Source organism: Miscanthus floridulus, chromosome 5 (genome assembly GCF_019320115.1).
Source record: "Miscanthus floridulus cultivar M001 chromosome 5, ASM1932011v1, whole genome shotgun sequence".
NCBI lineage: Eukaryota > Viridiplantae > Streptophyta > Magnoliopsida > Poales > Poaceae > Miscanthus > Miscanthus floridulus.
The window spans coordinates 115063544-115206629 of record NC_089584.1 but is presented as its reverse complement, the minus strand read 5'-3'; the positions used below and the strand labels follow the sequence as shown (position 1 = coordinate 115206629).

The 143086-nt window shown below is 48.7% G+C and overlaps 8 protein-coding genes across 9 annotated transcripts; 6 read left to right on the top strand and 2 right to left on the bottom strand.

Moving 5' to 3' along the window:
- The first annotated feature begins 15178 nt into the window (after nt 1–15178).
- Nucleotides 15179–16369, top strand: LOC136455169 (uncharacterized). Its single transcript, XM_066455307.1, has 3 exons — nt 15179–15620; nt 15690–15848; nt 16113–16369. The coding sequence occupies exons 1-3, from the start codon at nt 15179–15181 to the stop codon at nt 16367–16369; spliced, it is 858 nt and encodes a 285-aa protein (XP_066311404.1).
- A 24550-nt stretch (nt 16370–40919) lies between these two features.
- LOC136453172 (ethylene-responsive transcription factor 12-like) lies at nt 40920–41963 on the top strand. Its single transcript, XM_066453749.1, has one exon. It carries the CDS (start codon nt 41051–41053, stop codon nt 41585–41587), a length of 537 nt encoding a protein of 178 aa, XP_066309846.1. The 5' UTR covers nt 40920–41050; the 3' UTR covers nt 41588–41963.
- Nucleotides 41964–64402: 22439 nt separating this feature from the next.
- On the top strand, nt 64403–68846 carry LOC136453171 (protein RICE SALT SENSITIVE 3-like). Its single transcript, XM_066453748.1, has 7 exons — nt 64403–64852; nt 65041–65091; nt 65220–65348; nt 66505–66610; nt 67453–67494; nt 67607–67663; nt 67833–68846. Exons 1-7 carry the CDS (start codon nt 64701–64703, stop codon nt 68643–68645), a joined length of 1350 nt encoding a protein of 449 aa, XP_066309845.1. The 5' UTR covers nt 64403–64700; the 3' UTR covers nt 68646–68846.
- Nucleotides 68847–70760: 1914 nt separating this feature from the next.
- LOC136453170 (protein CHLOROPLAST ENHANCING STRESS TOLERANCE, chloroplastic-like) lies at nt 70761–73642 on the top strand. Its single transcript, XM_066453747.1, has 6 exons — nt 70761–71212; nt 71300–71344; nt 71683–71796; nt 72616–72696; nt 73023–73196; nt 73352–73642. The coding sequence occupies exons 1-6, from the start codon at nt 70841–70843 to the stop codon at nt 73439–73441; spliced, it is 876 nt and encodes a 291-aa protein (XP_066309844.1). The 5' UTR covers nt 70761–70840; the 3' UTR covers nt 73442–73642.
- Nucleotides 73643–73974: 332 nt separating this feature from the next.
- Nucleotides 73975–74813, top strand: LOC136453169 (uncharacterized). Its single transcript, XM_066453746.1, has one exon. The coding sequence runs from the start codon at nt 74070–74072 to the stop codon at nt 74685–74687; it is 618 nt and encodes a 205-aa protein (XP_066309843.1). The 5' UTR covers nt 73975–74069; the 3' UTR covers nt 74688–74813.
- Nucleotides 74814–82991: 8178 nt separating this feature from the next.
- Nucleotides 82992–83882, bottom strand: LOC136453168 (uncharacterized). Its single transcript, XM_066453745.1, has one exon. The coding sequence runs from the start codon at nt 83737–83739 to the stop codon at nt 83200–83202; it is 540 nt and encodes a 179-aa protein (XP_066309842.1). The 5' UTR covers nt 83740–83882; the 3' UTR covers nt 82992–83199.
- Nucleotides 83883–84166: 284 nt separating this feature from the next.
- Nucleotides 84167–84526, bottom strand: LOC136455168 (uncharacterized). The gene has a single exon (XM_066455305.1). It carries the CDS (start codon nt 84524–84526, stop codon nt 84167–84169), a length of 360 nt encoding a protein of 119 aa, XP_066311402.1.
- A 3057-nt stretch (nt 84527–87583) lies between these two features.
- LOC136453167 (uncharacterized) lies at nt 87584–89221 on the top strand. Of its 2 annotated transcripts, none has more exons than XR_010758959.1 (2): nt 87584–88491; nt 88625–89221. XR_010758959.1 is itself a non-coding variant. In XM_066453744.1 (2 exons), the coding sequence occupies exons 1-2, from the start codon at nt 88470–88472 to the stop codon at nt 89108–89110; spliced, it is 504 nt and encodes a 167-aa protein (XP_066309841.1). In that variant the 5' UTR covers nt 87584–88469; the 3' UTR covers nt 89111–89221. The 2 variants fall into 2 exon arrangements, 1 of the variants encoding a protein (XP_066309841.1); XM_066453744.1 differs by having other exon boundaries at nt 87584–88487.
- Nucleotides 89222–143086: the final 53865 nt, after the last annotated feature.

Here is a 143086-nt window from a genome sequence, read left to right as displayed (position 1 = left end):
TCGCCCGGGGAAGCAGGAGGTTCTCGAGGCTGTCCATGTCGCCACAACGGATCGCAGGAATCCCCGAGGCCCCCGCGGCCCCGGGCTATTTGACGACATGCTAAAGAAGCCCTGCCCTTACCATCAAGGTCCGGTGAAGCATGCCCTCGAGGAATGCACCATGCTCCGGCGTTACTACGCCAGGCTTGGGCTCCTCGACGACGATGAGGCCAGGAAAAGGGGCGCCGGCGAAAGGGACGGTGATAAAGATGATGGGTTTCCCGAGGTACGCAACGCCTTCATGATCTTTGGCGGACCCTCGGCATGCCTCACGGCGCGCCAGCGAAAGAGGGAACGCCGGGAGGTCTTCTCGGTCAGGGTAGCCACCCCCCGGTACCTCGATTGGTCTCGGGAAGCAATCACCTTTGACCGGGATGACCACCCCGAGTACGTTCCAAACCCCGGGCAGTACCCGCTTGTCGTCGACCCGATCGTCGGCAACACCCGGCTCACCAAAGTGCTCATGGACGGAGGCAGCGGCCTCAACATCCTCTACGTCAACACTCTGGAGCTCCTGGAGCTCGACCAATCACGGCTCCGAGGCGGTTCTGCGCCCTTCCATGGCGTCGTGCCAGGGAAGCGCACACGACCCCTCGGACGCATCGACTTACCCGTCTGCTTTGGCACTCCCTCCAACTACCGTAAGGAGGTCCTCACCTTCGAGGTAGTTGAATTCAAGGGGGCTTACCACGCCATCTTGGGGCGCCCGTGCTATGCCAAGTTCATGGCGATCCCCAACTACACCTACCTCAAGCTCAAGATGCCAGGCCCCAACGGCGTCATCACCGTCGAGTCCACGTACGAACATGCATACGACTGCGACGTCGAGTGCATCGAGTACGCCGAGGCCATCGTGGAGGCCGAGACCCTCATCGCCGATCTTGACCAGCTTGGTAGCAAGGTTCCCGACGCCAAGCGGCGCACCGGGACCTTCGAACCCACGGAGGCCGTCAAGTTCGTCCCAGTCAATCCCACCGTCCCCGACGGTCGAGGACTGAAGATCAGCGCCACCCTCGACAGCAAATAGGAGGCCGTGCTCGTCGACTTTCTCCGTGCGAACGTCGATATGTTCGCATGGAGTCCCTCGGACATGCCAGTCATACCAAGGGAGGTCGCCGAGCACGCCTTAGATATCCGGGCAGGCTCCAGGCCGGCAAAGCAGCGCCTGCGCCGATTTGACGAGGAGAAGCGCAGGGCCATCGGCGAAGAAGTGCAGAAGCTCATGGCAGCCGGGTTCATCAAGGAAGTATCCCATCCAGAGTGGTTGGCTAACCCTGTACTAGTTAGGAAGAAAAGTGGCAAGTGGAGGATGTGCGTGGACTACACTGGTCTAAATAAAGCATGCCCGAAAGTCCCATTCCCACTACCATGAATCGACCAAATCGTCGACTCCACTGCAGGATGCGAAACCCTCTCCTTCCTTGATGCGTATTCCGGTTACCACCAAATCAAGATGAAAGAGTCCGACCAGCTCGCGACTTCTTTCATCACCCCATTTGGCATGTACTGCTACGTAACCATGCCGTTCGGTCTCAGAAACGCAGGGGCTACTTACCAACGGTGCATGATCCAAGTCTTTGGCGAACATATCGGACGAACCGTTGAGGCCTACATGGATGACATCGTAGTCAAGTCCAGGAAGGCCGGTGATCTCGTCGGCGACTTGGAGGTCGCCTTCACATGTCTCAGAAAGAAGGGCATCAAGCTCAACCCCGAGAAGTGTGTCTTCGGGGTTCCCCGAGGCATGCTCTTGGGATTCATAGTCTCGGAACGTGGGATCGAGGCCAACCCGGAGAAGGTCTCGGCCGTGACCAACATGGGCCCGATCCGAGACCTCAAAGGCATGCAGAGGGTCATGGGATGCCTTGCGGCCCTAAGCCGCTTCATCTCGCGCCTCGGCGAAAAAGGCCTGCCCCTGTACCGCCTCTTGAGAAAGTCCGAGCGCTTTTCTTGGACCACCGAGGCCGAGGAAGCCCTCGCCAGGCTCAAAGCACTGCTCACCAACCCCCCCCCCCCGTCCTGGTTCCGCCCACCGAGGGCGAACACCTCTTACTCTACGTCACCACGACGACCCAAGTGGTCAGCGCGGCCGTAGTCGTCGAGAGGCAGGAGAAAGGACATGCTCTGCCCGTCCAGCGACCTGTCTACTTCATCAGCGAAGTGCTCTCCGAGACTAAGACGCGTTACCCCCACATCCAGAAGCTGGTTTACGCCGTAGTCTTGGCTCGGCGCAAGCTGCGTCACTACTTCGAGTCCCACCCGGTGACTGTGGTGTCGTCTTTTCCTCTGGGAGAGATAATCCAAAACCGAGAGGCCTCGGGTAGAATAGCCAAATGGGCTGTCGAACTCATGGGGGAGACCTTGTCTTTCGCGCCTCGGAAAGCGATCAAATCACAGGTCCTGGCCGATTTTGTAGCTGAGTGGACCGACACACAGCTGCCACCCATTCAAATCCAATCAGAATGCTGGACCATGTACTTCGACGGGTCTCTGATGAAGACTGGGGCCGGCGCGGGCCTGCTCCTGGTCTCGCCCCTCGGAATACACATGCGCTACATGATCCGGCTTCACTTCGCCGCCTCCAACAATGTCGCCGAATACGAGGCCCTCGTCAACGGCCTGCAAATCGCCATCGAACTTGGAGTACGACGTCTCGACGTACGGGGTGATTCGCAGCTCGTCGTCGATCAGGTGATGAAAGAGTCAAGCTGCCACGACCCCAAAATGAAGGTGTACTGCACGATAGTACGTCGGCTGGAGAACAAGTTCGATGGTCTCGAACTCAACCACGTTGCATGAAAGTTCAACGAGGCCGCGGACGAACTAGCAAAGATGGCGTCAGCACAGACCCCGGTCCCTCCGAACGTCTTCGCCAGAGACCAGGAGCCCGATCGCCTCGTCCGGGGAGAGCTTCCTGCTAACAGAACCGAAGCCCGACGACTTGCGCGACGTGCCAAGACTTACGTCCTCTGCGACGGCGAGTTATATAGGCGCAGCCCATCTGGTATTCTCCAACGATGCATCACCACCGAGGCTGGCCAATCCTTACTTTGGGACTTGCACGCGGGAGTCTACGGGCACCACGCGGCGCCTCGGACGCTCGTGGGTAACGCCTTCCGCCAAGGTTTCTATTGGCCAACAGCGGTGGCCGACGCCACGAAGCTAGTACGCTCCTGCGAGGGATGCCAGTACTACGCTCGACAGACGCACCTCCCGGCCCAAGCCCTCCAAACCATCCCCATCACATGGCCATTCGCTGTGTGGGGGCTGGACATGGTCGGGCCTCTGCAGAAGGCACCCGGGGGCTATACCCATCTACTGGTAGCTATCGACAAGTTCTCCAAATGGATCGAGGCTCGTCCGATCGCTCAGATCAAATCCGAGCAAGCGGTGCTGTTCTTCACGAATATCATCCACAGATTCGGGGTCCCTAACACCATCATCACTGACAATGGGACACAATTCACCGGTCGCAAGTTCCTGACGTTCTGCGACGACCACCACATCTGGGTGGCCTGGTCGGCCGTAGGGAACCCAAGGACGAACGGCCAAGTAGAGCGTGCCAACGGCATGATCCTACAAGGCCTTAAGCCAAGAATATTCAATCAGTTGAAGAAGTTTGGCAAGAAATGGCTTGCCGAACTCCCGTCAGTCATCTGGAGCCTAAGGAATACCCCGAGCCGAGCCACGAGATTCACACCGTTCTTCCTGGTCTATGGAGCCGAGGCCATCCTCCCCACTGACTTAGAATACGGTTCCCCGAGGCTACAGGCGTACAACGAGCAAAGCAACCGCACTGCCCGCAAAGACGCCCTCGACCAACTGGAGGAAGCCCGAGACGTCGCGCTGCTACACTCAGCCAGGTACCAGCAAGCCCTACGACGCTACCAAGCCCGGCGCGTCCAAAGCCGGGACCTGAAGGTGGGCGACCTGGTGCTGAGACTGAGGCAGAGCAACAAGGGTCGCCACAAGCTGACCCCACCCTGGGAAGGGCCGTACATCGTCGCTCAAGTGCTGAAGCCCGGGACCTACAAGTTAGCCAATGAGAAGGGCGAAATCTTCACCAACGCTTGGAACATAGAACAGCTACGTCGTTTCTACCCTTAAATTTCCAAACGTTGTTTACATTGTTTCTCGAAATACAATAAAGAAGCGTTCTTTAGTTGTTATAATCTTTCGAGGAACCCCCTTATAGACAAATCGATTGTATAGAACCTAAGGACCGAAAGATCGTCTCAAAGGCGAAAAGGCCGGCCGAGCCGTGAGAACGGCCTATGCCTCTGGGCTACGGCAGCTCCCTCACCACCTTTTCGCCCAAAGGACAGCTTAGGTTCCGAGGAAGTTCTTTGCAGAGAGGTTGTCTATCGATAGGGGCTCGACGTCACTATAACGCAATAAGGGAGACTCGGCTCTGCCTCTGCAAAGTCGAGCCTCCCTCGGGGGCTAAAGGGGGGCTCCCCCTAAGTCCCGGACACCATTTCTCAACCGTTTTCCAAAAATTTCCGCGCCAAACTCTCTCGTGCTCTTACAGGACCATCGCAAAAAACCTAAGGACCAAAAGGTTGTCTCGAGGCCAAAGGGCCGGCCGAGTCGCGAGAACGGTCTACGCCTCAGGGCTACGACAACTCCCTCGCCAACCTCCGCCAAGAGACGACTCAGGCTCTGAGGAAGTTTTTTGTGTACTTCCAAGAACGAGACAGAGGGCACAGACTCGGAAATAGAATGGAAAACGGTTAAGAAACACACATACGTAAATACTTAAAAGGCCTCGACGGCCACAAAAACATCACGGTATGGCAACTAACCCAATCCGGTTACATGGCCCCTTTTGGCCCAGGTCAAAGCTCAAAGATCGGCGGCCAGCGCAGGAAGAACCACCTCTTCTTCGAACAGCTTGGCCAACGCAGTGCCAGGCGCCTCGGCCGCCTCCAATAGCTTCACGACCTCCGCATCAGCCTCCTCGTCATCTTCTGGCAACACATATCCGTCACTGACAGCCTCGAGGTTGATGGCGTAGTGCGAGGAAACAACGGCCAGGGCGCGCTTGACACCCGTATGCAACGCCCCCCGGAGTCTCTCGTGGACGTGGCCACTCAACGCAATCAGGCGGCTCCCAAGGGAGCTAGCTGACTGGACCTCCTCGACGTCCAGAGCCTCGCAGGCGGACCGGACAGCGCTGCACAGCGCCTCGTGCTCCCGGACCTCGACATCCAGCGCTGCTTGCGCTGCGACGGAGGCCTCAGCCGCCTGGGAGGCCTCTTTCTCCAGATCTACGTCGCGACGAGGGGTCAGGAGTCAAACGTGAACCAGAGCAAATGGAGCGAGGAACATGGTTCAGCGGAACTTACCCTCGGCCTTGCTCTTCTAGGCTGAGACCTCGACCCGAGAGGCCTCGGCCGCCTTGGTAGCCTCTGCCAAGGCGACTTTCGTCGCCTGATGCTCGCTCTGCTCCGCACCTAGCTGCCCGGCTGTGACCTTAGCAGAGACCGTCGCTTCTTGGGCCCAAAGCCTGAAGGAGTCTCGCTCCTCCTCCAGTTCCTTGATCTTGGCCACCAGAGGGGCGGACTGCTCCTTAGCCGTGGCCAACTCCGCCTGAATGTTAGCACAACGAAGGCGGAGGTCCTCCACTTCCGCACTCTGCGCCGACAATAGCCCCTGGGCATCGGCAAGCAGGCCCTTTTGGCGCCGGAGCTAGTCCCAGATATCCCTCTCATTTCGCAGGAACACCGATTTCCCAAGGGATCGGGTCTCGAGCTCCTAAGGAGGCAAAACAAAAAACGCACGTCAAACACTGCGAGGGGGCTCGGAGAGAAAACAACGCGGCACGAGAGAGGAAAGTACTTACCCGTGTGACACCGGGCAAGTCCTGACCCATAATAGTCATCGCTGTCTGCAGCGACCGCACTGCCAGTTGACGGTACTGCTCGAGGGTGCCCCAATGCCCCCCCCTCTGCGGTATCTTCAAGGGCGAACACGGGCTCCCCCTCGGGGTCAGCCCGGTTCCGCCAGAAAACACGCGGGAAGTTCCACCCACGAGGCTCGGGCCGTAGCCGGACAAGAGCCGAACTCCCCTCGGCGGGATCTGGGACTGGCTGCTCCACGGTACTAGCCGCCTCGATGTCCGCCGCCTCCTTCCCATGGGTGGAATCATCAGACGAGATTGCCTGAACCAGGGGCGGCGCCAAAACTTGCTCCGTCTCCATCTCCATCGCCTCGGTCTCGACGGACCCGGGGGCTCTGGCCTCCGCCATCTCTACCTCGATGGCCCCGGCGTCCACCGCCCTGACGTTGGAGGTCTCGGGGGCTCCGGCCTCGCCCTCAATGGCCTCGGCAATAGCAGACGCCCCAGCCTCCTTCGCCCCAAGACCCATAACATCGCGAGGCATGGGCTCCTCCTCCTCCACTCGCTCCGCGGCCGCCTTGGCCCCCTTTTTCTGGGCAGCCGCCTCCTCCGAAACGGCTTCGCCCGACGCCGCGCCGCGTCGCACGCCAGCCTGCGCCTCCGCTGCCTGATGGGCGGAGGAGCTAACGTTCACCTTGAGCGCCTTACGGGGCGCCAAGGGAGGATCTTCCACCAGAAGCGTCTGGCTGGAAGAAAAGACACTCCCAAGGTCAGCATGCAACCAAGGGGCAAACAAGAAGTACTACGGAAGATGCTTACCGCGAACGGGGATGCAGCCGCTTCGACACCGCCAGCCTCCTCTGCAACGGCGGCGGTGGTGGCAGCAGCGCGGCCTCAGTGTCCACCAGTGCCAGCTGGCCTCCGTCGGACCCCGGCACCTCCTCGACCCTTCGCGGAGATAATGGGGTCGCCCCCACCGTCACCCGCTCCACCTCCACCGTCGAACCCATCGGGCTGACGGCACGCTCCTCCGACACCCGCACCTCGGGTGTGTCGGCCTCGGCCCCAGGATGGGCCGCCACTGGCCCCAGGACACCTCCTCCTCCTCCTAGGGGCATCAGGCTCCTTGCCGGCGCCCCAGGCAACAGCTCCCTAATGTCGGGGAGGTGTTCCAGGCAGGCCGTCCCCACCTCGCGCCCGCCGCCATCGCTCGAAGAATCCGACACCGACGACGAGGGAGACGGCTCCAACGGGAGACCGTCGAGACACTGACGCCGGTGATGGGCGTCCAGCTTTTCGCGCGCGAGGAGCTTCTTCGTGCGCTTCGCCTCCTTGGCATCTTTCTTCTTCTTCGCCTCCTCGGCGCGCGCCCTGTTCACGGATCGCCGCCGGGCGTCCTCGGGAACGGGCGGCGGGGAGCGTCGCACGTCTCTTATCCCCTGTGGGAACGACGAAGTAAGACGACAGACAAAAAAGGCGAAAAACAAGAAGGCCGCGAGAGCCTCGACAACATCCAACTTACCAGCGAGACATACCCCCGCGACGGGCGCATCGGGAACAGCACCAAATCGTCAATCTTCGGCTTCCCGTCTACCGCCTCTCTCACCCGACGCAGGGTCTCGTCGTCGGTAAGAGCGAAGGCGGACATCTTGGCACCGGCGATCGAATCGCCCGGGGTCATCTCGAACAGCCGCCGCCGCCGGGCCATCAGAGGCAACACCCTCCGACGGTGAAAAGCCGCCACAACCACGGCCGCCGAAAGGCCGTGGTCACACAGCTTCCCCAAAGCCCTCAAGAGCGGTTCCAGCCTAGGCTGATCGGCCTTGACGACGCCGTATCCCCATTTTTCCGGTTGACTCTCTACAACCCGCCCGGTATAAGGGGGAAGTCCTCCGCCGTCGTTGCGGAGGTAGAACCAGCCATCATACCAATGACGGTTGGACGTTGACAGCTGGGCCGGGATATAGAGGGACTGCCGGTCTTGGCGCACGTGAAGGGTGCAGCCGCCGGCCCTCTGCGCCTTCCGGGCCCCCCTCGTTCCCCCCGGCTTGGTGGTGAACGTCGCCCGGAACAAGTGGAGCCACAACTCCCAGTGGGGAGCGATCCCCAAGTACCCCTCACAGACGGCGACAAAGATGGCTGCCTGCGCGATGGAGTTAGGGCTGAAATTCTGGAGCTCCACGCCATAGTAGTGCGGGAGCGCCCGCATGAAGCTATCCGCCGGCGACCCGAGGCCTCGCTCGTGGAAGACGGTGAAGCTCACCACGTAGCCGTCGCGCGGCCTCGGCTCTGACTCGCTCCCCGGAGCAATCCACTCCGGCTCGTCAGGATCGGTGATCGGGCGAAGAAGACCGGCCTCCACGAGCGACTGCAGCTTCTCCTCGGTGACATCAGACCGCTCCTAGGGATCCGCCGGAAGGATGACGGGACCACCTGCCATTGCGCGGCGGGGGACGCTGCTACAGCGGTAATCTCTCTCTCTCTCTCTCTCTCTCTTTCGCTCTCTCTCTCTCGCCCTTCTCCTCCGCGCTCTATGCTCTCAACGACGGCACGGAGGCAGCAAAAGCGAACGCAGAAAAGGTAAGGAGGGGGAGGGCGAGGCTGTTTGCGCATTTATGCAGGGACGAGTCGAAACCGACGGGCGATGAAATCAGGGAAGTTTTCCCAAAAAATCCGCTACGGTTACCCAGATCCGGTCTTACCGCCCACACGCCCACTCCCTCCTCATTAATTGCGCGTGCAGTTATGTCCCGTCGACTGACGCCATGTCGCGCCCAACCGCAGCAGCAGCAGGCGCCGTTTCACCTCCCCGAAAAAGCTGCCTCAAAAGGCGCGCCTGCCGTTGCTAACCGCAGGGAGAGAGGTAACCCCCACCCGATTCCTTTCAGGCAAAGGAACTGGGCACCGAGCCTACTACGGTCCATGGGTTCGAAGGCTGGGCCCTCAGGGGTTTCGACAGCCGCCCCAGGGCAACAGAGTTAGGGGCGACTACGGGCGAGCCTATGCGAGGCCGAGGCCCAAGCAAGCGAAACGCTTGGGACGCCCTGTGTCGTGTCCGAGACCGGCAGGGAAGTCTCCGAATGGGATCCCACCGTAGGGAGGCACCGAGCCACCGAGGCCCAGCGAACGGCCTCGGCACCCACTAGAGAAACCCTCCGGTGCTCTTGGAGCGCATCTCCAGACCGCTAGCCGACCCCCAGCGAACGGGGTACGGGCCTCCACTCGGACTTACCCGATAACAGCTCACCAGAAATGCCATCGCTCGCGCCCACCGAGGGTAGCGTGGCATCTTCCACCCCTCCTTCCGAGCGAAAAGGAAGCGCGAGGGTCGAACAAAAAGTTAGGAGAATCCCTGACGGCCCTCTTGCTCCGCGCAGAGGCTAAGGGACTCTTCCTGCGAAACATTGCCGAGTCCCAGCGACTTGGGCTCGCACACGAGGGGGCTCGGCAATACAAACCCTCCTTCCGAGCGAAAAGGAAGCGCGAGGGTCGTTCAAAAAGCCGAAAGAACTCCTGACGGTCCTCTCGCTCCGTGCAGAGGATAGGGAGCTCCTTCCACAAAAGACGCCAAGACCCCGCGACCTAGGCTCGCACCCGAGGGGGCCTCGGCCGACAGACCCTCACGCGCGAGGGGCGAACCAAAAGCCAGGGGGACCTCTGACCGCTCTCTCGCTCCGTGCGAGAGACTCGGGGGCTCCTCCTGCAACTTTGCTGAGACCCAGCGGCTCAGGCTCGCACACGAGTGGGCTCGGCAAACAGCCCCCGTCCGAGCGAAAAGGACGTGAGGGAGACAGACAAAAAAGCCGGGAAGACCCCTGACCGCCCTCTCGCTCCGTGCGGAGGCTCGGGGGCTCTTTCCGCACCCGAGATAAAGACAAGCGACCCAAGCCCGTTACGGTCCAGGGGTTCGAAGGCTGGGCCCCCAGGGGTTTCAACAGCCGCCCCAGGGCAAAAGAGTCAGGGACGACTACGGGCGAGCCTGTATGAGCGCGCCCTGTGTCGTGTCCGAGACCGGCAGGGAGGTCTCCGAATGGGATCCCACCGTAGGGAGGCACCGAGCCACCGAGGCCTAGCGAACGGCCTCGGCACCCACTAGAGAAACCCTCCGGTACTTTTGGAGCGCGTCCCCGGACCGCTAGCCGACCCCCAGCGACCGGGGTACGGGCCTCCACTCGGACTTACCCGATAACAGCTCACCGAAAATGCCGTCGCTCGCGCCCACCGAGGGTAGCATGGCATCTTCCACCCCTCCTTCCGAGCGAAAAGGAAGCACGAGGGTCGTACAAAAAGCCGGGGGAACCCCTGACGGCCCTCTCGCTCCAGGCGGAGGCTAAGGGGCTCTTCCCGCAGCATCGTCGAGGCCCTGCGATCCGAACTCGCACCCACGGGCCCAGCAAAAACAATGTAAACCCCTCACTCAAAAGAGAAAAAAGCCCCTGGAGAAGTGAAATCACTCCTCCAGGGCCTCGGGGGCTACACCCGGCGGGTGCGCTCGCGCGCACCCACCAAAACCTCGAGTACGAAACACCATCCCGACAGGAACTATCAAGGGCCGACTCTCGTCAGAACCTCAGGGGGAGTGCCTCCACTCCCCCCAAGGCTCGGGGGCTACTGTCGGATACCATAAAAAGGGGTACCCTAAGCAGAAACCAAAAAGACAAACGGGGTCTCAGCCAAAATCTCCGATTCGCCCGAGGCCCCCTCGCCGAGGCCCCTTCGCCCAAGGCCCCCTCGCCGAGGCCTCAGAAGTAGTACCGATTCTCCGATTCGCCCGAGGCCTCCTCGCCGAGGTCTGCAATTCTCCGGTTCGCCCGAGGCCTCCTCGCCGAGGTCTGCAATTCTCCGATTCGCCCGAGGCCCCCTCGCCGCTGACCTCGGGCGACCCCCCAACAACGCAGCGTGGGGAGCCGCGTCTGGGCTACTGTGGCCTCGGAATCAGTACCCAGGACCAATAATTCCCTTCAGAGCCCCGGCAGTTAGCTTCAGGGGCTCGGCAGCCTGAGGATCCATGTCCGCCGAAGCCCCACGATGGCTCGGCCTCGGCATCTGCAGAGCCACGGCCCCCTACGACGTCATCACATGATGACCAGCACGTCGCCCGCCATGTCCTGCGTCAAGCTGTACGGGAGTCCCACTATGCACAAGACCGAGTACGACCGGCGCGTCACTTCTGCACGACAAGGACGGGGGCACTCCATCGACCATGCCACGAACAGTGGCCGGCTACAGGGCTCGGACAAGCCACCCCTATTAATAAAGCGCTAGGTAGCAATATGTGTAGGTTCCAGTTCCTCCCTTAGAGTATAAAAGGGAGGGACTGGGGCCATTTCGAGTAGGGGGGGACGGGCGGAAAGACAAACACACCGATAGAACTACACACTTCTACGGTGCTTGGGAACAACGTCTCAAGCAGCCTGCACCACCCTCGCCGAGACCTGGGGCTAGCCCCCTCTCTCACCTAGCTTGTAACCCCCTACTACGAGCACTCCGGTGCAAGGAATACAAGATCAATCTCTCAGACTGGACGTAGGGCCTCGATTGCCCGAACCAGTATAAACCTTATGTCTCTTTGCATCACCATCCGGGATTAGGGGCACGCAGCACAAATTCACTCGTTGGTTGAGGGACCCCTGGTTCCGAAACACCGACACCTGGGTCGTTGGGTCTTGGCAAGGTTGCAGGAAGAGCCCCTTAGCCTCTGCACGGAGCAAGAGGGCCATCAGGGGTTCCCTTGGCTTTTCGTACGACCCTCGCGCTTCCTTTTCATTCGGAAGGAGGGGTGGAATATGCCAAGCTACCCTCGATGGGCGCGAGCGGTGGCATTTCTGGCGAGCTGTTATCGGGTGAGTCCGAGTGGAGGCCCGTGCCCCGTTCGCTAGGGGTCGGCTAGCGGTCCAGAGACGCACTCCAAGAGTACCAGAGGGTTTCTCTAGTGGGTGCCGAGGCCATTCGCTGGGCCCCGGTGGCTCGGTGCCTCCCTATGGTGGGATCCCATTTGGAGACCTCCTTGCCAGTCTCGGACACGACTTAGGGCGTCCCAAGCGTTTCGCTTGCTTGGGCCTTGGCCCCGTGTGGGCTTGCCCGCTGTCGTCCCTAACTCTGTTGCCCTGGGGTGGCTGTCGAAACCCTTAGGGGCCTAGTCTTCGAACCCCTGGACCATAATGGGCTCGATGCCTAGTTCCTTCATATGAAAGGAATAGGGTGGGGGGATATCTCCCCCATCGGCTCGACAACGGCTGGTGCGCCTTTTGAGGTGATTTTCTCGAGGAGGTGGAATGACGCCTCCTGCTACTGCGGTCAGACACAACGTGGTGTCAGCGGATGGGACGTAACTGTTCCCATGATTAACGAGGAAAAGGTGGGCACGTGGGCGGTAAAATCGGATCGGGATTAACCATGCCGGATTTGAGGGAAACTTCCCCGATTTCATCGCCCGTCCATTTCGCCTTCATCCTGCATAAATACGCAACGAGCCTCGCCCCTCCCCTCCTTACCTTGCCCGCATTAGCTTTGCCGTCTTTGAGCCATCGTTAGAGCAGAGAGCCCCGGGTGAAAGAAGGGAGAGAGGCGAGGCGGAGAGAGAGAGAGAGGGAGAGAGGGACTCACCGTCGTAGTCGAACCCTCCACCGCACTCATGACCGGCGACATTGTTGTCATCGAGGCGGACCCTTGGGGTCCATCCGATGTCACCGTGGAGATGCTTCAGTCGCTTGTCGACGGTGGGCTTCTTCATCTGGTTACTGACCCCAACAGGCCGGAGTGGATCGCTCCGTTGGGCGAGCCGAAGCCGAGGCCTCACGACGGTTACATCGTGAGCTTTGGGTCTTTTCATGAGCGTGGTCTCGGCCTTCTGGCGGACCGGTTCATGTGGGTGCTCCCGCACTACTACGGCGTGGAGCTCCACAATTTCAACCCCAATTCCATCGCACAGGCAGCCATCTTCATCGCTGTCTGCGAGGGGTATCTGGGGATTGCTCCCCATTGGGAGCTGTGGCTCCACCTCTTCCGTGCGGGGCACACCACCAAGCCAACGGGTACGTCGGGCACGAGGAAGGCGGTGAGGGCCGGCGGCTGCACTCTCCAAGTGCGCCAGGACCATCAGCACCTCTACATACCAGCCCAGCTCACGTCGACCAATCGCTGATGGTACACGAGCTAGTTCTATCTTCGCAACAACGACGGTGGACTTCCCCCCTACACCGTGCGGATCGTGGGGAGCTGCCCGAAGAGGTGGAAGTATGGCGTCCCGAGGGAGGATCAGCCCAAGCTGCAGCCGCTCCTGGAGGGGCTAGAAAGGCTGTGAGACCGTGGCCTTACTGTGGCTGTGGTCATGGCCACCTTCCACCGTCGGAGGGTGCTGTCGCTGATGGCTCGGCGGCAGCTCCTGTTCGAGATGAGGCTGAATGAGCCAATCGAGGGCATCTGAATGTCTACCTCCACCGTTTCCGATGAGGAAATTCTTCACCGGGTGAGGGAGACGGTGGAGGCGAAGCTGAGGGGCGGTGGCCTGACCCCCTTCACAATGCGCCCGTCACGGGGGTTCCTCTCGTTGGTATGTCACTTGCCTCTGCAGCCCTCGAGGCCTCCCCATTTCTCATTGTTTCTTGTTCCCTTACCCATGTCCGTTGTTCCTACCGGGGATGAGGGACGTGTGAGCCTCCCCGCCACCCATTCTCGAGGATGCGAGGCGGTGGGCGGTCAACCGGGCACACGCCGAGGCACAAAAAAGGCGGAAGGACGCTAAGGAGGCGAAGCGCACGAAGAAGATCCTCGCACGCGAGGAGCTAGATAAGCATTGCCGGCAGCAAATGAAGGATGGTCTCCTATTGGAGGAGTCGCCGTCGCTATCAACGGATGCCTCGGACGGAGATGACGAGGGCGAGATGGGGCGGGATCCCCTGTACCATCTCCCCGACATTGAGGAGACAGTGCCCGGGGCGTCGGCAAGCAGCCCGGTGCTCCCAGGAGGAGGAGGATTTGCCCCGGGGTCGGCGATTGCTCGCCTCGGGGCCGAGGCCGACATGCCCGAGGCGTGGGTGTGGGGAAAGCATCCTGTCAGCCTAGTGGGCTCGACGGCAGCGGTGGAGCAGGTGGCGGCAGGGGTGATGCAACTGCCCCCATAGAGGAACGAGGGGGCGCCGGGGTCCGTCGAGGACCGGTCGGTGCCGATGGATATAGAGGTCGTGCCTCTGCCACTGCCACCGCCTTTGTAGACGAGGGTCGCCGTGCCGAAGTGGTTGCAGCCCCGCTCGAGGTAAGCGTATTTTTGGTGGAGCCGCAGAGTCTTCTGTTTGTTCCTTTGTCTCGTGCTGACCCTGTAAATGTTTTATCCTTAGCTGGAAGCGTCCTGCGGAGGTGCCCACCTTGGTGCCCCTTAAGGTGCTCAAGGTGAACCCTGGCTCCACCGCCCACTAGGTGGCGGAGACGCAGGCCGCCCTACAACGTGGCGCGGCATCGGTGATGGCCGACCCGAAGGAGCCGGCCACCTAAGGAGGGGCTGCCAGCGCGGCCCCGACACAGACGGGGGAGGGAACGCCTCCACCCCACGATGGCGAGGCCCATGAGTCGGATGGGGCTGAGGTGCCCTCAGTTGCTGAGGGCACCACGATCAAGGGCCTCGGGGTCTCGGAGGCCGAGGCGACAGAGGCCGAGGCGCCTAGGACCACCGAGGCCGCAGCGGCGGTGGCCGGAGCCCCCGCGACCACCGAGGCCACGATGGCGGTGGCCGGAGCCCTGGGACCAGCGAGGCCACGATGGTGGAGGCCGGAGCCCCCGGGACTACCGAGGCTGATGTGATTGCGGCAAAGCTGTCGGCCCAAGAAGTGGAGATGAAGGCGGCGGAGGCCTCGGTGGCACCCTTGGTTCAAGGCCCGCCGTCATCGCGGGAGGGCGCCCGGGAGGTGGAGGTCCATCCGATCTCCTCCGATGATACTTCTCGGGCACAGAGGTGGTCGACGCCGAGGTGGCCGGTGCCGTGGAGCAGCCGGTTCCGACCCCGGGCGAGGGAAGCTCGGCCCTCGTGCAGGTTCGACCCGAGCCCTACGGGTGGGATCACCCGCGTGTCCTGTGGTAGAGCCGGGATGACCCTGAGGGGGAGCCTCTGTTCGCCCTCGAAGATGCGGCCGAGGGTGAGCGCTGGGACACCTTCGAGCAATACCGCCAGCTGGCGGAGCGATCACTACGGACGGCGCTATCTGTGGGGGCCGACGATCTGCCCGGAGTCGCCCAGGTTCGCACTTTCTTTTCTTATGCAGTGTTGTCTTTTTCTGAGTTTTCTTGTAGTGAATGCTCCCGGTTATGCTTACCCAAGAGCTAGAGACCTGGTCCCTCGGGAAGTCGGTCTTTCTCCGGCGGGAGAGGGACATCTGGGACCAGCTCCAGCGGCAGAAGGGCCTGCTTGCCGGTGCCAACGAACTTCTGGCGGCGCAGAGCACGGAAGTGGAGGACCTCCGCCTTTGTTGTGCCGATGCAAAGGTCGAGGCAGCCATGGCCCAGGATCAGGTCGCCCCTCTAGCGGCACGGGTCAAGGAGTTGGAGAAGGAACTGACCCGTGTGGCCGGTGAGCGGGACGTCTTTAGGTCCCGGGCTAGAGAAGCCATGGCCTCAGGCAAGGTCCTTGTTGGGCAGCTAGGGGCGGAGCAGAGTGCACATCAGCTGATGAAAGGCGCCTTGAATGAGGCCCTTACGGTGGTTGAGGCCTCCCGGACTGAGGCTGTGGTCTGGAGGGGAAAGGCCGAGGGTGAGTCCTATTCCCTTCATTTTATTCGCTTTTCTTGTGTTCGCTCCCTAACTCCTTGGTGTAACGCAGAGCTAGGGAGAGAGGCTTCCAGGGCGTCCGAGGCTGCTCGGGTCGAGGCCCAGCGCCTGAAGGAGAAGGTCGAGGCGCCTCGGGTCGAGGCCCAGCGTTGGAAGGAGAAAGCCGAGGCCTCTCAGGTCGAGGCCCAACACTGGGGGCAGAAGGCCGAGGGTGAGTTCTGTAGACTTTCACCCTTGTTCTGGCTTGTACTCCTTTGCGCTCAACCTTGTTCCATTGCGTTTGGTGCAGAGCTAGAGAAGAAGGTCACCTAGGCAGCCGAGGCCTCCGCCGCAGTGCAGGCGGTGCTTGAAACCGAGATCGGGGAGCATGATGCGCTGAAGAGCGCCGCCCGTACCACCTGCGAGGCCCTAGAAGTCGAGGGGGTCTAGTCAGGAAGCTCTCTAGGGAGCTGCCTGATTGCGTTGAGCGGTCAAGTGGGCGAGCGACTCCGAGGGGCGCTGCATACGGGCGTCAACCGCGCACTGGCCGTCATCGCTTCGCACTACATTGGCGTTGACCTCCAAGCCATTAGCGATGGCTACGTCCTACCCGACGATGACGAGGAGGCCGACGAGGCGGTCGCGAAGTTGATGGAGGCGGCGGTGGGCCCTGGCTCGGCGCTGGCCAAGCTGTTTGAAGAGGAGGTGGTCCCTCCCCCGCCGTCTGCCAATGCTGGAGGCCCTGAGCCTTGACCTAGGCCTGAGAGGCCATGTAAATAGACTAGGGATTAACTTTGTATCATGACACTTGTGGCCTTCGAGGCCTTTTTTAAAGTAATCGTGCTTCTTAATTGTTTTTCTTGTATTTTCGAGCCTCTGCCCTCTGTTGTCTCTGATCAGATGTCTTTTGCAAAAAAAGCCCCCTTGGAACCTAAGCCGCTCCTTGGGCAAAAGGTGGTGAGGGAGTGTCGTAGCCTGGAGGCGTAGGCTGTCTCGCAACTCTACCGGCCTTCTGGCCCTAAGACGGACTTTTGGTCCTTGGGTTTTTCGCAACCGATTCGTCAAAGCGTGCTAGAGAGTTTTGGCGTAGGAATTTTTTTGAAAAACGACTAAAAAATGGTGCATGGGACTTAGGGGGGAATCCCCCATCTAGCCTCCGAGGGAGGCTCGATTCTGCAGAAGCAGAGCCATGTGTCCCTTGTGACGTTATCGTAATGTCGAGGCCTTTGATGGGCTCGCGGGGTTTCTCGAAGAATTAGAACAACTAAAGAACGTTTCTTAATTGTATTTTGAGAAACAATGTATACAATGTTTGGAAATTTAAGGGTAAAAGCGACATAGCTGTTCTATGTTCCAAGCGTTGGTGAGGATTTCACCCCTCTCGTTAGCTAGCTTGTAGGTCCCGGGCTTCAGCACTTGGGCGACGATGTACGGTCCTTCCCACGGCGGAGTCAGCTTGTGGCGGCCCTTGTTGCTCTGCCTTAGCCTCAGCACTAGGTCGCCTACCTTTAGGTCTCAGCTTCGAATGCGCTAGGCCTGATAGCGCCGTAGGGCTTGCTGGTACTTGGCTGAATGTAGTAGCACCACATCTCGGGCTTCCTCCAGTTGGTCGAGGGCGTCTTCGCGGGTGGTGCGGTTGCTTTGCTCGTTGTAGGCCTGTAGCCTCGGGGAACCATATTCCAAGTTAGTGGGGAGGACAGCCTCGACTCCATAGACCAGGAAGAAAGGTGTGAAGCCCGTGGCTCGGCTTGGAGTGTTCCTTAGGCTCCAGATGACCGACGGGAGTTCGACGAGCCATTTCTTGCCAAACTTCTTCAACCGGTTGTAAATTCTTGGCTTCAGTTCTTGTAGGATCATGCCGTTGGCGCGTTCTACTTGGCCATTTGTCCTTGGGTGTCCTACGGCCAACCAGGCCACACGGATGTGGTGGTCGTCGCAGAATGTTAGGAATTTTTGGCCGGTGAACTGTGTCCCGTTGTCAGTGATGATGGAGTTTGGAACCCCAAACCTGTTGATGATGTCAGTGAAGAATAGCACCGCTTGCTGGGATTTGATTTGATTGATCGGGCGAGCCTCGATCCATTTGGAGAACTTATCGATTGCTACCAGCAGATGGGTGTAGCCCCCGGGGGCCTTCTACAGAGGCCCGACCATGTTGAGCCCCCATACGGTAAACGGCCATGTAATGGGGATGGTTTGGAGGGCCTGGGTCGGGAGGTGCATCTGCCGCGCGTAGTACTGGCATGCTACGTAGGAGCGTACTAACTTGGTGGCGTCAGCAACCGCCGTTGGCCAGTAGAACCCTTGGCGGAAGGTGTTTCCGACAATCGTCCGAGGCGTCGCATGGTGCCCGCAGGCCCCTGCATGCAAGTCCCAAAGTAGGGCCTGGCCTGCCTTGGTGGTGATGCATCGTTGGAGGACGCCAGATGGACTTCGCCTGTACAACTCGCCATTGCAGAGGACGTAAGTTTTGGCTTGTCGCACAAGCCGTCGGGCTTTGGTTCTGTCACCAGGAAGCTCTCCTTGAGCGAGCCAATCAAGGAACGGGACTCGCCAGTCTATGTCCTGGTCGGTCTAGGGAGTCTCCATGTCGACTTCCATGACCTCGGGCTCGGCCGAAGGAGTCTTGGAGGCAGGGTGGGCATCGGGCCTCGAGGTAGGTTTGGCTAGTGGGCCCTCTTCCGCTGCTGAGGCATAGTCGATGGAAGGCCTGTGGAGGTCTCTGGCAAAGACGTTCGCGGGGACCGGAGCCCATGCCGACGCCACCTTTGTCGGTTTGTCCGTGGCCTCATTGTATTTCCGCGCAATGTGGTTGAGTTCAAGATCGTCGAACTTGTCTTCTAGGCAATGTACCAACTTGCAATACGCCTCCATTTTGGGGTCGAGGCAGTTCGACTCCTTCATGACTTGATCGACGACGAGCTGCGAGTCGCCCCGGACGTCGAGACACCGTACCCGAAGTTCGATGGCGATTTGCAAGCCATTGACGAGGGCCTCGTACTCGGCCGCGTTGTTGGAGGCGACGAAGTGGAGCTGCACCATGTAGCGCATGTGTACTCCAAGGGGTGAGATGAAGAGCAGACCCGCGCCTGCCCCGGTCTTCATCAGAGACCCGTCGAAGTACATGGTGTAGCACTCTGTCTGAATTTGAGCAGGTGACAGTTGGGTGTCGGTCCACTCACCCACAAAATCAGCTAAGACCTGAGACTTAATCGCTTTCCGAGGCGCAAAAGTCAAGGCTTCCCCCATAAGCTTGACGGCCCACTTGGCTATCCTACCCGAGGCCTCCCGGTTATGGATTATCTCTCCCAAGGGGAAAGACGATACCACGGTCACTGGGTGGGACTCGAAGTAGTGACGCAGCTTGTGCCGGGCTAGGACTATAGCGTAGACTAGTTTAGTGATGTGGGGGTAGCGTGTTTTGGTCTCAGAGAGCACTTTGCTGATGAAGTAAATAGGTCATTGGATGGGTAGAGCGTGCCCTTCTTCCTGCCTCTCCACTACCACGGCCGCGCTGACCACTTGGGTTGTTGCGGCGACGTAGAGTAAGAGGGCCTCATCCCTGGCTAGCGGTACCAGGACGAGAGGATTGGTGAGCACTGCCTTGAGCTTGGCGAGGGCTTCTTCGGCCTCGGGGGTCCAAGAAAAGCGTTCGGATTTCCTTAAGAGGCGGTACAGAGGCAAGCCTTTTTCGCCAAGGTGTGAGATGAAGTGGCTCAGGGCCGCAAGGCATCCCATGACCCTCTGCACTCCCTTGAGGTTTCGGATCGGTCCCATGCTGGTCACGGCCGAGACCTTCTCCGGGTTGGCCTCAATGCCGCGTTCAGAGACTATGAATCCCAAGAGCATGCCTCGGGGGACTTCAAACTCACACTTCTCGGGGTTGAGCTTGATGCCCTTCTCTCTTAGGCATTTGAAGGCTATCTCCAGGTCATCGATGAGATCCCCGGTCCTTCTGGACTTGACCACGATGTCATCCATATAGGCCTCGATGGTTCGCCCAATGTGGTCACCAAAGACCTGGGTCATGCACCGCTGGTATGTGGCCCCTGTGTTTCTGAGGCCGAAAGGCATAGTCACATAGCAGTACATGCCGAATGGGATTATGAAAGAAGTCGTGAGCTGGTCGGACTCTTTCATCTTGATTTGATGGTAACCGGAATACGCATCATGGAAAGATAGGGTCTCGCATCCCGTAGTGGAGTCAACGATTTGATCGATTCGAGGTCATGGGAAGGGGACTTTCAGACAGGCTTTATTCAAATCGGTGTAGTCTACACACATCCTCCACTTCCCACTTTTCTTCTTGACCAACATGGGGTTAGCCAACCACTCTAGATGGGATACTTCCTTGATGAATCCAGCCGCTAAGAGCTTCTACACCTCCTCGCCGATGGTCCTGCGTTTTTCCTCGTCGAATCGGCGTAGGCATTGTTTCACCGTCCTGGAGCCGGCCCGGATGTCCAAGGCATGCTCGGCGACCTCCCTCAGTATGCCTAGCATGTCTGAGGGACTCCATGCGAACATATCGGCATTCACACGGAGAAAGTCGATGAGCACAGCTTCCTATTTGATGTCGAGAGTGGCACTGATCCTCAGCGCCCGGTCGTCGGGGCATGCGGGGTCGACTGGGACGAGTTTGACAGCCTCCGCGGGCTCGAAGTTCCCGGCTCGACGCTTGGGCTCGGGCAGCTGGCTACCGAGTCGGTCAAGGTCGACAATGAGGGTCTCAGCCTCCACGAGAGCCTCGGCGTACTCGATGCACTCGATGTCGCAGTCGTATGCATGTTCGTATGTGGACTCAATCGTGATGACACCGTTGGGACCTGGCATCTTGAGCTTGAGGTAGGTGTAGTTGGGGACCGCCATGAACTTGGCATAGCATGGCCGCCCTAGGACGGCGTGGTAGGTTCCCTTGAACCCAACCACCTCGAAGGTAAGGATCTCCTTACGATAGTTGGAGGGGGTGCCAAAGCAAACGGGAAGGTCGATGCGCCCGAGGGGTCGCGTGCGTTTCCCTAGCACGATGCCGTGGAAAGGTGCGGCATCACCCTAGAGCCATGACCGGTCGATCTCTAGGAGCTCTAGGGTGTTGGCGTAGAGGATGTTGAGGCCGCTGCCTCCGTCCATCAACACCTTGGTGAGTTGGGTGTTGCCGATGATCGGGTCGATAACGAGTGGGTACTGCCTGGGATTCAGGACATGGTCGGGGTGGTCATCCTGATCAAAGGTGATCACCTCCCGAGACCAGTCGAGGTATCAGAGAGTGGCTACCCTAACCGAGAAGACCTCTCGGCGTTCCATCTTTCATTGGCATGCCGTATGGCACGCCGAGGGTCCACCGAAGATCATGAAGGCATTGTGCACCTCGGGGAACCCTTCGTCCTTGTCGTCGTCCCGGTCGCCGGCGCCCCTCTTCTTGGCGTCGTCGTCGGGGAGCCCGAGCTTGGCCTAATAACACCGGAGCATGGTGCAATCCTTGAGGGCGTGCCTCACCGGGCCCTGGTGGTAAGGGCAGGGCTTCTTCAGCATGTCGTCAAAGAGCCCGGGGCCCCTGGGGCCTCGGGGATTCTTGCGCTCCGCGGCCGCGACTAGATCAGCCTCGACGATCTCCTGCTTCCCCTGGCGACCCTTTTTCTTTTTCCTGGGGAGGTGGGGAGCCGAGGCCTCGGTGGCCTCGTCCCTCCACTTCCCCTTGGCATCGTTGTCGGGGAAGGTGGTTCCAACTGCCTCTTCACCCGAGGCGAAGTTGGTGGCGATGTCGAGGAGCACGGTAGCTGAGCGCGGCATGTTCCGACCTAACTCTCGGACCAAGTCTTGGTAGGTGGTGCTGGAGAGGAAAGCCTGGACGATTTCTGAGTCGACGACGCTGGGCAACTCGGTGCACTGTTTGGAGAAGCGCCGGATGAAGTCCCAGAGAGACTCGTCCAGTTTCTGGCGATAGCTCTTAAGGTCCTAGGAGTTTCCAGGGTGCACGTATGTGCCCTGGAAATTCTCGACGAAGATCCTAACCAAGTCACGCTAGTCGTGGATCTGTGAGAGAGGAAGGTGTTCGAGCCAGGCTCGTGCCGAGTCCGATAAGAGCAAGGGGAGGTTGCGGATGATGAGCAGGTCATCGTCCACGCCGCCTAGCTGACATGCCAGGCGGTAATCGGCAAGCCAAAGTTCGGGATTGGTCTCGCCGCAATACTTCGTGAGGTTGGCTGGTTGGCGAAACCGGGCTAGAAACTAAGCGCTACGGATGGCCCTGCTAAAAACTCGGGGGCTGGGCGGTTCAGGAGAGGGGCTGCGGTCCTCCTCGCTGTCGTAGCGGCCGCCACGGTGTGGATGGTAGCCACGGGTGGGCCCCTCATTATCGTGGTGTCGTCGCCTGCTGACCATCTCATGGTCGTCTCGTGCCTCGCGTCGGTTGTCGAGGCGGTCGTGCTGCAAGGGGACCCTATTGATTGTCGGTGCCTGAGCGGGCTCGGGACGAACTGAGGCCTCCCTATCCTACCGATGCGGTGCCGAGGGAAGGTCCGAGGCGGCTCCGCGCCGCCAGGAGGTGGAACTCTCAGCCTGCTGCACTGCGGCGGTCTCGAGGAGATCCTGGAGCTCGCCGCGGACCCGTCGCCCCTCCGTGGTAGAGGGCTCGGGCATCGCGCGCACTAGCATCGCTGTAGCCATGACATTCTGGCTAGCGCGATTGAAGATTGGGGGATGATCTCCCCCTTCGTCGTCATTGATGCGGTGGTGGACGTCGCGAGCCCGCCGCCGGGCTCCTCCGTCGTCACCGCGGCCCTGCTGCTCCTGCTCGAGAGTGTTTTCAGAGCTGTTGCAAAAGGAGTCGATCTTGCTCGACCTTGGCCTAAAGCTCACGGAGCTGCTCCAGGTCCAGGCGTCGAAGTTGTTCGAGGGCAAGGTTCTCGTTCCGTCCTGCCGGAGGGACAATGCGTGTGGGCATGGCATCGCCCATTCCCTGGCGAAGCAGAGTACGGTTGCCTGCCCCCTCGTCCTTATCGCCCGTGCTTGGCATCCCGAGTCCGACGTGGAAGCACTCACGAGTGGGATCGTAAGTACCTTCGTCGTCAGAGTCGGAGTAGCCGAAGCAATAGTCACTCGTGGCCAGGAAGCGACGTATGGCTTCAGGGTCGCAAAGCCCGGAGAAATCCGCTCCGGCCCACGCCTCGTCCACCTCCGAGGAGTCGGCATGGGAGTGAGTCGAAGTCATGGTACCGAAGTCAAGGGCGAAACATTGGTGGTGTCCCGTGGGCTCCGCGTGAGTGGAAGCGTAGGCATAAGCATAGGAGGCGGCGGCATTTCTCAACCCAAAGGGGTACGGAGATGGTGCCATCGTCGGGTTATGCTTCGCTGGAGCCGGCTCCTCAGGAGGTGGCGGGATAGAGCTTGGCGACGGGGCGTTGCCGCACGCCACCGGCGTCTTTCCCTTATCCAGGCTCAGGCCAGATAGGTCCCCAACCAGGGACCTTGTGCCAACAGCTGGGCATGGGATACCGGTGGAGCGCGGCGTGTCGTCCAAGGTTCGCGTGGTGTCGGTGTGGCCCCGCTCGCGTCATGCCTGGCGAGCGCGACGAGAGAGGCCGCCCGGGCGCCGCCTGCGCCTGGGCTGTGGGTGCATGATGTCATCATTGGCAGGCGGGGCTCAGGGTGTGAGGAGTACCATGTCGTACTCGTGCCCTAGATACATGAACTCTAGGCTCCCAAACCAGACCACCGTGCCGAGACGCAGTGGTCGTATGGGGTCTGCCATCCGGAACTTGTTGGGATGACGAAGCAGACACGCAGAGGCCCCTACCTGGCGCGCCAACTGTCGGTGTTTTGGACCGGCCGGCCCTCAACCAATGAGTAAATTTGTACTGCTTATTTCCAGTCCTGGATGGTGATGCAAAGAGACACAAGGTTTATACTGGTTCGGGTAATGAACACCCTACGTCCAGTTTGAGAGGTCGATCTTGTATTCCTTGCACCGAAATGCTCGTAGTAGGGGGTTACAAGCAGGGCGAGAGAGGGAACTAGCCCTAGGTCTCTACGTGGAGTGGTGTGGATTACTTGAGATGTTGATCTTAGGCAGCGGGGAAGCTCGAGCGTTCGTCTGTGTGTTCATGCGTGAGTTCGCTGCGTGGGCATAGGCCTAATCGTTCGTCTCCTCCCATAGAAACGGCCCTGGTCCCTCCCTTTTATAGTTTGAAGGGGGGGACAAGGGTGATACATGCGCTAGCTACACGGCGTCGTGCGAATGGAGGCGGCATGCCCGAGCCCTGTAGCCTATTACTATGGCGGCGTGGGCGACGGAGTGGTCTCATCCTTGAAGTACTGGGGCGATGCGCCGGTCACATCCGATCCTGTGCATCGTGGGAGCTCCAGTGTTACCTCGAAGCGGACATGACGGTCGGCGTGCGGGTCACTGTGTATTGACTGCGCGAGAAGCCGAGGCTCAATCGGGGCCGAGGCTGAACCATCGTGGGGGTCTTGGTAGACGTGAATCCCGAGATTGTGACATGAATCCTGAGATTGACGAGACCCTAATGTAGATTGCCGAGGCTTAGAGGGAACAGTTGATCTCATACGCTAATTCCGAGGCTATGGTGACTCAGACTAGACTCCCCATGCCGCGCTGTCTCCGAGGCGGGAGTTACGTGGCACAGTGTAGTGCAGGCGCTGATCGTGGGCACAACATCGGAATAGTGCCCGGTAACCCCGGCCGTGTCCGGTCCTGGTCAGTATGGCGTTGATGTGACTTCCCGTCCCGTCGGCCATTCTGCGGTGTTGAGCCGTCGTTCGGCTGAGATTGCGGGAGTGGTTGACGCATTAATGGGACGTGACGCGCTGTTGGAGAGACTGGTCGAGGCGGAAGCGATGGATTATTGCCGAGCCGGCTTCGAGCGAGACGAAGAATCGACGTCTCGTCCGAGGCTTTATGCGTGGGGCCTCGAGCGAGACGGAAAATCGGTTCCCCGTCGAGGCCCTCTGTGCAAGGCCTCGCGCGAGGTGGAGGTTTGGTAGGCTGCCGAGACCTCCCGTGCGAGGCCAGGAGCGGGGCAGAGGGCAGGCGGGCTCGGACGTGGCCGGGGTTTAACAAATGGCTTACCCTTTGGCTCTGTTATTGATGGGGTTTAAGTGATTCTTTTGGTATGCGCTCGGGGTACCCCGTTTTATGGTACCCGACACCACGATAAGAGCGTAATGAGCCTTCCCGCTCCCATAAGCAAGGATGTGCTCAGGATAATAAGTCTGTGACCTGACTACCGTTCACAGCAACGGACGATCCATAATCGACATGGACAGAGAAAACAGTGTAACCAAGCTAAGCCCCGTGGCCGTGGGACACAACTCATCACACCCACCCATACCGTACCATATCCCTGTTCGATCTCCATTTTTTTTCCTTTCATCATTTTATCATGAGAGTAAATATAATAATCACTTATTATGAATAACGACAGGTTACTGAAGCTACCGAAAACCTAAGCATAGCATCTACTCGAACCTGCACTAGTAAGACTCATAGGACAGATATATCTATGCATGTGGTTTTCATAAAAATTCTTGTAACATAAATGCACATCGCATATATATATTCAGTGATTATAAAAAATAAGGGTTATGCACCGGGGCTTGCCTTAGGCAGGCGCGGTGTCAGCTGAGTTAGTCGTCGGTGGCTTCGGGACTTCCTCCCTCAAGAGGATCTCTTCCTCGTACTTCTCGACGATCTCCTTGAACTCGTGATCGTCGATGGTCATATCTCCACCAACTCGCTCTCAACATGCATACTATGATGATGCAACACTTAGTATTTAGGCAACAACAACTCTTAAAATAAGAATACGCATACTAAGCTACTAAGCTAACTCTAATGACTAAGATACTAAGCTGACTATCATCTTCATCAAGCAGGGTGTTGAATTCAACTAACAAACCCTTAGCTTGGCAAATTAAGGATATATCCATATTTCTTCTAGTGATTTAATGTATATTAAAACAAAGAGCATTTAATGACCCTAATGCTTAGTCTACCCTAAGGCTACAAAAATTACAGTAAGCACATAATAATACCATGAAGCTACTATAAAAATTTCACGACCAAAGCTAGCACCAATTTATCAAAAAAATCCTACAATGATTAATTTAATAATATGAAGCATTCTCAAACGATTTAATAGCTTCTGGTATCAACATATATATATATATATATATATATATATATATATATATATATATATATATATATATATATATATATATATATATATATATATATATATATATATTTGAACTAAATACACCAACAGATAGAGTATAATTTTATGAACCTAACAAAATTTGTTTTACAATTTTTGAACACCTACATGATTTTATATTAATTGCCAAAGATCAACTCAGAAATTAAATTAGAAAATTATTTCTAATTCCTTATAAAAAAAGAAAAATGAATTCTCCAGCGTGGCCCTTGCGAGGCCGGCCTACAGCGCGAGACGGCCCGCGGCGGGGGGAAATCTCGCACGCGCTGGGGCAATTTTACAAAAGAGACCTCGAACTTCTTCCGAATTACAACTAAGTACTAACACTACTTTCCTCTCTCTCAAACCTTTTCACTTAACCCCCTGGCTTTCCTAGAATTCCCCCATGCACACCCTCGATGACTCAGCGCATGGCGGCGCGGCGGTCGGTGACACAGCGTGGCTGTGCCGGCCCCGTAGGACCTACGGTAAACCGCCTATCAGGCCGGGCACCATCTCCAACCCGAGCGGCTACGCTAAGCGGCGGTCTGGGGTGACATGACTTGCTGGGGAAGGCTGCAGCAGCGTGCGACCATCCGTGACGGCGGCGCTACTGTTCCAGTGAGCTAGGATAGCTATAGACCTAATTAGTTAGCGCGTGAGCATAAGGAGGCTACCATGGATTAGGCTGAGGTGATGGTTGGGGTGGAGGATGACGGAGGAGGGCTGGCCACATGCGGCTAAGCCGTGTGGTGGCACACCACAGCGGCATGGTCGCGTCAGCGATGACGAGGAGGCGGTAGCGGTTCCACTGGCATGCGCAAGGTGGTGAGGGAGGCAAGGCGAAGCTAGTGGTGTAGGCTAATTGGCTCGGGAGGACGGTAGGAGGGTAGCCCTCGACCATGGCCGTGTGTGGCATTTATGGCACGACGGCGGGGAAAAACTCCAAATTAGAGTTTGATCGTGCTTGCTTCAAGACTAGGTGGGGTCGAGGGGCTTACTGGAGAAGTCAGGAATGTGATGAATCGGGCGATGATGACTCAACCATGCCGAATTAAGCGAGCGAGGTCGGCCGATCGCGGTGGAAGAGAGAGAGCAGCAGGTCTGGCTCGGGCTCGTCCTCGCCTTAGCGGCAAGTGGTCGGCCGGACCCGAGGCAGCATCTTCGCACCCGTTACACGACAACGTGGCCAGACCAGGTGCGCGCGCGAAGGCAGGTGGGGGCGCGGCATGCGCGGTCGCAGCGCCATTAAGGCGAGGCGACGACGCGAGGCAGCCGGAACAGCCCACGTGCGCGTGGGGACAAGGCGAGTGGCTGCACAACATAGTGCCGTAGTGGCGTCGGTAGTGGCAACGCGAGGCAGGGCAGCAGTGCGGACACGATGATAAGGTGATGGCGCCGGCAGTGACGCCATCGTGGCGCGGGACGGGGCTTGCGGCAGCAGCAACGGCTCCGCGCGGTGTGGCCCGCAGCGGACGGGTCGTAGCCAGGCTAGAGGCAGCCATGGCCGGTGACGCGTGGCAACGCACGCACGCACGACCAGCGTGGTGACGCCGAGCACCCGAGCTTGGTGATCGGGTCCACCCAGCGAGCCAGCCCAAGAACGTGTCGTGCATGAATTTTAAAGCGTCTATAGCAACTAAACGATTGGGGTTGACACTAAACCATCTTCACTATGCTTAAGAGGGTCTATTAGGCTACCAATCCGAGCTAAAACATGACACCATCTTTTAACTCAATTTCATAAAATAAATCCCCAAACCTAGCATTGTCTAGCTGTCAATAAACTTAACGAATCTTCTAAGTCTTGGCTGAATTCAATTTCAAGTTCCATTTTTAAGCTACTAGAATTACTAGCTAGCAATGTTAATTCTCTATAGCAAAAGTTGCATTGTCATCTACAAAGTTTGTACTTCAAACTTTATTTAAGTACTACGCACATGTTCTATAGTATTTTTGCTTAATAAAAAATGGTTTTCAACCCTACTTGATATACATGAGTTATTGAATCAACTTTCATTTAACATTTTTATTGATCATTTTAAGTTACAAAAAATTTATCTACACATTCTATCACATGTATTATCACATAACATGATGCTCATGACATGTTTTATTAGTTGGTTTAAGGCGTAACACCGAGGGTGTTACACGTGGGACGCGGCCATGTGCGCGGCGCGGGGTGGCCACGCGGTCGAGCCAAACATCCTGAGGTTGTGTCGTGCATGAATTTTAAAGCACCTATAACAACTAAATGGTTGCTTCTGTACCTAACCCATCTTCACCATGCTCCAGGGAGCATATCAAGCTACCAACCCGAGCTAAAACACGACAACACCTCCTAACTCGATTTCACAAAATAAATCACCAAACATTGCATTGTCTTGCTGCTTATATATACTTAAATTCTTCTAAGTCTTTGAGTTGAATTTGATTTCAAATTGCATTTCTAGGCTATCAGAAATGTTGGGTAGCACTGTTATTTTTTCACGGCAAGTATTTCATTGTCATCTACAAAGTTTACATTCCCAACTTTATTTAAGCGCCACATATATGTTCTATAACATTTTTGTTCAATAAAAATTAGTTTAAAACCCTACTTTAAAATTGCCTGATTTATGGAATAGCTTCTCGTTTAGCGTTTTTATTGATCATTTTAGATTACAATACTTCATCTATTCATTCTATCATATGCATTATCATGTAAACATGATACTCATAATATGATTTAGTAATTTATTTAGGACGTAGCACCAAAGGTGTTATAGAAGGGTACTAGGAAAGGAGAATGGATTGAAGCGAATTAGGCGGCCCAGCATTGGCGCGGGCGTGGTCCTAGGCGTGAAGTCGACAGGGCGTGTTTGGGCCTAGGCTCAAGCATGAGGTCGAGAATGCAGACGCGACAGGCGGCATGTCTAGCGCGGGGGCGACTTCTTCGGCTTCGATGCGCCCGGGAGCAGGCGGCTCTACCCAACACGATGGACTGCGGGTTGCGAGGCGGTGCGCAGTATCGACTGTACGCAAGGCGAGGTTTGGAGCTGCATGCTGTGGCAGCATTGCTATGGGGTTTTAGCCTTTTTTTCTGAATTGACTATCAGTGTCAGGTGAGAGCCTGACAGTGCTAACTTGACCCCAACACCGTCGAGTATTCACTACCGAATGAAATTTCGGTATTGAAGGTGCCTTTAGACCTATCAGCAATTTATTATTTTGGTGTAGTGTTATGCTAGTTGATTTTCATGCCTGTCATCCATTTAAATTAATTTAACAAAACTCTAGGTTTTTAATTGATTTATTATCATACTAGAAAAAGGATAGTGTCATCTGCATATTGAAGCCAAATCCAACCCCTAAAGACCAAATGCGGGACAAGACCTGTAATATGTCCTCTAAGTTTAGCTTTATTGAGAATATGTGCTAATGCATCGCACCAGGTTAAACATCAATGGAGATAAAGGGTCTCCCTGCCTCAAGCTCGTGTGTGTCTTGGAATAACATCATTTTTCTTCATAATATCAATACACACCTTTCAATTCTGAACAATACTCATTATCCATCTCGTTACTTACTAACCAAAGCCTTTTCTCACCAAAGCCTCCTCCAAAAAAACTCCAGTTAACACTGTCATAAGCTTTTTCAAAGTCTATTTAAAGATAACCCCATTGAACTTCTTTCTCTTCATCTCATGAAGGGTCTCATGAAGTATCACAACCCCATCTAGAATGTACCTTCCCCTCATAAAAGTTGTTTGGCATCATGGCAGTCAGCTTATTTGCTAATTATGTTAATCTGTCCATCAGTCGTTTATAGAAAATCTTAAAACTATCATTCAACAAATGTATTGGACGAAATTGTTTATGCATATTGAATCTTTGGAATCAAAGTACTTACCTCATAATTAATCCTTGATATATCTAACTTCCCCTGATAAAAGTCCTTCACCTTATCCACAAAAGGTTCCTTGATGATCCCACAATAAATAAATTCTATAAAATGTTATGCTTTGAGCTCGGGTTCTATTAGATTATTTTATTCTCCATCACTAAAAAAAATAGAGACGGGCGTTGTTTAGGTCCATGTTAAAGATGGTCTTAGTATTTGAGAGTACTCCTGTGGTAACTCAAAAAACTTTGGGGTATTTTTAATAAACTTTTCGAGGTGACATTAGCTGGAAATAGATAAAAACCTCCTGTACCTCGAAGTTCCCAGGTCTGTATGATCTGACCGCAACACGAGGGCACCCGTGGGTGCGTGGTGCCCATGGGTGACGAGCACTGGTGAAGTAAAGTTTCACCGGTCGCTGACGACGGATACGCGTACGTGTTTTCGAAAAAAAAAAGGATACGGGTACGGGTGTCGCGGTGCGGGCGTGAGGAGTCTCCACCCGTCGTGGAGACGGCGTAGACGAAGGTCGAAGGGGATAGATACGCGTCCCAAGCAGCATAGTACCGCACAGGCGACAGGCCTGAGCTTGACGCGATGACGCCACCTCGGCCACGAATCCGGTCAAAAACCGTCGGCGGCGTCGCGTTGGCCCCCGATTTTCCCACCACGTGCGGCACGGGCCGAGCTGTCCCCATGAGCGCGACACGGCATCTCTGCCCCCGCCGCGCCGCCAGGGTCCCACAAGGACGACTGATTCGCATACAGCCCAAGGCGGACGTTGCCTCACCCGTCGCATCTACCCTTCGAGGGCAGCGGGACGGACAACGCGCGCCCAGAGGATGGGCTCGCCGCACTCCACGGACGACGATTCGTACTACGAGTCGTCCACCGCGCGGCGCCGCTGTGGCCTGCGGCGCTCCCGCGCTGGACTAGTAGACAGTGACCCTCGCGCCTGCTCCGCCGCTCAACTTTAATTTTGGGTCTCCGTGCCGCGGCGCCTTTCCCGTCCTGCGGAGGGCGGACTGTGGCCGGCGGCGACCAAAAGCAGGCAAAGACCGCACGATGCGTGGCAGGTCTTGGCAGGCGCCGCTCGGCACAGAATACGGCGGAGCCGGCTTTTCAAACGGTGCGGGTGCGTGCGGGGGCTGGTGGATGTGGATGTGGATGCGTGCTACCACGGGCGCGTGGGGCTCTGTGGTCAGATGACATCACGGCGCGCACCGTGCGTCACGTGACGGGGTGCAGTGGCCAGGTCTGGGGGCTACGGCCTACGGCATGGTCAGGCTGTGCGCCTGTGCCAGCGGCGCGGGGTCATGTCGGGTGACCGCTGCACGGACGGACGCTTAACCGGCAGCGGAAATTCAGCATATGCGGACGACGGACGGTATCGTCCTCGAGCCCTCGCCTTCACGGAGACACCCATACATCTTGGTCAATACGGAGTGTACGTGTCCTCGTCTCTGCCGACGCTGTCGCTTTCTAAGGCCCTCTTCGTTTACGCTCATGCTGATTTGTTACGAGAGAAAACACTGTTCATTCACTAAAAAAATACCGCTGATGTAGTTCAGTTCTTATGTTATCTTAAGTTGAAACAATCGAAATTTAATAAAATTTATTCAGAGGAGTGTCAATTCTTATAATATATGGGGATCATGCTAGGCTTGCCACTAACACCCTTCCTCAGACCCCGCACAGAGTGGGAGCTCTCTGCACTGGGTACGCCCTTTTTTGTGCACACCGTTATGAGATGTGTTACATCAGTCGCCTTCTCAGTACGGGTGAATGGTAGTGTTTCAAGGCCTTTTAGACCGTCTAGGGGAATTCGTCAAGGTGACCCAATATCCCCTTATTTATTCTTACTATGCTCAGAAGGACTTTCTTGTCTCCTCAAAGCAGTCGGACCAGTTCATCTGTCGAGAGGAGTTCGGGTGGGCGTCCATGCACCATGGATTTCACACCTTATGTTCGCGGATGACTGTATTGTTTTTTCAGAAGCTTCCAGAAGAGGAGCTGGGCGGCTACAAGATATCCTAAACAGCTATAGTAGAGGATCGGGTCAGTTAGTAAACAAAGACAAGTCAGCAGTATTTTTCAGCTCTAATTGTGATAATGATATCAAGCAAGAGATGAGAACAGTACTGCAGATTGAGAAAGAAGCTTTAGCGGAGAAATACTTGGGGCCTTCCAACTGCGTTGGGGCGGTCCTCAAAGGAGACCTTTGAATATATGCCAAACAAACTTAGAGGCCTAGTGGGCGCCAGGAGTGGGCGTGAAGCCAGTTGCGCTGGGAGGGAGGTCTTGCTGAAATCAGTTGCACAGGCAGGACCTACCTACCCGATGAGTTGCTTCCTAGTTCCGAAAGATACCTGTCGAAAAATGAGAATGGTGATTTCGAACTACTGGTGGGACAGCTCGGCAGATAGTAGACATATACATTGCCTGCGTTAGGAGCTTTTAACAAGGCCGAAGATGCAGGGGGGAATTAGTTTTCGGGACCTAAAGCTTTTCAATCTGGCAATGTTGGAAAAACAGGGATGGAGATTGCTTGAGAATCCGGAATCATTGTGTGCAAGGGTTCTTAAGGGGAGGTATTATCACGATGCAGACTTCCTGACAGCAACTCGCAAGAGGCACGCAAGTCACACTTGGCGTGCAATGATGGCAGGGAGGGATGTCTTGCAGCAAGGACTAGTGCGAAGAATTGGTGATGGTAGTACAACGAATATTTGGAGAGACAGGTGGATATCGAATCATTTTGGTGGACGGCCGATCACTGTGCCGGAAAATCTACAGGTTACTGTATCCGATCTGATAACAGCGAGTGGCGCCTGGAATGAGCACCTGATCAAACAAGTGCTCTTCGATGTTGATGCCCATGCCATTCTGAGTACGCCGATTAGAGGCTCTGGAGATGATACTTGGGCCTGGGAACAAGAACGCCATGGCATGTACACGGTTCGGTCGGCGTATCGTGAACTGTACGCTGACCAGAACCAGCAAGTAGATGAAGGACGGGCAACCTCATCTGATGAGAAGACCTGGAAGCGAATATGGAGTATGTGTGTCCCTCCGAAGGTACAGGTATTTTGGTGGCGGGTAGTCAATGGCTTCCTACCGACGAAAGGTGTACTGCATAGGAGACACATTGAACCTATTCCAAACTGTGAGGTATGTGGTGCAGAAGAAGAATCAATCAAGCATGTGTTGATGGACTGCACTATTGCCAAGAGTTTTTGGTATGAAGTCAAGAAGATGACAGGTGTTAAAATGCCAAAACTGCATCCAGTTACTTGGGCACATGACCTAGTTGATCCGGCTCTGTGTTCTTTGAAGGATGCAGCTACCATCTTCTGTGGAATGTGGTCGCTATGGATGACAAGAAACAAGCAGAGTATACCCAGTACAGGTTACGGTGCAATGGGTTAAGGACATGGCTTTCGATCTCTGGCAAATTGCTCATCCACCTAAAATCCAGAGACTGACTCCAACAGTTTGTCAACAATGGAGGAAGCCATACCCTGGATGGATCAAATGTAATGTGGATGCATCTTTCCATGACGGTGATCGTACAGGAGCAACAGGAGTGGTTCTCCGTGATCATGATGGACGAGCGTGCGGGGCTTCGGCCAGATGGTATGAGCACTCTCTGGATGCCCTGGCAACTGAAGCAATGGCGTGTCGTGATGGCATGCAGTTTGCACGGGGAAGAGGGGTGCGGAAGCTACTGATGGAGACTGACTGTCAGGTTCTGGTGAACCTGTGGGAGAACAGCGCGATGCAAAGATCGGAGATAGATCCTTTTACGCACCAAATGGCGGAACTAAGCCGGAGCTTTGAGTTTTTCAGCTTATGCTTTGTTACTAGAAAATGTAATAGGTTAGCTCATGAGTGTGCTAAATTGGTTTCTCGTGGCAATCCGGTGGATGACTGGCTGTTAGCTCCACCAGGCCTACGAGTTATCATTGATGATGATTGTGACCTTGCTCACGGCTAATATAAAGCTCCGGATAATCTAAAAAAAATCTTATAATATAAAATAGATATGCCTTGAAAATAGATGCATAGTAAAACTTAACATTATTTATTTCGTATCATAAACAAATGATATTCTTTTATATAAACAAACTTAGATTTAAGAGTGTCAATATTTATATAACATAAAATCTTAAAAATATATTTCATAATAAATGTAACATTATTCATTTCGTGTCATAAACAAACGGTATTCTAGAGATGCGGGAGTATATCAACACAAAAGTATCTTATATAAATTCACAAAAAAGTGTCTTATATAAGACAACGGTATGAACACAAATCACCATTAGCCTCAAAGTGAGTGTACGAACACAAAAGAATAATTTTTTTAACGTAGGATAAAATTAGAGATGCACTTTTATGACAACAAGACTAGCTATAAGAAGGTAAGATATGTGGTGCAAACCACGTACTTCCTCCATCCCTTTTTAATTATCATTCTCACTTCCCAAAAAGTCAAACATACTCAAGTTTAACTAAATATACACAACAAAATATTAATATTTATGTTATATAATTAGTATCATCATTAGATAAATAATTAAATCTATTTTCATAACAAACTTATTTCAAGATATAAATTTTGTAATATTTTTTACAAATCTTGTCAAACTTAAGAAAGTTTGGCCAGCATAAATACAATAGCGACACTTAGAAATAGACAGAGCGAGTACTAGCTAAAAATATGGAAATCGATTCGAAAACGTTTTTTTTTTCAACAAATTTGGCACATACTTAGTGCATACAAATATGTAATCATACGCCAAATGTTAGATGCAAATTCACTTTTAAAAAGCCATACGAAAGTAATAAATTTCAAGTGCATTTGCACTGAAATATAAATTTCTATGATTTTGTCTTCTAGTGCACATGCATCTAAAATTGGCATTTTAAATGATTTTTTAGTTTGAATTTGTATCCCAACTTTTACAAATGAGTATATATTTGTACGCACTATGGATATTGAAAAATTCAAAAGATGTTGAACAACTAAAATATGTTTATTATTTAGTTTCAATGTTCCTATCTATTATGTGGTTGCCACGACATATTTTCCCCTATAAGAATACCGATTTGGAAAAGTGGCAAGTAAATTTTTTTTCTTGCGGATTAGAATACAAATGTGGATACTCATACATATACTACGCACACTCACCCTAAACCCAAACTTGGGTGACAGCTACTGAAGGTATAGTCTTTGGGGGTTTGCATACCCCTTGGATGCGCCCCCAAATGGTCTCTAAGACGATACACGACCTAGCAAACCAAAACACGGTATCGCACCACCCCAGTAGATTCCAGATGCTGCATTGTTTCGACTGTTCCAGTTGACTCAGCTAGAATTTTGATGTGACACTAATCTCATTGGTTAGCTTATGAAATTATCTTTTCAAGCATAGGTAGAATGTAGAAAACGGTGTCATGCTCCCAGAGACTGAGGTGGACTTGAACTCAACTTGGGCTGGACCTCCTTCTTAACTTGGATGCCTTTGCTGGCCTTCTTTACCTTCGTGCCTTTTTCCAAGTTCTTCATGGCCCTCTCCAATGTTACTAAGAACGATTACATCAATTGGTAACAATACATTCTCATAATCATGAAAAATGATCACTTAAAAACGAGCTCACCTCTAGATTTAATTGCCACGTTCGAGCTCTAGTCGTTGGCCCTTGCCATGGTGGTTATTGGAGCAGCGGTTACACCTGAGGATTGATGTTCTCATCAGATGGTGAGTTTTCTTCCGCCTGTTCGGCCAGAGCGGCTGGCTGGCTGGTGCTTTTAGCCCTCTCACGCGCGCACTGTTCATATGAACAGTGTTTTCAGCCAGAAACAGTCTTTTTCTTTCACACAAACCAGCCAGCAGTATTTCCTCGTAAACCAGCAACGAACAGGCCAACAGTCCGAACAGCCTGCTTGAATACGGTGGTTCAGGAGGCTCAGTTGCGCCAGAGCTAGCGGCGACCATTAAGCTCGTGTCGGCCAATATTGAGTTCCCGGCAAGTGGCGCCTGCAACCAAGCTGCCGTGTAGATCCCACGGATAACAGGTGGGCCCCATAGTTAATCCTTGTTAATGGTGGTGTCAAAAGTCTATCCACCTCATTCGTCTCCGCCCCTCTACTAAATCGAAAAGTAGAATGTACCTATCTTTTTTGAGCAAATATGAGACGAGACGGTCTCATCCAAAGCGTAGGGATGGGAATGGGATCACCTCATCTCATGTCATTTCCAAACCAACATGCTAAACCACAGCTAAAATTTGTGATTGCTTTCACATCTGATCTCTAGCCGTGAAGGTTAATTTTTTTTCCTTTTCCGATAATGGCTTCCATGCATGGTTATCCTCTAAAAAAATGACTATCCTTGAAGAAACACTGGAGATACTACTAACGACTAATGAGTGGTATATAATTCTCTTTATTTTGCTTAAAAAATATAATTCTCTTTATTTTTGTTTTGCCTTTTCCTTGTTCGAAGAAACCATGATTGCCCTATGCTAAGGCCTTGTTTAGTTTGTGAAATTTGGATTTTGGGGCTACTGTAGCACCTTCGTTTTTATTTGGCAAATAGTGTCCAAACATTGACTAATTAGGCTTAAAACGTTCGTCTCGCAATTTTCCACCAAACTGTGCAATTAGTTTTTCTTTTTGTCTACATTTAATGCTCCATGCACAGGCCGCAAACATTCGATGTGACAGGTACTGTAGCAACTTTTTGGATTTTGGGGTCCAACTAAACAAGGGCTAAGTAGTGGAGTAAGCTCCATTGGATGTCTATTGACTGTGTGTACTACGAGTGCGCATAAACCAGAAACTTCCCAGGTCATTTTGACAAGCATATTTTGCCCCCCTGATTCCGGAAAATGTTCGGCGTGCCTTCGATGTCACGGCACATCCATGGCGAAGTGGCAAGGGATAGGAACAGGACGTCAAAACAGGACTGTAGTAGAGCGGCCGCTTTGCTTCGCAGCGCTGCCCACGTCAACGAAACGCCGTACCGCACCCACGTCTCCGGGCCTCACGGCCTCACCAGTCGCCGCCATGGGCCTCTCTGGGTCCCTTGCCTTGATGAGCGGCGATACGACCCACACCCACCCCGCCTGTGCTGTCCCCCACCCCACGACACGCTTCCTCCCACGTGAACCTGCGGCCAACGGACCCATGACACGTCGCGCGCCGGCGGTGTGCGCGTTCACGCGTCGTCGTCCTGACCAATGATCATGTACTCCCTCCGTGCCAGAAAGCACAAGGTTAGATTAGTAGAAACGTAAAATTACACATGCGTCTGGCATCCGGTGAATGTGAGCGCTTCTACAGAGTTTCGATATCAGCGCTTCCATGTTTCTAGAAAGTGCGGGAGTCCGGTGCTGTGTAGGCCCGAATTTTTTACATTTTAACCTTTTTTTTAAGTTTGTTATAAATAGATCTATGGCGGAAAGAATTCAGAAAATAGATCTTTAGCTCGATGTCATTGGTGCTGGCGCCGAGCCAATACGTCTCGGCGTCAGCGTCTCTAGTGCCGAGCTCCTGGGCACGGTAGATGACATGGCAGTGAGCTCGGCGCCAGCTCGGCGCCAGAGTGACTGACGCCGAGCTCACTACCATTTAACCCCGGTCAACCTTCCTGTCCGAGCGTTCTTCCTCTTTTTTCTTCTCCCTCTCGGGTTTTTTCTCTCCCCACTTCACCCTACCTCATGAATCGGCATATTTGACCTTGAAAACTTTGATTTGATCCGTAGATCTTCGAGAGCAAGGTATCCTCGCTCCCCTCCTAGTTTTTTTCGCATCGATTCGGTATTGATTAGTCAGATTTTTTAACGTAATAATCGTCATCACTTAGGGTTTCATTGTATCCATCAATATATGTATTATACAACCGTAGGATGATGCCGAGGCGTGGAAAAGCTAGCAAACCTAGACGCATGTGGTTATGTTATGGGTTCATTGTTGTGCATCAAATGGAAAACCCTAGGTTTATGATTTAATGTTAACTGCTTTGGGTTCTTAGAACGAAATTGGTTGTATTGTAGTTATGGTTCTCATTGACATTTATTTGTGATGTTTTGATTTATGTTTGTTAAATTACATCTATTTTGTTAGATGCAAGAAATATTTCGGGAGGAGTTTTGGTGAAAACGGGGTCGTCCTCGAGAATTATACCCTGACGCGTCTAGCAAAGATGTCCCATCCCTCCTGACCTCCCTGTCTCTAACTGTGACTGTGGTTTTCCGGCCCATATTTTTCAATCGAAACATCCGGACACAGCGGCACGTTGCTTCTACACATGCAGTCGTTTTAATGTAAGAAATTATTTCCACTATCTTTTTTCTTTATTTATGTAAGTATGCTACTAATATTTTGTTGGAATCTCGTTGTGTAGGACCATGAGAGGTGTTTTTTGTTTTAGTGGATCGACGGTGCAGACAAGTTTGATCCTAGATATCTCCTTTTCGACGATTGGTTTAGAGGGAGACATCCACGTGAGCACTTCAAGCGGTGGGTTCCACCCCCACTAACCCTCCGCCAATGACGGCTAAGGAGAAGCACCTAGTCGCAGTTAGACGACTCAAGGAACCTCCTCTGTGCGATTGTGGAGATTGAGCTGTGATAAACCCTGAGAATACGTTGGAGTTTGTGTGTCCAAACAAGCATGAAGTAAGTGCAAAGTCTACTTATTTAGGTGTTTTCAATGGCGAAGTGTCGTTTTAAGGAGTGGTTGTATGGTCCTAAGATCCAATGGCCAGAAGAACCGCGAAAGGTTAAGAAAAAGAAGAAAGAAAAGGTAATTTACAAAGCACCTCCTATCATGTGCGAATATGGTGTTAAATACAACTATGGCCTAGTCCCTTCGGAGCTTGAAATATGCCATTATTGCGGCCATATGGTTGAGTATGATGAGGTTGGTTATTTTTATGGTACACATGAAATCGTATTTTGTTTCTTTTGCTAAGACATACATGATATAATTTTTTGCTTGAACAGAGCACTAGGAAATGCAGGTGAGAATGTTATGATGGTCAAGCTAAATTCTTGGATGAACTGAAGAAGAGTCAAGTAATTGCACGAAAGAAGGGATATGCACCTGACTACGTCAACCTATTTGTTAAACATCATAAAGAAAAGATGCGTGAGTTTGCTAGACAACGTGGTATATGTAACCCGATCGATGTTGGGCTTAACAAATGGGGATTGAAGAGACGAATGATGTTAGAGGAGGAGAGGGTAAGGAATAAGGCAAGAGAGGAGACAAGAGTATAGATGCAGGTCTTGAACAAGAGTATAGATGGTAGTGAGTGCTTGAAAGCATTTTTTCGTTGCATGATTTTAAATGAAATATAATCGCGTAGCTAACTGATTGCATTTTATACATGAAGGGATTGGTTGCAGCGAGGAACATGCTGCAGAGCTGGCTCGTGCAATGTATGAGAAGAAGTTAGATGAGCATAGATCTCGAGTTGGTCGCACCGTTTATTCACCGATTGTGTTGTCTGATGAAGGACGCGGGAGGCACGGCGGCCGCGGCCGAGGGTAGCAAGGCGGGGCGAGGCCGGCGGTGGAGGGCGGCAAGGCGGGCCGCGACCGAGGCCGACGGTGGAGGCCAAGGCGAGGCTAAGGCGAGGACGGCGGTGGAGGGCGGAGGAGGGCCGCTGGCCACGGCGCGGGGGGGGGGGGGGGCGCCGTGGGGCTCGGGGTGCGCGAGCGGGCGCGGGTGCGGCGGGGCACGACGCGGCGCGGGTGAGGGCGGCCGGTGGAGGCAAGGACGCGGACGGCGGCGGCGGCGGCGGCGGAGCTCGGCTCTGCTAGGGCAAGAGAGAAGAGGAAGAGAGGCGCAGGGCCCATAGGTATTAAAGGTTCGGCGCCAGTCACTGCGCCGAGCTCGGCGTCAAGATCTACGGCGCCGAGCTCACTGCCATGTCATCTACCGTGCCAATGAACTCGGCGCCAGAGACGTTGGCGCCGAGACGTATTAGCTCGGTGCCAGCATCAATGGCGCCGAGCTAAGATCTATTTTCTGAATTCTTTCCGTCAGGGCTCTATTTATGAGAAACTTACCAAAAAAAAAAGTTAAAATGTAAAAAATTCAGGCGTGTGGCTGGGAATAACCGTGATATGCATGGACTGGGATGTTACGTGGTTGGTGCATTCGGTGCTTTGTTTAGACTGATGAGTCCCACGCTAAAAAACTGATGTCGTACAACTATGTTTACATGCTTTCTAAGACATGTTTTGAACTCCCATCCTTTCTTTGTACGTACTCCCTCCATCCCAAATTGTAAGTCATTTTAAGAATCTTGGAGAGTCAAAGCTTTTCAAGTTTGACCAAAATTATAAAAAAAAATTACAAAGATTTATGACATCAAATAGGTATGCTATAAAAATATAATTAACAAAGAATTTATTAGTACTTAGTTGGTATCATAAATGTTATTATCTTATTATATAAACTTGGTCAAACTTAAGATGCTTTGACTCTGCAAGATTCTTGGAATGACTTACAATTTAGGATGGAGGGAGTAGCTATTAGCTGACTGGGAGGGGACGGCTCCGCTATGCCGTCGGCCCCCCGCAGGTCAGTGTCCATTTGTGTGAGCACGTCGCGTTTTGGTCCTGTCTCCGCCACCTTTTATTGCTCGCGGCGAGTAGACGACAAAACAGTCCGAGGGAAAGGAAAGCGGACTGCGGACGACAGGGATGTGCATGCATGCAAGTTTCACTGACTCGTAGGTCCCAGCTACTGCGTCCCCAGCGGCGTGGAAAAGTTGCTGCTCCGTTCGGCGCCGCTCGCTTGCACGACGTTTGGCAGGGCAGGCACTACTGCACCAGCAGCAGCTGTGTGGATGCGAAATTGCCCGGACAGAGCTGGAGACGCTGGAGACTTCAGAGCCCGAGAGGGAGTAGTGCGCAGAGCTGGCGTCATGATGGACGCGAGAGTTCACATGGGAATGGACCGCGGGGGTGTTCACCCTTCACCGTGCACAGCACAGCGTTACTGGTGGCAGGACTAGTGGAGTGGTCCCGGCAACACGTCAAATGTCGCGGCGGCTGTGCCGTGCTTCCCCACTGCCCCTGCCACGCCCACCGGCCACCGCTACGGAGTCCGGACCCCAACCCGATACCCATTTCTCGTGGCCGGATGGATCACAGATGGGTAACCATTTGCTCACAAAAGCCCAACGTACCTGCTCTCCTCCGTGCTCTCCCAGTCATTCTCCAGCCTTTACCCTTGCGGCAAGATCAAACACCACGCACGTTGCTGTACCCACCAAGCCCTACACTACACCTCTCAGCTCTCGATCCCGGATGGATCCCACTCTACGGGCAGTGCTGGGCCATGGCGGAGGCGACGGCGGGGCGAGGGAAGGAGGAGGAGACGCCGCGCGCTACCGGGGCGTGAGGAAGCGGCCGTGGGGCAGGTACGCGGCCGAGATCCGCGACCCGTGGAAGAAGACGCGGGTGTGGCTGGGCACGTTCGACACGCCCGTGGAGGCCGCCCTCGCGTACGACCGCGCCGCGCGCACCCTCCGCGGCGCCAAGGCCAAGACCAACTTCCCCGACCACGCCGCCCAGCAGCAGCTGCAGCACCTCCATCTGGCGCCGCTCCTGCGTCAGCCACCGCCGCAGCCCGTCTCGTTCGGAGGCGTCGACGTCGATGGCCCTACTCCGTGGCATTTCGTCTACTTGCAGGCCCCGACAACGGCCGCGGCCGCCCCGCTTCCCCCGACTGCAGGTGCAGCGATGCCGATGGCAACCGAGCCACTGTCAACGGCGCTGGAGCTGGGCAGGGGACAAAGGCGCGGCGGCCTCCCCTTCGACCTCAACCAGGCGCCGTCATGCTGATGCTCGATCGGATTGTGACGAGACTGCAGTGCCAACCTGCCAAAGGTGGTGGTGAGCAGGTACTATCGAAATGTCAAATTTGCCGAGTGTTTTTATGATTATCGAGTATATTATTTTGGGCACTCGGCAAACAAAAGTATTTTGTCGAGTGTTGCGCTAAAAACACTCGGTAAAAAAAACACTCGGCAAAGAGAAGTTTGCCGAGTGTAAAAAAAATTCGGCAAAGAGAGTATTTGCTGAGTGTTTTCTTTTTTGCACTCGACAAAGAAGTAAATTTTTTTTCTGGGAAAGAAAAAGAAGAAAAAAAATGAAAAAAAAAACTTTGCCGAGTGCTCAGATCTAGGACACTCGGCAAAGAAGTAAAAAAAATCTCGGAAAGAAGGAGAAGAAAAAAAAATAAAAAAAAAATCTTTGCCGGGTGCCCAGATCTAGGACATTCGGCAAAGAAATATAATCTTTTTTCTGGGAAAGAAGAAAAAAATGAAAAAAAAAACTTTGTCGAATGCCCAGATCTAGAACACTCGGCAAAAAAGTAAAATATTTTTTCCCGGCCGCACCGCCCCGCCTCCCTCCTCCTTTCCCGCACATCCCTCCTCCGCACCTCCCTCCTCCTTTCCCACACCCGCACCGCCCCGCAAGCTCCTCCCCCAAGCTCCTCTCCCCACCGACCTGCCTCCTGCCGCCACCAAGCCCGCCACGCCACGCCACCACTCCCGAGCCCGTCCTACTCCCTCCTCCCCATCGGCGACCGCGTCGCTCCTCCCTCAAGCTGCTCCACGGGCGGAGGTGCTCCCCCGGCCCTTCCCTTCCTTCTTCCTCCGCCGGCGGCCCGACCCTCCCCTCCCTTCTTCCCCCACCGGCGGCCCGCCCCTTCCCCTCCCCTTCTTCTTCCCGGCGGGCGTCCCTCCCCTCCCCCTTCTTCTTCCCCGGCGGGTGCCCCTCCCCTCCCTTCTTCCCCTGCCGACGTGGAGGGCCAAGGCGAGCTCCAGGCCGACGGATCCTCGACGGGTGGTCCTCGCGACAGTGGCTGGCATTGGATCCGGCGAGGAGGGCCCAGAGGAGCTCCACGACGGCGGATCCACGGCGGATGGGCCACGTGACGGCGGCATGCGTCGGATCCGGCTGCTGGGGCTCGGATCCGGTGACGATGGGTTTGCGACGGTCGGCATGGGTCCGAGGTAGGTCAGCTCTCCCCATCTCCCTCTCTTTTTATCTCTTCATCTCCCTCACTCTCTCCCTCGCCGGTGATCAGATCCACGGCGGTGGCGGGCGGATCCGGCGGGGAGCAGCAGCGTGGAGGCGGGGGATCCGGTGGGGAGGTGCCCTCCGATGGCGGATCCGGCAGGGAGGAGAGCGCCGGCGGGCGGCGGGGCGTGGTGGTGGTGGCGTGGTGGTGGTGGTGGTGGGCGGCGGCTGTGGTGGTGGTGGCGGCGGGGCGCGGTGGTGGTGGCGGCGGCGGCGGGACTTGTTTTTTTTAATATTTTTCCGAAAAATGTTTGCCGAATGTTTTTTTGGACTTGGCATAGTCTTTGTCGAGTGCTCGACGTTTGACACTCGACAAACAGCTCTTTGTCGATAAAACCTTTGTCGAGTGTCGTTTGCCGAGTGTAACACTCGGCAAACGCTTTGCCGAGTGTTTTTGGGGCTAGCACTCGGTAAAACTCGTGTATCCCGTAGCTAGGCGAGGGCTGGGCTGGGCAAGGGGGTGAGTAGAGTAGTGGTGTGCACTGGTCCGCCTTGCTGTACATACCTATTTAAGGAAAGCTTAGGTCTGTCTTGCTGGGCTCGCTCCTTTGTTTTCGTTAAAGCATTGCCATTTCTGGGGCCCTGTGTCGGTAATGGTGGAGCACCGCAAGAGGTAAAAGGGGCCGGGTTTAGCGCGGTAAAACGGAGGCAGTACTAGGGTAGGTTCGGCTGGGTCCTTGGTGCTGTTGGTGGCCTTCACCGACGGCGCGCCGCGAAGAGGGCGCTCTCGTGCAGTCGTCGTGCTCGTGCGTGACCAGGGGCCCAGGCTGCTGTACTTTTTCGGCCAGGCGCCCGCACCCCGGTATTACCACCTGCACATGCGGTCTTTCCCCGGATAATGCGCATGCACCAATCCACTGCGACAGCGGAGATGGTTTACGGATCCTTGGTATGCTGCCGTGAGCTACTCGTACGTGACATGTTTATATACTACTCCATATAGCTCCTAGTGCTTTACAATGCTAATTACCCGTGCGAGACGGAGTGTGCCCGGGTCACAGACACTCTTGTAAAATATCTGTGCCCACTCTGTTCGGGCAATCTAAAGTACTCTCATGTCGTTTTATTTTTTTTTATCTATTTTGTTACATATCTAGACATATTCGAGCTATTTGGTTGATGATTTTACGACTGATGAGCCGGCTGAAGCTGTTTTGTTGTGAGAGAAAAACACTGTACCATGACTGATAAGTCAGACCGATAGGCTCAAATGAACAAGACTAATTATTTATCTAGATATATAGTAAAATAGATATAAAAAAACAACTTATAATCTAGAACAGAAGATTATCCAGTACTATGTCATGGTTGTGTCAGGTCAACGTGGGAATTCAATGCCTTGAGTGCCGTGAAACAATTTATGCATATTAATTGATGAATCAGAAACTCAACAGACCTTAACGAATCCGTAGAGCACAGGAACACTGCACGTTAAAAGCGGCGTGTACTCTCCCACTCGTCATAAAAAAGAATAAAAGTCGCCTCGCCCAACTTTTTAATTGGGTTACACGATAGGTTGGGTTACGAGAGCTCAGAGTATTCGGCTGGGCTGTTTCCCTGCGTCGCCCTATTTCTGGGTTTCTTAAATGGGCCAACTTGATAATCCATCGATGTACCAAAATCAGGCTTCCTTCTGAGAACGGGCTTTCATGGGTATATTGTTATCTTTCTATTTTAATTTTAAATGCCATATTAGATCCACTAAAAAAAGTCATATTAGAACGTGGAATCAGTATATGTAAATGCCTTTTTTGCGTTAACGATTGTTGGATGACGATAAACTTGAGAAGAGCAGCTCGTTTTGGATTGGGAAAAAAAGAGATCATTTTGGCGAAACAAAGATTAGTCCGGCACGCTACGGCCGTGCTGAACTGACTGCACTGCATTCGATTTCGATTTAGTGACGCACTCTCATCAATAATTTTATGTTCCATGTAGAACTAGGAAAACTCACTTGAAAAATACTCCATTCACCCCACAAAAAACGTCATTCTCACTTCTAAAAAAGTTAAACATTTTAAACTTTAACCAATTATATAAGAAAATATTAATATTTATGGTGCATAATTAGTATCATTAGACGAATCGTTGAATATATTTTTCCAATAAACTTACATGGAGATACAAATATTGGTAATATTTTCTGTAAATCTAGTTAAACTTAAGAAAGTTTGACCGGCAACCCTATAGCACAATCTTTTTAGAACAGAGGGGGTACTCACCATAATTAGAATGTGACTATTTTATTTTCCTCTCAAGTTTTTTTTTCTAATAAATTTTATACATCTTAAATAGACCAACACTTTATCCTTTGATTTTGATATGTGCACATAGTAAAATCTAGTACAATCATTTATGAGGGTCATAAAATATATTTTGCCACCTTTGGTCAACATGCATTTAGATTCACACAGATCAAATGACAAAGTTAGTAGTTTGACACTAACTCCTAAATTAAGTGCCAGTTTGGGAGAGATATTTTTATAGTAATTTTATTTAAATAAACATTAACATTATTTTCTATAAATATAGGCCCCGTTCGGATGGTATGGTTCTGGAGAAATTTGGATGGTTTGGAAGAATTCTGGAGTAATTTGTGAGAGGAAAACACTGTTCTGGATGAAAAAAGAAACGGATCAAGCCGGGTTTAAGGGCACACGAACGGCGCCATAGTTATTTTTAAAATGATATAGTTTAAAGTATAATTGTAGCTTTTTTGGATGAGTGAGTACGCCCGGTAGAAATCTCTACTTTATAGTTTTTGTATACAGCATGGTTCGAAAACGAATGACCCACAGGGTCAAAAATCAGTGGAGGAAAGAAAAAGATAGAGTTGTGAAAGGACTGACACGGCGAGACCTGAGAGGTGGCCCCGGAGAATCCTATCTCGGTCAAGGGGCTGCAGGCAAGCAGTCAAAGCGGAGGCGGTGGACGATTAGTTTAAGCAGCGTGTGTCACGGACAGAGGGGGACACCTTCCGCGCGATCCGTGCGCCAACGTATGTATGTACTCCAACTAGCAACGTAATCCATGATGATTTTCTAGGCTGCAACTAGCAACTTGCAACTTGTGGCTAGTCCACCTTAATCACATAGCTTAACCAGGCTAAATCCTGGTCCAAACAATTTTACATACTTTTTCATGGTGTTTGGTTTCCTCATTGGATGCCCTATCTCAGGGTCCAAATAGCTCAGCTTATTTCTTTTGTGAAACGGTGTGCAAAATGGTATCAAAATATGGTTCACTTGCAAAAAAGAAGTAAATCAAAACGTTGTCAAGCTGCACCAGAACTTCCAAAGAAATGTCTGTGACTTACAAAATCAGCAAAAAATTACTGTATGGTTCAACACGTATACTCGAAACAAATATACATATCAAACCGAACGATGTCTTTTTAACAATTCACTTCGGGTATTTTGAAAGGGTATTATACATCTTTTCGTTCCAGTTCTACAATAGCATCCCGTAGTATACTGCTAATGTCAAAGGAGATAATTGGAATTTTGCTATTATGAAATGTGGGCTTCGCTTGTTTGCCATCCCGCAAAAGAGATTCGTTCGTTTGCCATTATAAAACTGGACACATACGCTAGAATGCTCTTTCAATTTTTTTTTGCCAAATTTAATCATTTTTTTCGCGGCCTCTTTTCTTTCCTGTTTTGCCCCTGTTCACTAGCATCCTTATCCAATCCATTCGATCCCATTTGTTCTCATGGGATAGACACTCGCCAGCACCCCGCCGACATCGCCACGGCACGGATCGACGACGTGAAGTGATGCATCGGGTGCGATGTATCCTTGCGAGGCCAACGGAGGAAGAGGAGAGGCGAATGGTGGCCTGTGCGGGTAGATTGGGCGAGCTCGAGCTGGCTCGGCTATGGCGGCGGCGGCGGATGTGGGCGCTGGAGCAGGCGAGAGAGCTTGGGGAGGGGCGGAGTGTCGGCGGCGTGTCTCTGCGGTGTCGAGGGTGGCTTTTATAGGCCGAGGAGGGGAGGGAAGGGGCAAGGACCGAGCTCGGGGCATGCCGTCCATGGCGGCCTTGACCCGGCACACGCGAGACCAGGGGAAGGGAGCGGCTGCGGTTGGCGAGGGTGGAGTGGGGACTCGGTGATGGAGTTGGACCGGGGAGTCAGAAGGGGTCCGTGCGGCTTGCTCGGTCCCTGCGCGGCTATGGCGGAGACGACGGGGACGAGTCGGAGGAGGGGGATGACAAGACGGGCCTACTCGTCAGCGGGCGGTGAGCAGGGGCAAAACATGAAAGAAAAGAGGCCGCGAAAAAAAATTAAATTTGGCAAAAAAAAAATACTCAAAAGGCATTCCAGCGAGTGTGCCCTGTTTCATAATGACAAACGAGCGAATACCTTTTGCGGGATAGCAAACGAGCGAAGCCCAAGTTTCGTAATGGCAAAATTCCAATTATCTCATGTCAAAGTAACTTTCATTAAACCCACCATTAGTACGGATTAGCAATTGTGTATGGTTAACACTGACGAGGCATCATCTGCTCTCAGCTGCTACGCACGTGCGCACGTAGCACCCCTGCAACATCCTAATCAGGATTTTTTACATGCACATATTCATATATAATTACCAGCCTCCACTCGAAACTGAGACCATAGTAACGTTGTAGTTACACACATCGATTATTTATTATTACCACGGCTTTTAATATGTGCTAAAAATATAAAGACTTTAATTTATCCTAAAACAAAATATCACTAATTTCATTAAATTTACAGAAACAATAATAATACTTACGCTTTCGACCAAGTAGCATCATTGAGCTCATAATGAAATGTATTTAATATTTTACTCTTTTGACAGATGTTGATACTCTTCTCGGTAATTTTAGTTAAACCTAGAATGGTTTGACTTATGATAAATTCGGAACTATATATATTTTGAGAGGGATGAAGTAGCAACTTTGAGTTTTCTTTTATTCATACCGAGTTTCAGGTTAAACTCATCATCAAAGGTAAGTTTCAATACACTCTAATCAGTGGGTACGGGAGCCATCCAAGGGTGAGGCTGGTGTAAGAAAAATGGACCCTAGGCCCATTTACTTTGGATTTAGATGTTTGATGACCAACACAACTAAGTTGGACTAATGAATTTGCAAGTGATTGTTTTATAGTTTAATAGGGTGTAAGACGTGACTTGGACGAAGGCGACGTGATGATCCGATGATCAACACCATAAGCAAGACCCTAGGAGCACAAGAGAATACCTAAGATATAAAGCAAAATCCAAGCAGATAGGAACCAAGCCGTACGCAACATCGCGAAGAAACGAGCTCACAGAGGTGACCGGACGCTGGAGGAAAGTGACCGAACGCTCCGATCAAGAGGGTCGGCAACAGCAGGCGCCAGCAGCAGCGACCGAACGTTGAGTACTAAAATCGACCGGACGCACCGATGGCACTGTTCATCATTCCGGCAACACATTCAGCATTGACCGGACGCTGGCGGTAAATCGACCGGACGTAGAACAACAGCATCCGGTCGAGTACAGAGAGGTTCCAGAGCGGCGAATTTGCGACCGGACGCGTCCGGTGGCATGTGACCGGACGCTGGCAGCGTCTGATCAGTTGATCGCGGCTCTAACGGTCGGAACGACCGAACGCGTCTAGTCAGGACGTGATCAGCGTCCGATCAGTAGCAGAAAAGCGGGATTTCATCCCCAACGACTACTTTCTCAGTGGGGCTTAAAAATACAACCCTAAACCAGCCAATTGAGTGGAGTGGAGCTGAGGAAACATATCAAGGGTGTTGATACACCATTTTAGTGATCTTCACTTACATAGTGCTTAGTGTTTTATTAGGTGATTAGCGTAGGTGCTTTTTTGCGAAGTGCTTAGGTTGATTAGACCACCGCTTATGCGCTTGCTCTAGATTTAGGCCTAGTGTTTAGTGAGGTTTGCAACCTCTTACCACTCGGTGCTTGCGCACACCATTGTTGTACATCGGAGGGGCTTGTAGTCTTGCGAGATCACACCAACCGCGTTTGTGGTGTGGCCGCCACCGTATACCGGAGGGAACAAGGCCCGCGGCGTTTCGGCCGAAAGCTTGGTAGTGAAGATGGCGGGGAGCATCCGAGAGAGGCTTGCCGAAAGGCACGTCGGGGACCCACTTGCGCGTGGAGAAGGCTTGAGGCTATCTATGGAGTTACCCGACCAGGAGTTTAGCCCTTGCGAGGTAAACATAAACTAGTCCGTTCCAAAAATATTTCTTTAGTGCGTATGCGTTTGGGAAATGCACTAACTTTAACGTCTATTCGTGCAAAAAGTGAAGCGGAGCTGCAGGAAGCCAGCTCAGAATTTGAGCTGCATGGACACTCCTTGGGTGGAACCTGATTACCCAGCGCAGTCGAGTGGCACGTCTTCTAGCTCTTTGAGGACACCAGCTGGCTCTTCTCAGCAGGTGACAGGTGCCGCTTCCGTTGTGCGTACACCACCACATTATAGCGCTAGGAAGGACCCTGTAAATGAGGACGACGACCCCCGAGCTTTTGCATATAGCACCACCAGCGGGACCCTTGGCAGCAGGACGAGATCGGCATGTGTCAGCTAGGTGGTGCCCCGCTTGGTACCCAAGGAGCCTCACTTGTAGTAACAAAGGTTGTTTCTTTAAATACGTAGGCTCCATTAATTAACGATTATAAAGATTATAAGTAATCGTGCATATCATATACTTGTAGGGTACGAGCCATACGCACCGACAACGCGACCACACCGATGTTGGCTACACTTCCAATGTGTTGCCTACAAATTCAAAGAGACAGAGGCGTCCGAGGGATTCTTACACTCTCGGGACTTAGTTGGTTATTGTGGCAGAACCGCCCGAAATAGCACACTTACGGGGGCGCTTGTCTTCCACCAGACACTAAGCACCCTAAAAGCCAGCTACATCAGGCGGTATCTGTCGGGCACACCCTAAGGGAGAACCCGAAAGATCTACATTTTTCCCAAGGATCCAATAATGGGAACGAGTTACAATACAAGTCCATTTCATACATCAGAGTTTCTTAAAAAGTACATTATTATAATACCAAATACCAGAGCGCGGAATGATAAACAGCGGAATTTAAAAATATACATCTAGCGATAGGGACGAGGATCCGTCTAAGCCCAAGAATCCTCCACACAAGGTACTTCTCATGCATCACCTACAACAGGGGTAAATAAACCCTGAATACACAATATACTCACAAGACTTATCCGACTAGTGGAAATAATTTCCCGACTCCAAGGAATATGCTAGGCTTTATGGTTTGCTGGTTTTCTTTAGCAGAAAGCAACACTAATAGTGAGTCCTTACTCATGTCTTATTATTAGCCGTATTAAGTTATCATCTAGCCAGTCTATATAAGCACCTGTTCTACTTTCAAGCAAGAGTTGTGCAATCAGTTCCATTTCTTCTCCTTTTAACTTTTAGTTCTTACTACGATGCTAAACCACAGACAAGCCATATGCAACGACCGATCCTTAATCAATATGGATAGGGAAAAAGTGTAACCAAGTCATGCCCTATTGCCCGCAGGACGTGACCCCTTACACCCATCAGTACCCAATCCATATCCCTGCCCGGTCACCATTTTCCTTTCCTCCATTTTATCATGAGTGTTCATATTTTATTACCTATTTGCGAGTAACGGTAGGTTACTCACGCTACCGATATCCTGAGCATATAAGCTACTCGACCAGTACTAGTAGGACTCATGAGTGGGTATGTTTATGTAGGTAGTTTCCATAAAATGCCTGTAACTTAAATGCACATCACACACACACACACACACACACACACACACACACACATATATATATATATATATATATATATATATATATATTAAGTGATCATAAAAATATTGGTTATGCTCTAGGGCTTGCCTTGGGCAGGCACCAGGTCAGCAGGGTCAGCACCAACAGGCTCCTGGGCTCCCTCCAGCACGAGGATCTCCTCCTCGTACTCCTCGATCACCACGGCTCGGCCCACCACGGCGCGGCGCGCGCGCTAGCGAAGTGCGGCCCAGCCGGCCAACGACCCACGACGAAAGAGGCCCGGGCGTGACGCAAATATGCAAAAACACTCCCGAACTACTATGTATTTACTACGAGCTCTAAAGAACTATTCCTCCAGTATATGGTTTTATAACTGCACCCTCCCCTTTCTCCTTCTTTACCGCGACGACTTCCCCCGACACCCGTGCGCGCACTGGCGCGATGTCACAGGCACCGGGCGGCCACGTCGGCGTCACCCGAGTCTCCAAGGCCTAGCTTCGGGGCCGATGATTACCTCCACAACAACGCGCAGCGTCTAGAAGCGATACGGTGAATAGGGGCGTCGTCCCGGGGTCCCTCCCCGACGGTGGTCCTTGACCTACGATGGCGGGTGCGTTCCCGTGAGCCTCAGTGAAAACGGAACAAACCAAATAGCTAGCGAGCTTGAGGCACTACCCACGAAGACCCTAGAGGTGACGGTCTGGCCGGAGAAGGCCAGAGCTGAGTTGGCCGCGTGCGCACCGACGAGGCGACGGCGCACGGCGATGGCACGGCTGTGCGATGGACTGCTATACAGTGGTAGGGCTTAGACTATGGTGAGCATGGTGATGACCAGCTGGAGGGGAGACTAGTAGAGCAAGGAATTGGAACAGGATGCCTTGGTTGTGTGGTTAGCCGACGGCGAGCGTCCGTCTGGTCTTATGGACCCGGCGAAGCGGTGATTCAAAATTGAAGCATAGGACGGAGCTATAGGCAGTGATGTGGGGTCGGTAGGGCTATTGGCTACCTAACGGAGTCGAGGACGTAGTCAATTTGGAGCACGGCACTGCCACCACGACGAATTTGAAACAATAGTCCTGGCGGCCATGGCGACAGCGGAGGCAGGGGAGCTTTGGCACGGCTTGGTTCGGCCTAGCTACGGATGTCAACGCAACAAAGAAGCATGCACAACGATGGGGGACATCGGGACATGCTCTAGGTGGCTGTCCGCGCGGCCATGGCTGCAAACCGATGAGGCTCGGCACGGCGTCGCAGCGGGCAGCGCCAGACAAGGGAAACACAGTGCAATGTGACGCGGAGGTGATGGTGGAGCAGGCTATCGTCCTTCGCGTGAGAAGCCAAGGTGAGTCAACAAAGCAGCACCGGGCGTGGCCGCTGGCGGCGTGTAGCATGGGACCCGGTGTGCCTCCGGCCAAAGCAGGGTGGGACATGGCACGACAGAGCTCGGTCGGTGCCCCGGACGCAGCGCGTCAGCCGTGGTGTTGTGACCCGCACGTCAGCGAGTGGCAGCCAGCAGCCAAGGCAGTAGCGCTAGGACTCCATGCGTGCAGTGCAACATGGTGGCCGTGAGGATGTGGCCGGCGCTTCGGCACGCACGCAGGACGAACCAACAGCAGCGCCCAGCTGAGCAGCGGTGGTGGCCGCGATTAGCGCGCGGTGGCAGGCGGCCTTGGCACGCAGCGCAAGGGTCGTGCGCGTGCACAGGCGCGGTAGTGGGAGGTGACCGGCGCGACAACAGGACACGACCGGCGCGGCAGTGCGCGTTGGCTGGCCAGCAGCGGTGCCAGGCCAAGTGGTGACCACGCCCAGAGCTAACCCATGTGCCATGCACGCTTTTTAAAGCAGTTAGAAAAATTATACACAATGCTCCAAACGCCAGACTAATTGTTCGATGCGCAAGAGGGTACATCAAGCTATCCACCGAAGTCATGACATCGCGCAACCTCCTAAGCCAATCGCCCTACAAAACTTGCCAAAAGCGGCTTCGTCGTCCCCTTTTAAAACTTACTCGGAATGACGTCGATTCAAATGATTTCACGTCAAATCCCAAATCCGACCTATTGGATGTACTAGCTAGCTATCCTTGTCCTCGACCGCACATGTTTTATCGCCGTTCGCAAAACGTTCTATAGCATTTTTGTTTCGACAAAAATTCGATTAGAATACTAAACAATATTATGCGACACGAAACCTAACATTCGTTTCATGTTTCATATAAATGTTTCCAGTGCCGAACATTGATTTGTAATTCATGTCATACACATTTGCACATAAGTAAGATGCTCATGCAATGTTTTAGCAAAACGGTACAATGTAACACCTAGGGTGTTACAAATCTACCCCCCTAAAACAAAATCTCGACCTGAGATTTTATGTGCCTAGTGTGAGAAAGAGATAGGGGATACATTTTTGGCGCAACAATTAAATATCCGAGCCAGCGAGAAGGTGAGGGTAATGCTGCAATAGGTAACTCTCTTGTTTCCAAGTGGCCTCAGCCTCTGAATGATTTTGCCACTACACCTTGTAGAATTTTACCACTCTGTTCCTGGTCACTCTCTCCATCTCATCCAAGATTTTGATAGGTTGCTCCACATACGTTAAATCTGGCTGGAGAGGAAGTCCTTCCATTTCCACTGCTTCATCAGGAACCCACAAACACTTCTTCAGTTGTGATACATGGAACACATTGTGTACTGCAAATAGAATATCTAGAAGTTGTAGACGGTAAGCAACTGGACCACATTGCTCCAACACCTGATATGGACCCACATATTGAGGGGCTAGCTTGCCATGAATGCCAAACCGATGCACCCCTCTCATAGAAGACACCTTGAGGTATACATAATCTCCAGCTGCAAACTCCAAGGGCCTTCTCCGCTTATCAGCATAAGCTTTCTGTCGACTTTGAGCTGTCTTCAAGTGACTCCGAATAATGCTCACTTTCTCTCGAGCCTCTTTTATGAAATCAGGCCCAAAGTACCCATGGTCTCCCACTTCAACCCAGTTCAGTGGCGTTCTACACTTTTGCCCGTATAGAGCCTCAAATGGTGCCATACGGATACTCTCTTGGTAGCTGTTGTTGTGAGAAAATTCTACTAACTTCAAGCACTTATCCCACTTCTCAGGGAAAGAGATGGCACAAGCCCTCAACATATCCTCGAGCACCTGGTTCACCCTTTTAGTTTGACCATCAGTTTGTGGGTGGTATGCTGAGCTTCTAAGAAGATGAGTTCCCAGACAGTGCTGCAGTTGCTCCCAGAAACAAGAGACAAAGATCGACCCTCTATCAGAGATGATAGTAAGGGGAACTCCATGAAGGGTCACAATCTGATCAAAATATATCTCAGCATACTTCTTGGCTGTATATCTTGTGTCCACCGGGATAAAGTGAGTAGACTTGGTGAGGCGGTCCACAATGACCCAAATAGAATCAAAACCCATGGAGGTGCAGGGTAAACCCATAATGAAATCCATGGAAATATCCTCCCATTTCCAAACAGGAATAGGCAAGGGCTGCAAATATCCTGGGGTACACATATGATCTGCTTTAACTCTACCACAAGTGTCGCACTCCGTGACATGCCGGGTGATGTCCTGCTTCATGTTAGACCACTAGTACAAGTGGCGCAGATCATGGTACATCTTGTTACTGCCAGGATGAATAGACAACTTTGAATGGTGAGCTTCATTCAAAATTTTTCTTTTTAGCTCTTCATTGGATGGAACCACCAGTCTATCCTTATATCTCACCACTCCATGTTCATCAACACTAAAATGGGGGCCACGCCCTTCGGCCATCAATTTCTGATGTGAGGAATCTCTTCGGGGTCTCGCTTCTGCTCAAGAATAATCTGTTCCAGCAATTTTGAGGTCAGTGCAATATGAGCCAATATCTTTGCATGGTTGAGAGATAAAGGTGGTTCCTCAACCTAGTGTGACTTTTAGCTCAAAGCATCATCTACAACATTGGCCTTTCCTTGGTGATAATGGACTTCCAAATTGTAATCCTTTATCAATTCTAACCATCTCTTTTGCCTCATGTGTAGCTCAGACTGAGTAAAAATATACTTGAGGCTCTTGTGGTCTGTGAAGATGTGCACTTTGTTGCCCAATAGATAGTGCCTCCAAATCTTTAGAGCGTGGACAACAGAAGTCATCTCTAAGTCATGAGTGGGGTAATTCACCTCGTGCTTCTTCAGTTGGCGCGAAACATAAGCTATCACACACCTAGCTTGCATAAGCACACACCCCAACCTCGTCTTCGAAGCATCACAGTATACATCAAAGGGCCTATCAATATCAAGTTGGGCCAACACAGGAGCAATGGTTAGAAAAGTCTTCAGAGGTTGAAAAGCTTCTTCACAGGCTGGGCTCCAGTCAAACTTAGCTTCTTTTTGGAGTAGCTTGGTCATTGGCTGGGCCATCTTGGAGAAATCAGGAATGAAACGCCGATAGTATCCTGCCAGACCAAGGAACTAACGAATCTAATGCATAGACTTGGGAGACTTCCAATCCAATACATCTTGCACCTTGCTGGGATCTACAGAAACGCCTTCAGGTGTCAACACATGCCCCAAAAACTACACTCGATCTAACCAAAATTCGCACTTGCTGAATTTAGCATACAGCTTGTGCTCTCTTAGTTGAGTCAGTACTATTCGAAGGTGTTGTGCATGCTCTTCATCATTCTTGGAATAGATTAGGATGTCATCAATGAAAACTACCACAAACTTATCTAGCTCTGACATGAAAAATGAATTCATCAGGTACATGAAGAAGGCAGGAACATTGGTAAGACCAAAAGACATCACTAGGTACTCATACAACCCATACCTAATAGAGAAAGCTGTCTTCGGTATATCATGTGGCCTAATCTTGATCTGATGATAGCCTGATCGGAGATCTATCTTCGAGAACACTTTAGCACCAGCTAATTGGTCAAACAAAGTATCTATGCGGGGCAAGGAATACTTATTCTTAACTATTACCGCATTAAGGGGGCAGTAATCCACACACATCTGCAAAGTACAATCCTTGTTCTTCACAAAAATAGCCGAGCAACCCCATGGTGATGAACTAGGATGGATGAAACCTTTGTCCATCAACTCTTTCAGTTGCTTCTTTATTTCTGCTAGTTCCCTTGGAGTCATGCGGTACGAGCGTCTAGAGATAGGGGCAGTACCAGGCTTAAGCTCAATGGAGAATTCTACCTCTCGGTCTGGTGGCAACCCAGGAAGATCTTTAGGGAAAACATCCGAGAACTCACATACTACCGGAATGAAGGTAAGATCAGAAGAGGCTTTAGCATGGGCAGCAATAGGTAAGACTAGATCTGAGGGTACAATAAGAGACATCCTATCCTTAGAAGAAGGAAGCCGTAACTCCACACTTCTCCTCTTCATATCCAATACTACCCCATACACCAGCAACCAGTTCATTCCAAGAATAGCATCAATGCCTTGCCCAGGTATAACCATGAACTGTAGGCGGTAAGCGTGGATGGCTAATACCAAACTTACTGTATCTGTGCGGGTATTGATGAACAATTGTGAACCCATGGTGCAGATCTTATAGGCATACGGTATAGCCATAAGTGGTAAGTTGTGCCGCTCTACAAATCCCATGCTCATAAAGGAATGCGATGCACCAGAATCGAACAACACCAAAGCTGGATAAGAGTCGATGGTAAACATACTAGCCATCACTGGCTCCTGCTGCAAAACCTGCTTAGCATCTATGAAGTGCACCTAGCTAGACCTGCTGGGCACTTTCTTCTTGATGATGGTCCTCTTGACAAGCCTAGAATTTGCGGATGGTTGAGCGGACTGGGCTGGCTGGTTCTAGGGGCAAGCTCGGGGGCATAGTGGCCATCTTTGCCACACTTGAAGCAAGCACCTGGCTTATTCCTGAACCCCCAACAAGGTGGGACCTGCTGTCCCTGAGACTGCTGAGGCTGCACCTACTGTGGAGGTGCACGGTACTGTGTAGAGGAAGCTTGCAAAGTCTGCTGGGGTTGCCGGAACAAAGGCCCACCAGATGGTTGATAGGGCCTTCGCCGGACAACCTGTATCTTCTGTGTGTGAGGGTGGCTAGAGGATCCAGCTGCCACCCACTTCCTCTTCCACTCAGCCTAGGATTCCCGCTAAAAACCCTCCATGGCAATGGCGGCGTTCATTAGAGCCCTAAAGGTCTGATAGTTCGCCGTGTATAGCTTTTCCTGAAGGAGGGGAGCTAGACCATGAATGAAGCGGTCCTTCTTCTTATCATCAGTATCTACCTGACTGCTAGCATACTGAGCCAAGTGATTGAACTTGTTCACATATTCCATCACTATCCTATTCCCCTAGCGCAGCTCTAGGAACTCAGTCACCTTCTGATTGATGACACCGATAGGGATAAAAAACTCTCGGAATGCGGTGGTAAACTCCTGCCATGTTGCCAGATGATCAGGCTGCTCCATGGCACGGAAGGTTTCCCACCATGCACCTACAGACCCCAAAAGCTGTTGCGCTGCAAAGCGCACTTTCTGCTCGTCGGCCACGCCGAGCAGTAGAAACTTCTGCTCCAGAGTGCGAAGCTAGTGCTCCACCTCTAGAGGCTCATCAGATGGGATGAAGATGGGTAGGTGAGTCTTGAGGAAGTCCTGGTAAGAGGACAGTCCCTCAGGACGATGGGCACCGCCCCCGTTCCCACCGTTGCCCCCATGGCCTCTACGGGCGAGGCCCGCGATAGCCTATGCCATAATGTCCATGGCACGAGCTGACTCCCAGCGAGCAGCCAATAGCTCCACCATCATCTCAGCGTGGGTCATTGGAGGCAGCGGTGGCGGTGGAGGAGGAGGAGCCAAAAGCGGAGCCCTATGGCTCTCCCTGTTGTGCTCATGGGCCTGGCCACTATCGCCGTGGCCCTCGCCAAGCCCGTGAGCTGCTCCAGCACTGGTGCTTCCACGTCCAGACCTTAGATTCATCTGTAAGAGATAGGAACCATCAATTAGAACACCCTTCCGATCAGAATCAAGGGATTAGAGAAATGACAGCACATTTATTAAAGCATCCATTTAGTTAGTCCTATCAATTTACTAATTTCATTATACGTGAAAGAGGGAAATTTCAATTGAAGTAAGGTGCTATTATCATGATGCATGCTTTGGCCTATACGTTCACTCAAGCCGGAATATAGTGGCATTCGCAAAAAAATTTGGCACATCGCACACTCACTTTCCGTATACAAGCGATTTCTTACGCAACGTAAGTCAGTGTACCTATAGAAAATTGATTAGATAAAACCAGTGCCGCTATCCTAGATAGACTATATTACTAGGGCTTATACTTATGTAACTTAACTTAATCGCATCCTACTTTTTGCAAAACTTTTGTTGGACAAATTTTTAAGTTTTTAAAAAAGATGATGAACTCGTAACCGTTATTGGCTCAGGTACCAACTCTGGCAAAATCGCTCGAAATAGCACACTTACGAGGGCGCTTATCTTCCACCAGACACAAATCACCCCGAAAGCTAGCTACATCAGGTGGTATCCGTCGGGCACACCCCAAGGGAGAACCCGAAAGATCCACATTTTTCCCAAGGATCCAATAATGGGAACGAGTTACAATATACGTCCATTTCATACATCAGAGTTTCTTAAAAAGTACATTATTACAATACTAAATATCAGAGTGCGGAATGATAAACATCAGAATTTAAAAATATACATCTAGCGATAGGGACGAGGATCCGTCTGAGCCCACTAGAAGAATCCTCCACACAAGGTACTTCTCATGCATCACCTGCAACAGGGGTAAATAAACCCTGAGTACACAATGTACTCGTAAGACTTATCCGACTAGTGGGAATAATTTCCCGACTCCAAAGAATATGATAGGCTTTATGGTTTGCTAGTTTTCTTTAGCAGAAAGCAACACTAATAGTGAGTCCTTACTCATGTCTTATTATTAGCCATATTAAGTTATCATCTAGCTAATCTATATAAGCACCTGTTCTACTTTCAAGTAAGAGTTGTGCAATCAGTTCCATTTCTTCTCCTTTTAACTTTTAGTTCTTACTACGGTGCTAAACCGTAGACAAGCCATATACAACGACCGGTCCTTAATCGATACAAACAGGGAAAAAGTGTAACCAAGTCATGCCCTGTTGGCTATAGGACACGACCCCTTACACCCACCAGTACCCAATCCATATCCCTGCCCGGTCACCATTTTCCTTTCCTCCATTTTATCATGAGTGTTCATATTTTATTACCTATTTACGAATAACGGCAGGTTACTCACGCTACTAATATCCTGAGCATAGCAGCTACTCGACCTGTACTAGTAGGACTCGTGGGTGGGTATGTTTATGCAGGTAGTTTCCATAAAATGCATGTAACTTAAATGCACATTACATATATATATATATATATATATATATATATATATATATATATATATATATATATATATATATTAAGTGATCATAAAAATATGGGTTATGCTCCGGGGCTTGCCATGGGCAGGCACCAGGTCAGCTGGGTCAGCACCAACAGGCTCCTAGGCTCCCTCCTACACGAGGATCTCCTCCTCATACTCCTCGATCACCTCGTCGTACTCCGGCTTGTCGACAGGCACGAAGTCTACCAGTTCGTGATCTACATGAAATGATGATGCAATGTTTAGTAATATGACAACAACAACTCTTAACCTAAAAGTACACCTATTAAATGACTAAGTGAGGTCTACCCACTAAAGGCTAAGCTACGTATCGTCACCATTAACAAGTATGAAACATGACATACATCCTTATAGCAACTACAACTATTCTTACTCCTAATACCAATTTAATCTAGATACGATAAAACAAGAGTAATGGCTATTTTATTTAACAACCCATTCTAAGGCTACAAAATTTATAGCAAGTACATAACAATCTAGTGGACCTACTATAAAATTTTTGTGGCTATATCTATCACCAATTATCCACAAATATTCCTACAAGTATTAACCTACCTAATATTAGTTCTTTAGTTTTGAATTTATGACCCAATACTCGTCACAGCTAACTGCAATCCAACTATACTGTCAAGTAGATGGTATTTTTGCGAACCTAATAAAATTAGTCTCACTATTTTTGGACAACTACGCATTTTACTACGATTTCTTAAAGTTCAGCTTGAAAACTAATTTGAATAAGCATTTCTATTCTTCTGGAAATTAAAAAACCGAATTCTACACCTTGGCCCAACCCGCGTGGCTCGGCCCACCACGGCGCGGCGCGCGCGCCAGCGAAGCGCGGCCCACGTAGGGGCGCGGCCCAGCCGGCCAACGGCCCGCGACGGAAGAGGCCCGCGCGCGATGCAAATATGCAAAAACACTCCCAAACTACTATGTATTTACTGCGAGCTCTAAAGAACTATTCCTCCAGTCTATGGTTTTACAGCTACACCCTCCCCTTTCTCCTTTTCTACTGCGGCGACGTCCCCCGGCACCCGTGGGCGCACTAGCGCGACGGCGCGGGCACCAGGCGACCACGCCGGCGTCACTCGAGCCTCCAAGGCCTAGCTACGGGGCCGATGATTACCTCCACGACAACGCGCAGCGTCTGGAAGCGATACGGCGAAGAGGGGCATCGTCCCGGGCTCCCTCCCCGGCGGTGGTCCTTGACCTACGATGGCGGGTGTGTTCCCATGAGCCACAGTGAAAATGGAACAAACCAAATAACAAGCGAGCTCGAGGCACTACCCACGGAGACCCTGGAGGCGACGGTCTGGCCGGAGAAGGCTAGAGCTGAGTTGGCCGCGTGTGCACCGATGAGGCGACGCCGCACGGTGATGGCATGGTTGTGCCAGGGACTGCTATACAGTTGTAGGGCTTAGACTGTGGTGAGCATGGTGATGACCAGCTGGAGGGGAGACTAGTAGAGCAAGGAATTGGAACAAGATGCCTTGGTTGCGTGGTTAGTCGACGGCGTGCGTTTGTCCGGTCTTATGGACCCAGCGGATTGGTGATTCAAAATTGAAGCATAGGACGGAGCTACAGGCAGCGATGTGGGGTCGGTAGGACTGCTGGCTACCTAGCGGAGTCAAGGACGTAGTCAATTTGGAGCACGACACTACCACCACAGCGAATTTGAAAGAACAGTCCTAGCGGCCATGGCGACAGCGGAGGCAGGGGAGCTTTGGCATGGCTTGGTTCGGCCCGGCTGCGGATGTCAACGCAACAAACAAGCACGCACAATGATGGGGGATAGCGGGATGTGTTCCAGGCGGCTGTCCGCACAGCCGTGGCTGCAAACCGATGAGGCTCGGCATGGCGTCGCAGCGGGCAGCGCTAGACAAGGGAAACACAGTGCAATGTGACACGGAGGTGATGGTGGAGCAGGCTGTCGTCCTTCACGCGAGCAGCCAAGGTGAGTCAATGGAGCAGCACCGGGCGTGGCCGCTGGCGGCACGTAGCGCAGGACCCAGTGTGCCTTCGGCCAAAGTAGGGCAGGACATGGCACGACAGAGCTCGGTCGGCGTCCCAGACGCAGCGCGTCAGCCACGGTGCTGTGACCCGCGCGTCAGCGAGTGGCAGCCGGCAGCCAAGGCAGCAGCGCCAGGACTCCGTGCGTGCGGTGCAACTCGGCGGCAGTGAGGATGCGGCCGGCGCTTCGGCGCGCGCGCGCTGGGGGAACCACCAGCAGCGCCCTGCTGAGCAGCGGCGGTGGCCGTGGTCAGCGCGCGGTGGCAGGCGGCCTTGGCACGCGGCGCAAGGGCCGTGCGCGTGCACAGGCGCGACAGTGGGACGCGACCGACGCGGCAGTGCGCGTTGGCAGGCCAGCAGCTGTGCCAGGCCAAGTGGTGACCACGCCTAGAGCTAACCCATGTGCCGTGCACGCTTTTTAAAACAGTTAGAAAACTTGTACACAATGCTCCAAAAGCTAGACTAATTGTTCGATGCGCAAGAGGGTACATCAAGCTATCTACCGAAGTCATGACATCGCGCAACCTCCTAAGCCGATCGCCCTACAAAACTTGCCAAAAGCGGCTTCGTCGACCGCTTTTAAAACTTACTCGGAATGACGTCGATTCAAACGATTTCGCGTCAAATCCCAAATCCGACCTACTGGATGTACTAGCTAGCTATCCTTGTCCTCGACCGCACATGTTTTATCGCTGTTCGCAAAACGTTCTATAGCATTTTTGTTTCGACAAAAATTCGATTAGAATTCTAAACAATATTATGCGACACGAAACGTAACATTCGTTTCTTGTTTCATATAAATGTTTCTAGTGCCGAACATTGATTTGTAATTCATGTCATACACATTTGCACATAAGTAAGATGCTCATGCAATGTTTTAGCAAAACGGTACAATGTAACACCCAGAGTGTTACAGTTATGTCGAACTTATGTCGAATGAATATTGTCGTCCGAAACTTGCAGACTTAGTTGGTTATGTCAAACTTGTGTCGAACTTATGTCGAACCAATGAAAATGTTATGTGACAACTTGTCAACTTGCGCACGGACTCCATTTATTTGCTTCATATTCGTTTCAATGCGTCGCGACATCACTTGTAGTTGTTTACAGCACCGACAGCAGCTCTCGTTTAATTGCAATTGAGGTTGGTCGGCCTCTATCTGCGTCTAGGTTCTGCCGCGCCGTGGGTCTTGACGCGTCAGTGCCGCGCCATGGGCTTTGGCGCGTTAGAACCTGCCACGCCACCGATCAGCGTGTCGATCGTCGCCACGTCATCCCCTCGTCGTTGACGCGGCTCAGGCGTTTCGCCGCGTCAGGAAAATTGACGTGGCCAAAAGTATTAGTTTAAAAAAAATAAAATAGTATTAGATTTAAAATTAGTTTATAAAAAGTGTTAAAAATAAAAAAAATCCCCGAAAGCACACACAAAGTTCCCAAGTTGTAGCAATAGTAGCTTTGAAGTAAATACGCACTGCTTGGTGGACTTTTCTACACGAGAGGACCACGGAACTGACGGCCGCACACCCCGCTCTAATTTTAAATTTCCGTTTTTTCCGTAAGGAATTAAAACTTTGGTTAACAACAAAACAAAGTGCTAGTACATAGTGGCGGAGCCAGGATTCCAAACTTGGGTATTCCTACTTCCACATCAATAAAAAAATCAGTTGTTTTTAACTGCACTGAGTGAAAATACTACAAAATATGAGCCAATTTGAGAGGCTGTTTTTTTACTGTTTTGAGCTTCAATGAGTGAAAATACTACAAAATATGGCATTATACATATACATATACAAGTATATACACATATATACATAGAAATGTGCTAAAATAGTTGGGTATTCCTATGAATACGGGGAATACCCTCTATATCCGCCCATGCTAGTACAACATTTTTTTTACGCGTCAACTTTTCAAGTACAGGCTCTAGCATATGAATTCATGCACCAACTCATACCACCATACGCACATAGACTCACCCTAGTGCTTAAGCTAGATCTATAGAGACTATACGTGGCTGAGAGATATTCAAAGTCATCAAAGGTTTCGCACGTGACGTCAGCCTGACCATTATACCCCCGGTGAGAATCATGCGTCGAACGCTGAAATTTAGGAAACCCCCCGGTGAGAATCATGCGGCTGCTCGAACACACAGACCGACGGCTTCCGCGACCGGAGAACCGACCGACCGAGCTACGGCTCGTTCCCACAACATTTTTGTTTTGAAAGTGGAGAACTGCTGTCTGGAAATTCCCGCGCTGGGCTGCCTCTAGCGGTCTAGCCCTGCTCGGCCTCACTCAACCGGGCCTGAGGCCGAGGGGGAGAGAGGTTTTGCTCGCGTTCGTGTTCGTCGTGGCATGGTCGCACCGCAATACCGAGGCTGCTGGGGGTGCTGCAGCGTGGCATGGGTGAGCGGCAGCCAGAAAATAAAGCTGGCCATAGAAGGGGATGGGGGACCCGGCTGCGGCCGGGCCGCTTTTACTTTTGGCGCTGCCAACTTCTGGCTGGGCCGCCAATTCTCAGAGAGGAGAAAAAACCACAAAACATGCATGGGGTGCCGTGAGCGACGGACCGCAGTGAGTCCTCTCTCCCCTCTGCGGCTGCGAGAGAGTGCGGCAGGGGCCGTCGCCTTTCGGTTTACCCTAGGGAATTCCTCATGTCCCATTACAAAAAAATGGTAATGTCTCGTGTGCTTCCGAAAAAATTCAACGATCTTTTTTTTTTTGTCTTCCATATCATCGTCATCAGTTTGGCTCTAACGTCGTCCACTGCAGGTATAAAAAGACGAAAATACCTTTAAGTTTAAATATGTCATTAATTTTTTTGAGCATCTTAACGACTTCAAATGAAAAAACTCAAAACTAGAAAGTTGTAGATCTGGTCGAGATATATAATTTTCATATAAAAATTATCTTCATTTAATTCCGCAAAAAAATATGATTTGATATTATTAATATATCTTAGAAAAATCATATAATTTTTTATGAAATTAAATGAAGATAATTTTTATATAAAAATTATAGATCTCAACGAGATCTACAACTTTCTAGTTTTGAGTTTTTTCATTTGAAGTCGTTAATATGATAAAAAAATAATAAAATATTTAGACGTAAGGGTACTTTTATCTTTTCACACATGCAGTTTGACGACTTTAAAATATAAACTGACGGCAGTACCATAAATGGCACAAAAAAGTTAGATCAATTATACTAAAGACCACTGAACTTTTCTAAGCCATTACGATCTTTGAAATTCGCCTTTACCCTACGCCTGCCCAAGTTAAAAACAGCGACCAGAGAGAGACAGGCCGCAAACGGGGAGAGAGAGAGAGGAGAGGAGAGGGGGAAGAGAGAGGGAGGGCTAGCAATAAGCTATAGAAGCGGTCCTCGGGCGGCCTCGCTCTCTAGCTAGTAGCTAGTCTCTCAGCTCGGCTCGGCTCAGCTCAACTGGGGTGGGGAGAAAGACCATGGGAGGGGGCGATCAAAAAGGTAACCGGCCGGCCGGGTAGCAGCTAGCTAGCTGCTATAGCCGCGGAGCTCGATCCTCCGACTAGCGTCCGAGGGGGAGAGCGGGGTGGAAATAACAAGGGCGCGGGCGCGGGCGCGAGCAGGCGGAAGCGAGGGAGGGGAAGGTAATGGTGGGCTCCGGCGCGGCTGGGGGCGGAGGAGGGGATCACGCGCGGAGCAAAGAGGCCGCGGGGATGATGGCGCTCCACGAGGCCCTCCGCAACGTCTGCCTCAACTCGGACTGGACCTACTCCGTCTTCTGGACCATTCGTCCTCGCCCGTATGTCCCTGATGTTTCTTTCTCCCTGTCCTTCCGTCTAGTAGCTACAAGTACCTCTCTTGCTTCATCAGTTCCGTCCGGTCCGGACACCAACCAACTCGTCCTAGCTATTGTCTTTCGTTGCTTCATTCGCTCTTGCTACCATGTGTCTGTATATATTTCGTGAGCTCAGTTAGTTCTGCATGCAGGCGCTGCCGCGGCGGCAACGGGTGCAAGGTCGGCGACGACAACGGCAGCCTGTGAGTGCTCGTTTTCCCTTGCATTAATTGCTCTTATTTCCTGTGCCGCTGCCGGTGCTCATCACCAACCAATCAGTAATCCATCACTCTGCTATATGCTTTGACCATGTACATGTACTATACCATAGGATGCTGATGTGGGAGGACGGCTTCTGCCGGCCGCGGGTGGCGGAGTGCCTGGAGGACATCGACGGCGAGGACCCGGTGCGCAAGGCCTTCATCAAGATGTCCATCCAGCTCTACAACTACGGAGAAGGGTGGGTACTGGGTAGGTGATGCAGGTGCACGCCGCAGTCGAGTTCCATCGAGTCGTCTCGTCGTCTGCAATTTGTTTCCACCCCACCCCGGCTTTGCTTATTAGCTTAGCTTAGCTGCTGCAGCTAGTACCTAGCTAGGCTCCACGACGACGACGACCGTAGGAAGGTTAAGGTAGAAGCATACTAGTAAGCTGGTGGCTGGTGGGTGACAGACAGTGGACCGACTAGCCGGCCGGCCTCCTCTAATTAGCCCGGCAGCTTCGCGCGAGACCGTGTCGCTGCTGTTCCCTGTTCTCCGATTAGGACTAAGAACCCCTGTGCGCCGAGTGTGATTGACGGACGCTAATAGTCGAGCTCCTTCACTAGTGCCGTGGTAGCAGCAGCTTAGGGGACGGAGGAGAGAGAGAGAGAGAGAGAGAGAGGAAAGGAGGATGCCGCCGGGACGGGATGGTGGGATGGGATGGCTGCGTGCGCTTTCATCTTTTCACTTTGTTCTGTCCCATTCTTACCGCACAGAGAGCTTTTGATATACTACTCCAGGTTTTTTAGCAAGTACTAATAGTAATTAGTACTGACCCGCCTGCGTGGTAATTAGCGAGGGCTAGCGCGCGTGGAGTAGGCGGTAATTATGGTGTGGTGTAGGTGAGCTTAACACGGCGGGCAGGCCAATTTTCAAGTCGCGGCTGCTGCTTTTTGCGAGGACTGGAGGACGGGCGCGCTGAGCGGTGTCACGTGAGGGACACGTTGGTTGGAGTGGGGCGGTGCCTCGTGAGGCTTAAACAATCCCCGCGCGTCAGTCAGTGGGTTAAACTGCTGGATCAACTTGTGATTAACATATTCACGATCGATTACGCTACGTTCACAGGCAGATGCTACACGGCATCATCTCCATCGGGGGCAGTGTAATAGCAAGCAAGTCGAGGACGATTTGAAAACATCATCGTCAGAGTTGCGTGTCACACATTAGCTGTCTGTCTGTCAGTCAGTCAGTCGCTCTGTTTGTTTTGTGTGTGTCTGGTGTCTTTTGATTTGATCTCGCTTTGCTGTTTGTACCGAGCTTTTGGGGCATGCATGCATGAATCATGAATGATGTGCTAAGTTAAGACGATGGGTTTGATTTGGTTTATTTGGGCCCTCCTGGCTCTCCTGCATGCAGGCTGATGGGAAAGGTGGCCTCTGATAAATGTCACAAATGGGTCTTCAAGGAACCTTCTGAATGCGAGCCCAACACCTCCAACTACTGGCAGAGCTCTTTCGACGCAGTACGTACCATCGTCAGCTGTGCTTCTGCACCCTCTTCCTTTCTCTTTCTGCAGTCGCTGCCCCCCTGCTGCTTTGGGGGTAGCCAGCTAGTAGAGGAAGCGGAGCTTCCATGCACGCCACATTAGACACTAGTACTCCTAACTTGGAACCAACGAGCAGCTCCATCCCTGCTCATCAAATGTACTTGCTGCTAGCTAGGCCGCGTTTAGTTCCGCCGCGCCGTCTGAATTATGTAGGGACTGTAGCGCAATGTAGCATTTCGTTTGTATTTGGTAATAATTGTCCAATCGTTGACTAATTAGGCTCAAAACGTTCGTCTCGTAAAGTACAACTAAACTATGTAATTAGTTTTTGATTTCGTCAACATTTAGTATTCCATGCATGTACCGCAAGTTTAATGTGACGAGAAATCTTCTTTTTGCATAGTGCCAAAGTTTGTATTCTGGTGAACTAAACATGGCCCTAGTGGCATAGTGCTGCCATGCCATGGCGTGTACGTGTTGGCATGGGCCTGCTGGTTTACAGGACCGCAGCGTGGTGGTTTTGGAGTTTTTACTTGCAATGCATCCATCCTTGCACGCGGCGATACAGCCGAACCCAAATGAAAACAGCAAAAGGATAGAGACACCACGCATGCTGCTTGCACTTGCACATCCCCGGCCGGGGAGCTGAGCTCTCAGGCTTTGCATCAGATCTGCTCCGCGAAAAGAAGAGAAGAATTGGATGCTCCATGCATCTGAGTAGCAATCGCCGGCCTGTCACCAAGAATTAACGCCACGATCGCAGTAACCTTTATTCCTGCGCTGCTCTTACCCAATTCTATCGGCTTTTGCTTTTGCAGCTTCCCCCGGAATGGACCGATCAGTTCGCATCAGGCATCCAGGCAAGAGCTAGCTGTTTGATGATTTATCTGACGAATTTTCATTTTCATTTGTCTTTCTAATCAATATTTATATAATCTCTCGGTGATGTATATTTTTCCTGTTCTGCTGCAGACGATAGCTGTGATCCAAGCCGGGCATGGCCTCCTGCAGCTGGGCTCTTGCAAGATTGTGAGTGCCAATTGAAGGCCCTCTCTCTGCTACCACCTGTTTCTATGCTTTGACCTTTCGTTTGTCGTTTCGTTCGGTCGTCGAGGACGTGGACGTGGACGTCTCAGCGTCTCACGGAAGCGTAGGCAGACGAAGCTAACAGCGACGTGACACTACTGTGCGCGCGCAGATACCCGAGGACCTGCACTTCGTGCTCCGGATGCGACACATGTTCGAGTCACTGGGCTACCAGTCGGGCTTCTTCCTCTCCCAGCTCTTCTCGTCCTCGCGGGGCGCCTCGCCGACGCCGCTGGCTCCGGCCGCCGCGCGCCCCCCGCCGCAGCTCTTCAACTGGCCGGGCCATCACCAGCCGCAGCTCCCGTCGCCCGCCGCGGGAGCGGCGTCGCCGCTCTTCCCGCCCGGCCCGGGCGCGCCGTTTCACCCGTCGTCCGCGCGGCCAATGCCGCCGTTCCCAGGCGGCGGCAAGGACGAGGGCCACATGTTCCACCTCCCACCGGCGCACCATGGCAGCAACAAGCCACCGCACATGGACGAGCACCAGCAGTCGATGGGGGCCGGTGGCGAGGCGCCCGACGGCGAGCTCCGGTGGCCCAACGGGCTGTCCTTCTTCACCGCGCTCACCGGGCGAGCGGACGACTCGAAGCTGCTGTTCGGTGGCCCCGGCGGCGGAGGCGCCGCGGACGACGAGAAGGCGGCGCCGGACAACGCGCAGACCGGGCACGGCGGGGCCGAGAACGTGGAGGAGTACCTGAGCCTGGAGAGCCACTCGAACAAAGCGAGGAAGGTGGAGAGCGCCGCCCAGAGCACCAAGTTCAAGAGGAGCTTCACGTTGCCCGCGCGGATGAGCTCGTCCGTGTCCACGTCCCCGTTCGTGTCGGCATCCACGGCGCCGCCGCCGCCGCAGCAGCAGCAAGGGATGGAGTACCGAGGGCCGCACGAGGGCGGCGTCTACTCGGACCTCATGGAGACGTTCTTGGAGTAGCTAGCTAGCTAGATCCGTACGTAGCATGCATGATCGACCTGTTCGATGTCACCACGAGAAGCGTACGCTTTTGTTTCCCATCTCCCAAGCTTTGTTTCAGGTTTGGAGTTTTAATCGCATAATATGTTTAATTAGATTTGTTATCTTTCTTTTCATCGTGTTTTTTAATTTCCTCTTCTAGTAGTTGTAGCAGCGCGCTGGATCGTAATGCAAAAAAACAAAAAACTTGATGGATACATGCATGCATGCAAGAAGGGCATGAGTCTGCTTCCATGATGGCTGGCAATGCAATTCTATGGTGCAACCGCCATGATGGCGAGGTACAATGATATGCAACACCCAATAATATGGGCTTTTCGCGCCAAAAGCTATCTTGGTCACAACACTGTCGCCCACTTATTGCCCAGGCCAGGCTCCGTTCTGCACCCGCATTTCTGTCGTACCAGCAGCTGCAGTGCTGCATGCACACACAGGAGTAACAGGCTAGAACGGCATGGTCTCAGTCAAACCTTGTGCATGATCACCCAACTCCACCGGCATAATTTCATTTTGCATGGATTATTAACACTGTCCACTGACCAGTTAACCTGCTCGTAAGTGTATAGTACGGTCCTCCCTACGTTCCAAAATAAGTAACGTTTTTTACTTTACGCTTCTTGTTTGACTGTTCGTTTTATAAAAATTTTGTGTGTAAATAATAAAATAAATAAATCAGTATTAAAGTATCTCTAATGATAGAATAAGTCATAACAGAATAAATAATAATTATACAATTTTGTTTGAATAAGATGAACAAACAAACAAAAAGTCTCGAAGTCAAAGACGTCACTAGCATTATTAGCATAAGATGAACGATCAAAGACGGATGGAGTACTGTGCTATGTAATGCCGGTACGGAGCTAGCGACGTAGCGTTGCTCGTAATAAAGCGAGTGGTACAGTTATGTACGTGCATCGTACGAACGTGCCATGGGGGCCTATTGACGAGTTTTCCATGAAATGATGAGGAAGTTGGAGTGTCCGAAGAACTTGAAGCACATAGTTTTCGAAGGAAAGGAGACGAAAAGAATAGCCAGAACGCATGCATTCCCTCTGCACGCGACAGAGAAAGTGATAGTGAGTGTGCTAATACACTCGATTGTTTGCCTCACTCGCCTCGGTACGTGTGTCGTGTGTGCATGTATGGCAGATCCTCAAAGATTATGAAGAACAAATAGGTATGGGTAGCGTGCAATTTGATTTAGTTCCCAGTTAGCACAATGTCGCGCGGCTGCATGCATGCCATCACTCAATGCTCGTGCAAATGCTGAAAAGATTATGGATCAGATCTGGTTACCATTTGTTTAGTTTGTGTAGGTCAACCACGAATCACTTAGGTTGCCGGATCGCCTCAAACTAATAAAACATTTTGTAATCCCTTTGTCAGTAGATATACTAAATTATGAAGAACTATTTTGATTGATCAAGTGTAGTACATAGCATCATTAGCCTTTTATGAAAACAAATATACCTACACTGCAATATTGGCCCAAAAGCCCTCCCTAACAATTGCTCACAGAATACGTACTATTTTTCACCGTGAATGCACTAATTATTGATATTCCTATTGTCCAGACAGGTAATATTGTGAAACTAGCATTATGCTCTCTCGGTTCTGAATTATAGTTCATTTTAGCTTGGTCCAATGTCAAGCAACAATTACAATACCAAATTAGTTCCATTACATTCTCTATGAAACTATCTTCATGCATATTTATTTGAATTTGTAGCTATTAATACAGATTTATAAATATTTGGTCGAAGTTAGATAATTTTGACTTATATACTCTACAGTATATATAGAACTAAAGTGAACTATAATGAAAAGGACCGTGTAATTAAAAAAAACAAAAAAAATCGCTAGAAAGTATTTTACTGGGCTCTCCTTGTAGGAGAACAACTCATTGGGCTCCTATCCTACCGACGTCGTCTTTGGACTGGGCTCGAAAAGCCGATTTGAGCCACAAGCCCATTAAGAAGGCCCAACTCTATCAAACAGAAAGCCGGTTCCGTCCGTGCCGTTGTGAGGCTGCCGCCCGGGACCCGCCGGTGAAACCATCAGGCTCCTGCCCACCTCTCAACCGTGCAATCCGGCCGGTGGCCGGATGCAGCGACCCGAAGAGATAGGACAAGCAACCCGCCGCTGGCCGGAGCCCGATGGCGCTGCTCACGCCACCGCCCATTCCCCTTCTCTCGCCGTCTCGCCACCGCGTCTCGTCTCCATGGCTCCTGGCGGCCGGGGCAGTTCCCAGCCATCTCATTTGTCTCTTCCCCCACAGTCACCGCCACCACGATGCACTCTGCCACCCTGGCCCCAATGTCTGGCCGCTCCACCGGCGGGGTCGCAGGGGCGCAGCTGCTTCCCTCGACCAGGAGGAGTCTAGCGCCTCTGAAACCACAGTCGCTCCCGAGGAAGACCCAGGGCCACCGGTTTCCTCTGACGCGGCTGCTGAGGACGGGGTCGCGACTTCCGCCGAGCTGGCGGGGGCGAGCCCGGAGGACCTGGAGAACATCCGCGAAATCAAAAGGGTCCGCTCTTTCCAGCTTTCGTTGGCTCGTTTTGCGTCACTGGAATTAGTGCTTACTGACTTTGCTTTCGTTTGGCTCCGTTGCTAGGTACTGGAGCTGCTGAAGAAGAACAGGGACATGACTTTTGGCGAGGTAAAGTAGCTGCTCTCTTGCTTGATTTTTGTGCTCATTTGCATTAATGCCTTAGTCGCATTCATGCCAGTAGAATAACAAGTATGACTTGGACGTTTGGACTTTGGAGTAATTCGGCTGACAATATTAGGATAGACAGATAAGGGCCTTATCTTATATTTTTTCCACTAAAAAAAAAGATAAGGGGGCCTTATCCTACGCTTGTGTACTGAGCTTATATATATGCTAAAATAAAGGTGTTGCCATATTTCCAAACTTTATAGCGCTGCATGTTCCTTGTCGCTGATAAAAAAAACTGACACTATATTGCTACTTCTATTGCTGCATCACATTCACAGGTCAAGCTTACCATCATGATTGAGGACCCTAGAGATATAGAAAGGAAGAGAACACTCGGGATAGAGGACCCTGATGAAATTACTAGGGATGATTTAGCCGACGCTTTGGCTGAGGTACATCGCCGCTACCTGGAGTCCTGCTGAGAGTCTCTTGAAAGTGAATATTAGTGTTCTTTCCGTCTGTGAATATTGTGGATTGCTTACTGGCATCATCATCCAGCTTTACCACTGGCAAATATTTTATGTATTTAGGTGCAACGCAGCGCTCCACTGAAATTAAACTAAAAATGCTACCTCATAGTCTAACATTGTGGGCATATAAATAATAATGTGGAGCAGAAAGCTTAAAGTATTCCCTTTCCTTGTATCATGCAAGCCATGTTGTCTTTCTTTCCACATATCATTTTGAATGTTAGTGCAAAGTCAAAAGATAACATGAGCTAATTTGCAATAAAACTCTGCCTCCATGTTTATAATTTTGCTCCATGGATGAGGTATCCCCTATCTATTTTGTCTCCCTATTTTTTCTTAAATTTAGCTAATCATATCAAATTTGTATTGTAGATAGAATCAATTGCATAATAGATGTTACATTATGATCTCTGCTCCCGCCCTGAAATATATATAACAGAAAAGACAAGATGCTGCTTGTTTTTAACTGCAAATAACAGATTCATATGGAAACAGTTGTGATATTGTTACAAACTTTGTTGTCTTGGTTCTCAACAAAGACAATAATTCTAGATTTGCAGAGCCCCAGTTTTAAAAAATAAAATACTGATACAGTCTTCACCTTCATATTGCTAGCGTGCCAATGTGACACTTCACATGAGTTGCACCTGTGTTAGCTGCTAATTGGTCAGATCACATAATGATGAAGATGTAATTTCTTGCAAAAACCTTTAGTCACTAATGCCCTGCTTGCATATATAGGTTAACGAAGGAAGGATTCCAGAGAATCGTGTTGCACTTCAATTGCTTGCCAAGGAGATGTCAGAATGGCCAGACATTGAGGTAAATAGTGAGAACTCAATTCTTCTCCTTCTGCCCACTGCATTACCAGCTAATAGTCTAACAATGTCATTTTACCTGAGTCTAGGATTGTTTCACCCATACTTCATTGTTGCCTTCATTTTATTTAGTTTTTTTCATCTTTCAACATTTTCTTGAGTACCGCATTCTCTCTCTCTCTCTCTCTCTCTCTCTCTCTCTCTCTCGCCCCCCTGAATGTTTTTAAGTAGAACTATGTTTTACTGGATTCTCTCTCTCTCTCTCTACCGAATGTTTTAAGTAGAACTGTATTTTAAAATTTAGTTTCTGTTTTCAAATCCATTGTGCAGATAGAAGCTCCAAAAAAGAAGAGCAAACCTGGGAAATCTGTCTATGCAAAAGCCACAGATACTGGCATCAATCCTGAGACAGCTGCTAAAAGACTTAACCTCGACTGGGACTCTGCTGCTGATATAGATGGTGAAGAGGAGGACGATGATGAAACTGAAGTGCCGTCTGCAGTGGTAAGTTTGTCATTGAAGTACTCCAACAAATTTTGTTGTACTCATGGGGCTATTATGGGTAAAACAAGCATATGGAAAAACTTCCAACTAAATGCTCATACCTTAATGTTCTTATACCACTTATTTTAACAACGTATTCTTTTGTTTTGTTGCAGGGATATGGTGCCCTGTATTTGTTGACAGCCTTCCCTGTCATCATTGGAATCTCAGTTGTCCTAATTCTTTTCTACAATTCTCTGCAGTAGTGAACCCCTGTGCTCCTCCCGTTCTTGAGTGAGAATGTGAGATGTTGTTGCCTTCTTGTAAATCTGAGTTGCAAGGCTAGTTAATCAGAGTTGCAAGGCTACTCAATTTTTCCAGCTTACACCAAGTGTTGCAAAGATATGACAAGTTGTATAGATGTGAAATTCCAAATTTTGGAATAAGTCTTGAAGATAGTTTTTTTTTTAAAAAATAAAGCGTACAATATAACTTTGCCAATAATCTGAACCAGAGTTTTTTTTAATGAAGAATATATTTGAATAAAAGAAGTTTTTGTCCAGATTTATTTGACTGGGTTTTATTCAAAATCCTGTAACTTAGTAGGAGGCACGAACAAAGAGTCAATGATATCATGTACTATCTGATAATGTAATACACCAAATCACCAATGACCTGCCCATCCAAGGAAACAGCTGATATAGTTGTGTAGACAGAATTGCAGGCTCGCTGGCCAACCGCCCAAGACTCAAAGCTTTCAGATACGATGAAGTGAAGTCAACCGAACAGCCCACCGACACAGCATGGCTTGGAGACAATATACGACCACACGGCCCCTGATGTGCTCTCCACCATTTCGTGAAGCCCATTCCATGTGTTTTCCTTCTCCTTCTCATGGACGCACAACTAGAGACCTCCGGCAAGCTCACTCTCCCTGGTGCCATGAACCAACAAGATGCTTCTTCCTTCAAGAGAGAAGGATTCCGCTCCGGTTCACCGTTCACCGACCTCTCGAGCAACGCGTCGTCGATCAATTACCGGAAGGCGCGGCAGGACAAGATCGGCGGGGACGGCTTCTGGTGCGGCGTCCTGTGCATGCACCTGCCGGGCTTGTCCAGGAGGCGGCCGATGCATATGCAGCAGCAGCAGTCCATGAGCCTGAGCGAGGCGGACACCCGTGCGAGCACGGCCGGGCCAGCCGGCGACCGTTTGAGCACGGTGTCAAAGGCGGCCTCCATGGAGAGGTTCAAGTACAGCTCGTCGTCCTCGGGCACCATGTTCGAGCGCACGGACGCGGGCGAGGAGGAAGAGGAGGTGTCGGCGTACTTCGACCTGCCGCTGGAGCTGCTGAGGATCAGCAGCGTCGACACGGAGTCGCCGGTCACGGCGGCGTTCGTCTTCGACGGCAACCGTGGCCGGAGCGCCAAGAAGATCGTGCCTGAAATCCCGGACCTCGATTTTAGCTTCCCTGCGCCGCCGGTTTTCTCGAATCCTTCGTCGCCAAGATCTTGAAACTACCAGAGAGGAGGTGATCAATATCCCACAAAACTGAGACTACTACTGAGCGCGGATCATGCAACAGCTTTTACGCTATATATGCGCTGTGCTTTTGGTGTTCGTATACATGTCGTCGTCATCTTTTTCTTGCTGTGTATGTGATGTGCACGTTGTAGGCTAACAACGAGGTTGCAATTGTCATGGGTCTGGTGATTAGTTCAATTTAAGCACCTCTTTGTTCAAGCACGCTGTGCATCTGAGATGCTCATAGGCTAACGAGGTTGCAATTGCCATGGGTCTTGTGATTAGCTCAGCTTATGCAATTCTATGTTCAAACAAAGAAACCACCATCAGTTTAGTGTCTACAGAAGCACAATGCAGGATGCAATAGCATTTGCTATAACACGTCTCTTCCCATTGTTCGTTTTTAGTAGGTGAACAATTAGCCCCCACTTCGCTTCGCTGGAAAAAAAAAAGCCAAAACACTGTTCCGGCTGATTTGATGTGAGAGAAAAACACTGTCCCGGCTGAAAAAATAAGCTGAAAAGTATGGATTATAAGACAAGCGAACAGGGCCTAGGATTAGAAAGGTCTTTGGAGGCGTAATTTAATCAGTGATTTCTCTTACAATATATCAATTGCTATGAAACAATGTTATGTGTTAAGAGTGCATAACGGAACCAGCCTAGGTCGTAATGGAGGTTGTGCTTGATTTTAGCATTTACTTAAAAAATTTGCAAGATTTTTGGAGGTATAGTTTTTTTGTATTGAATAAAAAAAATTAAAAAGCAAAGTGTCTTTTTGTTCTCCCTATAGAAACAATTTTCATGAAAAAATATTTTTCTTCTGCAAAAATAAAACCGTTTTCCTAGTGCATTCTTTGGAAATTGTTCCACCAGCAGCCGGCATCATATTATCTTTTAAATTCATCATATATACAGTATATTGTAATTTTTCCATATAAAAGTGTAAAGGCGATTATCTACTCGATCAGGACCCGAGTGAAAATCCTCTCTCTCACACAAATTAGTGTTTTGCTTTCTTTTTCTTCTTTCCAAATAGCATGCATGTAAGGGAGTAAATCTAATATTCGGGTGAAAATCTTTTCTCCCACATCCTAATTTTAGTTATTGTCACTCTGTCAGTTTATGTTGGATTTATATTCAACCTGTATAAGTTATGGTGATTATTTTGTTGTATCTATAATTAGGGGCCATTTGTTTGGACTCCTGCATTCTCGGCTCCGGCTCCTTGGTCCGTGTTACTCCCTGTACAGTCCTGTAGCGACCAAGAAAAAAGCTCCGACACCGGCACAGCCCAGAGGGGAGCCAGAAGAGCTGCCGCAGGGAGGCTTCTCCTGGATCTGCTACAGTTGCACTATAGTAGCGGAGCTGGAGCCCCCGCGAGCCGCACCAAACACAGCCTTAGGATTGCGGTAATGCTCAGGGTCGGACATCCATCCAATGGAACGCCGCTTCACGGGCCTGTGTGCGCTACCAGCCCATTATGCCTGCCTCCTCCTTTGTATGTCTCCTTCATCTCTCTCAAAAATATATTCCCACTTGCTTGCCTATCTCACGCTTCACAGCGACGTGCGGCTGTCAACCCGCACCACTCCGCATTCGCAACAGCGGCCATCTCCCCCCGCGTGCCCTCATCTTGTGCTGCTCGCTCCTCACTCCTGCCCGTCGTGCACCCCAGACGCGCCTCTCGCTCTTTGCTCCTGCAGTCCCACCCACCGCGTGCCCATCGGCCCGCCTCTACTGGTGCTGGTGGTGTCGTCGCGCACCTCAAGTCAGTATCCACTGATCCAAGGGCACCCACAAGCGCAACCCATGCTGATGGTGCTCGCGCGCTGCCGGTCGGCGTCACCTTCCACTCTTAGGCCGGAATTAACCGGCCCTGGCCTCTCCCTCCCCCTATGTTGCAAATGTATATTTTAAGTGTTTTCAGATGTTATTATAGGTATGTTGTAAGTGTTTGGTATGGATGTTACAAAAGTAGATCAGAATGTTGCATATGTTGCAAGTGTTTCATAGGCATGTTGGAAGCGTTTGTTCAACATGTTTCAGTTCTTTCAGTCTTACGTTGCAATAAGTGTTTTCACGTTGTAAGTTGCAAATGTTTTTATTTGGATGTTGCATATGTTTCACATACATGTTGCAAGTGTATGTTCTAAATATTTCATCTGCTTCAGACGTATGTTGCATTGAAGTTGTCGGGGTTACAACCCCGGGGGGTTTCAAGGCACTGATTAGTTAGCAGGCCATGCAGCCCGCAACGAAGCAGCTAGAGTAAAGGCCCAAACGACCGAGGCCTAGCAAAAGCCGAGCAGAGCAGGCCAGGCGCCAAGGCCATGGGTGATCACGACCCCTTCTCCCAGCAATAGCCGTGTGATGCTCAAGTGCGCGACCTCTCCCCTGTCACGACCCCCTAGGAGGGACAAGGAGAGGTCGAGCCCTGCTTCTTGACGTGCCTGCCCTAACGAAGGCAAGAACACCACATCAACCCCTAAGGACCGATGTGACGACAGTCCCCTCGGTCCGGTCGGGCACCGTCCCACTGCCACGTCGCACGGTGGTGACCACGGGTATGATCCCCACCGTCCAAATACGGACTGGTAGGATGCGTGTACAATCCCACCCACTACAGGATGAGATCCATGATAAGGGTCTTGACCTGAAGATCTCCCTGGCTGGCGAAGAGCCCTGACCCCAACGATCGTGGTCGTGGCCCTCAGCCCCACGAAGTGACTAGGCGAACAACAACCCGAGGCTACCTACTACGGGTACGACGTCCCGAGGAACTTGGAGACGACGACGAAGACCATGACGGATGCCGCGTTGCATAGGACAGCTGACGAACCATCACCATGGCTTCAGTGCTGCCACGGTTGGCACAGTAGCACCACATCAGATCTTGCTGTGATGTGGCCACAAGACCATGACGACAGCCACGCCCGGAAAAGCCTCAGAAGACGACGTAGCTTGCAAGCCAAGTTAGCTAGGACCCCCCTCAGGCTCTTGACCCTTAGGTCGGGGAACCTTCTCTTTGTAACGAGCCCTGGCCCCAAACTCTATATAAGGGCGGTCAGGGCTCCCATCTTGGGGGATCTTCATATTCTTCATCCTCTACCATTCCATCCATAGCAGTAGGGCTCCTAGAGCTTCTCTTCGGGCTGCCCATCGTCTAGCATAGGTTCTACCACTTCTTTCACCATTCTTGCGCCCCATTGTAAGAACTTTAGAGCATTCAAACGAGGAACATGCACTCGATCTTCTCTGAGACTAGATGTAGGGCTTCGGCCTGAACTAGTATAAATCCTCGTGTCTATTGGATGCTACCATCGTCTTCTTAGACCAGCACGACAATCGTATAAATTTACTAGTTCGTTTTATGAAACACCGACACAAGTGTTTCATGTTGTAAATGTTTCGTGTTTTAGAGGTATATTTAGAGAGTCATGGGGGGCACGGCCCGGGCGCCAGGGGAAGGGGCACGGCGAGCCGGAGGTCGACGGATGAGGTGCGCGACGCGCCTAGGGTCTTGTGGACGAGGCGTGCTTGTGCTCATCCTGGCTCCCGGGTCCCGCCCACGCGAAGGAGCGGCAGGCGTGGCGAGGCGAGGCGGACAGGGGCGGTGTACGCATGCAAGGCAAGACGAGGCGAACGGGGACAAATGCGCGCGTGCAGCAGTGAACGGTGCAGTGGTAGGCGTGGCCGAGCGGGGTGGCGGCCGAAGCTGAGGTCGTGCGATGGTGTTTTCTGATGAGACGATTTGCTAGGCCGTTCAGTGGGAGTTTGCCCAGAATACCATCCGACGGAATCCATTCCCATCCGATGTCCGGGCGTCAGCAATTCCATTAGGATTGGACTAAAAACTCAAGGGTGCAGAAATATTCTTATTACAACACCTTTAATCTAGATGACCCTGATTTTTTTTCTTTTAACATGGTCACAAAATTCGGAGTGTAGAAGAGGAGTTTTTTTTTTAATCCGGGCATAATATAACAAAACGGTAAAAAAAACATTTCTCCCCGTAAAAATAGGGAATAGTATCCCAACAAGAAACTGTTTGTTTTTTGCGTTACAAGACCAAACCTTTTGTTGTCGTTGAGCACGTACTGTAAAATCTCAGGGCCTGTTCGACAGAACTGAAAAATACTGTTCCGGCTGATTGTTGTGAGAGGAAAATACTGTTCTGGCAGTACGTGAACCGTACCCCGCTGAGTGGCCCAGCCAGCCCCAGCCAGCCGAACACGCCTCCAACCTCTCTACCACGCGGCATTGCCGTCGATGCTCCTATGTCGCTCAACGAGCCATTCCCTCCGGAGACCACCGGTCCTCCGCCACCAAAACGCCCAAACGCGGGCACCGGCGACGATGACGGCATCGATGGAGTCGGATGCACCGCCCTGTGCTCGTACTTCCCGCGATTCACAAGGAAGCCGCGCCCGGTGAAACTCAGGAAAAGCACGCGCAAGGCGGAGGTGCCGATTCCTTGCCGTGTCACCTCATGGTAGCCGTGGTCACCGTCCCATGCCGCCGCGGCCGGGTCGTTGACGTCGGATGACGATGATGGGTCGGGTTCATTCAAGCACTGGGGTCGACTCGATCTCAAAGCCGATCTCAGTCATCCCGGGTGACGCCACGGGACTCGTCCTCCTCCTCGTTCTCCTTCCCGTCGTCGCCGGCGTCTTCGTCTTCGTTTATGAGCACTCCAAAGCTAGGGCAGGGGTAGTTGAGCAGAGGATGCAGGGTAGCAGACATTGTTTTATTGCTTAGCAAACGTGAGATCCAGCGGTGCCTGTAAATTTTACGCGTTCGATTTATGTATCATTTGTGCGGTTGTTTACGGGTCGTCCTACAATGAATCGTGATTCGTGTCCCGAAGAGAAACTTGTAGGTCTCCAACGTACTCCAACTCTTCCTGAAAAACCCCAGCAAATCGGATCTCGCTTGGTTTTCCTAGCCTGCCTATGTACGTGCCATGCAAGCTTGTTCCTTTATCAGGTGGAAAAATTGCGCACGCGGCTAGCGCGGAGCATGATGCCGTCGCCGGAGAATCCTTCGCCATGGCAGGAGGCCCAGATGGACGTCCTCGGCATCGTGGTCCACCATGTCAACTCGCTCCCGCCTCCCGGACACCGCCCGCATCGGCGCCGTCTGCCGCGCGTGGCGCCGCGCGGTGGCGAACCTGCACCCGCCGCTGCCGCCGCAGATCCCGTGGCTGCTGCTGCCAGACTTCAAACTGTGCAGCTTGTCCTCCGACGGTGCCACGGCCGCCGGCCACCGCCTCCCTCAGCCCGACGCCGGCGGGGTGGTTCCGATCTGCATGGGGTCAACCTACGACGGACGGGTTATCTTGCTCAAGGAAGAGAGCTGCTTCTTGCTGAACCCTCTCTCCGGGGCCACGAACCGGCTCCAGATCTCCGCCTCGCCGGTCCGAGCAAATGGTTCCCCGGAGCCGGAACCTTCGTCAATGCAGCGTCGAATCTAATCAAGCCATCGCCGCCCCGCAAGGTAGTAATGTCCTGTCCACCTGACTCCGGCTCGGCATGCATCATGTCCGGCACCTCAGGTCTCGGGCTGTCCTGTGGATTCGAGCCGCTGCTGGAAGAGCTAGCACGTCCGTATCATGCGACACCGGCGACGCACCATGCGACGCTCTTCCTCTGCCGGCCGGGCGATGCCATGTGGTCCGTGACCACTAGCCCCAGCATGTGGTCGAAAAGCGACATCGTCTTCCACAACGGCAAGCTCTACCTATTCAGCAGGAATACGTTTCCTCACATCTGCGCCTGCGACGTCGGGGAAGATGACGACGGCACGCTCAAGGTCACACGCGCCGAAATGCTTCCCGGACCACGGCTACGCGGGGCCGGAGCTGGAGCCATAGCGTCCGGCAGCAGCAAGTTCTTCTACCTGGTGGAGTCGCGCGGGAAGCTTCTGCTGGTCCAGAGGGACTTCAGGGAGCGCAGGACGCATGCGGTCGCGGTCTTCGCCATGGACGAGAGCAGGGGCCGGCCGGAGTGGGCGAGGATTGAGAGCCTGGACGGCGAGATCGTCTTCCTGAGCGCCAATAGTTCCATGTCCGTCCCGTCGTCCTGGTACCGCGGCGCGCGAGGCGACCGCATCTATTTCAGCCAGGAGATGTACATGACCCTCGACGGGTGCACTCGCCGCAGGGACTGCCCTTATCAGCACTACAAGGTGTTCGACATGAGGACGCGCACGGCTGAGACGCTTTGCATGGGGACAGCTCCCGATCACGAGGCCTGATGCACCGGCCCGACACGCCAATGCAAACTAGTAGGTGGTTCGCTTCGTCTGCATCTGCAATTCTTTGGGTGAGGACCGTGGAGGTATGATTTCAATCTACTACTATGAATGTGAGGCAAAGTTTCTCCAACTAGTTAATTTCTGAATCAGGTATCTGTAGCGTGATTTGTATACCGCTCTGCGTTCTGTTATTCTTTGCCCGTGCGACACGATGCAATTATGACTAATAAGATTACATATATATCAACGATAATACTCTCCTCACGCTTCCGCCCGGACGCAGTGCTTCCCAGTCCACGCCGCTTGCTCTCGCTCGTCGCACGCCCTACCGGCTCCCGCTCATTGCGCCCCCCGCCCGCGATGCTCGCTTCCAACACACTCGCCCGCCGTGGGCACCGCATCCGTCTGTCACGAACTTTCTCCAGCGCAGGGGCACCACCCTGGCGGGCACCGCACCTCGTCCGCCACGGCCTTTCTCCAACACAGGGGTGTCGCACCGCACCCGTCCGCCGCGGCCTTCTTCAGCTGTCCAACGCAGGGGACGCTCGCCACAAGCACTGCACCCGCCGACCCGCTGCATCCCCACCACTCCGCGTAGGCGTCGATCTCCGCACCTGGCATTGAGCTCTGCGTGACGAGCCTCCGTTCGTCCAAGCAACAAGTAGGTGTTGTACTGAAAATGCATGTTACAAACATATGTTTTAAGTATTTTAGATGTTTTAGAGGTATGTTGCAAATATTTTATATCGATGTTGCAAAAGTAGATCGGGTTGTTGCACATGTTGCGATGACTATACATGTATATTTCAAGTGTAAGTTCCAAATGTTTCATCTATTTTAGATGCATGTTGTAAGTTTTTATTTGGATGTTGCATATATATATCTATAGATAGGGAGAGACTATTCAGTAGCCGGCTACAAAATAAGTTATTTTGTAGCCACCTCCATTTACGATAATTTTATATACTAATTTATGATAATGTCAATACATATTTACGATAGTTAGGTTACTATAACACAGAGGATATTTACCATAACGTTATAATAAACCACTTAGTAAGGAGTTACTATAATCTCATAAATTAACATAGTAATTATCGTAACTAAAAGTGGCTACAGAATAAGTTATTTTTATAGCCAACTACAAAATAGTATATATATATATATATATATATATATATATATATATATATATATATATATATATATATATATATATATATATATATATATAACATGAATATGTATTTACGATACTCGTGTTACTACAACTCACAGTGATATTTATTATAATGCTATAGTAAATCACTTAGTAAGGAGTTACTATAGTCTCGTAAATTAGCATAGTAACTATCGTAACTCAAAGTAGCCACATAGTAAGCTATTCTATGGCCAGCTGCAAAACAGTAGTTCTATATATATATGCGAGTGTTTTATGTGTTTTTCATACATATGTTGTAAGTATTTTATCTTGATGTTTATATTTGTTTGCAATGGTTACATATGTGTTTTTAAGTTTTTTTTTTGTGTTTTGCAAGTGTTTCATACGTATGTTATAAGTGTTTCAGCCGTTTCGAATATTTATTGTGAGTGTTTCATCTAAAAATTGTAAAAGTAATTTGGATGTTGCACATATTATAATGATACCTACGTACCACAGCCGCCTGCTGCAGCTGCTAAGGCGCTGCCATGGTCACCATGCGGGCGCCTGACGTCAGCAGAGCATTCACGGCGTGGCATCTACAGGCGGGGGCAGGTTGTTATGACCCACGTGGGCTCCTACGTGCGGACGCGGTAGTCAGGTGAAAAGCAAGCACGATGATAGAGCGGTACACAGCGTAGGGTCCGTACGGTGGGACGTGCGAAAACATGTGGCGTGAATTTCTTTTGCGTGCGGCGCGGCCTGCCCGCGAAAGACCGAAAGCGTCCGATATTTGGAACGGCGCAAACGTCCATACGCCAGTAACGCCCATATATAAACGACAAAATTACCGAGCATTTGAAGCGGACACAGGAAATACACGGATAAATGGACTAATCATGCGTGCAGCGTCAAGCAGCCGTCACACGATGCTGTCACGACAGGCAGCCGCCACCCGCTGCATTGCACGCTGGCACCATCACCGATTCACCCTGCGGCGCGTCACTGGATGGCATGTTCGCTTATTCGTATACCATCGTGCGCTATAAATTAAAATAGTATTTTTTTCTCACACCAAATTAGCCAGCAACGAATAATCCACCGTTTACGATGAAACGAACGGGCTGGGTTCGCTGCTGCCGTCGACGCCGGGTGCCAGGCACGACGCCATCTTCTTCAAAGCGCCCCTTCCCTGGCCATCGTCGAACACGAACGTGGCCGTGACCGGCGTCGTCGCCTCGCTGTCAGCGGCGACGACGCCAAATCGTTCGCCGGCCCTTATCAGCTCCACGGGCAGGTCGAAGCACGGCGACGGGCAGTACCCATGGATCGCCGCCTGGGCTGGCGCCTGATCCCCTTCCTCCGCGACGAAGTCGAAGACGATGTTGCTGCGGGAGCAGAGCGACGTGCACTCAGACTTCTCCAGCGACGCGGCACGGCTCGGCGCGTACGGGGCCTCTTGCTGCTCGGCAGGCTGGTCCGGTGCCGGTGCCGGTGCCTTGTCTGCTGTCGGCGGGCTCGTGCTGGTGCTGATCGCCTCCTCCGGCTTCTTCTTGGAGAGGCCCGGCAGGTAGAGGCACATGAGCAGCGCGCTGCAGGTGAAGCCCTCTCGGCCGGACTCGGCGTCGGGCGCCGCTCCGGACATGGCGCTGAGTGCTTGCCGCTTTGATCCGAGATAGGAATGCCAGCACCTTGATGCATGGGCGCGGGGGGAAGCGGTCTATATGCGGTAGTCGTGGCGGTGGTGGAGGACCATGCCGCTGGGCGGCGAGTGGGTGGGGGCATAGACGCATAGTGTGCTTCATGTCTTTCCCACTCGAGAGTCGTTGGGAGTTGGCATCCAATAGATAACTGCATTGCATTTAGCCTGGATTTGGATGGTTGACTCGATTTGGGTGTACATGCTGCTTTCAGCAACTTGCAGATTTCACCAGTCATACCGCTTCTGAAGTCTGAACTAGTACTACTAACATTTCTGGTCCAGTGAAACCATTGTGCATTGCCTTCTCATTCAAAAATTCACTTTTACAAATTGCATAAATTCCAACGCCACTCACCAACATTTGGTAATCTCAGTTCTTCTCTACAATTAGTTTAGCTCTTGCATGCCCCGCCTCAATCCAATACTGCTCGCCTACCCCAAAGTGCGCCATCAAGAGCCAAACGACCGTGAGCAGCTCGCCGCCGGCGCTCAGCTGCTTGGCGGGGAAGTTGCTCCGGCACTTGTTCGCGGCGTAGCAGAGCATCTCCACCCACACCACGCGGATGACGCGCCACCGCTTGTGCGGCTGCAGCTCCAGCAGCGACTTGGCCAGCCGGCACGCGTCGAACAGCACGGACTTGCTCCGGTCGCCCTTCACGTCCCTCGGCGCGATCTCGGCGTTCACGTCGAGCACCATCCTCGCCGCGGCCCTCGTGTCCGGGCGCGCCATCTCTGCCCGCTGGAAGAAGTTCTTGGCCTCCGCGCGAAACCCATCGAAAGAGGACATGGAACAGTGCCTCTGAAAACGACCGGTGCACTGACGATATCGGTATGCTTCTGCTAGCCTGGTACATGGGCGCTTGCATGCACAGTCCCCCGGCCCCCGGGGCAGTCATGTTCATGTATGCATGCATGATCCTCTCCATATTCCTGGCAAGTGGTCAAGGAACCACTGGGTGGGCTTTAAAGTTTAAATCATACAATACAAGCAGCATGAATGAATCTCTCGGCTCTGTTCGCTTCTTTTATAATCTGTACTTTTCAGCTTATTTTTTCAACCGGAATAGTGTTTTTCTCTCACAACAAATCAGTCGGAACAGTGTTTCGGCTTATTTTTTTCAGCGAAGCGAACGAGGCCGTAGTTTAATCTGTAGGGATTCGTCAACGGTCCGGACCTTGCCATCGGGGGCGATGGCACCTGCATTCAGGTCGGATCAGGTTCATGCAACCAATGAGAAGACACAGGGAGCTAGGGCCGGCCGCCCATTGCTACGATGGATTCATGGATATGTCGTTCTGTTCGTTTGGGCTTGTTTGGCTTATAAGCCGTACATTTTTAGCCAACGAATAATATTTTTCTCTCACACCAAATCAGCCAATGATACTTTCAGCCATGGCTTATTAGCCAAACAAAACCAAGCGAACAGGGCGTATGATATTATTATACATGTACACGGTACACAGCAGCTTCCATTCCATCAGATGCCTGCCCTTATTGTGGTAGTGGTAGGGCAAAGCAGCACATGGAGACCCTGCCGTCCCATAAGGTTCATGTCCATGCATTGCATGCACCCCCTGTTCCATTGGATTTGCACACCCGAGATCGATCGATCGACCAACGGTGCCGCTGCAGATCACACACATCGCGCATTAACGTTTTCTGCTTTTTTTTCTAACAGCGACAGCACCTGTGCTGGCTGACTGCCGAGAACATGGCCTTGTTTATCCGGTTGCCGTTGGAGGTGCCAATTCAGAGAACCGAATCGGGCTGCCACAGTAACATATCCTATTGCCAGAACTCAACGGATCGGCAGCAACCGGAGATCGGACAGCACGAAGAACCAGAACCGCATGCATGCCTGCACCGCATCCGCGAAAAGAACTTTGTTGCAACCACCAGATTTGGCGCATCGCTCCAGTTCACCCGCGGCCAAGCCCAAAACCACCGCAATAATACAACAGCCCGTACGATATCCCCGGGCGCGACACGACATAAGAGCCGTGGATGCGGTAGCCGACGACGGCGACACGGGCTTTATCCGGCGGAACCCACGCATGTGCGCGTCGTATCATGACAAGCACAGCGATCCCCCGCGATCAGTCGCTCGCCAACCTACACTACACGCGCGGAAGTAAACTAGTGCAAAGCGGATTCCGGGCCGATGCGTCGGTTGCCGGCCGTAGCCGTGCCGTGTCTCTCCCGGTCCCAATGCGAACACGAGATTGATATTATTTTGTGGCGAGTGATTGTTAACGTGATTTATAATCTAGGTTGAATTTACGTGAGTTGAGTTGTGCGACATGTCTCTTGGCTTGTGGTGTGCAGGTGTGGAGCTCGGAGGCGGTGATCGATGGTAAGGTGAAGGTCAAGTAGGGACGTGCCGTGCCGATGAACCAAGAGTGGTGAAGGATGGACGTGAGACTTAGACTGAGAGACCAGAGGCCGGGGTGACCAGCCGTGGTGGCTGACATCTGGGACATCAACAAGCGCAAGTGTACATAGGAGTGACCGAGTCAAGACGGCGGACATGCGAGTCGAGCGGGGCTCAGGAGGACTTGGCGGCCGGCCAGACGAGGACGGCGATGACACGTGTCGAGTGACGGGAGGACGAGTATGGAGTACGCTACTCGCGGGCGGTTTGGTGGTTTAGGCCTCAAAACCATCGATGGCCGGTTTTATGGGTTTTGGCATCAAAACCCGGGCGGAGGTTCCGAGGAGGAACGGACGCCACGTGGCGACATCGAGGAGTTCGCGTCGAGGCGAAGCTATCTCATGAAGGACGCGGTGGCCGTCGGATGAAGGTTACCTTGGGTTGGACCATAGTGTCCTCGGGTTAAATAGTGTGACTCAAAAATATCTAAGGGCAAAACTAGGATTGTGTAATAGTCCTGTTAAATAGGATGAGGGAGTTCCCATCTCCCTTACCTCTTTCATTTTGCTTCATCCTTCTCTAGGTTTTCTCCTTCCCTTAGGTTTTCTTGTGAGAGAGGTCCACAAATTGGATAATTTGTGTAAGAACCAAAGCTTGCAGTGGGAATGGAGGCCCTAACCTACTTGTGTCCTCTGGAATTCGATTTGTGAGTTATTTTTGTGAATCGCGTTTGTGTTCTTTGTGTTCTTCCTTTTCCCCCTTCTCTTGTGTGGTTCGATTCGTCGTTTTGAGACCGTTTTGATTCGTTCCTTTTACACTGAGATAAACTAGGACGTGAGTTGAGCCTTTCCACCGAGGGATTTCATCTAATTCCTCACGAGTTCATAGATTGGGGCGAATCAAGCTCTAGGGTTGAGAAACCGGTGTTTTTCGTGCTCATCCAATTTCCCGTTGATTGGCTTTAAATTGGGCGATGATCTCCTAGAGCTAGCTCACCTATTGCTGTGTGACCATGTGGTTAAAATTTGGTGGCAATTGGTTTTGATTTGGTCGCAAATCGGGATTTTCCTTGCTCCAGGAGTTTTCGTACGACTCTGTTCGTGCTGATTTCGCGACTCGCGGACAGTCCGCCGTTATTGTTCATGTCGCGAGCAGAAGGTCTTTCTTTTTATCGTGTTTTGCTGCTCTGAACGCCGGACAGTCCGGGCCTACCCGCAGACAGTCCGGGAATCAACCACGGACAGTCCGCCATTCTTCGTTCTGCGTAGGTCAGAACTGTTTCTCATCGTTCAGTTTTCGGGAGTTGAACACCGGACAGTGTGGCCCTCAACCCCAGACAGTCCGGGACCTGACCCGCGGACAGTCCAGGCTCCCTACGGCAGACAGTCTGGCCCTGTGCAGATTGTGTTGTTTTTCTCTCATTCTTTCGAGCACTTGTTTCCGTCTGTTCTCGGTTGATCCGTTGTACCTCTTGTTCATCGCCAAAGGTACCCAGCCACCCGTTGGCTTGTGATCATACTATTCTCTAGTGCCTTTGTTCTTGGGTCATGATTTTGAGACAACAGTTTTAAGTTTCAAAAGAAATTTGAGGCTCATATTCATCTCACCCTTGTCGCCGTTTTTGGTCCTTTCACCCACCCAGTTGTTTAGGAGTAGCGCGTAATGCCCCTCAGCTTGCACGCCTCGCCTCGCCACGGCGCTCAATGATTTGTCCCCATCATAACTGCTGTCATTGAGACCAGTTGCAACGGCAACGGCAACGACAACGGCAACAGCACGGGAAACTAGATTTTAGACGAGTTGCAATGCACAACGGCGAGTAGTCAGTCCATTAATACAGGACACTGCTTCCATTATGCGACGGGAACCGTGCATTAACGCGCGATGATGATCGTGCATGCATTATGATCGAGTAGCTCGATGGAAACGGACTGGAAAGAGCACGGGAGCGCAGGGGACGGAGGGAATGAGCACAAGATTCCTTGCTAGCTCGAAAGAGGGGGCGGGGACAGAAGCGGATCTAGCACCGAGACGGGTTGGGCTTGAGCCCCTACTACTGCTGCTAGGACCATGGAGCTCCTCCTAAGCCTCTCCTATAAATTTGCATCTATTCAAGCTTGGAACGAGAGACTATCGATAAAAGATTATGAGATAAACCCCTCCTAACTTATTTTCCAGATCCACCACTGGGCGGGGAGAACGTGGTGGGCAGGAGCCGGCGGGCCTGTCCTGCCTCGCCGGCCGCCGGCCGCCATCCCTTTCTTCTCCCCCACTCTACGCAGCCAGGCATGTGCCACGGCTATGGCTGCCTCATGTAGTGTAGGTACTTATGTCAGTCGGTAGCTGTCACCAACTAAACTAATCTATCATCAGCATGTGTATATACGGAGTACATGGCATGCTGAAGAATATCTAATTAATCTGATGGTGTTGTTCGATGATCCGTTGCATTGCAGGTGCGGAGGGACTTCGGGTCGCTGGACAAGTACGTGTGGGCGTTCGTGAACAACAAGCCGCTGTCGCCGAGCTACAAGTACAGCCGGAAGATCCCCGTGACGACGTCCAAGTCGGAGTCCATCAGCAAGGACATGGTCCGGCGCGGCTTCCGCTTCGTCGGCCCCACTGTCATCCACTCCTTCATGCAGGCGGTCGGGCTCACCAACGACCACCTCGTCTCGTGCCCGCGGCACCGCGTATGCTCCTCCTCCGCCGCCGCCACCGCCGGCGCAGCCGCCCGCGACCCCGCGTTAACTGATTCTGCTGACCACCGAGCGAAACACAAGGGAGAAGAAACTTATCTAAGGAGTAAGGACAACCAACCAAGAGGAGAAAAGAGAAAAGAGAGAGAACAGCCTCTAGTAGCAGCTCGTCCTGTTCGCTTACTTTTTCCATCAATAAATATTATTTTTCTCTTCCAACAAATCAGGCAACAGTACTTTTAGTCATGACTTATCAACCAGGGCAACTAGTATACAAAACGGAGTGCTGGTTTGCAAGTGTGTATGATGATCGAGTGTGTGCCCTCTAGTAGCAGCTCGTCCTGTTTGCTTACTTTTTCCACCAATAAATATTATTTTTCTCTTCCAACAAATCAAGCAACAGTACTTTCAGCCATGACTTATCAACCAGGGCAACTAGTATACAAAACGGAGTGTTGGTTTGCAAGTGTGTATGATGATCGAGTGTGTGCTTGTGTAGATTAATTGCCGCCCCCTAATGAGCTTGCTTGCTGTGATTTGCATGCCCCCATTGCCTTAAGTACCACGTGACGTGAGTACCACCACTAGAGCACCTGAGATGCGGTGCAGTCCGACTGTGTTTAGTTCGTGAATTTTAGGAATTTGGTTACTGCAGTACTTTCATTTTTATTTGGTAATTAGTGTTCAATCATGGACTAATTAGGTTCAAAATGTTCGTCTCGCAATTTCCAACCAAACTGTGTAATTAGTTTTTTTTCGTCTACATTTAATGTTCTATACACATATCGCAAGATTCGATGTGATGATTACTTAGTACTTTTTGAGAAACTTTTTAGAAAATAAACAAGCACTCATTGTTCGTGAAGCGGTAGGTGCGTGCTAGCGAGCTTTGCCGCTGCACGCCTTTGGCCTGTGTGTGCGCTCCCCTCTCTGCAAGCTAGCCATATAGGGATGGATGAGGAGAGGAGACGATGATGATAATTAGGGAGAAGACCGGCCGTGTGGGCTACCTGCATGTGGCTGGCTCTGATTAAAGTGCGATAATAACAGCACTCTCACGCACGGCAGGCCATGTGGTGTTGCAGGCAGACGCGTGTGCAAGAGAGAGACGGGAAGGGAAAGGAGAGGCTCGCGCCCGCCCGCTTTGCCGGCGCATGTGACCCTGCACAGGCCGCAGCTCGCGCACTTTTCTTCAATCCTCGCGCGCTGTGCTGCGAGCGAAACGGGAGGACGGACCGGGACCCATGCCAGTGCCACCATCGACCGTGCCAGTGCCAGTGCCAGCCACCTCCCCGGCCGGCCAGCTGCGATGAGCCGTCCCGTCCGTCCGTCCGCCATCTTCCATGCATCATGACCGGCCGCTAGCACTAGCAGGCGGAAATGGCACGTTAGGACGTGACGTACTGGTGAGAGATGCGAGATCTCTGCAGCACCCGTGCTCCTTGGTCGGTCGATGAGCAAAGAGAGGCCGTCGGGTGAAATTTGGGAAGACAATATGGCTTAAAACGTTCGTCTCATGATTTCCAACTAAATTATACAATTAGTTTTTTTTTGTCTACATTTAATGCACCATGCACGTATCGCAAGATTCGATGTGATAAATACTATAGTACTTTTTGGGAAAACTTTTTAGAACTAAACAAGGCCAGAGTTCGTCTGGTGCGATGCTTCCAGCGCCCCTTTTTATTTGTCGGTCGATGAACAATCTTTCCTTCGTGGAGTGGATGAGGCAGAGGCTGAGCAATCTTTTTCGAGTCGTTTGGTTCCGTGCGTTGCACGCGCAGCGCACATCTTCCCTCCGCCCGCGAGCTGAGAATCTCTGCATGTGCGCGCGCGGCTTTGCTTGTGCGCGTCAATGCTGCCCTGCCGTTTGGTGTATAGGGCCTTGTTTAGATTGTAAATTTTTGCAATCTGGATATTGTAGTATGTTTTGTTTGTATTTGATAAACTTTGTCCGATTATGGACTAACTAGGTTCAAAAGATTCGTCTCGTGATTTACAACTAAACTGTGCAATTAGTTATTTTTTTTACCTACATTTAATGCTCCATACATACGTTCAAAAATTGATGTGATGGAGAGAGTGTGAAAAAACTTGGAATTTAGAGATGATCTAAACAAGGTCTAGTTATATTTGGTTCGTGCTTTGATTTGCATGGTGTATGACGGCAGCGATAACCTCCGGTTTCATGTGACTGGTCGATCTATCGCAGGCTACAACTCCATGATTTATCTGACGAGAATGCCATTGTTTTTCCTTCTTCCAAGGATTATGATCGCACTCTAGTCTATAGGAAGAGAGAGAGAGCAAGGACCACCTAGTTGCTTGGTTTTGATTCTTACTTGGATTGGAATGTGTTGTTATGGTGCCGCTGTGGCGTGCGTGCTTGATTCTTTTCTTGTTGAAGTACTAAGTGTGTGGCGACTTTTTTGGCCCATACTTGGATGTAGCCGCTGGAGTTGACGTCGTCTTGCTGTGTATTTTGGGTATCAGATCATACGAGGGTGATGGGTAGTGGATATGCGCTCATCCGTCTACCTACCTTCTACCTTCGAATTTCTTCTTTGACAAGTCTGCCCGTACCCAGTTCCCGTCTTTGGTACTTTCAGGATCTTGTGCAAATTCAAATTATTTTGCTGCTGTCTCTTTAGTATTTCTGATTCTCATGGAAGGTTCATCTGCACTGCTCGCGCAGCGCTACAGGCTGCAGCAAGATGAAAGAACTGCGGGGAGGTGGGGTCTGATATTAGGACAAAACACACTTGTACCATAGTTCAGCAAGGCACTCTCCAACAAAAATTTATGGACATTCTTGTTCCTACTACTGCAATCCACCTAAAATCTCCCTTTCATCCTGGCAATATGTACTCCTCAACAGAAGAAGAAAAAAAGAAGATGATCCGTATTCAGGGAAGACAAAGCCAAATGGGTAGAGTGTTATTTCAAAAATACAGGTAAAAGTTGAATCAATCGTCCCTGGCTCCATTCAGAAGTCAGGAGTCGAGCCTTCAGTTTGGCTTTCCTAGTGCCCACGGTTTCTGTATCTCAGATGTGAATTTCATTAAATTGCATGACATGTGGCAAGTAGGGCAATTAACCATCAACATATACACATAGTTTCTGCAGCAAGTGACAAAGTCATCGGTCATAATTGTTCCAGACCTCACTATCAATCACCCGTTGATATACTACCGGAGAGGCCTTATAAGCAGTTCCCGCATCTCTTTTTTCAATGAAATCAGCCAGAATAGCTGTTGATTATATTAAATAGAAGTAAAAATATTATTAACCTCGCTATCAACGACTCCGACCGGTTGGCCTAAGCAACCAGCATGGGCCGATCTAATGAGCTCACCACAACAACCAAAACTACGAACACATGGTTGATATGTATCCATGAGGTTCGTTGTGTGATGAGTGATTGTCAACGAGTAGCGCTTTGGCTTGAGTTTCTGAACTAACTGAGGCGTGAGTTTAGGGTGTACAACATGTCTCTTGGCTTATGGTGCGCAGGCGTGGAGCTTAGAGACAGTGGTCAATGGCGAAGGTCAAGAGGGTCCATGCCGATGGACTGGGAGCGGTGAATTACGGATGTCGAGGCTTGGACTGAGAGACCTGAGAAGCAAGGTGACCGACCGTGGGTGGCTGACACCTAGGATCACCGACAAGTGCAAAAGTACATGGTAGTGACCGTGTTGACCAAGTCAAGACGGTGGTCGAGCAAGTCTAGCGGAAGCTTTGAAGACTTGGCGGCCAGGCGATCAAAGACGATGGTGCCAGGTGTCAGAGAGCGGAGGAGGCATAGTGGATGCGCTTCTCTGGGTGGTTTGGACCTCAAAATCTTCGATGGACGGTTTTCGGGATTGGGCCTCAAAACTCGGGTGCGGTTCCGGCGGGAATCGGGGGCGGCACGTGGCATAATTGTGAAGCTTGTGTCGAGGCAGAGCTAAGTCATTAAGGACGCGTGCCATCATATCAACAGATTTTGAGTTGGACCATAATACCATTCGGGTTATGTGGTTCGCTGTAGTTACCTAGGGGTATATTGGAAATGTGTAATAGCCTCTATAAATAAGAGCATGGCTACCCCAATCAACCTCACCCCTGCAGCAGTTCATTTTTCATCTCTGTTAGACGGTTAGGTTTCCCCTCCCCTTAGTTTGCTGTAGAGGTCCTGAAAAGATCAAGATGCCCAAGAGGGGGGGGTGAATTGGGCTAATTCTAAATTTCTTTGCAATAATTAAACTCTACGGTTAGCCTAATTAACCCCTTGTGCCTAGAAAGTATTTCTATTGATCTAATGCACAAAAGTTTAGCACCCTAAGTTCCAATCCTACTCTAGCATGGTAATTCTAGGAATGTAAATGACAAGAATTAAATTGCTCAAAGTAAATGCTCAAGGTAAAGAGAGAAGTAGGAACGCGGCGATGTTTTGTCGAGGTATCGAAGAGTCGCCACTCCCCACTAGTCCTCGTTGAAGCACCCGTGCAAGGGTGTAGCTCTCCCTTGATCCGCGCAAGGATCAAGTGCTCTCTACGGGTTGATTCTTCGACACTCCGTCGCGGTGAATCACCCACAACCGCTCACAACTTGAGTTGGGTCATCCACAAGCTCCACCGGATGATCACCAATCTCCCAATCACCACCAAGCCATCTAGATGATGGCGATCACCAAGAGTAACAAGCACGAACTCTCACTTGACCATGACAAGCCTAATGAGAAGGGTGGATGCACACTTTGCTACTCCTGATCTCACTAATGAGGGCTCTCTTTGGGATTCTCAAATCTCAATCACCTCACTAGGACCTTGCTCTTCTTGGCACTCTCAAAGGTGTTTCTCAGTTGTTGGAATGAGCAAAAGTGCCCCTACATACGAATGGAGGAAGTATTTATAACATGGGCTGAAAAATAAACCGTTATGTGCCTCTGCGGGGTGACCGAACACTCTGGTCATGTTGACCGGACGCGCCAGTCAGTTCACCCCGAACTCTAGTGTTTATAGTGTGACCGGACACGGGCCAGCATCCTGTCAGCACTGACTAGATGCGTCCGGTCATGATTTTTCCTCTCTGGAACCTTACTGGAGTCGACTGGACGCTGGCCCTCAGCATCCGGTCACTTCACCTCTCAGCATCCGGTCACTTCCAGACGACTTCACCTTGATCAAATGAACTGACTGGACTCTGCGCCAGCATCCGGTCACACCAAAGCCAGCGTCCGGTCAGCATTTGACCATCCATTCACTTCCAACTTTCAATCATACGTGAATGAAGTTTGCTCCAATGGATCTAAGGGCTTTTTAGGAGCTACCTAGTGCTAGGTTTAGCAAGTGTGCACCACACCTAACCCACTAGACTTATCTAGGTCAAGCTACCCGTCCATACCCCCCTTAATAGTACGGCCAAAGGAAAAACAAAGTCCTAAACTACTCTAAGTGTCTCTTTAACTCCAATCGACACTTAGAACTAGTCCATCCTTAACCTTATCGTCCATCCTTTGAAAACCAAAACGATTTATATCGTAGGGGCATGACCACCATGATAGCCCAATCAAGCTCCATTACCATGACCTAACTTAATTGCCTCTGCAAAACACACGTTAGTCATAGTAATCATGTATTGTCATTAATCATCGAAACCCAACTAGGGGCCTAGATGCTTTCAATCTCCCCTTTTTGGTGATAGATGATAATACTACCTCGAGTATGTGAAAGAGTTGAGGTTTTTTGACATGCTTGGTTCATATAAGCTTTTGGCAATAAGAACAAAAATGTTAGGCAAGCTTATATGACCCAAGCCAACATAATGTACTCAAAAGATATGAAATAAGCATGAGTACAAGTAATAAAGCTCATTCGCATCGGAGTAAAACGCAGAAGCAAGAGCAAATGAGCTTAGCACAAGTGATATGACATGTAAATAATTCAAAGTAGAGAGCACACATGTCATATATTACGATCACGTAGATATCACTATCACATAAATATAGTTTAATGCATAAAAGTAAACATACGATGAATGCATAATAGTGTATCACACATAAAAACCAAATATAAAAGATAGTCTAAGTAAACTAAGCTCCCCCTAAGATGCTTCCCCTAAGTCTAGCATACTCGATCCCTCTCCCCCTTTGGCGTCAAACACCAAAACCTAAGGGTTGGTCGGCGGGGCTGCAGCGGACGAGTCGGGCGCTGATGTACGAGGAGCAAGCTGGAACTGAGTGCCATCATCATCTAAACCAGAGCTCTGAGCTGTCTGACCCTCTATAGCTAGAAGCGACGCTGAAGAGGTCTGGGTCGGATCAACAACTGGAGCTGCTATAGACTGTGCAGGTATGACTAGAACAGCTGGCTCTAATGATGCCACTGAGGAAGGGAGCATCTCTGTAGTCCCGGTAATAGGTGCAACTATAGAAGGACCTGAGACATGCAAATATGGCGGAGTAGGCTACCCTGTCAACTCACTGAAAGATGCACCAAGGCTCATGGACACTATAGTCTCTGGCACTAGCAGCGAGGAAGTCTGAGCCGGGGTAAAACCCGTCTAGAGAGGTGTGAACTGTGTGGCTAACACGGGCGAAGCAAACCACTAAGACACCTGCTCTCATAGGCGAAGCAAACTGTGCTGGTGGCTATCCCTAACTCTAAAGCCCACTAGTTTGTAACGCTGGAGTCATAGAAGTGGTGGCAGGCTGACCAAGCTGGGGTGAAGACTGTGGCGATGGAACCCCAATAGCTGTCACTACATGCTGTATAAATCCAAGGAGCTGCTGCTGCATGAGAAGCTGCTGCTGATGCATGGCCTACTGCTGCTGCTGTATGGCCTGCTGCTGCCGCTGAAACTCATCCTGTCGAGCCTAGAACTATGCAAAAGTAGCAGCGGTCTCCTAAGCCTTGCGAGCCTAATCCTGCCTCATCCGCTCAAGTATGGCAAGTAGAGTGGGGTCTGTCTGCGGTGTAGATAGAGCTAAACTAGAGCTACCTACCTCATGATCATGTCGTTGTGGAGGCATCTGAGGAATATCATGGTAGTCCTTATCTGAGCTATCGCTGGGGTCGCTCTCGACCACCCCCTCCTACTGAGCATCAAGCTGCTCCTCCTCTATAGCTGCTATGCCCCTGATAGTATCATCCTGCTAGGTTGTAGTCTCTGGCACCTCTGGACGACGACGCAGCTAACTAGGTGCACTCGGTGTACTATGGCAGATCATCTGAGTTAGGTTATATGCAGGAAACTCTATCGTAGCACCACTGTACTCAGCTAGCATCTTAGGTGGCCTCACTGTAACTACCCTATGAATAAGAAACGTGATCCAGTGGGCATAGGGCAACTGTCGGTGACCTCTAAACCCCTCAGCAATAGTATCCTCCATCTCTGATAGAAGGAGATCCCAAATATCAAACACCGTCTGCTGCATTAGACAGTTCAGTAGCCACAACTATATGTGAGTCAAGCCCTCGCGATACCCCATCCTCAGAAGCAGTGTCCTCCTCATAATGGCATCAAGCACTCTAGCAGTGGGAGTAAGATCACTGGGTGTCCTGCTAGACCCCTCGCTGAATGGCTCTGTGAAGCGGTGGCGGACTAGATCAGTAGGGGGCACCATCCCACCATGAGGATGTCTGGGGGTGCTATCTATCCATAGCAAACCTCATGTAGCTGGATGGGCTACTCCTGAAACCTAAGTATCTCTCTGACCCTAGTGCTCATCAGCCTATAATCTCTACCACTAAATGCAAAGTGTATGAATCTATGCTGCGGGTCAATCCAGAGAGAAGCATAGAACTGACGGACCCAAGATAGAACATATAAGCTTGTCCGTCCAAGTAAATCTATCAGCCCTAGTAGGTAAGATAGATAGGGGTGAATGTGCTCTCCAGCTGCTGCAATAATAGACTCTATGTTGCACACCCTTTGAGATCTAAAAACAGCTCCACTGTTAAGATATGCATTATAGAAGTCCTCCTACAGTGGTGTGTAGAAGCCCTCTGATGCACGCTCATCTCGCCTCGGCGAAAACCACTGCTCAAAATCCACAAATCTGAGCTGCTGCACCTGCTTCACCGTGGTGGCCCTCAGATCTAGATGAGTCACTAGAGGTAGACCCTGTGGTCTGGGCGATGGACGAGAACCCCTCCACTGTGTATCTACCCTCGGTGTGACTAGAGCACAGGTGAAAGGTCCTAATAGCTAGAGGGGGGGGTGAATAGCCTAATAAAAATTTCTACAACAACACTTAACAAAATGGTTAGACAATTATGAGGCGAAGCAAGTGTTGTGCTAGCCTACTCAAAATGCAAGCCACCTACCACAATTCTAGTTTAGATAGTGTCTATTCACACAATAGCTATAACACTACCCTATGTTAGTGTGCTCTCAAAGGCTAACTAAAGAGCCACACCAACCAACCAAGCAAGCTCTCACAACTAGCTACACTAAAGAGCTTGTCAACTAGTTTGCGGTAAAGTAAAGAGAGTGATCAAGATAGTTATACCGCCGTGTCGAGGAGTGAACCAATCAATCACAAGGATGAATAACAATGAAGACTAATCACCTCGGAATCAAAGGATGAACACAATGATTTTTATCGAGGTTCACTTGCATGCCGGCAAGCTACTCCTCGTTGTGGTCATTCACTCACTTGGAGGTTCACGCGCTGATTGGCTTCACACGCCAAACCCTCAATAGGGTGCCGCACAACCAACACGAGATGAGGATCACACAAGCCACGAGCAATTCACTAGAGTACCTTTTGGCGCTCTGCCGGGGAAAGGTCAAGAACCCCTCACAATTACCACGATCGGAGCCGGAGACAATCACCACCCTCTGCTCAACGATCCTTGCTGCTCCAAGCCATCTAGGTGGTGGCAACCACCAAGAGTAACGAGCGAAATCCGCAGCGAAGCACGAACACCAAGTGCCTCTAGATGCAATCACTCAAGCAATGCACTTGGATCACTCCCAATCTCACTATGATGATGAATCAATGATGAAGATGAGTGGGAGGACTTTGGCTAGGCTCACAAGGTTGCTATGTCAAAGAAAATGGCCAAAGATGTGAGCCATAGCTGACCATGGGGCTTAAATAGAAGCCCCCACAAAATAGAGCCGTTGTACCCCTTCACTAGGCATACTGTGCTCTGACCGGACGCACCGGTCCAACTTATCGGACCCTGGACTCAGCGTCTGGTCCACTGATGGATGCCACGTGTCACTGGCTTCAAACGCTGTTCATCAGATTTCAACGGCTACGAAGCTGACCGGACACTTCGGCAAAACTGACCGGACGCTGGAGCCTCAGCATCCGGTCGAGTACAGTAAGGGTCTAAAACCGGTTTTCCTCGACCGGACGCGTCCGGTCCACCTCGATCGGACATAGCCCATCGTCCGGTGGTAAACCCTAGCCACTGTACCGCCAAGTCAGCGTGACCAGGCGCAGGCAGTTAGCGTCCGGTGCATTTGGATCCAGCATCTGGTCACTTTATCGATGCTGGCATCTCCTCCGTTCTCTTCACCCTTGCTCAAGTGTGCTAACCATCAAGTGTATCACATTGTGCACATGTGTTAGCATATTTTCACAAATGTTTTCAAGGATGTTAGCACTCCACTAGATCCTAAATGCATATGCAATGAGTTAGAGCATCTAGTGGCACTTTGATAACCGCATTCCGATACGAGTTTCACCCCTCTTAATAGTATGGCTATCAAACCTAAATGTGATCACACTCTCTAAGTGTCTTGATCACCAAAACAAAATAGCTCCTATGGATTATACCTTTGCCTTGAGCATTTTGTTTTTCTCTTTCTTCTTTTCAAGTTTAAGCCCTTGATCATCGCCATGTCATCACCATTGTCATGTTATGATCTTCATTGGCTTCTCCACTTGAAGTGTGCTACCTATCTCATGATCACTTGATAAACTAGGTTAGCACTTAGGGTTTCATCAATTCACCAAAATCAAACTAGAGCTTTCAATCTCCCCCTTTTTGGTAATTGATGATAACCCTTATACAAAGATATGAATTGAAATTCAATTGAATCCATGTTGCTTGCCCAAGCATATTTACCATGTGTAAAAGGATATGGACAAGTTTCATAAACCCCAAATGGTAGCAATTGCTCCCCCTACATATGTGCTAAGAGTTTGGATTGAAGCTTGCACATATGCTTAGATAGGAAATATAGGAGTCAATGTCTACCAAATGATGCTAAGATATAAAAGATGGACCTTTGAAGCGTGATACCAATCGGAGTGCACCAATATATCATCCTTAGCACCATTGTTAGCTTAATACCACTTGGAAACATACTTTAGAAAGATACCACTTGTAAAGACTAACTTGGAAATGAAAGTTATCTAGTGATTGCATTTCATCATTCAATCTTACAACTAGCATATATCACACAAGCATGGATATTTTGAATTTTAGAACTTGTGCCATGCAAGCAAACATATGAAATGCACATTCAAATGCATCATACAAGTTCATGAGCTTGCTCCCCCTACTTGTGTGCTCAAAAAATTTTAGTTGATCCCTTTCCTTTATCATATCTCTCCCCCTATGTCATACATCAAGATATCTTTATGTTTCACTTCCTTTATGATATTTCTTCCCCTTTTTTTATTATCTTTGCTACTATCTTTGTTTCTCTCTCCCTTTGTCATCAATGACCATAAAGGTTCTAAATATAGATAGTATTACTTATAGGGTCGAGATTATCAATGTCAATCAATGGAGTGAGGATTATTTTCCCAAATTTGGTCTAAACTAGATCATTTGCCAAAGATATTTAACTCGGATTGATCCAAGGACAAGCTTCTTCACACCTCCAAATAAGGGTTATTTTGTACCATGTTGAGTTAAACACTTATAGCTCATTTTCTAGATTAAACACTAGGTTTACAAGCCCATAAACATGTCATATGCCATTACTAGATCAAGTCAAGCATAGAAGCAATAGTGATACCATATGGACATCAAAATCATTTGATTTTCATGAATGAGCCTAATAAAATAGAACCACTTGAAAGGTCCTAATAAGATTGAAAATATGACTAGATGCACTAAACATGTCCTTAGCAAGGATGTATGCCATGCCAATCAACTTTTACCTTGGATTGCTCGAAGGAGAGGCATGTCATATGAGTGAGGGGTGCATCAACACATATTTGAGAAATCCAATATGTTCAACTCATTCCTTAGCTTGCAAAACCTTTTCTCATCCAATGGCTTGGTGAATATATCGGCAAGTTGATCTTCGGTGCTTACACTCTCAATACAAATGTCCCCTTTTTGTTGGTGATCTCTTATGAAATGGTGGCGGACATCAATGTGCTTTGTTCTTGCATGTTGCACCGGATTGTTGGTTAACTTGATTGCACTCTCATTGTCACATAGCAATGGCACTTTCTTGAACTTGATTCCAAAGTCACTCAAAGTGACCTTCATCCAAAGTATTTGTGCACAACAACTACCGACGGATATGTATTCGGCTTCGGCGGTTGATAATGCAACATTATTTTACTTCTTTGATGACCATGAAACAAGTGATCTTCCCAATAATTGACATGTGCTCGATGTGCTCTTTCTTTCAACCTTGCATCCCGCATAATCCGAGTCGGAGTAACCAACTAGCTCAAACTTTGCTCCTTTGGGATACCACAAACCAACATTTTGTGTATGCTTCAAGTACCTCAATATTCTCTTTGTAGCCTTCAAATGACTTTCTCTTGGTGAGGCTTGAAATCTTGCACACATGCATACACTAAACATGACATCCGGCCTTGATGCGGTCACATAGAGTAGGCTTCCAATCATAGACCGATACAACTTTTGATCTACTATATTTCCACTTGCATCACTATCCAAGTTGCCATTGGTTCCCATTGGTGTGCTAATGACTTTGCTATCAATCATGCCAAACTTCTTGATCATATCCTTGATGTACTTGCCTTGACTCACAAATGTGTGATTCTTCAATTGCTTGATTTGAAGACCAAGAAAGTAACTCAACTCTCCGATCATGGACATTTCAAACTCATTAGCCATCGTCTTTCCAAACTCATCACAAAATTCTTGATTGGTTGATCTAAATATGATATCAACATAGATTTGCAATACAAATAGATCTTTTCCAATTTTCTTGATGAATAGAGTGGTGTCAACCTTGCCCATTGTGAACCCTTTAGAGAGAAGGAAGTCCCTCAATCTCTCATACCATGCTCTAGGTGCTTGCTTCAAGCCATACAATGCCTTCTTCAACTTGTACACATGGTTGGGCTTCTTGTCATCTTCAAAACTGGGAGGTTGCTCAACATATACTTCTTCATTGATATAACCATTGAGAAATGCACTCTTAACACCCATTTGATAGAGCTTGATGTTGTGGGCACAAGCATAGGCTATCAAGATTCTAATTGCTTCCAATCTAGCAACCGGGGCATATGTTTCTCTAAAGTCAAGACCTTCAACTTGAGTATAGCCTTGTGCTACTAATCTTGCTTTGTTCCTTACTACTATCCTATCTTGATCTTGCTTGTTTCTAAAGACCCATTTAGTTCCAATTACATTGTGTCCCTTTGGTCTTTCTACTAATTCCCATACTTGATTTCTTGTGAAGTTGTTCAATTCTTCATGCATAGCATTCACCCAATCAATATCCTTCAAAGCTTCATCTATCTTCTTTGGTTCAATGGATGACACAAATGAGAAGTGTTCACAAAACGATGCCAATCTTAATCTTGTTTGTACACCTCTTGAAATATCACCAATGATTGTATCCAAAGGATGATCTCTTGCAATACTTGTTGGTTGGAGCAATGGAACTTGATTGCTTGCACTTGCTAGATCATTGGGTTGAGATGATGTACTAGCCACTTGATCTTGATCAATGTCATGAGAGTCACTTGAACTAACTTGATTTGTATCATTTTGCACATTTGAGTTAGAAAGCACTTGCACTTGATCATCTTCATCATCATTCACTTGCCTAGGCCTCAATTCACCAATATCCATGTTCTTCATGGCATTTGAAAGTTGAATGCCTCTAACATCTTCCAAGTTCTCATTCTCTACTTGTGAACCCTTGGTTTCATCAAATTCAACATCATGAACCTCCTCAAGAGTACCACTATCCAAATTCCAAACTCTATATGCTTTGCTTGTAGTGGAGTAACCAAGTAGGAATCCTTCATCACATTTTTTATCAAACTTGCCCAATCTTGTGCTTTTCTTCAAGATATAGCATTTGCAACCAAAGACCCGAAAATATGCAATGTTGGGCTTTCTACCATTCAAGAGCTCATATGGTGTCTTCTCTTTCAATCGGTGACAATAGAGGCGGTTGCTACAATAGCAAGCCATGTTGATAGCTTCGGCCCAAAAAGATTGACTCACATTGTACTCACTAAGCATAGACCTTGCCATATCAATGAGTGTTCTATTCTTTCTCTCAACAAGGCCATTTGATTAAGGTGTGTACTTGGCCGAGAACTGATGTCTAATTCCAAATTCATCACATAACTCATCAATTCTAGTATTCTTGAACTCACTACCATTGTCACTTCTAACTCTCTTGATGGTTGTTTCAAACTCATTGTGAATGCCCTTGACAAATGATTTGAATGTTGCAAATACATCACTTTTATCCACTAGAAAGAATACCCATGTGTATCTAGTGTAGTCATCCACTATCACAAATCCATATTTATTTCCACCGATACTAGTGTATTGTGTTGGCCCAAACAAATCCATGTGCAATAACTCAAATGCTTTACTAGTGCTCATCATGCTTTTCTTAGGATGGGTGTTTACAACTTGTTTGCCGGCTTGACAAGAGCTACAAAGCTTATCCTTTTCAAACACAACATCTTTCAAGCCTTTAACTAAGTCATGCTTAATTAATCTATTCAATTGTTTCATTCCAACATAACCAAGCCTTCTATGCCATAATCAACCCATGCTAGACTTAGTGAACAAGCATGTGGACAATTTAGCTTCACTAGCATTGAAATCAACCAAGTATAGATTCTCATATCTAAAGCCTTTGAAGATCAAGTTAGAGCCATCTACACTTATGATCTCTACATCATCTACTCTAAATATGCATTTGAATCCAAGATCACACAATTGTGCCACAGATAGCAAATTGAAGTTCAGGCTCTCTACTAGCAACACATTAGATATGCTCAAGTCATTGGATATTGCAATCTTACCAAGCCCTTTGACCTTGCCTTTGCCATTGTCATCAAATGTGATACTATCATAACCATCATTGCCATTAGTGTTGATTGAGTTGAACATTCTTGCATCACCGGTCATGTGTTGAGTGCACCCACTATCAAGAACCCAATGCCTTCCTCCAGCTTTGTAATTGACCTACAAGAGAAGATCAATTCTTTTTAGGTACCCAAACTTGCTTGGATCCTTGAAGGTTAGTAACCAAGCTCTTTGGCACCCAAATGGCTTTCTTCTTTGAGCCCATCCATGGTTTGCCAATGAACTTAGCCTTCACACCATTTGTACCCTTAACAAGCATATAGGAAGAATTAAGCTTAATGGAGGATACATTAGCATTTTTGCTTTTGTTGGTGCATTCATGCTCTCTATGATCAACTTGCTTGCAACTAGTGCAAAACCGACCATTGTTCTTCACAAAACTTGTCTTGTGAGGAGCAAAGGCCGCTTTGCCTTTCTTGGGGGTATAGCCTAATCCCTCTTTGTAGAGAGAAGCTCTTTGGCTACCCAAGCACATAAGCAAGCGGTCCTCACCACCATAAGCCTTAGCTAAAGTGTGAGTGAGCTTAGTGACCTCCTTCTTGAGGTTCTCATTCTCAACCACTAGTGAGGCATCACAAGTGAGACCATCACTACTAGATGAGGTAGAAGTGGAAGTGCTACAAGAAGGGTTAGTAGTAGCAACAATGATAGGCATAGATAGTGATGTATCATTTATATCACAAGTTAAACCTACATTACAAGTTTCAACATGCTTCCTTTTATCTTGTTCATTAAGCAAAGTGGAATGAGCTTTTTCAAGCTTTTTGTGAGCCTTGCCAAGCTTCTCATGGGCTACCTCTAGCTTCTCATGAGTTGCTTTGAGCTCATCAAGGGCTTGCTTAAGGGCTTTTACCTCCTTATTCAAGCTCTTACATTCCCTTCTCTTAATGTCAAAGTGTTCTTTAGCATCCTCTAGCATGTCAAATAATTCGTCCTTAGTAGGTTCATCATCATCACTATCACTATTATTTTCATTTTCATGTTCATTATCATCAACATGTTCTTCATCACTTTCATCATCACAAGATTGTACCTTAGTGGCCTTAGCCATGAAGCATGATGAAGATTCGAAGAGAGAAGGCTTCTCATTGATGGCAATGCTTGCAAGAAGCTTCTTCTTGGTGATCTTGTGATCATCACTATCATCATCATCATCACTTGAGGAAGCATCACTATCCCAAGTGACTACATATGAACCACCCTTCTTCTTCTTGAAGGCCATCTTGTCCTTCTTCTCTTTCTTTTCCTTCTTGTCCTTCTTCTTGTTCTTCTTGTTGTCATCATCATTGTCACTATTGTATGGGCATTGAGCAACAAGATGATCTTTGCTTCCACACTTGAAGCACCTTCTTGACTCTTCTTTGTTCTTGGATGAAGACTTCTTTCTTCTAGCATGGTAGCCCTTCTTCACCATGAACTTGCCAAATCTCTTGACAAATAGAGCCATCTTCTCATCATCATCATCATCCCATGATTCATCTTCTTCACTTGATGTTTCTTGCTTTGCTTTGCCCTTGGATGATGTGGCTTTGAATGCCACGCTCTTCTTCTTCTCATCTTTCTTCTCCTTCTTTTCTTCCTTCTCATCATCATCTCTATAGGTATCATCGGTCATTATATCTCCCAATACTTGGTTTGGTGTCATGGTGTCCAAATTGCTTCTCACTAGAATGGTGACCAATGTACCAAATCTTGAAGGCAGGCATCTTAAGAACTTGTGGGAGAAGTCCTTGTCCTTCACCTCTTCTCTAAGTGCTTTGAGATCATTGATAAGCACTTGAAGCCTATGGAACATCTTCGGCACACTTTCATCCTCCTTAATCTTGAAGCTTGCAAACTTTTCTTTGAGGATGTATGCCTTTGCACCCTTCACGGCTTGAGTACCCTCAAATAATTCTTCCAACTTCTTCCAAGCCTCATGAGCCATTTCAATATTATTGATTTGCTCAAATGTTCTCTCATCAATTGCATCATGAATAGCACTTAGAGCAATGTCATTGTTTTGGAGAAGTACTTCTTCGGCCGCGGTGGAATTCTCTGGATCACCAATCTTAATTTTGGTTTCTACCACCTTCTACACCTTTCTATTGATTGACTTGATATGTGTGGTCATCTTTGACTTCCAATAAGGATAATTTGTGCCATCAAATTGGGATGGCTTCTTGGTGTTGTTGATTTAAGCCATTTTAACACCGAAGGTTGTTAAGCCTCAAATAACGGTGACCTCGGCTCCGATACCACTTGAAAGGTCCTAATGGCTAGAGGGGGGGGGGGGGTGAATAGCCTAATAAAAATTTCTACAACAACACTTAACAAAATGGTTAGACAATTATGAGGCGAAGCAAGTGTTGCGCTAGCCTACTCAAAATACAAGCCACCTACCACAATTCTAGTTTAGATAGTGTCTGTTCACACAATAGCTATAACACTACCCTATGTTAGTGTGCTCTCAAAGGCTAACTAAAGAGCCACACCAACCAAGCAAGCAAGCTCTCACAACTAGCTACACTAAAGAGCTTGTCAACTAGTTTGCGGTAAAGTAAAGAGAGTGATCAAGATAGTTATACCGCCGTGTCGAGGAGTGAACCAATGAACCATAAGGATGAATAACAATAAAGACCAATCACCTTGGAATCAAAGGATGAACACAATGATTTTTATCGAGGTTCACTTGCTTGCCGGCAAGCTACTCCTCGTTGTGGCGATTCACTCACTTGGAGGTTCACGCGCTGATTGGCTTCACACGCCAAACCCTCAATAGGGTGCTGCACAACCAACACAAGATGAGGATCACACAAGCCACGAGCAATTCACTAGAGTACCTTTTGGCGCTCCGTCGGGGAAAGGTCAAGAACCCCTCACAATTACCACGATTAGAGCCGGAGACAATCACCACCCTCCGCTCAACGATCCTTGCTGCTCCAAGCCGTCTAGGTGGCGGAAACCACCAAGAGTAATGAGCGAAATCTGCAGTGAAACATGAACACCAAGTGCCTCTAGATGTAATCACTCAAGCAATGCACTTGGATCACTCCCAATCTCACTATGATGATGAATCAATGATGGAGATGAGTGGGAGGACTTTGGCTAGGCTCACAAGGTTGCTATGTCAAAGAAAATGGCCAAAGATGTGAGCCATAGCCGGCCATGGGGCTTAAATAGAAGTCCCCACAAAATAGAGCCGTTGTACCCCTTCACTGGGCACACTGCGCTCTGACCGGACGCACCGGTCCAACTGACCAGACCCTAGACTCAGCGTCTGGTCCACTGATGGACGCCATGTGTCACTGGCTTCAAACACTATTCGTTAGATTTCAATGGCTACGAAGCTAACCGGACGCTCCGGCAAAATTGACCGGACGCTGGAGCCTCAGTGTCCGGTCGAGTACAGTAAGGGTCTGAAACCGGTTTTCCTCGACCAGACGTGTCCGGTCCACCTCGACCGGACATAGCCTAGCATCCAGTGGTAAACCCTAGCCACTGTACCACCAAGTCAGCATGACCGAACGCAGGCAGTTAGCGTCCGGTGCATTTGGATCCAGCGTCTGGTCACTTTACCGGCGCTGGCATCTCCTTCGTTCTCTTCACCCTTGCTCAAGTGTGCTAACCATCAAGTGTATCACCTTGTGCACATGTGTTAGCATATTTTCACAAATGTTTTCAAGGATGTTAGCACTCCACTAGATCCTAAATGCATATGCAATGAGTTAGAGCATCTAGTGGCACTTTGATAACCGCATTTCGATACGAGTTTCACCCCTCTTAATAGTATGGCTATCAAATCTAAATGTGATCACACTCTCTAAGTGTCTTGATCACCAAAACAAAATAGCTCCTATGGATTATACCTTTGCCTTGAGCATTTTGTTTTTCTCTTTCTTCTTTTCAAGTTTAAGCCCTTGATCATCGCCATGTCATCACCATTGTCATGTTATGATCTTCATTGGCTTCTCCACTTGAAGTGTGCTACCTATCTCATGATCACTTGATAAACTAGGTTAGCACTTAGGGTTTCATCAATTCACCAAAACCAAACTAGAGCTTTCAACGAGTATGACCAGAGCGGCAAAGCTATGGCTGAGGTGCCTGCTCTATCTCCTTGGCCTACTGTCCCTCCTAAGTATGCTCTGCTGCCTATGGCTCCTATAGTGACTCCCCCTGAGACTGACTCTCATCCAAGACAACTCGTCGTCCCACAACCATGACAGTCCTAGATGGACCACCATGACGGCACTCAACCTGGTCTACTGCGGCCCTCATAGAAGGAGAGAGCTGATCTGCAATAACAACACCACTGCAAGCACCTCCTCTCTCGGCATGCTCTATGGCCTCTGCAACTGTGGCTGCTCTAGTTGTGTCTACATCTGGATACTTCTGCTTCTTTGTTGCAAGTTTCTTCATCGCCTTGCCTTTTGGATCTGTAGGCAAGCGAGGCGGGTGTCTCGGACCTGTAGGCAAGCGAGGCGGGTGTCTCAAATCCTCATCACCGAGACCACCTCCAACATTCTTGATGCGAACCATTGGTTGGATCTGAAAAGAACTGCTGCTAATAAGAAATAGCTGTCAACTATCACTTCTGAGGCTTGGCCTCGATCCGTACTCGCAAGCTTGGCCTCGAGTTGACTAACAACTGTAAAAAGGACCTCAATAGCACCGACTCGCTGCATGATAGAATAGAGGATATACAGATAATCTTAATTATTCATCTAGAGATGCGAAAACCCTAAGAAAGCAAGCAATTAGGTACGAAACTGAATCGAGGGCTTGCTACTTGACGAACTGGTGAAACAACGAGAAGAGGAACGGATCGGGGAACCACCGGGTCGACAACAGGAGGTTAGGGTTGGCGACGCACTATGATGAATCAGTGAGAAGAGCAGTGGCTAGGGCACCGATGGTGATGAAGCGGGAGCGCATGGACGTGAGGAGGCGTGGTGGAGTAGCATGGGCTCGCGACGGTGCTAGCGCAAAGCAGGGTGGCTCGGCCGCAAGAGCTCAGCAGCAGAGCTTGCTGCGCGGCGAGCTTGTGGAGGCGGCACCTAGGGCTACTACATAGGAGGGGCGGCCTGAAGCAAAGGTGCAGGGGAGGCTAGCGCGGTGGCAGCAGTGGTGGCACGCGGAGGCATGGAGGCGTGATGGGCGACGCAGGGAGCGGCGGTGCGGGGTGTAGCAGTCGGTGGCGGAGGTTAACTCGGCGGCTAGGGCGCAATGGCGATGTAGCTCAGGAATGAAGGCACGGCGGTGAATAGGGTTATATGGGAGTCCCCCGCGTGTCAGAAAAGGAAACAGGAAAAGAATCCAGAACATGCACATTTTCTACTGACCGGACGCTGCCACCCAACGTCCGGTCGATTCTAGAGAGGTCCAAATCCCCTGGAATCACGACCGGACGCGTCCGGTGGACGTAGCCAGAGTCTGGTGCAAGCTATCTCCTTCGTCTTCGATCGACCGGACGCAGAGCCACCATCTGACCAGTCGCTAGGAGAACACTGTTTCAGTTTCTGGTCACTCCTTCGCAGCAGCAGTCCACCTCCTGTGAACTGACCGAACGTTGGATATCAGAGTCCGGTGTAGCATCCGGTCACTCTTTTTCTAGCGAATCTTCAAAGTCCTTCGAGCTGCCTATTCCTAATCAAGTCCCAACTCCAATAAGATCCAAATAAACACCAATTGGGACTGATATGAGTGACCTCTCTCAAACCCTCATGATTTTCAAAAATATTTTGCCTTAGCATATTATTCTTTTTATGAAAATAGGCAATAAGAGGGCAATTGAAGATAAACGATAAAACAACATTCATGCATATGCAATGCAATACTTGAAGATAAATCTAGCTGCTTGTCAAGTTTGATCCAAGGTTAACCTTCTTCACACGCTTTACGACGGTTATCTTAACCATGTTAGACAAGCCCTATATGCATTACCAAAAATTAAACATGTTGTATATTACAATCCAATGCAAGGGACAACATAAGCTTATTTTTTAGTGAAGTTACTAAAATGAAGAACATTGAGGTCATTCCGCAATCGACAAAAAGTCACCTCATCTAGCGGTTTAGTGAAGATATCCGCTAATTGATCCTCAGTCCTTACACCTTCTAACGATATATCATTTTTAGCAATATGATCTCTAAGAAAGTGATGGCAGATATCTATGTGCTTGGTGCGAGAGTGTTGAACCGGATTATTTGCAAGTTTTACCGTACTTTCATTGTCACACAAAAGAGATACTTTATCTAGAACTACACCATAGTCTAGCAAAGTTTGTTTTATGTAAAGTATTTGTGCACAACAAGCACCCGCGGCAATGTATTCCGCTTCAGCGGTGGACAAAGCCACACTATTTTGCTTCTTGGAGGACCAAGATACAAGTGATCTACCAAGCAAATGGCACCCTCCGGATGTGCTTTTTCTATTAACTTTGCACCCGGCATAATCCGAATCAGAATAGCCAATTAATTCAAATATAGCTCCTTTGGGATACCAAAGGCCAATGCTTGGTGTGTGCTTAAGATACCTAAGGATTCTTTTTATGGCAATTAAATGAGTTTCCTTAGGATTAGCTTGAAATCTTGCACACATACACACACTAAATATGATGTCGGGCCTAGATGCGATTAAATATAACAAGCTACCAATCATAGAGCGGTAGATAGTTTGATCAACCGTGTTACCTCCCTCATCTAGGTCAAGATGTCCATTAGTTGGCATTGGTGTCTTGATTGGCTTACATTCATCCATCTTGAATCTCTTGAGAAGATCATTTATATATTTCTCTTGAGAGATGAAAATCCCTTCTCTCATTTGTTTGATTTGAAAACCAAGAAAGAATGTAAGCTCTCCAATCATTGACATCTCGAACTCCTTCTACATCAATTCACCAAACTCTTTGTAAGAATCTTCATTTGATGATCCAAAGATGATATCATCAACATACACTTGACAAATGAAGATATGCCCATCAAGCTTCTTGGTGAATAGTGTGGTGTTGACCTTCTCGATGGTGAAGCCCTTCTCAATGAGGAAGTCCCAAAGGCGCTCATACCAAGCTCTTAGGGCTTGCTTAAGCCCATATAATGCCTTGGACAACCTATAAACATGATTAGGATACCTAGGGTCTTCAAACCCGGGAGGTTGATCAACATAGACTAGTTCATTAATAAAGCCATTTAAAAATGCACTTTTCACATCCATTTGATATAGTTTCATTTCATGATGTAATGCATATGCAAGGAGGATACGAATGGCTTCTAGTCTTGCAACCGGTGCAAAGGTATCTCCAAAATCCAATCCTTCAACTTGAGAGAACCCCTTTGCAACTAGTCTTGCCTTGTTCCTCACAACTACGCCTTGATCATCTTGCTTATTGCGGAACACCCACTTTGTTCCAATGACTCTTGCTCCTTTTGGCCGCTCTTCAAGAGTCCAAACTTCATTGTGGGTGAAGTTGTTCAACTCTTCATGCATGGCATTTATCTAATCCGGATCTTGAAGAGATTCTTCTACCTTGGTAGGCTCATAGTAAGAGACAAAAGAGTGATGAGCAATAAATGAAGCAAGTTTTTATGAGCTAGTCATTACACCCTTTGATGGACTCCCTATGATGAGATCTTATGGATGATCTTGTAGTAGAGGTGTATTTCTTCTATTGACCACTTGAGGAGGAGGTTGTGGAGCATCAACATCTTATGCTTGTACCACCATTTGATCATGGGAGACATGGGTGTCTTCATTTTCTACTCTCCCATCTTTATCATCATCTTGTGGCATACTTGATAAAGAAGGTGGATCAATCACTTGTACATCATCTTCATTATCTTTAGGATTGATGTCTCCAACTAGAATGTTCTTCATAGCCTCCCTCAATGGTTCATCACCTACATCATCAAGATTCTCATGTGCTCCTTGGGAGCCGTTAGATTCATCAAATTCCACATCATATGTTTCTTCAACCAAGTTGGTGGCATGATTAAATACTCTATATGCTTTGGACTTTGATGAGTAACCAACAAGAAAACCAATATCACAATATCTTTGAAACTTCCCTAGGTGTTGCCGCTTCTTGTAGATGTAGCATTTGCAACCAAACACCCTAAAGAAGGAGACATCCGGCTTCTTCCCATTGAGCAACTCATAAGGTGTCTTGCCAAGGAACTTTTGAAGGAATAGACGGTTGGATGCATAGCATGCGGTGTTGATAGCTTCTGCCCATAGAGCTTTGGGGGTGTTGTACTCATCAAGCATTGTTCTTGCAAGAGTGATCAATGTCCGATTCTTCCTCACTACACCATTTTGTTGAGGAGTATATATTGCACAATAGGCTTCTATGTTTGTGTTGTTAAATTCCTTCCCATTGTCACTTCTTATCTTCTTGAGCTTCACTTCAAATTCATTTTGTGCTCTCTTGACAAACTTCTTGAAGCATGATGCAACTTTAGATTTGTCATGAAGGAAGAATACCCATGTGTATCTTGAATAGTCATCAACAATCACAAGACAATAAAGATTTCCTCCCAAACTCTTGTATGTTGTTGGTCCAAATAAATCCATGTGAAGGAGTTCTAACACTCTTGTGGTTGATATGAAAGCTTTGGTTGGATGAGTATTTGCAACTTACTTGCTGGCTTGACATGCACTACAAAGCTTGTCCTTCTCAAACTTCACATCCTTCAATCCTCTCACCAAGTCATTCTTCATTAGCTTCTTGAGTGAGCTCATCCCAACATGAGCAAGTCTTCTATGCTATAGCCACCCAAGTGTTGTTTTGGTGAATAGGCAAGTCTTCAAATTTGCATCTTCGGAGGTGAAGTCCACTAGATATAGGTTTTTGTATCTAAATCCTTTGAATATCACTTTATCATTATCCTTCTTAGATACAACAACTTTCTTCTCGGTGAACAAGCATTGGAAGCCAAGATCACACAATTGTCCAACGGATAGCAAGTTGAAGCTCAATAAAGCAACATATAGCACATTTGAGATAGAATGATCATTTGATATTGCCACTTTGCCCAATCCTTTAACCTTGCCCTTTGAGTTATCTTCAAATGTGATTCTTTCTTATCCATCTATTTCTTCATCTAGTGAGGTGAACATACAAGGATCACCGGTCATATGTTGTGTGCAACCACTATCAATAACCCAATAACTTCCACCGGTCTTGTAGTTCACCTACACACAAGAGATCAAGCTTTAGGAACCCAAACTTGTTGAGGACCCTTCACCTTCTCAACAAGTGACTTAGCAACCCAAATTTTCTTAGGCCTATTCTTATTGGGAGGTCCTAAGAACATGACTTTCATCTTTCCACTACAATCCTTTCTAAGCATGTAGTGAGCATTGAAGGCAAAAGGTCTAGCATGCTTGGGCAAGGGTTGTGGTGGTGGAGTTTGGCACTCATGAGCAAAGTGACCTTCTTGTCCACACTCAAAACACTTCTTTGGCTTTGGCTTTTGTTGTTGTTGAGCTTGAACCCTCTTCTCTTTGTTTGCTATGTACCTAATGCCACTTCTATCCATCTTCATGATGGTGTTCATTAGTAGCTCACTTTGAAGATACTTGCCTCTAGTGAAATTGCTCAATCCAATCTTGAGATGCTCTTTCTCTAACTTGAGCTTCTTGTTTTCTTCCTTAAGAGCATCATTGTTTTTCTCTTCCTTGAGCTTCTTATTTTCTTCTTTGAGCTTCTCATTCTCAAGCATCAACTCACCATCATGATCAAGAGTTTCTAGCACAATGGACTTGGTGGTTTTGAGTTCTTCAAGATATTTCTTGAGCTTTTCATTGTCATTCTTGAGCTTGACAAACTCATCATAATCATCGGCCTCAACCACTTGCTTGCTCTTGCTACTAGAACTTTGCTCAATGCTCTCAATGATCAAATCATCACATGATGTAGCTATATCAATCTTAACAACATTGTTAGTAGCATCATGTGGCTCATTGAATAAATATTCTTGAGCAATAACAAGATTATCTTGATTAATCTTAAGAGTAGTATATTCATCTTTTAGCATATTATGGCTAGTGATGAGCTCTTTATGCATCCTCTCAAGTTTATCATGCTTATCTTTAAGCTCTTTCTTAGAAGATTTGAGCTCCTTGAGTTTAGATGACATAGCTTTATTTGCTTCTCTAAGCTCAACACTAGCCTTTTCGGCTATATCACTTTTAGCTAAAAGAGAATCATTTTTAGCTTCTAGCTTGTCATTCTTAGCTCTAGTCTTTATAATGATCTTGGAGTATTTATTTAGCAATTTAAAAAGATCATCGTAAGAAGGTGATTCATATTCATCATCATCACTATCGCTATCATCATTACTAGCATGTTCATCACCACTACTCTCATCGTCATTTGATACCTTGCGTTCACCCTTGGCCATAAGGCATAGGTGTGTAGAGGATGATGGCGATGGTGGTAGTGAAGATGATGAAGAGTTAATAACAATGGCGACCACCTTCTCATTATCACTATCATCATCGGATGAGCCACTAGATGAATCAATGTCTGTGAGCCAATCACCGACGATGTATGCCTTTCCACTCTTTTTCTTGTGGAAGTCAGCCAATCACCGACGATGTATGCCTTTCCACTCTTTTTCTTGTGGAAGTCCTTCTTCTTGCCATCTCTCTTCTTGTATGGCTTGTCTTTCTTCTTCTCATCTTCATCACTTGAGTCATCTTTCTTGCCCTTGTTCTTGTTTATGAACTTGTCTTTCTTGGGCTTTGTGCATTGGTGAGCTAGATGACTAAGTTCTCCACAATTGTAGCAATCCATCTCAGAGATTGGCTTCCTTCTAGAGCTAGTGAAGAACTTTTTCTTCTTGCCATCAAACTTGATACCACTCTTGTTGAGCTTCTTTAGCATCTTGGTGATTTTTCTCACCATGAGAGCAAGGCTTGCATCATCAACTTCATCATCACTTGAGCTCTCATACTCAAGCCTTGCTTTGCCCTTCTCTTGACTAGCTTTGAATGCTAAGTTCTTTTCTTTCTTCTTGTTAGAGGATGAGCCATCTTGAGGTGTCATGTGCATGTACATCTCATGAGTATTGATCTTTCCCAAGATTTGTGTTGGTGTAGCGGTGGAAAGATCACCTTGATGAAGCACGGTCACAATATGCCCATATTTGTCAATGGGGAGGACACTCAAGATCTTTCTTACAACATCGGATGGTTGCATTTGAGTGAGTCCAAGCCCATTGACTTCCTCTACAAGAACATTCAAACATGAATACATTTCATTAGCACATTCTTTAGGAAGCATCTCAAAAGAGTTAAGCTTTTTCATGATAAGATGATAGCGTTCCTCACGCTCACTCTTTGTTCCCTCATGGAGCACACAAACATCCGACCATAGTGCATGGATGTCTTTGTGGTTCCTCACCCGGTTGAACACATCTTTACAAAGGCCTCTAAATATGGTGTTTTGAGCCTTTGTATTCTATTTCTCGTAATTCACCTCATCGCCTTGTAGGTTAGTAGCATCCCGAGGTTTTGGGAAACCTTGTGAGGCGGCTCTAAGTATGCCAACATCTAGAGCTTCTAAGTACGCCTCCATGTGAATTTTCCAATATGGAAAATCATCCCCCTCAAAGATAAGAGGAGGTCCATCCCTGTGAGACAACTTTCTCTAGGCGGTTAAGCCTAAAAACGTGAGCATGAGGCTCTAATACCAATTGAAAGGATCAAGATACCCAAGAGGGGGGGTGAATTGGGCTAATTCTAAATTTCTTTGCAATAATTAAACTCTATGGTTAGCCCAATTAACCCCTTGTGCCTAGAAAGTGTTTCTATTGATCTAACGCACAAAAGTTTAGCACCCTAAATTCAAATCCTACTCTAGCATGGCAAATCTAGGAATGTAAATGACAAGAATTGAATTGCTCAAAGTAAATGCTCAAGGTAAAGAGAGAAGGAGGAACACGATGATGTTTTGCCGAGGTATCGGAGAGTCGTCACTCCCCACTAGTCCTCGTTGGAGCACCCGTGCAAGAGTGTAGCTCCTCCTTGATCCGCACAAGGATCAAGTGCTCTCTATGGGTTGATTCTTTGACACTCCATCGCGGTGAATCACCCACAACTGCTCACAACTTGAGTTGGGTCATCCACAAGCTCCACCGGATGATCACCAATCTCCCAATCACCACCAAGCTATCTAGGTGATGGCGATCACCAAGAGTAACAAGCACGAACTCTCACTTGACCACGACAAGCCTAATGAGAAGGGTGGATGCATACTTTGCTACTCTTGATCTCACTAATGAGGGCTCTCTTTGGGATTCTCAAATCTCAATCACCTCACTAGGACCTTGCTCTTCTTGGCACTCTCAAAGGTGTTTCTTAGCTGTTGGAATGAGCAAAAGTGCCCCCACATACGAATGGAGGAAGTATTTATAACATGGGCTGAAAAATAAACCGTTATGTGCCTCTGCGGGTGACCAGATGCTCTGGTCATGTTGACCAGATGCGCCGGTTAGTTCACCCCAAACTCCAGTGTTTACAGTGTGACCGAACGTGTCCGGTCATGATTTTCCCTCTCTAGAACCTTACTGGAGTCGACCGAACGCTGGCCCTCAGCGTCCGGTCACTTCACCTCTCAGCGTCTGGTCACTTTCAAACAACTTCACCTTGATCAAATGAATTGACTGGACTCTGCGCCAGCGTCCAGTCACACCAAAGCCAACGTCTGGTTAGTATTTGACCCTCCATTCACTTCCAACTTTCGATCATACGTGAATAAGTTTGCTCCAATGGATCTAAGGGCTTTTTAGGAGCTACCTAGTGCTAGGTTTAGCAAGTGTGCACCACACCTAACCCACTAGACTTATCTAGGTCAAGCTACCCATCTATACCCCCTTAATAGTACTGCCAAAGGAAAAACAAAGTCCTAAACTACTCTAAGTATCTTTTCAACTCCAATCGACACTTAGAACTAGTCCATCCTTAACCTTATCGTCCATCCTTTGAAAACCAAAATGATTTCCATCGTAGGGGCATGGCCACCATGATAGCCCAATCAATCTCCATTACCATGACCTAACTTAATTGCCTCTGCAAAACACATGTTAGTCATAGTAATCATGTATTGTCATTAATCACCGAAACCCAACAAGGGGCCTAGATGCTTTCAGGTCCATAGATGACCTACCATTGCAGTCTGTGTAACCACATCTTGTAAGACTCAAATTCATGGGAATGGATCAGGTCCTTACCTCCTCTTGTCCTCGTAGCTTAAAGATACGAGTCAATTCCGTTTTGATTTTGTTTTGGTGTTCTTCCTCTCCCGGTATACCCTTCTCTTGTTTTTGGTGGTTTGTTTGAATCTTAGCTCTTGGGGTCTTTTGGGTTGGATCAAATCATGCAAGAACATCTGAGAATCATTCACACCAAGTGGTTTGGGCAGATTCAACTCGAGCATGAAAATCCACTTATTTGAGGAAAATTGAGAAAACTCTAACCTCTTTGATGGATTTTGAGATCGTGGGAGTTTGGGTGAGTTATGGGCATTGATGCTTTGAGGATATCCTCTCAACACCCTCTGAAACACCCAACAAAGTTTGAGCTCAATCGGAGTTGATTTGAACCAGTTATGAATTTTTGAAGAAAATTCTCGTAGGCTGATTCATACCGGACCGGTCTGGTTTGATGGTCTAGTATTTTCGACCTTGGTTTTGAGCTCAGTTTTGGTGGTGACCTTCCCTAAGATGTTGTGAGCTTATGTCTAAAATTTCATGTTTTTTGGACACCATTTGGAGGGTTTTCGCTTTTTGTCCCGAAGGTGTGTGTGCTGTTAGGCTCATACCGGACCAGTTCGTTATGCACACCGGACCGGTCCAGTGTGAACTGTGCGTTTAGGTTTTTTCTGGTTCTTGCCCATTTTGCTTTTGCTCCTTATCCATTTAAATGGTCCTTGTTTGGTTTTGGTAATTGAGTGACAACCTAGGTGGACTAATATGTGTTTAAGTGAAATACACAGGTGATTAGTCCACATGAACACTTGTGTGAGCAACACATGCCATGGAGGTGAAAATGGCTTGGATATGTTGCAAGGCTCACATATGTGATGAAGAAGCTCATTGCATATGAGATATGACATTGCGTCATGTGACTAAGGTAAAGAAAATCAAGACAAGACTTGGCTTGATGGACCGGTTGTAAACATGAAGGGCAAGTTGGAGGCTTTGGAGCGATGGACCGCATGACGGTGAAGCTTGAACAAGACTTGGCACCGATGGATGAAGGCAATGGTGAAAAGCAAGTGAGGTCAAGATCGATGAACCAACAAGGTCACATGATGATATAAAGTGGATCATATCATTTGTTGATCAAGGTTGGTGCATGTGTTGCATCAACATTGGAGGAAATGGAATATAATACGTAAGGCAAAGGTATAACCTATAGGGAATTTTATTTCACCAGTCATAGGTGTTTAGAGAAGTTTATGACTGGATTTAGGATAGATGGCCGTACTATCAAGAGGGGCAAACTTGTTTGCGTATTGGTCATCTAGTGCCACTTGAGCGATCTAACTTGCGTTGTTGCTAGGATCGAGTGGCGTGGTGAATTGAGTGACTAATCATTTGAAAAATGTTTGTGAAAATACTAACACACATTCATATGGTGGTGTACACTTGGTGGTATTGGCATGTTTGCAAAGAAGAAGTTGTTGGAGTTGAAATGGATCAACTTGGAGAAGAGAAAAAGGTTTTTCGGTGTACTCCAAACTATAGTATGGTTCTTGGTTTGGAATTCTGCATTGATACATTGTGCTTTAGATCAAATATTCAAGTGGGATATGTAGCCCTCTGAGTAAGCTTTCCAAAATATCTAAGATAATCGAAATCAGAGTTCAGAGCTAAGAGATATGGTCATTCCAGCGATGAAGACTGCCTCGGCAGTGACCGGACTCTGACCCCCTGTGTCCGATCAGTTGGCACGAAGGTGGTGTGGCTCTGGCTTATGACTAGACTCTGGACGAAGAGGAGGACTGGATGATGGTGGAACACTATTTTACGTCCGGTCATGGCGTTCTGGTGCAGCACGCGAAGGCAAGTGAGGAGCGAACGGACACGTTTGATCTCGTTTTAATGGCTCTGGGAGCTCTCTGTTCATGATCCAACTTGGCTTGGGTGCGAGTCAGGTCTTCTTAGCAGCACGTCCGGCCATGGCTTGAAGGGAGCATGGGCGCGTGTGAGCGGACGCTGAGCGGCCGAGTCCGGTCTCGCTTGAGTGCGTCCGATCGTCACTTAATGCACGAGAGAGGGTCAGTCGATCATTGGGATCATGCAGCCATGGTTGAATGTAGGCACCACATGGACGGCAATCTATGACCAAACGCTGAGGGCTGTGTGTCCGATCACGTTGCCCGACGCGTCCGGTCGCCTCGGTTTTCGCCTAGTGAAGGGATAATGGCTCTTTTGAACCATGGGTTATCAATAGAAGTGGTGGCCAGCCTTGGGTTGGCAGCTAAGCACACTAGAGCTTTGGTGGCTTGTGTGGTGGTGCTTGGGAGCCCTCCTTGTCACTTGAGCTTGATAGTGTTCATCCAATCCAGTGAGTGAGCAATTCTAGTGTGATTGCATTGTGAGATTATATCTAGTGGCACTAGGTGATCGTGTTGCAAGCCGGTGGTGCTTGTTACTCTTGGAGGTTGTCACCTCCTGGATGACTTGGTGGCATGTGACTCCATTGAAGCACGCGAGAAGATTGTGCAGTGCTCCAAAGGAGGATGTGTGAGGGGGATTGTGCTCACCCCATGGGGATAGCAAAGAGAAACACTAGTAGAGCGTGTCATTGAGCTACCCGCACTTGTGGGTAGGTTCTTGCGGTTCCCGACATGCGGGCTTGGCGGGTGATGCCAATTAGCCGTTGAACCACCAAGTGAGCGGTTGATGCAACGAGGACTAGCTTGATGGCAACCAAATGAACCTCAGGAGAAAAATTATCGTATCATCCTTGTCTCTCCATTGGTTTGCATTCTTGTTACACAAGCTTATATTTACATTTCATATATTGTGCTTGTGTAGTTGCTCTTGTAATTAGTTAGCTTGTGTAGCTTGCTAGTTACCTTCTTGCTTATGCAGCATAGAAGTAGCTTCCTTTGGATGACTAATTCGGTTTGACTAACCTTGTTAGTCACATTGCTTAATTTGTGTAGCTAAGTAATTTGCGCTCTATAATTTGGCTTGTGTAGCCTTGTTATTGAGCAGCGCTAGTGAGCTTAGGTGGCTTTGTGCTTTTGTTTACTAGCATGTGTAGGAGCTCCCCCGTTGCTTGAAGTACTAGTGGCATAGGTTTGTGTGACCTTGTTCCTAGAATTGATTAGGTGAGCTCTAGCTAGTCTGACACATTTATTGCCTAATTAGGATCTTTATAAGGTGATTGTGAACTTAGAGGGGTGTAGTCTTGGCTAGGCAGTTAGTTTTAATTTCACATTTGTTTCGGTTAGCCGGTGCGATTAATTTTAGAAAGGACTATTCACCCCCCTCTTGTCTGCGATCTCGACCCTACATGTGGTATTAGAGCGAGGTCTCTCATTTGTGGTCTTCACCGACCTGGGAGTATGGCAATTAGTGGGCTAGATGATTGTGACTTACACATTTTTTATGGCATAACCTTTGCACTGTGGAAAAATCATATGCTTAATCATTTTCATGCAAAGGGACCTAAGTTTTGGTGGATGGTTATGCATGGCATTTTTCATGTGCTAGATCATAAAAATCTCAGCAAAGCTCAAATGGTTCTCTTTGAACTTGATGCACATGCTTATTGCTTTATAATGGATGCTTTAAGTTTGGAGATTTATTATAGGGGTGGATTGCAAAGGAACCACCCGTGAGTTGTGGGAGGCAATCAACCGCCTCTATGGTGACTCCTCCACAAGTGATGATGACTATGGGGGTATGGCCCCTAGATACCCATGGCAGACCACATAGGCTGCGCCCTCAAGGGTGGCCTAGCCCACAAGATGAAGCCTTGCAGGGCACGATCCTGGTCGGTGCCTTCCGTAAGACATCTAGAAGATATCCTAAAGATACTATGAGATTTGTTAGGATATGTATGATCCTAAGATTCCTGTAATCAGTTATTACTTTCCAGTTATCTCTCAGATCTAATCAACTTGTAACCCTACTCCCTAGACTATATAAGGCGGGCAGGGACCCCCTCCAAACATACGCAATATCATATGATAGCTAATACAAACCAACAGACCACAGGAGTAGGGTATTACATCATATTGATGACCTAAACCTGTCTAACTCATGTGTCTCTGTTGCCTTCTTGTTCTTGATCTCACGCTCCTCTGCCGATCAATCTACCTTCGTGGGATACCCCTCAGAGGACTACCGATGATATTCTGTCGACAGTTGGCGCACTAGGTAGGGGCTGTGCGTGCTGTTTCCTTGTCGAACAAGATGGCTTTTTTCGTAGGCTCTTCATCCCTTCTGTAGCCTAGCTAGATCTTCACGGCCGGATCCATCTCATGGGTAATCAATGCTGATGGAGTCGGAGAGCTCCTCGAGCCGGTGCAGATCATTTCTACGCCAACCACCCCCACACCTGTAACTACAGATCCGATCTTGGAACCACTTCTAAGGTTGCCTTCATCTATCGGAAGCTGCTCGGGAAACTCCAGGGGTTATGGCCCTACCCTTCGGGTTCACCAACACCGCCGCCGCTTACCAACATGCCCTGAGGGGCAGATTCACCGACTTGGCTGAAGATGTCCATCCTCTCGCCGACCAGATAGCGCCATACGCCGCCGACCAGACTTTCTGTCTAAAGCTAAGTCACACTTTAATATTTTTCTAAATATTCTTCAGTCTCCATATATCGCCGCAATGTTTCTCCGAACTATTTTCTCCATATTTGCTCTCCAAACAATTTTTTGAACCGCCGAACAGTCCTGTTGATGCTCAGACGCCTCCAGAGACGGCCCTATCTCTGTCTCCTCCCTACACGTGCTACGGGCTCCACGCTCTGCGTTATGGGTGGTCGGCAGTGGCTCCTTGGTCATGCCTGTTCCTCCTACATGTGCACGGGCTCCACGCTCCATGTTATGGTTAATAGGCTAGCTAGGGCTGGAGACTCAGCTACACACTAACTGTTCGGGCGGTTTATATTAAATACATCTTCGCTCCAACTGATCGTCAAGCTACATACGCTATTTTTTCTCCAGAGTTCATATATTTTTACATAATGTACTACCCGTTCTACATGTTTGTATTACAGGATCATTGTCCAGGTGATCGGACCACCTAGTGCTCGGACTTCTCCATCGATCAACTGGTCGGACTGCTAGGTTCATGGACTTCATCGCCAACCAGTTGATCGGACTGTTCGCCGGTTGCTTCTACTCAATGCTCACTTCATCGTCGACCAGTTGACCGAACTATTCGTCGCTCGTGCTTCATCGCCAGCGATGTCGGGGACTCCTCGATGCTCGATTTCTTCGTGCTCGAGGAGTAAGTGGGCACACTTCACCGCACGGATGTCGCCAGCTACGTAGGGGACTCCTCGGTACTTGAACCTCGCCAGATTCGCCTAGGACTCCTCGGTGCTCGAATATCGCCACCTATGCCGGGGACTCCTCGATGCTCGGTCATCGCCAGTGACGCCGAGGACTCCTCGCTCCTCGGTGCTCGGACCTCACCAGCTTCGCTAGAGACTCCTTAGTGCTTGGACATCGCTAGCTTTGTCGGGGACTCCTCGATGCTCAAACATCGCTGCCTACGCCGAGGACTCCTCGGTGCTCGGTCATCACTAGCGACACCGGGGACTCCTCGCTCCTCGCTCCTCGGTGCTCGGACATTGCCAGCAACGCCAGGGACTCCTCGCTCCTCAGTGCTCGGTCATCGCCAGCGATGCCGGGGATTCCTCGCTCCTCGGTGCTTGGTCATCGCCAGCGACGTTGGGACTCCTCGCTCCTCGGTGCTCGGACATCACCCGCTTTGCTGGGAACTCCTCGGTGCTCGAACATCACCGCTTACGCCAGGGACTCCTTGCTCCTCAGTGCTCGGTCATCGCTAGTGACGCCGGGGACTCCTCGCTCCTTGGTGCTCGGTCATCGCCAGTGACGCCAGGGACTCCTCGCTCCTCGATGCTCGAACATCACCAGTGATGCTAGGGACTCCTCGCTCCTTGGTGCTCGGTCATCGCCAGCGACGCCGGGGACTCCTCGCTCCTTGGTGCTCAGACATCACCAGCGACGTCGGGGACTCCTCACTCCTCAGTGCTCGGTCATCGCCAGCGACACTAGGGACTCCTCGCTCCTCAATGCTCGGTCATCGCCAGCGACGTCGGGGACTCCTCGCTCCTCGGTGCTCGGTCATCGCTAGTGACACCGAGGACTCCTTGCTCCTCGGTGCTTGGACATCGCCAGCAATGCTAGGGACTCCCCGCTCCTCGGTGCTCGGTCATCGCCAGCGACACCGGGGACTCCTCGCTCCTCGGTGCTCGGTCATCGCCAGCGACGCCGGGGACTCCTCACTTCTCGATGCTCAGACATCACCAGCGACGTCGGGGACTCCTCACTCCTCGGTGCTCGGTCATCGCCAGCGACGTCGGGGACTCCTCACTCCTCGGTGCTCGGTCATCACCAGCAACACCGGGGACTCCTCGGTGCTCCCTTGGTGGTCGGATCTTGCTACATCTCATCGGTGTGCTATCAAGCTGCTCCATGCTATTTGGATCAGGGTGCTGATCTTGGGCAGCACATCTGGGGTCTTGATACGTGCATGTCAGACGACGTTAGTAAGCTTTCAGACTTCTTTTTCTTTGACCCTGCTATAAGATTCATTCTTCATCTTCTAGCATGCTCAGGGACTAAGTGGGCATACTTCACCTTACGGTGAATGTGATTGTTCTCATCTCGTGGCTATGCTCAGGGATTGGCTGCCTATTCGGCTGGTCTTCTACTTTCTGACCCTAGTATCACATAACTACGTCACCTATTATCAGGTTCAGGGTCTAGCTATGGGGGTATGGCCCCTGGATACCCACGGCAGACCACATGTGTCTCTGTTGCCTTCTTGTTCTTGATCTCACGCTCCCCTACCGATCAATCTACCTTCGTGGGATACCCTTAGAGGACTGCCGATGATATTCTATCGACAATGACAAAGTCAAGGAGGATGATCACAAGAAGGAAGCGCATGAGTGTGTTGAGCATGACCACAATTTGGTGATTGTGGAAGATTGCTCCATCTTATGGTCAAGTGATGATGATGATGTATCTACCACAAGTTCACTTGACAAGGTTGATGGTGATGCCCCAAGTGATGCAAATAATGATGCTACCCCATGCACACTTATTGATGATGGTTCATGCTTGGGCTATGAGAGATGCTTCTATAAGCTCTCCATCATCACATTACTTCATGTCACAAGGTGACACTAACATATCTAATGCAAATGTGATTGATCTTGATTCATATGAGGAGCTTCTAGATAGATTTGGTAGCATGATCAAAGATTTAGAAAAAGATATGGCCAAAACTGAGAAATTGAAAATTGAAAACTCTTTTCTAAAGAAAACATGTGAACAACAAAAGTATCTAATTTATGTTACTACTTGTTCACATGAGGAGCTAAAATTGGCTCATGAGGAATTCAGTGTTGCTCATGATAACTTGGTAAAAATACCATGCTTTTCTCACTAAAGAGCTTTCAAATGAAAAATCTAAAACTAGTGAGAGCTCATCACATGGGTCAATTGATCAATCACATGTTGTTGCTAACCCTTGTGATGTAGGCAAGAAGCATGTATCCACCTCTTGTGATGAATTATTAGCCATGCCATGTTCTTCACATATAGATGCTTGTTCTACTTCTATGTTTTGTGAGACTAACCTTTTGAAGGAGAACAATAAGTTCAAAAGAGAAGTGAAGAAATTGAGCAACAAGTTAGAGAGGTGTAACAACTCAAAAGTCACCTTTGAGCACATATTGAAGACAAAGAAAGTATGGTGACAAGTGTGGCCTTGGATTCAACAAGAGCACGACAAAGGGCAAAAGAAAAAGAGAAAGAAAGATGAAGAAGCAAGAACAAAAGAGGCTATCTCATTTCATGTACTTCAAGTGCCATGAAGTGTTGAACAAAATGGGTGCCCAAATGAAGAAAAGCTCATGTTGAAGAAAGATGAAGAGAGGCTAAAGCATGTCAAATGCTTTAAGTGCCGCACATGGGGTCATCTCACCTTAATGTGTCCAACCAAGTAATTGGTAAAGCAAAAAGAAGAGCCTTAACTAAAGCCACAAGATGAGCAAGAAAAGACACCCCATGGGCAAATCAAGATCAACCATGAAGATGGTGGTGACTAGATGATGATGAAGAAGAAAACAAGAAGGGGTGAAAGAGCAAGACATCCAATGCTTCATCAAGATGCCAAGATGATGAGCAAGACTCAAGATGAGAAGAAGGTGTATGCTCATGTCAAGTGCTTCAAGTGTGAAGATATGAGACACTTTGCCTTGAAGTGTCCTACCAAGCTTGAGAAGAAGATTCAAGCAACTCATGAGAGACAAGGCAATGAGAAGCAACACATGAGCAAGGAAGCAAAGGCTCTATCGGTGTTTCATAAACCGGACTAGTAAATTTATACGATTGTCGTGCTGCTCTAGGAAGATGATGGTAGCATCCAATAGACATGAGGATTTATACTGGTTCAGGCCAAAGCCCTATGTTCAGTCTTAGAGAAGATCTAGTACGTGTTCCTTGCTTGAATGCTCTGAAGTTCTTATAGTGGGGGTGCAAGAATGGTGAAAGAGGTGGTGGAACCTATGCTAGATGAGGGGTAGCCCAAAGAGAAGCTTTAGGAGCCCTGCTGCTATGGATGGAATGGTAGAGGATGAAGAATGTCAAGATCTCCTAAGATGGGAGCCCTGGCCGCCCTTATATAGAGTTCGAGGTCGAGGCTCGTTACAAAGAGAAGGTTCCCCCAACCGAAGGATCAAGAGCCTAAGAGAGGTCCTAGCTAACTTGGCTTGCAAGCTACTCCATCTTCTAGTGTCCATCCAACTGTGGCCTTCGTCATGATCTTATGGCCACGTTGCAATAGAGTGAGATGTGGTGCTACTATGCCAACCATGGCAACCACTGTAGGCACATCTGTGGTTTGTCAGCTGTCCTATGCAACGCGGCATCCGTCATAGTCTTCGTCATCGTGTCTAGGTTTCTCGAGGCGTCATACCCGTTGGATCTTTCCACCAACTCCCATACTTGATTTCTCTCAAAGTTGTTCAACTCTTCTTGCATAGCCATCACCCAATCCGGATCCTTAAGAGCTTCTTCTACCTTAAGTGGTTCCAAGGAGGAAACAAATGAGTAAAATTAGCAAAAATTTGCTAGACGAGATCGAGTTGTTACCCCCTTTCTTATGCTCCCAAGGATGTTATCAACGAGATGATCCTGTTGTATACTTTGATGCACTCTTGGATGAGGGGGCCTATCTAAAGGTTGATGTAGGGATTGGTTGTCATCATCAACATCAGCTTGAGGCTTATTATCTTGAATATTTTCATCCCCTTGCCGATTGTTGTCCTAGACCTTGGAGCCTCCACGCTTAGGCGTGGAACCTCTAGGCCCTGGAGCCTCTGCACTCAGGAGCGGAGCCTCCATGTCCTGCATGTTCACAGAACATGGGACAACAGTTGGCCCTTGGAGTGGTGTTGAAGCTTAGAGTGGAGGGTCTTCTTTAGTTGCTTCAACTGCTCTCACATCACCTGTGGCCAAATGCTTGATTGCTTCACAAGGCGGCTCTTCTTTTCCTACAACATCTAGATCAACTTGCTCCATTTGAAAGCCATTAGATGCATCAAACGTTATGTCTAACATGATTTTAGTTCTTCCGGTAGAAAGATTGAAAACCCGATAAGAGTGCTCGTTTGGACCATAACCAAGAAGAAAGCCTTCATCAATCTTAGGTGCAAATTTGGAGCTTCAGGGTTTCTTGTTAAGAATGAAACATTTGCACCCAAATACTCTAAAGTATGACACCTTGGGTTTGTTACTAGTTAGGAGCTCATATGAAGTCTTCTTGTAGGACTTGTGAAGATAGAGGTGGTTGATAGCATGACAAGCGGTGTTGATTGCTTCGGCCCAATAATTGTCCGGAGTCTTGTACTCATCAAGCATTGTTCTTGCCATGTTAATGAGAGTGCGGTTCTTCCTCTCAACCACCCCATTTTGTTGAGGGGTACATGGAGCCAAGAATTCATGCTTGATGCCCTCCTTATTAAGAAACTCTTCAATGTTGGTGTTGCGGAATTCAGTGCCATTGTCACTTCGCACCTTCTTGATAGGTAGCCCGAACTCCCTTTGTGCTCTTCTAATGAAGGTTTTTACCTTCCCTTGCACTTCACTCTTATCATACACAAAGAACACCTACGTGAAGCGAGCATAATCATCAACAACAATAAGACCATATTTGTTACCGCCAATGCTAACGTAGGCAACCGGTCTAAAGAGATCCATGTGGATAAGCTCCAAAGGGCTTGAGGTAGTGACGATGCTCTTTGGTGGGTGTGATACACCTACTTGCTTTTCTGGCTTGGCATGCTTTACATATCCTATCTTTCTCAAATTGAACATTCCTTAGTCCAAGGATGTGTTCCTCCTTTAGAAGTTTGGCCAAGTTCCTCATCCCAACATGAGCTAGTCGGCGATGCTATATCCACCCAATGCTAGATTTTACCACTAAACAAGTCTCAAGCGTTGCTTTACTTTTATTGAAATCAACTATGTAAAGCTTGCCCTTCAAGCGACCCATAAAAGCAATAGAGGAATCCTCCCTTTTAATGGTGGTCACACCCTTATCCGTAAAGTGACAATCATAGTCCATATCACATAATTGTGATACGAACAATAAATTGTAACTTAACGAAACAACATGTAAAACATTGGAAATTGAATGATCTTGAGTTATAGAGATTTTACCGACACCAAGCACTTCTCCTTTTGAATTATCCCCAAATACTATGTTTTCACTTGGACCTTCCATTTGGGCATAAGATGAGAACATACTCTTCTCTCTAGTCATATGATTTGTACATCCACTATCAAGCACCCAACTTAATCCACCAGAGGAGTATGCCTGCAAAACAAGTTTAGTTCCTTCTTTTAGGTCCCCAATTAGCATTGGGGCCTTGAGTGTTAGCCACTAGAATCTTAGGAACCCATAGAGATCTTTTCACATATATGTTAGGCTCATTTCCAACATAAGTGGCAACAACTTTACCAAGGTTGTTGCGTCTCAACACATAGCTAAAGGACATGCCCTCTTGGGATACATGGGTCTTGGGCTTGTGAGCATACTTGTTTCTCTTGGGTACAATTGGATTCTCCTTAACCTGCAGATGAGTGTTAGAAGCCTTAGGAGCTTGCTGCCTTGTTTGAGGTTGTGTCTTATTCTTGTTGGTGCTGCTGTGCTTACGGACCCTAGAACCTTCATGCTTTGGCGTGGAGCCTCTAGGGCGTGGAACCTCCACATTTTTGCATGGAGCCTCCATGTGCTGCACAGGCTGCACCTCACCAATGGTCTCCTTCTTCTCGAATTGATGCAAGACACTCCATTCACCATCTTCCTTTCACCGGTCTTGCCACCCTTCTTGTGGTCGAGACCATCTTTGATGAAAGGATGTCTTCTTTGAATGAACTTGGGCTTCTTGCTTGCATCATGCATCCACCCACAAGCTATGATATTTGTTGAGTCTTGCAATTTCCTTCTTCATAGCTTCCATATTAGCAAGGTTAGTAGCACAAGCTTCTAAATCAACATTGTAGCATCTATCACAACCCTTACTAGTAGATGCATTAGAGATCTCACTTGCCTTCGTAGGATGTGAGGTTTTATCCCAAAGGATGCTAAATTTCTCTTCAAGCTCCTCATTTCTTGTCTTGAGGGCATTGTTCTTTTCTTGAAGAGTATTTAGATAATCATTTAGGATAGCTATGACACTTTTCGCTTGGTCAACTTCCAAACGTAAAGTTTCAACCTCACTTCTTTCCGATGCAAGAGTTTTCTTGCAAGTAACATAGTGTTTTTCTTGTTTGGCAAGAGTAGCTTGAGTTCTCTCTAATTCATATACCACCTTGGCTATGAAGTTCTTAGATTTTTTATCCATTTTACTTACCAAGTTGTTTACTTCATCATCACTAGATTCATCACTAGAGTCTATGTCAGATTCATCACTAGATGGAGGAGAGGGTTTATGCTTGGATTTAGGTCTTACCTTTTCTCCTTTGCCCATGAGACAAAAGAGTGTAGACCTCTCATCATCATCGGTCAAGTTGTTTAAGAGTTTTGGTGAAGAAGAATGCTTCTTGATAGCAATTGTTGCAACTTTCTTTGTTTCTTCTTCACTTGAGCTATCATCATTTGAATCCCATTCATGACCAATATGAGCTTGACCCAAATAGTTCTTCTTGTGTTGGGTCTTGTCATCTTCTTGTAGTGCTTCTTCTTGTCTTTCTTGTCCTCTTTGTTCTCATAAGGACAATCGGCAATAAAATGCTCCATGCTTCCACAATTATAGCATTTCCTCTTTTGCTTGTTGGGAAATCTCCTCTTCACAAACTTGTACCCTTCTCTTTTCAACCCCTTCTTGTACTTCCTCATGAACAAAGCAACATCACCAATCCCACCAGAAGACACTTCATCATCTTCATCATCACTTAGTCACTTGATGAATCAACCGTCTCAACCTTGCTTGATCTTGATCTTGGCGGCTTGCTTGAGGTGAAGACCTTGTTTGATTTGCTTGCCTTGAGAGCCACCTCCTTGACCTTCAAGTTCTCTATCTTTGCTTCTAGCTCTCCAAACTTCTTCCTTTGTTGTATCTCCATCTCCATGAGCTCATGAGTGAGTATTCTTCCAAGGACATCACTAGGGGTGAACTCTTCAAATCTCTTGGTGTTGGACTTGAGTGTCCTCTTTGGTAGCCTTTGAGCATAGTATTCATCGTCATCATCACCATTCTCTGACTCGCTGCTTGGTTGTGGGATTGATTGCACCTTTCTTCTTGCTTTGTGTTTTTCCTTCTCCTTATTCTTGTTCTTGCTCTTGTCCCTTTGCTTGTCTCCCTTGGAGGATCCCTTAGCACCAAGCTTGAGCTTTGAAAGTCGCTCAAGCGCTACTATGGGATCATCCTCAGGAGCTTTGAGTTCCTCTTCACTAGGAACATCCTCAAAGCGATCCTCTCCATCTTCCTCTGGTACCCTTTCTCTAGGACTTGTCATTTCCTCACACGATTAAGTGCTATCATGAGAAAACCTGCTCTGATACAAATTGAAAGGATCTGGCAAGTGGCCTAGAGGGGGCTGAATAGGCCTTTTTCTGAAATTTAATCAACTTCACAAAACTAGTCAGAATGTGGAATCTCTGGGTTTGATCACTGAGGTTTTGGGGTGCGGAGGTTCTAGGACTGAGCGTGGAACCTCCGAGATCAGAGTATGAAATCGATCTACTATGGAATTTAACAAATGAAAAATAGATCGAATGTAATACCAGCCTTCTTCGGGAGTGTGTTGAGCTATCCAAACAGTCAGTTGCACCTAGAGGATGAGGAATTCATAGATTGGATGCAAACCCTAAAAATCAATTCAAATCACAAGTAATAGCAACAACAACGGCAATCACAGAGGACACGAGGAATTATCCCATGGTTCAACTCACCACAAAGGCTTGTCTATATCCACGTTGTTGAGGTTAGGCTGAAAGGCTATGGAGTCTCTTTCAACTCACTCCTCTTCTCAAATCTATCACCAAGGCAATGGATTGGAGGGTTCCACTAAGTCACAAAGGGTAATACAAACATCCCGGTGCTCAACCACAGTGGATTAGGAGCTACCAGGCGACCGCTAGCTGTCTAGGAGCTAAGCTCCAAGAGTAACAAACACACCAAGTGGCTTGGGCTTCACCAAGTGCACAAGAACAGAGAAGGATCTTCTCGAGCTTTCTCACCCTCTCTAGAGCGAAATCCCTCAAGGAATCACAAAGATTTGAGCAAGAGAGCTAGGAGCACCAAGCTTGGGAGAGAGAGAGAGAGAGAGCTTGTGTTTGTTAGGAATGAAGGAATAGAGAAGATGACTATTGGAGGCAAAGGGGTATGGTATAAATATGACCCACATCACCCACAAAATGATCGGGTCTGTCAGACCCTGGAGCCTCCACGTCAGGACACGACGGTTCCACACCAGAGCGCGGAGGTTCCGCATAGGCCAGAGTAGATAAGAATTTAGCTCGGCTGGCTTTTTGTGGCTAGGATTATTTGAGATGTAAATGGAGTTTTGAGCACTTGGTTCCACCTAGCACACCATTAGTATCCCCCTTGATAGTACGACTTATCCTATGACTCAATTTCAAAATATAAAATGAATTAAACTAGCTCTTGGAGCCATTGTAAGCCATCCATTCGAGTTAGGGGGGTCTCCTCCTTTGTTTCTTTGCATCCACGATTAAAGATATGTTGTCAAACACTTGTCAAAGCCATTAGTTCTTTAATTATGTGGTCAACATCACCAAAACCCACTTAAAGCTTGATTGCACCTATAGAGGCTTGATTCAATTGTTTTCATAATGTCCATCATATGTTGAATCAAGTATTGAAGCTTCGTGTTATTCTATCCCAATACCAAGCCAAGAATTAGTGATGTCTAAATGTGCTACAACATACAATTGTCATGATTCAAGTTGTGGTGAGTCATTGAATTTATTTGATGGCTTGCATGTTTGAGTTGAAGCTTGCTATAGATGATCATGAGCTAACCAAAGTATATCTCTAAGTTGATCTCATTCATTTGGGTGCATATGAGATTGATTGAATTAGAAATATATGCATATATTGCTTGCTATGAGATGATTGAATGGATTAATTGATTAGCAATCAAATTTGGATTGATTTGAGTTGGATATGTTCATGAGATGACTTTTAGTAAGTGTATTGAATGGATATATGTCTTGTGGAAGTATTCAAACAAGTCTATTTTAAGTTTGATTCAATTTGAAGAAGTATAGCTCAATTGGTAGAAATATGTCCTATATTGCAAAATCTGAGTGAGCTGTGACCAAGTCTGAATTTGAGTGATCAAATCTATTTGGATTGGCTTAAAATTTAATATACATGCTCTAGACTTATGGTATTAGTTTCTTTACAAATTTCATGAGAATTGGATAACGGATGCTTCGGTTTTGGAGTAGATCTTGTCAGCTTTAGTGCAGCAGTTTTCAGCATGTAGCAGTGTGGGAAGATGTGAAATAAGGTAGCAATCTAGAAGTCAAATGAAGCACAATTTTTTACAGCTACTATATGGCTTAGTGAAGCACATCTCCACCAAATTTTGTGGTATTTAGATCTGTACATTGGGAGATATAGATATTTCTTTGAAGGGTATAGAATCTGCCAGAAAAGTGACAATAATTGGATTGATCTAGAGTCACTTTGATTGAAAGGTCCTCAAGTTGGAAACATGTTTATAAGTGGTCGAGGTACCTAAGTTTGGGTTTGAATTTATCTAGAAGCATGACAAGTGATGAGTACAAGGCCATTTAATTGTAGAGTGTTTTTGGCACACATTTGGTACTCAAATTGGAAGATCAAGATCAAACTCAAGATGAAGATGAAGTTTAAGTTATAGTGACAATTGGAGATCATTTGGTAGAAACAAAAGGACTTAAACAAGTAGAAAGAAAAGTACTTAAATAAGGATTCAAGGTTACTTATCAAATTAAGTTCATCACTTGAATCAATCAGTCAAGTTATTTCAAGTAAGTGTCAAGGATGGTTCTTTGAAGAGAGACCACTTCTCCCTATGTGTAGGGGCTTGATGCCTTTGGTAGGTAAACCAAGTATGGTACTTGGAAGGCTAACATAGAAGTGGTAATCTAAAGGACATTTGAGATGCTTTTGAAGCAATCTAAAGGGTTGATCAAGAGAGCAAGCAATACCCAAAAGAGAGCAAATTATTGGAATTCAAGTGGTTACTCACATTTAGTGCTCTCATGCAAGCATTGATCAAGGAAAGAAGCAAGCTAACCACAACAAGATAGTGCACTTAATCATATTAGTGGTTCTTAATTCATATGGGTGAAGTATTGATGATTGGTCTTCACTGAGCTATAATTGGACTTCACAATGCTATTGGAGAAATGTATTGAAATCTATATGACTATTCTCTTCTCCAATATAGCAAAGGTTTCATTGTAATATGCATGATCATTCCATCCCTTACTAATATGTGGTTAGTGCATATAGTATATGCTTATTAGGATCATGCATGACAAATGAAAATCTTTAAAATTTATAGGCTACCACTATTGCTTGAATGATTAGTTGAATCTAGTGGTAGTGTATGAGTTTGTTCATGAGCTAGTGAACCCAAGTACTTGATTTAATTTGGATTGCTAACAAGTGACAAGTACAACATTGGCAAGATAACCTTTACCAAGAGGTGTGAAAAAGCTTGTCATTGGGTCAAACCGGACTTGAAAACTTAGGTAAATCAATTTAGTTCAAGTCAAGAATAGAAGCTCATGATAGTGACAAGAGTATATGAACAAGACAACATTGCAAATGGATATCTAGTTTGTTTGTTTCAAGTGGTATCTAGACTCAAATATTTTTTCAAGAAGAATTCACAAGTGGTGTCTAGATCAACTTACAAGTGATATCCTACAAGTGGTACTCATGAAGATAGAAAATGTTTAAGAAATAGTTTTTATTGACAAAACCAACAAGTGGTTCTATGCTAGAAATTTTTTCCACGTGCTATCAATCATACAAGACGGTAGTTCCACAAGTGATCCTCAACTTTAAGTGATCATCAAGTGAAACAAGTTCCCTCACTTACAAGAGCTCAAGCTTATCAATTGGATAACCCATGCTATGACATAGGGGGAGGTGCCCCACCGATTGGTATCAAGGTCAAAGATCCTACATGGGTGATCTCAAGAGCTATGGTGGTGTCATTCTAACATATGGTAGTGTCCATCAAAAATGAAGATTCAAGTGTCAACCATCTATCCCAATGCAATCCTTTGCATCAATAAGAAGCACACCTTTTATGGAAATTGACGACAAAGGGGGAGAAGTTCAAAGATATGTAAATGCATCATGAGAAGAAATAGAAGTTAGACATGAAAAATGGACAAAGAGGGAGCAACATTGAAGAATGGAGAAGGATCAAAATTCTTGGACAAGAGAAGCACACAAGTAGGGGGAGCAAGCTCATGAACTTGATTGTTTGTATTTGATATGTGCATATTCATGTGCTTGCTTGCATTGCATAAGTTTTAAATTTGAATGTACATGCTTGTGTGGTGTATGCTAGTTACATAATTTGATTGATCTAATGAAAACTAGCATGCATAGGATGATAGCTAGACACTTGTTACGTTTCTCAAGTAATGCTAGTACCTTGATTTTAATGTTGATCTCATGTGGTATCTAGTGTTTGTTTCCAAGTGATATCTAGCAAACCGTGGTGCTAAGGATGAACTTAAAGGTGCAGCTCCGATTGGTATCAAGCTTCAGAGGTTTTCTCTATACACCTTAGCATCATTTGGTAGTCATTACTCTCCCACACTTTCTATCTATGCATATGTGTGAGCTTCAAACCAAACACTCTAGCACATATGTAGGGAGAGCTAATACCACCAATTCGGGTTTGTGGTACTTGTCCAAAATCATTTACACATGGTAAAATTGCTTGGGCAAGTAACATAAATCTGAAAGAGCTTAATTTCCATATCTTTGTAGAGCTGTCATCAATTACCAAAAAGGGGGAGATTGAAAGGTTCTTGTTTGGTTTTGGTAATTGGGTGACAACCTAGGTGGACTAATATGCATTTAAGTGAAATACACAGGCGATTAGTCCATAGGAACACTTGTGTGAGCAGCACATGTCATGGAGGTGGAAATGGCTTGGATATATTACAAGGCTCACACATGTGATGAAGGAGCTCATTGCATATGAGACATGGCATTGAGTCATGTGACTAAGGTGGAGAAGATCAAGACAAGACTTGGCTTGATGGACTGGTTGTAAGTATGAAAGGCAAGTTGGAGGCTTTGGAGCGATGGACCACGTGGCGGTGAAGCTTGAGCAAGACTTGGCGCCATGGACGAAGGCAACGATGAAAAGCAAGTGAGGTCAAGATCAATGAACCAACAAGATCACATGATGATATAAAGTGGATCATATCATTTATTGATCAAGGTTGGTGCATGTGTTGCATCAACATTGGAGGAGATAGAATGGAATGCACAAGGCAAAGGTATAACCTATAGGGCATTTTATTTCATCGGTCATAGGTGTTTAGAGAAGTTTATGACCAGGTTTAGAATAGATGGCCGTACTATCAAGAGGGGCAAATTTGTTTGCATATCTATCATCTAGTGCCACTTGAGCGATCTAACTTTGTGTTGTTGCTAGGATAGAGTGGCGTGGTGAATTGAGTGACTAATCCTTTGAAAAATGTTTGTGAAAATGCTAACACACATTCGCATGGTGGTGTACACTTGGTGGTGTTGGCACATTTGCAAAGGAGAAGTTGTTGGAGTTGAATTAGATCAACTTAGAGAAGAGAAAAAAGTTTTTCGGTGTACTCCAAACTATAGTATGGTTCTTGGATTGGAATTATGCATTGATCCATTATGCTTTGGATCAAATATACAAGTAGGATGTGTAGCCCTCTGAGTAAGCTTTCTAAAATGTCCAAGATCATCAAAATCAAAGTTCAGAGCTAAGAGATATGGTCATTCTAGCGATGAAGACTCTGCCTTAGCAGTGACCGGACTCTGACTCCCTACGCCCAGTTAGTTGGCGCGGCTCTAGCTTATGACCGGACTCTGGTCGAAGAGGAGGACCAGATGCTGGCGGAACACTGTTTCGCATCCGATCATGGCGTTCTGGCGCAGCACGCGAAGGCAAGGGAGGAGCGGAAGCAGTGGCGCGTCCGGTCGTGTATGACCGGACATGTCCAATCTCGTTTTGATGGCTCTGGGAACTCTCTGTTCATGATCGGAATTGGCTTGGGCATGAGTTAGGTCTTCTCAGCAGCGTGTCCAGTCATGGCATGAAGGGAGCATGGGCACGTGTGAGCGGACATTGAGCGACCACGTTCGGTCTCGCCTGAGTGCGTCCGGTCATCACTTAACACGCGAGAGAGGGGCAGACGACCATTGGGATCATGCAACCATGGTTGAACGTAGGCGCCACATGGATGGCGATCTACGACCGGATGCTGAGGGCGATGCGTCTGGTCATGTTGACCGACATGTCCGGTCGTCCTGGTTTTAGCCTAGTGAAGGTGTAACGACTCTTTTGAGCCATGTAGTTATAAATAGAAGTGGTGGCCGGCCTTGGGCTGGCAGCTGAGCACACTAGAGCCTTGGTGGCTTGTGTGGTGGTGTTTGGGAGCCCTCCATCTCACTTGAGCTTTATAGTGTTCATCTGATCGAGTGAGTGAGCAATTCTAGTGCGATTGCATTGTGAGATTGCATCGAGTGGCACTAGGTAATCGCATTGCAAGCCGGTGGTGCTTGTTACACTTGGAGGTTGCCACCTCCTAGATGGCTTGGTGGCTTGTGACTCCATTGAAGCATGCGAGAAGATTGTGTGGTGCTTTGGAGGAGGATTTTTTATGGGGTTGTGCTCACCCGCGGGGATCATGAAGTGCAACACTAGTAGAGCATGTCACTGAGCAACCCTCACTTTTAGGTAGGTTCTTGCGGTGCCCGACATGCGGGCTTGGCGGATAGTGCCAATTAGCCGCCAAACTATCAAGTGAGCGGTCGACACAATGGTGACTACCTTGGTGGCAACCAAGTGAACCCCAGGAGAAAAATCATCATGTCATCCTTGTCTTCCCGTTGGTTTTTGTATTCCTGTTATACAGGCTTGTATTTGCATTTCATATATTGTGCTTGTGTAGTTGCTCTTGTAATTCTTGCTAGTTACCTTCTTGTTTATGTAGCATATAAGTAGCTCTCTTTGTGTGACTAATTCGGTTTGAGTAACCTTGTTAGTCACATTGCTTAATTAGTGTAGCTAAGTAATTTGTGCTCTATAATTTGGCTTGTGGAGCCTTGTTATTGAGCATTGCTAGTGAGCTTAGGTGGCTTTGTGCTTTTGTTTATTAGCATGTGTAGGAGCTCCTCCATTGCTTGAAGTACTAGTGCCATAGGTTTGTGTGACCTTGCTTCTAGAATTGATTAGGTGAGTTCTAACTAGCCCAACACCTTTGGCTATGTTTGTTTCCTTTGGGCAAAAATTTAGCCCTGTCACGTCGAATCTTTGATACCAAATACGAGTACTAAACATAGGCTAATTACAAAACCAATTACACATATTGAGGTTAATTTGTGAGACAAATCTATTAAGTCTAATTAGTCTATGATTTGACAACGTGGTGCTACAGTAAACATTAGCTAATTATGAATTAGTTATGCTTAATAAATTCGTCTCGTTAATTAGTCTACTCCTGTGCAATTAGTTTTATAATTAGCTCATGTTTAGTCCTTCTAGTTAGCATCCGAACATCTGATGTGACACGACTAAACTTTAGCCCCTGGATCCAGACATAGTCTTTGTTGTCTAATTAGTATATTTATAAGGTGATTGTGAACTTAGATAGAGGGATATAGTCTTGGTTAGACCGTTAGTTTTAATTTTATATTTATTTCAGTTAGCCAGTGCGATTAATTTTAGAAAGGACCATTCACTCTCTAGTCCGTCATCTCAACCCTACACCGTTGGGTTCGTGGTATTGCCTATGGTTTAACAGTTGACTTGTGTGAGCACCTTTGGTAGTTTTGGAGTTTTGAAGTTGGATTTGGGACATAGGCTGAATTTGGAAGAAAATTGAAATCGGCTTCTATTCCTCTCCTCTGGTCACCTAGTTCGGTGCATAGCACGACAGAGAAAGAGCCACCCAAGGAAAAAGAGGTACTTGGGTGATTTCCATGGGCGTGTCAAATCATTTGTGTCCGATCGTATAGCTCGCGAGTGCATGAGTATAATTTCTCTCATATACGTTCTTTGCATTTTCTTGTTTTTATTATCAATTGCAAATCCTGTTGGAACATTAGTGAATCTACACTATTATTCTATGATGTGCCAAGACATAGTTTTTTTATTATCTTTTGATAGGTTTAACCTATTACAATATAGAATTATACAACCAATGTGACCCTTTGCCCTTATATGATTGAAAGAGAGAGGTGTATTTTAAAACTTTTCTTTAGTAATACAATAAGTTTTTCATTTAGGTGCTTGTTCCCACATTTGGAAATCAAACTACAGTTTTGTTTGGTAATTTAATTTGGCTATTTACTAATTTAATTTATATGTACTCTTTATTTATATATTTTATCATCCCAATTTATTTTTGAGATTAAACTATTAACTTTTCGTAGTTTTAATTTACACTTACCTTTACTAATTATGTTTTGTAGAGATTCTTTACTTTGGTATTTTCTTTCCAACTTGCATGAAACCAAATTGCTATTTTTTTCTTAATTATTATTCGAAACTCACTATTTATTTTTTGTATTAGGCATGAACCTTTTTGCTTTAATCTAAGCCTACTACTAAAAAAGCATTTCTAGGGGCGGTTGGTAACCCTTTGTAGGGACGGTTTGCCCAGCCGCCCCTACGCAAGGGTCTCTACAAATCATGCATTTATAGGGGCGGTTCTCAGGCCGCCCCTACAAATCGATTTGTATACCTGTTTCCAGCCACCCCTACAAACAGGTATTTGTAGGGGCGGTTCAATCTAGAACCGCCTCTACAGTACGTTTTCCCGTAAAAAAAATTAAATTTACAATTCAAAATCGCGTTGCTGAACGTTCCATGACCAACGTTCCGAACCGCGTTCGCGTTGCCGAACGCCCTGCGACCAACATTCCAAACCGCGTTCGCGTTGCCGAACGCCCCGCAACCACGACTACAAGCACAAGAGTATTCTATAAACTACAATTACAAGTCTAATTCACAAGAATATATACAATCCATCATTAAATATATAAATTCTATACACATTGTTATCAACATCCTAGAGCTAGTCTTTCAGTCTCACGAAGGTGTTGGTACTGAGGATTTGTACCTAACTCAGACTCTCGGTCATGGTAGGCTCCTCTGACGTGTACAATCTGGTCCAATATGAAGTTGCAAAGGTCACCGACGAGCTCTAAGAGTTGGTCATCCTTGTATGGGTCTCTTTTCATTCCTTTCTCTTCTCTCCACTACAAGAGAACAAGTTTCGGTTTAGTATTTCATACCATTTATGAAGTTTTTATACTATGAGTGAAGAGGTTCAAATTTACCCTTAAGGAGTGTCTCCTATAGGCACCAGTGTTACTCATTATAGAACATATATAGTATCCACAATGTACACTCCCAGGCTTCTACTTGGGGCACTTTGTGTTTTGCATATGAAAATATTAAGTAATGCTTTTGACAGCCATGTAATGGAGTACTGAAGAAGTAAGTTACACTTACCGCACATAGTGTTTTTATAGCCAGCTTTTCCTTCCTTGCTGGATCATGCCTTCCATGATAATTAGTGACATAGAACCTAAATGCCCTGTTTGAATTATTTTAGCAAATACAACTTGTTAGTATTCAAAAGTGAATGTTACAAGTATGTATAGAAACATATAAGCTAATGAGGATTATCGATATGTATACGTCTTGAGAATCGATATGAAGTCTTTGTATGTCGTCGGGTCCTTATCTAATGAATCAAAGACCCATGACATGCTCCTCTCGACATTGACGACTATACAAATCCAGTGGTTGCTGCATGGATTTAATCATAGAACTAGATAAGCTCTTTTGCATCGAATAAAATATATCGAATAAAGCTTTAAGTATAGAGTTGAGCTAACTCGAGGTTGTATGGTAGCCATATAGTATAGTGTTGTTGGAGATTTTTGAAAGCCAGGGCAATGTGTGTCGTAACCTTAAGGGACTCTTCCCTTAGTTTTGCCGTATGGATGTGCTCTTTCTCTTGAAGAGTCTTTGCAACAGCTAGCTCTTTGGCATCAAGTGTCCACCATTTAGGGTAATTGAAATTTGTTTGGGCTATAGCTTGAGGGTCCACATACCCAACTTTTACACTTGGCATTTGTTTGACAATATGCACTTGTATTCTACAAATCACGGCGTGGGTTAGTTACAACAAAATTCAAAGATTACATTCATATCATATCGAGAGGACAAGGACTTACAGGCACCATGTGCGAATTAGATTCATCTCCATTTCTCCCAGGTGAAAGCATGTTTGCATGTCATTGAAGTCAAAGACAATTTTCCTGGCTGGGCTTCCAAATGTGCCGGTGGGAAAGCATGCTTGTATGATATTTATGCTCGTTGGGAGAACACGCAAGTACCAATCATGGAACCTTCTTATTCCAAGTGGTAGGCGCTGGATGTCCTGGTTTGGTAGGAAGGGCTTGCCTCTTTCATATGTTTTTGGGCAATCCTTTGACCATTTGATGGCATCAACATTTGGATACTGCTTTGTAATTTGGTGGAGTTTGCTAGTGACGGCCTCCTCAAAACCCTGTGATAGGACTTTTTTAACTTGGTTCTCAGGCTTAAACTGGTCATGGGAATACCACTTGGACACCGACGAGACGTCTTTGATCGAAACATAAACTAGCCCTATGGTGATTCGATGCTTCTTTCGAAGTTCCCATTCAGGCACATCCTCATCTGCTTGTGCTGTAGCTTCTTCAGGAGGCACTCATTGTTCATGTATCGGCTGTGCTTGTTGAGGAGACTATGGTATCTCATGATGCACTTACTCGGTACGAGCTAGAGAAGGTTGTGGCATCTCATTAGGCACATGCTCGCTAGGAGGCGGGGAAGAATGTGGCATCTCAGGAATGTGGGGGTCACGAGACGGTGAAAATATCTCTCCGACCTCAACAACTCGCTCCAAATTTGGGAGAGGGGGAAGCGGCGAAGAAGTAGTCAATATAATGTCTCATTTGTGCCAGAGGATGAACTGCCCCATAACGTCTCTGAGTAACACCAGCCCCTCGGGAGTTGCGTAGTCTATCCTCCACTGCATGAACTCAGGCTTCACTATATGCACCTCGACCCTAGTGTAGTCTAGAGGTATCTTATTATTGTGGTGTAAGCCACCAGGAGGATGTGCCACACCCGTTGCCACCTCCATCATAGTGTTCTGCCAGCCGCTGAGAAACACCAAGGTGCAACTAGTTGGTTCCCGTATGCGATCGATTGGGGTTGTGGCTGCAGTGGAACCTTGGCTGCTAGGAACTTTTAGAGGGCTGCCAACTAATGCCAGTTCTCTTAGTGGCGTCTCTAATATTCGTGGCTCCGTAGACAGTCCTTGCTCCTCTTGCGCCTTCACAACTAGAGCCTTCACTTGGAGCTCAAGACTAGTCTCCTGGTCTTGGCCATGTTTCTTGTACATGTGCCTGTCCTCTTCGAATCCTTGCTTCCAGGTCATCCTTTTCCCTAGCCCCCTGGTGCGGCCTGTGTGCTCCTTGTTTCCCAAGCCAAGGCTAAGCTCGTCCTCTCTCTGGAAGGATTGAATGAGCCCTTCTCCTTGTCTTCAGTATATTTCAGTATCCTTGATACCGCCTCTTGGGTATCTGGCTTATCAAACTTAAGATTACTACCGGATGATTCTGTACTCCTCGCATATATCCAGTTCCTTGAGCATACCTTCAAATTCGTCACATCGATATTCCTAGCAATTATGGACTCTTCGTCCATCTTCCTAGACTATTCTTCATTGGCATAGTAGCCACTGGGGCCTAGATGATGGTGGTGTTTGTTCCTCTTTGCCAGCTCGGTGTTACAGGCACTGAGCTCCAATGCCTCCGGTGAAGTCTTCTGAGCCACGAGCTCCTCCCATTGACTAGGAGTTATTTTGCCAAACTCGTTGAAGAGAGTTAACCCCTTTTGGATATACTTCGTGTTGAGCTCCGACCTCCAACATCGGAATGACTCTCCCATCATCCTGATAGCATTTTTTTACCAATTCGTGCTTACCCTCCGGAAATCTAAAATTGACCTTCAGCTGTCTATCCCATAGTGCATTCTTTGTGTTCTCTAGTACCTCTTTCCAGTTAGGGATTGCTAGGTTCAATTTATCTCTTACTAGGGCCCCGATCGCATTACGGAATTTTCCTCTTAATTCCTTTGGCTCAAGGATCTCCCCTGCTGGCCCGACCTCTATTATCACATAGCATGCCTTATCTAGATATAGATTTCCTTTTCTATCCCCTAGTTTCCTCTTAGGCCTAGTAGTCATGGTTGTGTCTTGAGTTTGTGGAGCAGAGGCATCGCGATCCATCTCTATGGCTGTTGCCTCTGCTCTCCTTTCATCTACTCTGTCTTGTCCAGCGAGATGTCGCGAACATCGACGTCGTCTTTTTTGAGTTTCAGGAGGGACCTGTATATACGATAGGTCAAAGTGTTAGCAGAGGTAACACAGCCAAAGCTTTAGCAAAATTTACAAGCTAAGGCTTTTTCCCTACCTCCTTGTTCGGGTCAAAATCCTTGTCCAAATCTTCCTCCGTTGGCCTCCTTCTAGCTTCACGTGGGAAATGATTCTTAGGACTTTCATATCCCTCTTCTGAGTCATCCTCTTCTTCTTTGCCTTCCATAGCCTCTCCTGCTCCCCCTTCCTCCTCGTCACACTACTCCTGAGTAAGCATCACTTCTAGATCCTTTTCTAACTCATTATCGAATTGCTCCTAAGTTAGCTGGTTCTCTAGTGCTTGCTCCTCATTGGTTGGGTGCTCATCATGCTCGAGGCATCGGGCTGCACTGTCTGGTGTCTGCGACATTATTTCACACTTTGTTCTAATAGATGCAAGAAAGTGTGCTTTAGGTATGCGAGAAGGTATAAAAAATAAAAAATGGCTATAAACCAAAGTAGTCCTATAAGACAACAATATATCAAAAAAAGAGTAGTAGCAGTGGTAGAGGCCTCAGAAACATGTCAATCATCATCTGATCTTGAACTTGGAGCATCAAGGCATCATAACAGAGAAGAGAGGAGAAGGTAATGTAGGGGCGGCTGCTAATGATGCCAAGTTCCTCACAAGTTCTTGATCATCAGCTCATATTCCATATAATGTATGGACTTGGACAATTTCATCATCGGCAAAACAAAGGAGAGGAGAGGAGGGGAGATTTGGCAAAAAAACCAACAGCTGCTTAGCAAACAAAGTGCAACAGCTGATGGCAAAAGACAGGACAACAAGTCCTGGGCGAGTCCTGGGAGATTTGGCAAAAAAAGCAACAGTAGCCAACAGTTAGTAGCTAGAAGTAGCCACTTAGGAGTAGTAAGTAGAAAGTAGTTGAGTAGAGTAAGTGTAGCAGTAGAGTGGTAGTAGTAGAGTAAGAGCAGTAGCCACTTAGGAGTAGTAGTAGGAGCATCACTAAAAGAAGAGCAGCAGTAGGAGTAGCAAGTATAGGGAGGAGTAATAGGAGTAGTAGGAGTAGTAAGAGGAGGAGTAGTAGGAGGAGGAGTAGTAGGAGGAGTGGTAGGAGGAGGAGGAGGAGTAGTAGTAGAGCAGCAACAGCCACTACACACCAGCAGTATATAAGCAAAAAAACAGAGAAGGAGTAGTAGTAGGAGCAGGAGGAGTACTAGTAGGAGTAGTGGTAGGAGTAGTAGTAGTAGTAGTAGTAGCAACAGCCACTACACACCAGCAATATATAAGCAAAAAAATAGAGGAGTAGTAGTAGGAGCAGGAGGAGTACTAGTAGTAGTGGTAGGAGTAGGAGTAGTAGTAGTAGTAGTAAGTAGAAAGCAACAACAGCCAATAGTTACTAGCTAGAAGTAGCAAGTAGTAGTAGTAAGTAGAAAGTAGTAGAGTAGATTAAGTAGAAAGTAGTAAGTAGAAAGTAGTAGAGTAGAGAAATCGGATACACTATGTCAGCACTCA

Coding starts and splice junctions, on each gene's coding strand:
- LOC136453170 (XM_066453747.1), top strand. CDS start 70,841: ATGGCGCTGCTCACGCCACCGCCCATTCCCCTTCTCTCGCCGTCTCGC. Junction 71,797..72,615: donor TAGCCGACGCTTTGGCTGAG/GTACATCGCCGC, acceptor TTGCATATATAG/GTTAACGAAGGAAGGATTCC. Junction 72,697..73,022: donor CAGAATGGCCAGACATTGAG/GTAAATAGTGAG, acceptor TCCATTGTGCAG/ATAGAAGCTCCAAAAAAGAA.
- LOC136453169 (XM_066453746.1), top strand. CDS start 74,070: ATGGACGCACAACTAGAGACCTCCGGCAAGCTCACTCTCCCTGGTGCC.
- LOC136453172 (XM_066453749.1), top strand. CDS start 41,051: ATGGATCCCACTCTACGGGCAGTGCTGGGCCATGGCGGAGGCGACGGC.
- LOC136455169 (XM_066455307.1), top strand. CDS start 15,179: ATGCTTACCCAAGAGCTAGAGACCTGGTCCCTCGGGAAGTCGGTCTTT. Junction 15,621..15,689: donor CTGGAGGGGAAAGGCCGAGG/GTGAGTCCTATT, acceptor GGTGTAACGCAG/AGCTAGGGAGAGAGGCTTCC. Junction 15,849..16,112: donor CTGGGGGCAGAAGGCCGAGG/GTGAGTTCTGTA, acceptor TGAGCGGTCAAG/TGGGCGAGCGACTCCGAGGG.
- LOC136453168 (XM_066453745.1), bottom strand. CDS start 83,739: ATGTCCGGAGCGGCGCCCGACGCCGAGTCCGGCCGAGAGGGCTTCACC.
- LOC136455168 (XM_066455305.1), bottom strand. CDS start 84,526: ATGGCGCGCCCGGACACGAGGGCCGCGGCGAGGATGGTGCTCGACGTG.
- LOC136453171 (XM_066453748.1), top strand. CDS start 64,701: ATGGTGGGCTCCGGCGCGGCTGGGGGCGGAGGAGGGGATCACGCGCGG. Junction 67,495..67,606: donor AGTTCGCATCAGGCATCCAG/GCAAGAGCTAGC, acceptor GTTCTGCTGCAG/ACGATAGCTGTGATCCAAGC. Junction 67,664..67,832: donor AGCTGGGCTCTTGCAAGATT/GTGAGTGCCAAT, acceptor GTGCGCGCGCAG/ATACCCGAGGACCTGCACTT.